Source organism: Thalassophryne amazonica, chromosome 2 (assembly GCF_902500255.1).
Source record: "Thalassophryne amazonica chromosome 2, fThaAma1.1, whole genome shotgun sequence".
NCBI classification, from domain to species: domain Eukaryota; kingdom Metazoa; phylum Chordata; class Actinopteri; order Batrachoidiformes; family Batrachoididae; genus Thalassophryne; species Thalassophryne amazonica.
Genome location: NC_047104.1, coordinates 36,911,591 through 37,055,769, shown reverse-complemented (window position 1 = coordinate 37,055,769; position 144,179 = coordinate 36,911,591). Strand labels below are relative to the sequence as shown.

Genomic DNA, 144,179 nt, shown 5'->3' with positions numbered 1-144,179 from the left:
TCCGCTGGCTCCTTGGTTCTTTGATTCGCTGCTCTTCAGAAGCAGCAAGTCCGCTTCTTAACCCCTCTCAAAGACATTAAAATATGTCAAGCGTGAGTCGCTTTTGTGTGGATTAAAGTCACTAACTGGGACTCTTGTTTTGTTATAGTCAAGAAACGAGAATCGTCCTCCATTCCGTTGGCACAGTGCCAAATGCGCCGCTGCCTGCCGAGACAGAGTCTGGTCGGAATTAATAACTTCATAACGAATTGCCGCTTTAAATAAAATGACACCTCTTTCCAAATGCGGTAATACAGACAATAAACTAGAATCGACTAAAAGGGGTTTTTCCTCCCAAACTAAGACATCCTGCATTCTTTATGAATTACATCCTGACGTGCAACACAGTCAGCTGCAAGAGCTCAGCACAGTATGGAAAGACATTCATGCCAATAATGTCTGAAAGGAAATGCTTTTGATAAAAACTACAGATTTTGTTTTCCTATTTATGTCCAGAGTTTAAGGATCCAGTGACCAATTTCATATTTATTTACTTTAAGACTCAATAAAATGTTGTTGACATAGAAAACCTGTAAAGCCTACTTTTTAGTACACAGAAAATTCACAAGAGGTATCGATAAGGGAATCAATAAGGAATCAGATCGATAAGCAGAATTGATAATGGTATCAATATCAATAAAATCTTATCAGTACCCATCCCTACTTATGAGCAAGTGAACTGACTGAGTGAGGTGACAATGCGTTACAAATAGTGACCCCCAAGAAGGCAACTTATTTTTTGGGAGTCCAAAGGTCAAAGTCACTGATGAGTACTTTGTAAAATCTTGAGTACAGTAACTTCATTAACTGCCTCTGTGTAGGCTCTCAGTTGTCCATGGTGGTTTCCATAGTAGAGAAGCTTGAATCTTCGACTGGACTGGGTTGCTTGACGTGAGGACGTTTTGCTTCAAATCACAGAAGCTTCCTCAGCTACAATTCTTGCTCTGGTAGTCTGACTTCTGTCTTGACTCTTGTAGAGAAGAATAAACCAGAAGCCAAAAAAAAAAAAAAAACCTCCAGCTTTTGTTGGCTTCTGGTTTATTCTTCTCTACAAGAGTCAAGACAGAAGTCAGACTACCAGAGCAAGAATTGTAGCTGAGGAAGCTTCTGTGATTTGAAGCGAAACGTCCTCACGTCAAGCAACCCAGTCCGGTCGAAGATTCAAGCTTTATTAACTGCCCAATTGTTGCGAAACCTTGTATATCTGGTAGACATGGTGATCCCAAGAAGTCTATTGATTTGGAGTTCAAAAGGTCAAAGGGAAAAATTACTGAACTGTACTTTGTAAAAACCTTCTGCAGAAAGCGTCACTTGTCAATGATAAGCTTATCAAGGTTTGCCAAGGGCACTGTGGCTTAGTGCAGACTGTGCTTTTTACAGACTTTCCCTCAGTTTTCAGAGACCATACATAATTGGACAAATTACATGCAATGATTGTTTTTAATAACAGAAATCATCTCTTTTACAGCCAGTTTCCTTCACAAAAGTCAGGAGATAAATACATGAACATTTCCCAGTCACTGACTATGTCTTGGACTTCATTTTCATCAATCATGAACAAATATATAAACAGTATCGATTAGGCAGTTCTTAAATACTGCACAAAAATTTGCTTGAAGGAGAGTAGTGAAGGAAGCCACCAAGCCATCCATGACAACTCTGAAAGGTTTTTGTTCAACAAAACAGATCAAATTTAGGTTAGACTTTCATGTTACTCCTGGCAAACTGTCGCTGAAATTTCACATCTTAGTTTTAATAAAATCCTTCCCTGGGCCAGAGAAATTCCTAAAGTCCAACTACTTGTGGATGTGACTGTATGAAGAAAGACTTTGTGTTCCTCCATCACTCACTCACACACACAGTGGGTAAAATAAGTATTGAACACATCACCATTTTCTCAGTAAATATATTTCTAAAGGTGCTATTGGCATGAAATTTTCACCAGATGTCAGTAACAACCCAAGTAATCCACACATACAAAGAACCCAAACCATACATAATAATAATAATAACAACAACATTTATTTAACCAGATTAAATCCCATTGAGATAAAGATTTCTTTTACAAGGATGACCTGGCCAAGAAAGGCAGCAGCACATGTCATAATAGACAGGTTAGCATCATCATGAGAACATTAATAACAAATAAAATACCATGATCTTGGTCATTGTGAGTTGTAATGATGTGTGGGGAAAAAAAAAACAGATTAGAATTTAAAGACAGGCATTGTGCAAAAGAATTCCATTGCAGTTTCTTAAAACAGAGCGGACAGCATTCAAAGAAGTTAACCCGGACAGTTTCAGTTCAGAAAGGAGGCCATGCTAGTCAGAGGGAGCAGAAAAACTGAAAACTTTCTTTCTCATTTCAGTGCGGATAGGAGGTACATGGAAACTTAACATGTTGTTCAAACCAGAGCATAACGGCTTTCAGATTTCTCAAGTAAACTGGATAAAGAGGTCGCAACCAGTCCAATAAGAGTTTTGTAAACCAGCGTCATCCAATGTGTATATCTTCTTACAGTCAAAGAGGGCATGCCAGCCTTGGCATACAACTCACAGTGGTGTGTGAGGCAGCGACAGCCAGTGATGGATCTTAAGGTACTGTGATACAATGGTGTCAGGAACTGTAGACAGCTGGTTGAAGCACACATATATATGACATCGCCGTAGTCCAGTAAGGGCAGGAAGGTCTCAGTTATCAGGAGCTTCTGGGCACTTAAGGGGAAACATGACTTATTTCTATAAAGGAAGCCTAGCTTCACCCTTGGAGGTCAAGTGTTTAAGATGGATTTTAAAGCTCCATGTCAATAGTTAATCCCAAATACTTGCACCTGCTGGCTAGTTCAAGAATATTTCCTTGAGCAGTTTTAATTGATGGTATGCTCTCCAAGTAAATATGCGACTTTGAGAAAACATAATTTTGGATTTTTCTACATTCAAAATTTGTTTGAATTTCTTCAGAAGGCACTGCACTACATCAAAAGCTTACTGCAAAGATTCAAATGCCTGAGTCACTGACTTTGAACAGCAATAGATTACAGTATTGTTGGCATGAAGATGACAGAAGGCGTTTGATAGGTCAGTATACTACTGACTTTGACACAGGTCAGTATACTACTGACTTTGACACAGGTCAGTATACTACTGACTTGCACACAGGTCAGTAGTATAAATTGTAAACAAAATGGGTCCTAAAACTGAGTCTTGAGGGACACCTTTGTTATGGCCCAGTCACATGCCACTTAACGAAGGGCAACGAAGCCCAAATGAAACAAGAAATCTGGACTTTTGTTGCCATCGTTTAACCTTTGCACAGCTTCATTCCTGCAGCTGGCGCTTCATCAGGATTTTTAAACTGTTCAAAAATTTGAAGAATGACACTGAAAACCTCAATTCATCATTATTTTGTTTTGCTGTTGTTCTTGACTGTTTTTTATCGTTTGCTTAGTTTTTGTAACGTTAGCAATTAGTTTGACTTCATTCGACCAACTGAATGTTTTCACACAGTGCAGAAGCCGTTTCTGAGCGCTGCTGCTGCTGCATTCCTGTACCATCGGAAATTACAGGGCAAACTCAGCGTGTTTACTTAGATTTTTTTTTATCTGGGTGTGTGGGGGGGGTCAGCTTCACTGGGCTTAGGCACCTTGTATCGACCAGAATTAATCTTTTGTGTGGATACAGTTAATTATTTTGCCACAAGCAACTGCTGAATTTAAAACAACAAAAAAGTTGTGTAATTTCCGATGGTACTTGAACGCAGCGTCAATGGCAGCAGCAGCAGCTCCTGCGTGTGCTTATTTTTTTATTAAATATAACAATAGGAGTGTAGGAATGACAATCCAGCCCTTATGTACATGTGGCAACAGGTAGATGAATCAGATGATTATAGGAAGATAGAATTCACGTTGTGGATCAGTAGCAGCTCGTGGAATAACCGCACACGGAGTCAATGCGTGTTCACACAGACTGATCAGTTTATTGCTCTGATATATTCAATCATCTTTACACTTATATTTATTCCCCCTTTTGACAGTTTTCTGTTATAAATCAATATATATGGCTTAGTAACGTAATACAGTGATACAGCACTCACCATGGCACACCAGTGTTTGTTTTTTTTAACTGGAGCAAGACGTAGCACCCAGCGTGTTGTCAGACAGTGAGGATTCTGATGATGGAGATGATCCCTCTTTTGTTCTGGATGAGGAACCAGAGCAGGTGGGTCCACTGACGTGTGCACAGATCTCCACAGCTTCTGTTTGCAGGTTCTCTAGGACTCAGGCGCTATGAGCTCCATCCCAGCGCTGAGTCCTGCAACTCAGAGATGCTGACACACACTGCTCCAGCAGTGGCTCCAGGCGCGTTTGTTTAAAGCATCAAGATCAACCTTAGCTCGGTTTTGTTTTGTTCCTATTTCGTCCCTTTTGTGCTCTTGGTTCGCAGGCTATTCGGTGATGAATCTCATTCGAATTGTAACTTTTTTACCCTTTCCCATTCATTCAGGAATCGTTGTGTGCCGTGTGACTGATTCATTAACCACAAGGAAGGTGGAGTTACCACCAGCAAGAGGCCGCATGTGTAGAGACACCATGCAGGGTTCTCACCAGGATTTTTTCATAGCATGGGGGGGAACTTAGCGGGGCATAGCCACGCGATGAGTGTTGCAGGTGCGAGTATTGTAGCTGGGTCCAGGGGCATCCCCTCACTGGGATGATAAACGTGTGATATGTCCTTTAAAAAAGGGCAAAAAAACCCCAAACAAAACAGAAAAGCCCCCCGCTGCTTGTTAAATCTCAACGTAGGGGCCCAAATCACAGTGTAGGGGATCCAAATCACAGCATAGAGGCCCCCTGTGCTCACCTGCACTGTTGAGAACCCTGCCATGTTTGTAAAGAATTTTTAACAAGAGCATGTGATCCACAGTATCAAATGCCTTCAAAAGATCCAGAAACAGTGCAACACAAAACGTTTTAGAATCCAGTACCTCAAACACATTTAAAACTTTTAGAATAGCAGTAACAGTGCTATGCTGCTTCCTGAAACCAGATTGAAAAGGGATTAAGACATTATTTGATTCTAGGACGGGTGGGTAACGAGGCCCGAGGCACTGCAGGTTTTTTCTTGCAATCAATCACCTCAGCAGGTGTGTTTGCTGATGAGCTTCTCCCCTGAATATAAACAACAGATTGTCGATGAAATCACCTGCTGAGGTGATTGGTAGCAAGGAAACCCAGCAGTGTCTCGTCCCTTCATGGCACATGATTGCCCACGCCTTCTCTAGGAAATCCTTCAACTGATCATAGACCAACTTTTCAAATACTTTTGCCAGAATGCAAAGTTTTGAAATAGGTCTGTAGTTATTCACATTTGGAGGTTCGTCTCCTTTTAGCAGTAGCACAAGAAAAGCTGATTTCCAAACTTTAGGGAGTTTGTGCTTTGGCACAAAGAGGCTCAGCAATCAGATCTGCAGCCAACTTAAAAAAAAAAATGGATCCAAACCGTCAGGACCAGCTGATATATATATATATTTTTTTTTTATCCAATATCTTAAGCGCCCTACATATCTCAAACACACACAGGTTGAAACTCAAATGGAAATCAAGGGGGCATCTTTAGAGCAGTTTATTTAGGATCAATGTTGAGGGAATTGAACAATTGTCCTCCTTTAATGAAATGTCAATTAAAGTATTCTAGCATGTCATGTTCATCAGTCAGATTTGTAGAACCTTTGACCAGGAAATTGGGTGGCTCATTAGCAGTGGTGGGCACAGTTCCAATAATCCGATAACTGATAATGTTTTCATTATCTGATTATCTTTTCAGATAACTTTAAAAACTATTATCGGACTAATTATCTTCTGATAAATTTTCGACTGATAATTTTTAGACAGTTAACGTAGTAAACAAAGCTGAACAGCTACAAACATTTTTAAAATTTAAAATCAGTTGAGCACCTACCTGTTAAATGTAGATGTGTAGTTCGACCCTCTGCAAACAGAAGAGAGCTGCTTCTAGGAGAAACTGCTCTATCCTCTGCAGGTAAAGGAGAGCTGGTCACACACACAAAAAAGTCATTTATTTTAACCCCATACTGATACGCTGGCAATATCACCCAAGTCATCCAGAGACATACATTTTTAACTTATGGGTCAAATTTTAAACAAACTAATTTTGGACAAGTTATTTAAAATTACTGTCACGTCTGAAGTTTTATAAAGTGAAAATATCAGTTATATGTTTTACTTTTAAAGTAATGCGCTAATTTGTAAGGTTTTAGTGTGGACATGCTGTGCCCAGCAGTGCATTATGGGTAGGATAGGGTAATCTCAGTACGACAGGAGAAATGCATTTCAGACACTCTGTTCAGGCTCCACGGACAACAGCATTAAACTATAGTGCCTAAAACTCTCGTGAATATATTCGCTGGGTTTATAGATGTTGTTATTGTTTGCATTTGTTAAATTCCACTCATCTTAAATGTAGCAGACAGGGATTATCTGGAATTTTGTTTTGGCAAGTTCTCACGGTCTCTACTGCCACCTACTGGCCAGTAGTGTTCATGGCAGTTTTCAAACTGAAGCTGGGCAGACACTGTATGATATTTTCAATCACTGTACTCGGTTCCAGCTCAAACTGTACCACAGAACCGCACGGTGTAAAAGTTCAGAGTCCCGATTTATGTTCTCACACACATTGTACATTCAAAAACCACAGGTCGGACTCGTGTTTCCAGAAGCAAAATGTAAACAGAAGCTTTTTTTTTCAAACTTAATTTACAAAAACTCTCGATGGGAGATATCAGAGTTTAAAAACAAAACAAAAAAAAAAACATTACAAGACAGGTCTGCGGTGTTTGCACATGCACAGTGCAAGAGGTTGGATGCTTGTAGCTCTTCAGCAGCGGGATACTCTCACGATGGCCGACCATAATATTAAACAGGTTTGATTTTCATCTGACCATACGATTGGCGATCAGGAGGCGGTTGTGAGATGTTAAACGCAGCTCGTTACTCCATGTATACTAAAAGATGCAAGACGCGCGATTATCCTGAAACTCGGTGCGATCCAAAAAATTCTCGCACGAATGAAAAATCAGCTGAAAAAGGGCCAAAACTCGCACAGTGTAAACCCAGCTTAAGTACTGAACATCTGGCACCAGTAGATCATGGCAGTGTTCTATTGTTTATTTTTGACAGGTTATATCAGACAGTTATCTAATTACAACTTGACTATTTTTTTTGAAAATGCGTGTTTTTTTGTTTTTTTTTACAAATAAATTGAATAGTTTTACAAAAGCACATTTATCTGTAAACACCAACACACGACACACCTCATATTAACGTGTTGGTTTACATAATGTATGAGTCAACCAATCAGTGTTAGCCAATCTGTCTGTTTGTTACAAAACTTCAGAATTAGTGCATTATTCAACAATAAAAGGTATATGTTATATTTTAATTTTGTACAAATGACAGAATTGACAGTTATTCTGTCATTATTCATTTTATTTATACACCAAACCATAACTCAGCATTGCTTTATTTTCCAAGACCTCCGCCTCACGGACGCGTTGTAATTGAGTAGAGAGTTGAGCTTCATAGCTCCTCTCAGCTTGCGTCTGTGCTGGAAGCCATGTAGTAAACAGGAGCTTCCAGCAGGGGGCAGGAAGCTCAAAGACAGAAGCACTGACTCATTCTTTGGGTCTGTCGTTCCTTTTGATGCTCTTTGAGGCTCTTTGACCTGCTGACTTCTTCACCCTGGGAACACAGAGAAGTCCCGCATCCTGCGACTGCAAAGCCCGGGCCGGCACGTAGAGTTGTCAAGAGAGATGTCAAGAGAGAATCTTGACATTTTGCTGAAGTGGCAATGGGATGTGGTTATTGTTTTGTTTTTCCCCCCCAACTTGTAAAATTTAACCATTCTTTTAAGGTTGGCGTATGAGGCATTGGATACAGCTATCATTTTACACATTTTGCATACGATTCCTGCTTTATGCGCTCTTAATTCGCAATTTGACCAAATTTGCACTATGTGTGAAGGGGGCCCTAAAGCATACAGCATTCACAACAAATGGCTACGGAGACTAGGGATGTCCCAATTGGGCCTGATCACGTGGTTTCAGACTTGATCGAAATCGGACGTTGCATCCTGATCAGGAATCCAATAGATTTTATCCTCATTATTTTGATCAGCGCTATTTCAAGCTCATTATTGCAGATTAATGGGCCTTTCATGCGTCGGAAGCGTCAGAGGTGTGAGACGCATTGCTTTTTAGAGACGTCAGAAGCATCGCATCAAAAGCTGAGCTGAGCGACACTTCTGACGGGAGCGCGCATTGCCACTTGTCGGCAGGCTGACGCGGTCAAAGTTCAACCCAATCTTTTTTTTTTTTTTAATTGGACAAAAGAAAAAACATAAGTTCAACTGGACAGAGGTGGGGGGAGTTGCGTGCGCAAAGTTTCTTTTGCAGAGCTGCTGTTTGTGTGTTTACGCGCTCAGCCTGATGCCTCGATGGAACGACAAGAGGATGATGAACACTTTCCCACTGAAACTCTTGCTCATCCTTCATCCTTCCGTGCGCAGCAGGACCCGGTGCTGACCAAGTCCTCAGGACGACGATCTGTCATCTGATTAACAAAAAGAAAAAACAAATTGTCCTGTGATCGTTTGTCTGCAAAACGGAGCGAGAGATGGTGTGCACACAAGCGACGTTCGCACTCATCACATTTAGGAGCGTGTCTTAAAGAGCTTCCGTCTTCATTCACGTTCACTGCGCTGCTCTGAACTTGTTGAACACTGATAAAGCATCAGAGGGGTACACTGAGGACTGTCAGGACGCAAATGTAAGTTGTTGTTTTTTTTCCTTTTACTTTTCAAGTTTACTTTTGAACTCTCGACTCTCTGAGCTGTAACGTAGCTTCGCGCTGTCCAGTAGGAATGATGCGTCGGTCCAAAACACGGAAGACTAGTGGCAGAAACCACTGATCTGTACAAATGGTAAATGGACTGCATTTATATAACGCTTTTCCATCTGCATCAGAAGCTCAAAGCGCTTTACAATTATGCCTCACATTCACCTGATGTCAGGGTGCTGCCATACAAGGCACTCACTGCACACCGGGAGCAATAGGGGATTAAAGACCTTGCCCAAGGGCCCTTAGTGATTATCCAGTCAGGCGGGGATTTGAACCTCAGATCAGTGCAGAAACCACAAGTCTGAAGAAAAATCCTTCGAAATGTTTTTTGTTGTTGTTGTTTGCTACCTCAAAATTTCTGATTACTGTTTAAAAAAGTTTAGAACACTTGTAATTAAAATAGCTAAATCAATAAATGGTTCTTTAAAAACCTTTCATCTATAAATTAAAACCACCTGTTATTTCAGATTAGATAATTTCTTGTTTAACATAAGAAACCTTTGACATTTAATTTTAGACAAATAAAAAAACATGGAAATTTGTACATTTTTAAGTCTGGTAGATTATTACTTGATTGTTCAAGCTACCTCAAGGAGAAGTGCATTGTTTAAATGATAAACAATAAAATAAGGTGATTAAAATGAAATTATTATATATTTAGCATTTGTTCATTGTTCATTCAGTTTTTTAAAGTATTGGATCGGGACTCGGCATCGGCAGATACTTAAAATCAGATGACTCGGAATCGGATCGGGGCCAAAAAAACCTAATGGAGACTGACGAAAAACAAAGTACTCTGAAAACGTTTAGAGTTTAGGGGTGAAGTGTGTCACCTCCTGTCTGTACATCTGCTGCATATCCGATCTACCACTTTTGAACAAAAGCTCAGAAGCTTTGTTATCAGACATAGCAGCGTTCGTTTCATTCTGTCGGCCATCTGGATGTTTCTGGTTTTCCTAAAATGTACGTCACATGCTGAGAAATGCCGAGTAAGACGTCTTCTGGAAATGCACCTGCTGACTTGCCGAGTGAGAGGAATAATTAACAATAAAACACATCAGTGACCATTAATTATTACCGCATGTGCAAGGCTAGACTTACAATCATGAATACGTTGATGTTATGTTGCAAACTGGGATGTTAAATAACATGTGACATGCACTTCTTTGTGACTTTTTTTTAGATTTAAAGAATAATTTTGGGGGTTATTTTTCCATTACATTTTTCCATTCTTATTGCAAGAAGGAAGGCATTCTTTTTAGTCTGTGTAAATTGGTTATTTTTTGCATTGCAAGTTTGTCATTAGCACTTACATTTTTTTTTTCAGATGAGGAAGGCTGGCCCTTATGTTTTTCATATTTTTTTATTGTTATTTTTGGCAATATAGAGGGGTGTCAAAATCTGAATCACAAGGACAAGGCGAGGATTTCACACTCTGAAGTTAATGCCCCCAGCTTAGTGATACTGTGACTTGGGAATTCAATCTTTTCAAATTGAAAATTATGCAGGGGGAATGTGTTAAAAAAAAATCTGGAATTTCTCACATTTCTAATAGTCTTTCTGGACATGAGTTTTTCTTTCAAATAGGTTTACTGCATATGTATACAATGACACAATGTGTCAGTGAAACACAAACATTTTAGATCAATTTCACTAATCAACAATTCAGTAAAGAGTCAGACCAGAAACGGTACAAAAAAAAAAAAAAATTATCTTGGGACTTCAGCACACAAAGCCGGATGGGACACGCAGCACCACTATACTAAAAATTTCTGGGGAGAACCCTGCTTCTGCCTCACAATTCCATCAAAATGTTATTCCAGAAGACCTTTCCCCTTGAAGCCGTTCTTCTTTTCAAGAAATGCGTATTGCGTATGTTTTTTACATTTAGTTTTTTATCATATCAATATTGTTTATCATTAACTTGGGTTTAATCCTTAGAGCTTCTTGAAATTGAAGATTACTTTTTATTAGATGAAGTACACTGGTGGGAATGGGCCTTCTTACATAATTATGACAGGAAAGGATTTAGTAGGAAGGAATTGTTCATAGCTAAATAATAAGCCATTGGCATCAAAAAGATCATTCATATAAATAATACTGGTACCTCTCAATCCAGTTTTGCGAGTTTTTTTTTCCCTTTAACCAGCAATAATACTTCTATTGTTCTCTATGATGTGTTTGTGTGGAAATATTATGTAACATAATTTCCAAGATGAGAGAATCCGTTAATAAAACTTTGTCAATTTTATTTGTAGTTTGATTTAAAAAAAAAAATCATGTTAGTAGAAGAATGTAGCCCTCCCAGTTTGAGAAGTATATTGTTTGGAATGAACCCAAATAGAATTTGGGTCTTTAAGTCTTTACTTTTTTTTCCTCTCAGGAAATACGGTAAGAATTTTTCTCACCCTGGAAAATAAACATTCTGCTGTTCAAACAGGAATTTTAGACAAGATTATGTGACTTTTTGTCACTAATCTAGCCTTTCTTTCATTGTAAAAAAGACATTGTGGGTTTGAATGGATTTAGGCTGCATGAATTTACACAAGAATATGTGACTTTTTACTATAAGGTATGTTATTGATATTTGACCATGATTTTCCAAATATTCTACAATCTTTAGCTGTAGTTTTTGAAATGCTATAACAGTCTTTTCAGTCGTCATAAATTTCATTTAGTTTAATTGTTCTGAGTTAATGCATAATTTGGTTTACAATTAAAAGGAAAATCATTCCAGGTCCTACTTCCACGTCATATTCTGTTATTTCAACATCATCATTGACAGGTCAAATATCCACTAATTTTGAGATTTGTTCTTCCAGGAGATGCTGAAAAAGTATCATTAGATAAAAATTTAATTCTGGGGCCCCACAGGGCCCTAAACCCCAGCTCCTGTTTTCCTGTTTTCTCCTGGTTCTCTTAAAATACCAAAATTAGAAGTTTTTCACTCTTCTGTGGCCCTTCTAAACATGCACAGGTCATTTTGAACATATTGAGTACTTTGGAAAATCTGTAGATGTTGCAGTTTAGAAAATACAGCTGTATTTGAAGTAACGCTGGGTGTAATCATTTTTGGGTTGTTTGTCCCGTATAAGGACATAGCCCAAGTTGGTCGTTGGGGTCATATTAGTCTTAAACAGTTGAGTTATTCTCTCATAAATGATGTGCACACGTGTGTAAGCTAGGTCTTAGACTATTTGACTTCATGCTTGGTTTGTTCTCTGACATGCACTCTCACCTGTGGGACCTTGTCTATCGACAGGTTTGTGCCTTTCCAAATTATGTCCAGTCAACTGAATTTACCCCAGTTGGACTCCAATTAAGCTGAAGAAACATCTCAAGAATGACTTCCGTATGTGTGATTAGTTTGTGTGTGTGTATGTTTTTTGTTTGCTTGTTTTTTTGTTTTTTTTTAAGAAATGTACAAAAACTTAAAAAAAAACAACTTTTTTCACGTTGTCATTATGGGGTATTTTCTATAGAATTTTGAGGAAAATAATGAATTTCATTAATTTTGGAATAAGGCTGTAACATAGTAAAATGTGGAAAAAGTGAAGCGCTGTGAATATTTTCCAGATGCACTATAAAATTGATCCAGGCACTGTTCCTTGATCTAGTTGTGAACATTGCGCAACCCATCTGCAAATTGTCAGTGCGCGCAGGGCATCTGAACCTGAAATTAGATCATGAAGAGATGTTACAGTGCAGTCATTTTGCATGTTGAGAGATGTCCTGTGTCTTCACAAACCAAAACGATCAGGACTGAATATGCAGTAGTTTGTACTGAGTTACTTGTGAAAGTATTGTGGATCCAGTGAGTCACTCTGACTCATTAATTCTCTGCTTGCACTGTTTATCTCAGGGGAAAAACTGCCCCCAGCTGTTATTCCATTGTATTTTATGTGTCTGCTGCATAATCTGCACAGTCTACAGTCTTAATTCTGCAGAAGTGTTGCCTTAAATTTTAAGGTTATAATCTAAAATTCTTTGAATTTAGCAGGACTTGTTGCATAGACATAATGGAGTCAGTGAATCTGCACAATTTATTTATATTTTTAATTACTTTATATTCATCTCTGAGATTTTGAATTCAGATTGATTAACGTGAGGACTGCAGAAGATCCTATTTTTGGTCTTGTTGGCATCTTTTAAAATACTTTATTTGTATTGTTTTTAAAAGCTAGTATAACCAGCAGCGTTGACACAATGGGACAAATCTGGTCTTGTCAAAGTAGGCATGTATAAACTAATCCTTTTCTTTGCATGCAGTTTATGAAGACTTGTTACTAATTGCAGAGTTCTGGTGGCCACTAAGGCCTCTGCTGCTTGTTTCCAGCCGCTTTTGCTGTCAGTGTGTGACGCTAATGTTAGCGCTCACAGCCCCCAGCCCACCGTTATCTGATAGCATGCTGTTAATATTGGCTGTAGTTCTACATTTGGCTGCCAGCTGTTGATTTAGAGTCCAAACTGGATGAGTCATATCCAGAATATTCACCTGAGGACCTGTTGGTGGATGCTGCTGTTTGTGGGTCAGCGGAGCAATGACATGTTGAGCTGAGCAACAGAGTGAAAGTGCTAGGTTAGTTGGATGGAGCCAGCACTGGTATGTTCCTGGGTAGTGCGAAATAACCAAGCTACAACTGCTAGTCCTCTTAAATGAAGCAGCACCAGGAGTGGAAATTCTTGCAGTTCCTTAAATGGATGCTTGAGACTAGCACCGGTAGTGAGTTACCTCCCTTAGAAACCCATGTTAAATTGGCCAACTAGAGAGATATAAAGCAAAATGTGCACCAAATGGGCTTTTCAACATTAAATTCAAATGTCCAAAAATCCACAATCACAATGCACTTTGATATGGAGAGTGAGCGCCAGTCTCCACCTCACTTTCAAATACAGTTGTATGCAAAAGTTTGAGCACCCCTGACAGTAAATCATTGATTGTCTGGATCAGAAATTTCAGTTAAATGTATCATATAGCAAACGAACACACTGATATTTGACAAGTAAAATGAAGTTTCTAGTATTTACAAAAAGTGTGCAATAATTATTTAAACAAAATTAGGCAGGTGCATAAATTTGGGCACCCTTGTCATTTTATTGATTTGAATGCATTTAAAAGCACTAATTATTGGAAAACAAAATTGGTTTGGTAAGCTCATTGACCCTTGAACTCCTTACACAGGTGAATCCAATCATGAGAAAAGGTGTTTAAGGTGGCCATTTGCAAATGTTTCCCCTCTTTGCATCTCTTCTAATGAGTGGCAACATGGGAGCCTCTAAACAACTCTCAAATGACCTGAAATCAAAGAATGTTCAACATCATAGTTTAGGGGAAGGATACAAAAAGCTATCTCAGAGATTTCAGCTGTTAGTTTCCACTGTGAGGAACATAGTGAGGAAATGGAAGACCACACACAGGACTAGTTAAGGCCCGAAGTGGCAGGCCAAGAAAAATCTCAGATAAGGTGAAGTGAAGGATGGTGAGAACAATCATAGTCAACCCACAGACCTGCTCCAAAGACCTACAACATGATCTTGCTGCAGATAGTGTCTCTGTGTATCGTCGTTCAACTATACAGCGCACTTTGCACAAAGAGATGCTGTATGATGCTGTAATGCAGAGGAAACCTTTTCTGCATACACGCCACAAACAGAGTTGCTTCAGGTATGCTAAAGCACATTTGGACAAGCCAGCTTCATTTTTGAATAAGGTGCTGTGGAATGATGCAACTAAAATTGAGTTTTTGCTTGGTACAAGATCTGTGCTGTTTGGAATTTTACTGTCTGTTAATTTTAATATTTTTGACTTTTAAGAAGAGTGAGTGAGTATGGTCTTGATAGCCCATATTATTATTATTATCTACCTGGGAACACAGCGGGTGGGATCGGCAAGACGAAGTGCGTGCAAGTGCGTGGATCAAAGTCATGTCAGGACACCTTAAGTAGCTCACTATAGACATTAATGTTAACGGCTAACTAGCCAATTAGGTTACAGAGATGACTGTCCCTCTTAGTCATAATCTGAATAAGCCACAACCTGCTTCCTTCTCAGATGCTTCTGTTTTGCCGTTGTACTGCCGTCAAAGTCAGGTTCTGCTTTGCAGATTTTGCATTGCATGTTCTCTCTTTAATTTGGTTAAAATGTTTCCAAACTTTAGAGCCCCATTGCCGGGTAGCCATAATATTGTTAGGGGCATAACTTCAGTGGCATCACGGCTGACCCAGATTACCAGTACTGCTCATGTGCGTCAACAACAGAAAGGCAGTGGAAAGCACAGCGACAGTTTTGAGAGAAAAATAAACAATGACATTGATTATTAAATTAGTAGCTGGTGATTGTCAACGTAACCATGACTAGTCAACTAATCGTGGCAGCCCTGGTTCCAGTGATTTTTGAGGGCACTGTACATTAACTGGGGTTTTCAGCGGCCACAAAACAGTTGGTGTCTGTCATGAGCAGAGTCCAGAGCCCTGCAAGCAGAGGCCACTCGCAGTGGCTGATAGCTGTTGTGGACTGACAAAGTGTCTGGCCTTTCTTAGCATTTTGATGAAATATCTGTGATAATATGACATGTTGTGATAACAGACAAAAGAGGATTTTGGGGAGGGGATGTTCTAGTGCTAAAGTGGTGGCCTCAGTTCACACTCAGTTTCAGAAAACTTATATGATGTCATGGAGTTTGTCCAGTGTATATGCAGTCTTTGATAAAACCTCACCCCCAACACCGAGACATGAGTTTTAACCTGTTAACCTAAAGCTGTACAGCCTTTCAATTTTTTTAAAGGTTAAATCATAAAAATAATTTTCTTTGGTACCACTCTAATTTTATTTATTAGCATTTAAATAGGGGATTCCTAATATGGCATTGCCAATTTGATCAAAATTTACATTGTCTAGAAAAAAATTAGTTTACCAGAAGGGGAAAACTTCAAAAGACCAGGCAGCTTTGAAGTACTGAACAGTAGTGACCCATACAGTCTATAATAGTGACGTCATAGCAATCTATGGCATTGCTATCATAGACTCTCTGGGTCTCTCTGTATGGGACTTCTCAACAACTTGCATGAGGGATGCTGGGAATCCAGCATGGCAAAAAACATATATATCTGTATAAATTTAATATGTTTCTCATGTTTTGTAAACGTTTGTGAGAAGTAAAGCCTTCCAAATCTAAAAATACTTATTTTTGTAACCGGGTAACACCTCTGAAGTGACTTACAAGACATCTTATGGATGTTGGCGTGCATGCCCTGTCTACATGCAACACGTGAGGTCAGAGGTAACTTCCAGTAATTTCAAAACCTCATGCATGTGCACACGCATGTCCTCCGGCAGACAGTTTTAAAAGGAAAATAAAATATGGAATTCTCTCCAGGTAAAATCTTCTCTTCATTAAAATAAGCTGTAATTTTGAAACACGTTTCAACAATAAACTGTAATTATAAAGCTTGGATTTCAGTAGAAACTAAATTTTGTCAATTTTGTGAAATTTGAACAGCTGTACAGCTTTGAGTGTGTGCCTCCGTATTCCAATAAAGCGCAATCTGAGGTCGAGCATGTCAATCACAACACAGCCTGTGTCAGTACTGTGGGCCTGGGAAAAGTGTGGTTTACTCACTGCTCAGCACACTATACACTGGCTACTGTCACACTAGCACAAAGATGGAAGGAAGAGAAAGCTGTTCATGTTTTGATAGCTTAGTAGGTTTGGTGGTACTCTGGTGTAATAGCCATTACTGGTGTGATACTGATGAATATGCAATACATTGCTGATTGTGCAACACATTGAAACGTACCAGATGTGTTGTCTATGCATGATGGCTGCATTGCTTGTTGATTTTCATTTTGGTGCCTGTGTTAACACATTGCACACCTCCTGCATGCAGGAAGTGTTGCAGATGCATGTCTCACTTCATGGCTGCCGCAGCTCCTTTACAGAATTGAGCCAGTGCCTATTTTTTATGCATGATGCAGCCAGTGCTAAGCAGAAATAGGCTCATTTTGACATTGAACTGGAAACATTATTTAAACTCCTTTAGTGGCATTTCTATGACTGTTGAAAAAGTCAGACTAGGACTGGGCAATATGACCTAAAATTCGTATCGTAGTAAAAATTGAATCCCTTCACAGTAATGGTATACGAGGTCTATTAGAAAAGTATCCGACCTTTTTATTTTTCTCAAAAACTATATATATGGATTTGAATCACGTGCGATTACATCAGCCAACCTTGAACCCTCGTGCGCATGCGTGAGTTTTTTCATGCCTGTCGGTTGCGTCATTCGCCTGTGGGCAGGCTTTGAGTGAGGAGTGGTCCACCCCTCTCGTCAGATTTCTTTTGTCTGGGAACTTCCTGAGAGACTGGCGCTTTGCTTGATCAAAATTTCTTCAGAACCTGTGAGGCACATCGAAGTGGACACCATTCGAGAAATTCAGCTGGTTTTCGGTGAAAATTTTAACGGCTGATGAGAGATTATGGAGTGTTACTGTCGCTTTAAGGACTTCCCACGGAGCGGGACGTCGCGCAGCGCTCCGAGGCGCCGTCGTCAGCCTGTTTGGAGCTGAAAACCTCCAAATTTAAGCCTCTGTTGACCCAGGACGTCGTGAGAGAACAGAGAACTTTCAGAAGAGGTCGGCATCAGCAGTTTATCCGGACATTCCACTGTTAAAGGAGATTTTGTAATGAAAGACGTGCGGACGGATTGGCGCATCGGCAGGCAGCCGACGCGGCGCGCCGCCACAGGAAAAACACCTCCGTGTTGATAACCATTTGTAAAAACCAGGCAGCTTTTGATGGCTTTCAGTTGAGTGAGTAGCCTTAAGGACAAGTTGGAACATGTCCAGCTGTTGAACAATTTCTCAGATACTCACTCAACCACTCCTTACTCAAAGCCTGCCCACAGGCAAATGACGTAACCAACAGGTGTGAAAAAACTCACACATGCGCACGAGGGTTCAAGGTTGGCTGATGTAATCGCACGTGATTCAAATCCATATATTTTTTGAAAAAAATAAACAGGTAGGATACTTTTCTAATAGACCTCGTATGTCGTGATAAACGTAAGTGTAAAAATTATAATGGAACTATTTCTGAATGGGTTATATAGTCCCTTAGCAAAGCTAAATTGATAAAAATAAATAAAAAACAACAACAACAACAAAAACAGGTATAATGTAGTTTTCCAAACATTCATTGTGCAGATCTCAAAACTCAAAATTAAAACTCAGCACTCTGTGGTGCAAAATTGTGCAAATGAACACAAACACCATTTTTATAACTTAGAATGCAAACATAAATTGTAAATTTCAAATACATGGACAAATATAGCAAAAAAAAAACCCCCCAACAAAATTATATACAACTGTTTACATTAAAATGCAGGAAATGCTTCAGGCGTTTTTTTGTACAACTGTGTTCATGCAATAAGATGCCACACAAGTTATATTTGTGCCACTCAGAAAAACAATTCATGTCCAAAGCAAGACCTTTCTGTCTTGTGTTGGATGTGCAATTTTAGATGTTGGAATGACCTCACACTTTCATTCCTGCTTCTGTCCAGCTGGAGGCAATGTTAGTATTTTTGACTGCCTTTGGTGGCATTTTGTCCAGAAGGTCCTCAGAGACTACCCTACGTGTGTTGGTGAGCCTGATTGGCTTAGATCGTGCGTTTCCACCATTGATAAAAGGGAAGGTGTCTTTTTTTTTTTCCTGCTTCTCCTGCCTCGAGACGGAGGTAAATGAGGAAATGAGACTGTTTGCTGCAGCTTTCTGCAAATATGGCCACCTAACATGGCTATAAATTCACATTATTAATCATAATTCATGTTGTAGTAGGCTTACTAACAGAATTTTAAAACTGGTATAGAGTTTGAAGTGTGCACCATTTTATTTATTTATTTTATTTATTTATTTTATTTTATTTTTAATCAGCTCTCCCCTTCCATGGTCTCTGTGCTTGCATCAGCAAGCGTTATTACGATCGGTCGGTGGAGTTCAAATCTCTACTGCAGGCCAAATTTATATAATTTTATAACATCTGCTACATTTTCTGGACATCCCATAGACATGAAAAATGTTTAAGCACATTTTGTTCAAAACCTTGAAGGGACTGCATTTATATAGCGCTTTTCCATCTGCATCAGATGCTCAAAGTGCTTTAGAATAATGCTTCACATTCAGCCCGATGTCAGGCTGCTGCCCTGCAAGATGCTCACTACACACCGGGAGCAACTAGGGGATTAAGGACCTTGTCCAAGAGCCCTTAGTGATTTTCCGGTCAGGCTGGGATTTGAACCGAGGATCCTCTGGTCTCAAAGCCAACGCTTAACCACTAGACCATCACCTCCCCATACAACTAGACAAAAGGACAAAAGGCTGCAGTGTGGAATAGTTCTAAAGAATGAGACATGTTCAACTTAATTTATGTGGAATACGTTTATGGCAGCAGGGGTGGGGGGTTCCAAGAATGCATTTATTTGTTTTTTTTTTTTTAAGTCATATCAAAAAGACCAGAAAATGTCACACAGATCCATCCAAAACTTTGAGATAAAGACAAAACAAAGTAAAATCTTAAAACATAAACAGTTCAGCAGCAGACATCACTTGTGTGCTCCACACAGTTTTGTATTCTTAACAAAACGTGCTTCTTCTTCCGAAAGCATGGAACCAGCCGTGTTTGTGGTTTGTGCCTCGGCATTGCGTCGTGCGTCAATAAAAGACACAGTGGAACAATAATTCTGCATGGCTCTGTGTGTGAACACTACAGGCGCGAAATCAGAGACACCACTTCCATGTATGTAATAATTATTATTCAGTCTTATTGAGATGTATGCAATGTTGTTTTTTTTTTTTTTTTGTGGGTTACAAAGAGGCAGAGATGGACATTTGTTCATAGCAAAATACACTAATTTGGTTTCAAAGCCAAATTAAAGCCATATTACATTTGGAGACTAAAAACAACCCAAATTGACTCTGTGTACTGCAGGAAATCATGAAGTCGACACAGGTGGACTGACCTTCAGCCAGGTAATCCTCAGGACCTTAGGTTATGTCACTTTTATGCCTAAAAATAGCTCTGAATCTGTGTATTTTTCAGACGCTTTATGTCTAAGGTTGTTTTTATCACGTACATCAGGACTTGCACAAGCTAAAGAGTTGGAAGAAATAATTCATAATCTGATATATAATTTTAGCAGATGCCTAAACTTGACCTATTTTAAGGTCACATTCTGGTTCCTATTTTTATGCTCGTACAGCCGAGGGTATTTTAGCATTGTGTTATATTTTGTTTTTAGTAAGTTTACAGTAGTGTTCAGAATAATAGTAGTGCTACGTGACTAAAAAGATTAATCCAGGTTTTGAGTATATTTCTTATTGTTACATGGGAAACAAGGTACCAGTAGATTCAGTAGATTCTCACAAATCCAACAAGACCAAGCATTCATGATGTGCACTCTTAAGGCTATGAAATTGGGCTATTAGTAAAAAACAAAAAGTAGAAAAGGGGGTGTTCACAGTAATAGTAGCATCTGCTGTTGACGCTACAAACTTAAACATTTTATGTTCAAACTGCTTTTTTAGCAATCCTGTGAATCACTAAAGTAGTATTTAGTTGTATAACCACAGTTTTCATGATTTCTTCACATCTGCGAGGCATTAATTTTGTTGGTTTGGAACCAAGATTTTGCTCGTTTACTAGTGTGCTTGGGGTCATTGTCTTGTTGAAACACCCATTTCAAAGGCATGTCCTCTTCAGCATAAGGCAACATGACCTCTTCAAGTATTTTGACATATCCAAACTGATCCATGATACCTGGTATGCGATATATAGGCCCAACACCATAGTTGGAGAAACATGCCCATATCATGATGCTTGCACCACCATGCTTCACTGTCTTCACTGTGAACTGTGGCTTGAATTCAGAGTTTGGGGGTCGTCTCACAAACTGTCCGCAGCCCTTGGACCCAAAAAGAACAGTTTTACTCTCATCAGTCCACAAAATATTCCTCCATTTCTCTTTAGGCCAGATGATGTGTTCTTTGGCAAATTGTAACCTCTTCTGCACGTCTTTTATTTAACAGAGGGACTTTGTGGGTGTTTCTTGCAAATAAATTAGCTTCCAGCTTGATCATCCTGGAGCTGATGAATGGGTGAGCCTTTGCCATTCTGGTTATTCTTCTATCCATTTTGATGGTTGTTTTCCGTTTTCGTCCACGTGTCTCTGGGTTTTTTTTTGTCCATTTTAAAGCATTGGAGATCACTGTAGATGAACAGCCTATAAAATTCTGCACCTGCGTATACGTTTTCCTGTCTCCAATCAACTTTTTAATCAAACTACGCTGTTCTTCTGAACAATGTCTTGAACGTCCCATTTTCCTCAGGCTTTCAAAGAGAAAAGCATGTTCAGCAGGTGCTGGCTTCATCCTTAAATTCATCCTGATTCACACCTGTTTGTTCCACAAAATTGATGAACTCACTGACTGAATGCCACACTACTATTATTGTGAACACCCCCTTTTCTACTTTTTTTTTTTACTAATAGCCCAATTTCATAGCCTTAAGAGTGTGCATATCATGAATGCTTGGTCTTGTTGGATTTTTGAGAATCTACTGAATCTACTGGTACCTTGTTTCCCATGTAACAATAAGAAATATATTCAAAACCTGGATTAATCTTTGTAGTCACATAGCACTACTATTATTCTGAACACTACTGTATATCGTGTGTCCGATGTCACATGTGCAGAACGCAGCCAGTTTGTTCACGCTTGTGATATCAGGGCAACAAGATCCCCCACGCAGCCAGAAATATTAATGGTTTTAATGAAAAATGCCATATGCCCATTAATTTGTAAATCAGTCATTTTGGTGCATCTCCACCTCCAAACCAACCGTCCAACACAGCAAAGGTAAATCTGTGCTGTCCATAGCTCCATGGACTAGGCATGTGAATCTCATCACTGACAACGATCCAATACACATCTCAATATACTACCAGCGATACGATACATATAGTAATATGATATGATGCGATACGATTCACCTCTGTTCCTGATCCGATTTGATATGTATTTGATGGTGTTTCAATTCCTCACAATGGTACGATGCAATTTAAATTGAAAATTAATAGCTGCAATTCAGTATGGTACTATGGTATTCTTCTGATTCTACTAGAGGCAGATAATTTGTTTTACTCCTTATAAGCAGCAAATTTACCAGATTCAACATTAAGGAACAGGAATCGGTTCCCTCATATTTGGAACCTGTTTGGTCACACTGTCAGAACTTAAACAGTAAAGTAACAGCAAGACAACTTCACTCTTAGTGAGTGACTTACAGTGAGTCACTCATTGACAGAGCACCGCCTTGGCAAAAGTAATGCGAGATGCTTTTCATACCAGTTTTGCGAGTTAGGGGGCGCAGCGACAGCCACGGCATTGTTTCCAAATGACCTGCGTCTTGTCAAGTTTCCCATCTTTTTTAAAATAAAGCCAAAATAATTCCATATGCCTAATTTAAATGTTTTAAGTGCGTCAAAAATCTCGTAAAATTGTTTGTGCCATTGTTGTGGGCCTCCATTTTGATATAGATTTGTTGTGGTAGAAATGTGCTTTGCTTTCAGGCTTCTGTCCGCAGTGCATTCAGTGTGCGTCGGAAAAATGAGATTTGATTGGTTTTATGTCACATGACAGATTATTCATACCATTTGCTGTTGTGTTTCATTGACCGTGCAATAGTTCTTTTTCAGTGTGCAATTTTGGTGCTATATGAAATGTGCTGTTGCCCACCCCGACCACCGCACATGCTAACACTACTGGGGGTGGTGTTTACCTAAACATGGTGCGGTTTGTTTTGCTGGTGGACGATGATTTAAAGGAGCTAATTGACGCTGCTAATTCTTCTAACACACGCAACAAAAAAAAAATCCACCAGGCGGTAAGCCATCTGGAGGCAAGAAAAAGAGGTATTAGGATGAAGAGGATGAACTTAAGAGAAAAATATGGACAAATTTCTGATGCGATTTTTCACCGGCGTGAGGAACGCAAACAGCAGTCTATACACAAAGTCGGTGGACGGCACCATGGTCTACTGAGAACAATTTTGGACTCCTATTTAAAGTTTATGTTCAACTATTAAGCACCAGTGATGAAGACTAAAATGTAAGTCCCTTTTCACTTGTTTTTAAATTAATAAAATATCAAATGACAACTATCTATTTTTGCCATTATATAAAACAAATAGTTTTTCCATTCTTCCAATGGAATGAATATTTAATTTGGTGAAATATTCATACCGTTGAACTCATAAACATTCATTATTTATATATTAATAAATGCACATTTTTGCAGTTATATGGGCGTATATAAAAGCATGCTGAAAGTGAGCATATAATGGCATTAATGGCTGCGTTAGCATTGTTAGAGGACTTTGCAAATGGTGCAATCTGATGTGAGTGTATTCAAGGAACACGAGGATTTACTTGCAAATGACGATAATTGGCTCATAAGCTAATTTCGAATACCAAAGCCACTGTTACTGGAGTTGCATGCAGAACTGCGGCCGGCCCAGAGTGCAATATGGAGCAGAGCCAGGGGTTGTCTGTGCCCACACAGGTGCTGACCACGCTGCACTTCCTGGCAACAGGATCATTCCAGCATGAGCTGGCCAGTCGGTCAGGAGTGTGCCAGTCAACCTTGAGCCGAGTCAGGCCAGCTGTGTGGAATACAGTTATCCAAATGTCATCCATGTACATCACATTCCAACTTGACAGTGCAATTTGCAGCAAGAGACAGTTTAGACACCATCATATGATGAATTTGTTTTTGTTAATAGGAAACGTTTTCCATTCCATCAATGGCTAAATCATTTGTGATGCGCAAATGCATCTAACTAACATAGTGGCGAGGCAGCTTGGTTCAACCCATGAGTCATTCATCCTGACTAACAGCGTGGTTGGGGCAGCCCAGTCTCACATTTTTCTTTTCATGTTCCCATCACAAGATGAGTGACATTTCCATGACATGGTTGTTTTTATTTACTCTTGTAACCCTAATCCCTTCTCCTAACCTTAATCATAACATAGCGTAAGTGTACCCTTTAAGCCCACTTTAAACTTTGATGTCAATTTACAAAAAAGGAAAATATATATTTTGTCATCCATTACTTCATCCAATCAAATGGTTTGTTACTTCTGACATTTTTTATTGCATACAAATCACATTTTCCATTGTTGATTTAGCCCGACCCCATAGTATACAGTCCCGGGACCCCTGACTAGAAAACAACCAAAAACGTTGGTGTTTTGGGACCTGTCAGATTTCATTCATTTTCAGAAAATTTCAGCCACATATCTGGTAAGTACATTAATATGTGAAATAACAGGTAAATGTGCTAATTTTGATTATAGATAAATAGTATTTTGCCAAATTATATGATTTCCCTTCAAATAGAAAGATGAGTTTTATGAGCGTGGAAACATAGCTAATCTCATGCCGAGCCCTGTTAATGCTACTCTGCCGCAAGAACTAAGGATGTCAGCTACAAATATTAAGCATTTCATTATTCATTTAACTTTGATATTTAGATAAATGCACCATAAATTTTTCAGTGGAGCTGGTTAATTTCATAAACTAACTTTTCTTTACAGGTCGGCTTAAATGGTACATCCCATCAAAATGCAAGCAAACTACAGTGAGCACATGTTCATATTCAGTGACAAAAACTTTATATGGCTGAATGTGTGCACAGTAGTAACTGCTGTAATGTTTGATGCAAACTGCAACCCCAATTCCAATGAAGTTGGGACGTTGTGTAAAATATATATATATAAAAAAAATTAGTTTTGCAAATCCTCGTCAATGTATATTCAATTGAATACACCACAAAGACAAGATATTTCATGTTCAAACAGATAAACTTTATTGTTTTTGTGCAAATATTTGCTCATTTTGAAATGGATGTCTGCAACACGTTTCAAAAAAGCTGGGACAGTCATATGTTTACCAGTGTTACATCACCTTTCCTTCTAACAACACTCAGTAAGCGTTTGGGAACTGAGGACACTAATCCCATTGTTGCTTGATGTATGACATCAGTTGTTCAACAGTCCGGAGTCTCCGTTGTCGTATTTCGTGCTTCATAATGCGCCACACATTTTCAATGGGCGACAGGTCTGGACTGCAGGCAGGCCAGTCTAGTACCCGCACTCTTTTACTACGAAGCCACGCTGTTGTAACACGTGCAGAATGTGGCTTGGCATTGTCTTGCTGAAATAAGCAGGGACGTCCCTGAAAAACACGTTGCTTGGATGGCAGCATATGTTGCTCCAAAACCTGGATGTACCTTTCAGCATTGATGGTACCATCACAGATGTGTAAGTTGCCCATGCCATGGGCACTAACACACCCCCATACCATCACAGATGCTGGATTTTGAACTTTGCGCTGGTAACAATCTGGATGGTCTTTTTCCTCTTTTGTCTGGAGGACACGACATCCATGATTTCCAAAAAAAATTTTAAATGTGGGCTCATCAGACCACAGCACACTTTTACACTTTGTGTCTGTCCATTTCAAATGAGCTCGGGCCCAGAGAAGGTGGCGGTGTTTCTGGATGTTCTTGATGTATGGCTTTCACTTTGCATGGTAGAGTTTTAACTTGCACTTGTAGATGTAGCGACAAACTTTAACTGACAATGGTTTTCTGAGGTGTTCCCATGTGGTGAGATCCTTTACACAATGATGTTGGCTTTAATGTAGTGCCGCCTGAGGGATTGAAGGTCATGGGCATTCAGTGTTAGTTTTCGGCCTTGCCGCTTATGTGTAGAAAGTTCTCCAGGTTCTATGAATCTTCAGATTATATTATGGACTGTAGATGATGGAATCCCTAAATTCCTTGCAATTGAACATTGAGAAACATTGTTCTTAAACTGTTGGACTATTTTTTTCACGCAGTTGTTCACAAAGTGGTGATCCTCGCCCCATCTTTGCTTGTGAACGGCTGAGTCTTTTGGGGATGCTCCTTTTATACCCAATCATGACACTCACCTGTTTCCAATTAACCTGTTCACCATTCATCAACTTTCCCAGTCTTTTGAAATGTGTTGCAGGCATCCATTTCTAAATTAGCAAATATTTGCACAAAAACAATAAAGTTTATCAGTTTGAACATTAAATATCTTGTCTTTGTGGTGTATTCAGTTGAATGTAGGTTGAAGAGGATTTGCAAATCATTGTATTCTGTTTTTATTTACATTTCACACAATATCCCAACTTCATTGGAATTGGGGTTGTATATTTAGGCTCCATGCATAGTTTTGTGAGCATATCATACATTTTGAAAGGAAAGCATTGGCTTTTTTAAGCGTTCCTCACGGCAGAACCGTTTAAACCCAGCATGCTCCATTTAAGCCCACCTCATGTGTTTCAGTAGAGAATTTCCTCTAGTACAAGTTAAATACATTTTCTCTGTTCAAAAGTGTTTAAGCATAACAGTTCACTGTGTGACTTTAAATTACTGATCTACTTTACTAGACACAGGTTAGGTGGATTGAAAACTTTAAATTGTCCGTAGGTGTGGATGCAGGTGTGAATGTGTTTGTTTATATGTGGCCCTGCGACAGACTGACGTCCTGTTCAGGGTGCACCTCGCCTCGCGCTCTGACTACTGGGATAGGCTCCAGCTCCCCTGTGACCCTTAATTGGACTAAGCGGTTGAAGGTGTGTGTGTGTGTGTGTGTGTGTGTGTGTGTGTGTGTGTGTGTGTGTGTGTGTGTGTGTGTGTGTAGATAGATAGAGAGACGGATAAACAGACAGACAGACTATAGTTCTTAAGCACATTTTCTGTGGCTGTAACTTTTAATATAACTCGATGCTAAAATACCCTCGTCCGTATGAGGATTGTCTTTTTTTACAATTTGCAGTTGTTTAATTGGTATCCCAGTGTAAACTACATATGCCTACAGAATAGGACTGCATTACAAACCACAGGTTGGTGAGGGTTCTAATTAATACCTAGAACTGGTAATTGGATCCAAGCACACTCCCGTTCTGGTCCACAATTCATATAGTGGCTGTAAAGGTGCTACATACATACATACATACATACATACACACAGACACGTTTGTGTGTGTGTATGTATGTATGTGTGTGTGTATGTATGTGTGTATATATATATATATATATATATATATATATATATACACACACACACACAGACTTTTTCACTCATGGTTAGTGGTTGGATGAAGTCATTTATTGCCAAACAACTACGTTTACTCTTTTTAAATCATAATGACATCAACTTCCCAAATTACCATGATCAAAGGTTTACATACACCTGTTCTTAATACTGTGTATTGCCCCCTTTAACATCTGTGACAGCTCGTTGTCTTTTGTGGTCTTTGTGGTCGAGGCTCTCTGATGGTGAAGCTGCCACTGAATATGTTTCAGACTTTATTTACATCATTTATGAAGAAATACAAACAGTATGGCACTCTATGGTAGATCTGTGTGGAGTAGACAGTTCTCAAAAACTGAGTGACTGTGGAAGAAGCAGAAGAGTGAGGAAAGCCACCAAGACATCCAGACAACCCAGAAGAAGTTATAGGCTTCTGTGGCTGTGATTGGAGAAATTGTGCACAGTGCAAACTTTGCATTGTGCATCACCACTCTTGGCTTCATAGGATTTTCTTTCACCAGAACAGATTAAATCTAAACTTGCATCTCAGATGTACCTTTTGGCAATTTGTAGCTAAACATTCGGGTCTTCTTTTTAAGAAAATCCTCCTCTATACCACTTCATCATGAAGCTGTGTAACTGATGATACATAATGTAACACAGATAGACAGACAGACGCAAAGCCTTCACAATACCAGATGGCCACATTGCAGGCAAAAATTGACAGAATATTTTCTGTATGGTCTGCTGACGTCATAAGATGAAAATACCAAACTGCAGTTATCGAAGTATGAGTTGAGTTGTCTTACTGGTTCTGATGTTGTTGCAGTTATACTTTGTTTTGGCTGTATAAGAGGTGGTGATCAAGCTCCTTTCATGTTCACAGGAGCAAACATGAAAACGACACTTAAATCCAGCACAGCCTCTAAGCATCCAGCTCGTCTGGAGCCATGACAGATATTTTTACCTGAGCAGATTCTGCTGCTCCCAGACTAGTGGATCCAGTTGCAGCCCTGTTCAGAGAGCTCGGACAGCCACGCCCACTGAGCATGCAGGGTGTAGTCACGGTGACCTGGATGAAATGTTGAACTAGTTTTTGAGCAGCTGAGGATCAGACGTGTGTTGATTATAGGCGTGTTGTGCTGCAGGCGTGCAACAGTACATGCACTAATAATAATATCTATCACGATTGCTACAGTGACAGAAATAAATCTGCACTTTTATGTACAAGTACAAACTTGTCAAGTCTCTGTTGCCTTGAGGTACACGACAGCAAAAGCACAGGGTCAAGACGCATCCTTTTACCAAAATTCTTAATGCGATATAAGCAGTACAGATTCCAAAAACCTGTACAAACCCAGAGAGGTCAGGAGAGTTTAGGGCGCCAAACTTCACATGTGAGGAATTATTTAGCTTTTGTGATGCAGGCTGTAATGGTTAAAAAAAATAATTATAATAATAATCTTTTTTTTCTGTGCTCAGCCTTCCCACTGGTCTGATTGCTTATCAAAAGTAAAGGTTTTTGTCCAGCAAGTAGTTTTCATTTGTTTTTAAAAATGTCTGGCACAAGTAAAGTCTGTGCTTTGAAGGCACTTTTGAAAGGATAATGTGCTGTGAATTCAACATTCCCAAATACTTAGACATAGGGATGGGTATCGAGAACCAGTTCCTTTTGGGTATCGTTAAGAAATGATTCGATGACATCAATAAGCTTTGTGCTTAACGATTCTGTTATCAGTCCTTCAGAGTGGCCGTTGTTTTGGCGGGTGTTTGTCAGGAAAATGATAATTTCTCAACATTGATTACAGACCCTGCAGCGGGTCCTTAATCAACTTTTCTGCAGCGCGGCTTTGCTTTGAACCTTGAACCAATCGAAGCGTGGTTCGCAGATTGAAGCAATGCTTCGGTTGATTGCTTCGTTTATTTCTTTCCTTCGCTTAATTTTCCCCCGCTAAAACCCTAAAGAGCATACGTCTGTGAGTATTATTTACCTTTTCTATGTTAAACCGACCTGTTATGGTCTTCTGAAACAGTTGATAGATGTATTTTATAACTTAAAAACAGGAGCGATGCTAACACGTTAGCATGTCTATGGCATTTTCAATGTTAAAAGTTAGCATTTAGCAATTGCAGCCGTCATCACGTTCGGGTGCATTTGTTTTCAAATTGTAATATTCCTTACATTTATTTTTGCTTATATATTAATAATCTAATGATTATTATATACAATTTTAGAGAAAGAGACAAAAAGAACCTGAATAGAAACACAACAGAAAATATATAATAGCAATTAACAATGAACATAAATAAATAAATACATACAGAAATAAATGTTTCCTGTGAACACCTAGTGACTCTCACACCTCCATTTTATCCCTGTCTTATTTAAGTTTAATGACAGTTTGTTTCGGTCAAACCATATTTTCAGTTTGTTAATTTCTTCAGTGATTTCCTCCAGAACTATCTGCCAAACTAGAAAACTGTGCATCCTAGTAAGAGCAGAATACTACTGGAATGAATCCGAATAAGGAAAGTTGTATTTTTTTTTTTTTTTTTTTCTCACCTAAATGGATTCAGCACTCACTGCAGTTTATTGTCTGGAATAGTCCCAGATTGCATTTCAGAGCTTCTAGAATTCAAACATTTTCGTGCAGGTAGTGTTGGGGGGTAATTTTGGGTTTCAGCTTTTTTTGTTTTTCACCACTTTCATCCCTGAATATGAGTTGTGATTCACTTTTGTGTGGATTAAAGTTACTAACTGGGACTCGTCTCGTTGCGAGAAAGAAACGACAAACATCCTCCGTTCTGTTCACACAGCTCCAAACGTTGCGCGGCTCTCTGACAAGTCAAGATAGAACGATAGAATTCAGTCTGAATTAATAACTTCAAAGTGAAACACAGTTTTGTTTATTTTTATTTATGTCCAGAGATCAACGATACAGTGACTAATCTCATATTTATTTACTTTAAGACTCAAGGAAATACATAGAAAACCTGTAAAGCCTACTTTTAGTACAAAATTCACAAGAGGTATCGATAAGTAATCGGATCAATAAGCAGAATCGATAATGGGATCGATATTGATAAAACCTTATCAATACCCATCCCTACTTAGGCAACTGATCACAAATATCTTGGAATGTGTGAAAAGGGGAGTTGGAAAAGTAAAGATGAACTTGTGGGAGTGCAGTCAGTATCAGTATAACACTAAGAACTTAAATCATAACAACATATTCACAACTGTTAGCTGCACATGTAGGTCGCAGTAAAATTCAGAAGCATATGCTATTTTCTGTGAGCCACAAACAGAAACGGCAACCCAGTGACAGTGAGTCAGCTCTCGAATGCACAAAATAAGTTAGATCCCATTTTTAGCTTACCTGGACTGAAGGTCCAATGGGCGTATGCCGTGGGTCACTTGTCTGTTGGCTGAGGTGTGTTTAAACTTCTTCTCTGAAACCACTGTTCCTACCCATGAGGACACCAAAGTTTGTTCGTTGCATTCTGATCCAATGTCAAATATGGCCGCCATCTTGAAAATCTCATATACGTATAGCCATTTGTCAGCCATTCATGCAGCAGTTGAGCCGAAATTTGCTACTTGGGTAGCAATAGACAAGCCCAAAATGAAATTTGATGGTTTTTGCGAATTTTTAGCTCACCTGAACCAAAGGTCAGGTGGACAGACAGACAGTGAATGCCTCCATCTACATTCCAAATTCCAACATGTACCGTAGTGTTCAGAATAATAGTAGTGCTATGTGACTAAAAAGATAATCCAGGTTTTGAGTATATTTCTTATTGTTACATGGGAAACAAGGTACCAGTAGATTCAGTAGATTCTCACAAATCCAACAAGACCAAGCATTCATGATATGCACACTCTTAAGGCTATGAAATTGGGCTATTATTAAAAAAAAGTAGAAAAGGGGTGTTCACAATAATAGTAGCATCTGCTGTTGATGCTACAAACTCAAAACTATTATGTTCAAACTGCTTTTTTAGCAATCCTGTGAATCACTAAACTAGTATTTAGTTGTATAACCACAGTTTTTCATAAGAAATATACTCAAAACCTGGATTAATCTTTTTAGTCACATAGCACTACTATTATTCTGAACACTACTGTGTGTGTGTGTGTGTGTGTGTGTATATATATATATATATATATATATATGTGTGTATATATATATGTGTATATATATAGCCAACAGTGAACAATATAAAAATGATATGGTCACATATCATCACACTTTCTTTTTTCGTTGTTTCACACACACACACACACACACACACACACACACACACACACACACACACACACACACACACACACACACACACACACACACACACACACACACACACACACACACACACACACACACACACACACAAAGAAAACTAACCAATTACAAAGAATATAACAGGGGAGGTGACAGCCCAAGAAGGGCCCAATAGGAGCTGAAGGTCGCTTAATACTGCAGCTGGCAGAACTCGCTGCAAAATCCAGGGTGGGGATCTTCAGAATATAAACCCCACAGCTCTCCCAACCTGCCATGTCCAACATAACCTGGTGGTATATCAATAACAAAAAAATGACACATATTGTTGTTGTTGTATCAAATAATTCTTATATAAACTAAGGCAGCACAATTTCCTCAGATGGTTCACTGGACAAAGAAATAACCTCCAGGTCAGCATGAGGTCATCTCAGAGTGAAAGTCCTCCAGCAGAAGGGCATTCGGCTGACCACCAAGCTGAAGATTTACAAAGCTGTGGTCCTGTCAACACTTCTGTATGGATGTGAAACATGGACTTTATACCGACGACACATCAAACAATTTGAACAGTCCCACACAAGGTCGCTTTGTGCAATCATGTGCATCCGCTGGCAGGACAGAGTTTCCAACCTGGAGGTTCTTGAGAGGGCAAAGTCAAAGAGCAGGCAATGCTAATCCAAGTCCAGCTATGCTGGAGCGACCACGTCATCAGAATACAAGACCACTGCATCCCAAAACAACTGTTGTACAGTGAGCTGAGAGAGGGTACAAGAAAAACTGGAAGACCAAAGCTGAGGCTCAAAGACACCCTGAAAAACAAGCTCAACTGGTGCGAACTCGAACCTCGTGACCTGGAACCAGCTGCAGACAGAGGGGGCTGGAGATCTCTGATCTACAGTGACGTGAAAGCCTTCAAAGAAGACGGACAACACCTACTCGAGTCTGCAAGAGAGAGAGAGACGTCACAGGGCTGCATCAGCCCGCATCCTGACAACCGACCACCAATGTCCAACCTGTGTGAGACTCTGCGCTTCAGGTTTTGGACTGCAGAGCCATATGCACTGCCATCACTGACACTTTGCTTACAAAGTCATCATTGGATCCGATGGACTACCAAGATACTATTCATGAGCATGGTGTTAATATAGTTTTTGTTGCAGACAGTCATTTTACTTGTGAATTCTGTTAAAAGCACAGTGTGACTACCTGGCATGCAGCTTTTGAAGGTGGAGTTACACTCAGTGCAGTTTTCTACAGAGTACATGACGTAGAATTTGTCTTTGTACCTACTAGAGAAGTTGCTCCAAGTAGCAACACCTGTCTAACATAAAATGGGAGATTATCAAACTGGATGTTCTTGTGAGAAATGTGCCGAGATGTTGAAAGTCAGCATCTATAAAAAGCATAATTCTTACGCTGTTAAGCCACCGAAAGTGTGCTCTCTTCCTGAAAGACCGATCTGTGACAGTGTCTCTGAAAGAGGAGCACACTAAGGTCATAAGTTCAGCAGTGCTGCATCACCATCCTGGAGGACCATTTCAGGAAATCTGTTCTCCAGACAAATTCTTGGTATCTGAAAAGGATACAGAAGAATGTCAAAATGACTTATTGTACATTTTCATTAAAGGGATTTTAGAATAATTTACTTTATGGGTGATTCTTTAACTACGGGCACTATTGGCCTTGTAAATGTAATTTCCACCACACCATTGCCTTACAATATAAAGCGCCTTGGGGCAACTGTTTGTTGTGATTTGGCGCTATATACATGTGCTCTGATGTCACTGTTTCTCTCCATAGAAACTACCCAAACAATCTTTCATACAAACTGTTTAGGGACATTACAGTGTTGTGGTGGAAATTACGGCAATAGTGTGGGACAACTACATTTTGTTTAAAAAAATCACAACAGTTGTATGACATTGAATACCCCAATTATGTTTTGATTATTTTACTGATATTTTATTCAGAGATATTTTAAAACATTAGAAAAAACGTTTCTTTACCATTCATTTTTATCATTGAAGATCAAAAGTCTGGGTGTGGGACAAGCACAAAATGGCAATATTTGCATATAATGATGCTGAAAAAAGGTGAAAAAGTCATCATAGACTACTAGAACAAATTTCTTAACACACTTTCATTGTAAAGATAACTATAAAAGTGTGAAATTTTCCCGTTTTTCTGTTTTTCATACAATATGATCAAAGGACATAAGTGCCCATAGTCTAAGAATCACCCTTATACATCATGCTCAGCTCCTCAATGACCTCCAGGATCCCCCGCTGATGTACAGTTTCTTGAATGAGCGCATCATTTATTATTTCGGTAGTTCATTAGGTAGACTAGCAAGTAGTATTTTGACCCAAACATTCAGTCTGGTTAACTTCAACCACACTCACTGACTCTTCCAGAGGGCTTGTTCTGGGCCTCTTCACCTGCTCCATATCCACCGCTATCTGTACACAAATACAACAGAGCATATTAGAACCACAAGGCCATAAAACCCAAATTACCCACAGGCTTTGATTTGTCAACAACCAAACTATCAAGATGTGAGCCTGACACTGGAATCTGCAGCTTTCCTTTTCTTTGCCAATCTTTACAAGAGAAAGACTATTTTATGTCATGTCCTTGAGATTAGAAATACAATACTTTTATCTGCATGCCTTTTACAAATATGTTACACATTTTTATGTTACAGTTGCAAATGTGATAATGAAATCATACCAGAAAACTGAATGACCGGAGAGGAGCAGCAGGCAACACCAGGACCCGACTGTGGCCATGTCATGCTGGAAATACAATAATACAAACACTGAAGTCATGTTGTACAAAACAATGCCCAACAATGTATTTGGGCATTATCTGAAATTGAAATCTGCACCCGGCACAATGTACAGAGCATACTGTAATAAAAACAGAACACCTACCAGTACAAATCCTGTAAAAACATTCTAACCTGTGTTACACCGCTATTTATCGAAGCTGAGATCTACAGCCAGATACTAAACACCTTGAAAAGTACTGGGTGACCGTATTCAACATTTGTGAGACAACAACTATCAGAAGATTGCAACACGCATCACTACCTCTGTCTCTTCAGTGGTTCTGGGCAACAAATCCACCAACCAAAAATTACAGGTGGATATTTAAAGGTATCCTTGATTGTATATGAGAATGCCAGTGGGGCAAAGGGGGCAGTGACGGTGCCCACAGCACACCGTGCATCTCCTCACCTGCAGTGGGTTTGTTGTTTTAAAGCTGAAGTGGACCTGAATAACCAATATAGGAAAATCAGTCTGCAATCAACAAGTGATGTAGCTTTTTTTTTTTTTTTTTTACTGTTAATTCCTTTTTCTCGAATGGGGGTACAATACAAATTTGCCTGTTATATTAATTTTCATTCAATTATTTATTTATAATCCACATGGAAACACAGTCTAGATTTAAATCACAAATCATGTTTCACTGCAATACAAAAGAGATTGGGGGGGGGGGGGCGGCGGCAATATTTTACCAGCACATTTGACAAAAATGAATTAAAAATAAACTTGCATTGTTGTGTTTTCCAGCACTCATATTGTCAAACTTAAAAGCATAGAACACATAATGGCAATTACCTGCTGCCTTAAAATTTTGTATTTTGTCCCATGCTGTGTTGGATAAAATGGTAAATTTAACAGTTTCTGGATAGATAGTATTTAAAAAAAAAAGCCTTCTCGGGTAATTTACCTGTGATGCCGCTGTGTCCTTTGATGAACTAGTCTGCTTTTCTTGGTTTGATTTACTGTCTGCTAGATTTTTACCCTGGAGACTCGCTGTTGTACACGCAAACCTCAAGTCAGTTTAAGTAACGCTGCTGTGACAAACCGGACATTTGGTTACCAGAGAAAAGGAGAGATTATGATGATATATGATGCGAGTTTCTGTTTTGGAATGTAAGAGCACGGGGGGGCGTGGCGTGGCTTACGTTCACAAGATGCGTGCCATGAAACAAGCGCTATGACACGAGAGTCTGCAGGCTGCAGCGATACCAGTCTCCCCGGATTACTCAGTTGTTTGGTCCATAAAATATGAAAAAAAAAATATTGAGAAGTGTCAGACAGTGTTATGCAGACTCCAATGTGATGCCTTCAAATGTCTTGTTTTGTCCACAGCTCAGATATGTTCCATTTACTGCCAGATAGGTGTCAAGCAAATGTCACAGAAGTCACTGCTTCCTCACAGGCACCCATTGTGACAAAAGCACGGAATGGATGAAATGGTGAAATAAAACAAATTATTCAAATTTAAGAAATCAAAGAATGTGGATTTTTTTTTAAAAAGCTGAAAACAATTACTTGATTATCAAAATAGTTGTTAATTAATTTATTAGTAATTTTATTCATTGATTAATTGACTTGTAATTGAAGCAGATTATCATTAAACCGGGGCATCTGCTGTTGATTCTGACTGAAAAAAGCAGGTGCTTCAAGTTTAGTAGTCTGGCAGATAAGGGGGGAAAAATCATTCACTGATTGAAACAAGTGTCAGAATTTGGGTAAAAGTAGATTTTTGCCTCCTGGTTCGGATAAGATGAGGACACACGTGAACCGAGGTCATTAACATGGCAAAAAATGATTTTCAAAATGGCTCCAACAAACGTAAATTGCCATAACTTGGGCTCTAGTTGTGATACATGATTGATTTTGGTGTCTAGACACAGGTGTTTGGGTGTGACAAATCCTTTAGAACTTAAAAAAAAAAAATACAACGCAATGCTAAAATACTCTTAACTGTATAAGTCTGTACCTTTTTAACGCTGTCTGCAGGAGGGTGTGCATGTGCGCATACTTGAGCTTTTGAAAAGGCTGGAAGTCACCTTACATCAACATGCATGCATGCTAGTCATGGTGCCTCTCTAGTCTGATTGGCAGTCACCAAAGCAGCAGATTTGCATGATTCATAGCATAAAAATAGGAAACAGTATGTGACACTTTTGACCTCTAAAAATAGGTCACGGTTAGCCATCTTTGAAGTTGTTCAAGGTCTGTGTCCCAAGAATGTTCCCCGTGAATTTGAAGACTGGCAGTAATAGGACTGGACTTAAACTGAGCACAGATGGACGGACGCAAAGCCTTTGCAATACCCAATGGCCTTGGGTAACCAACTTGAATCTCTTGAAATAAATCCTTCAACACCATTTGTATTATCTTAATAGCAATGTTTGTGATTGTTTTTGATTGTAGGCTAGACGTACAAGAAATTATTTGTATGTATTACAGTGTCAAATTATGCACTTAGAGTGCATACAGAAAGTATTCACAGCACTTTTTTTTTCCACATTTGGTTATGTTACAGCCTTATTTCAAAACTAGCATGTTGCCTGTGGGGGATCTATGGGCTCTAGATTGGGTAGTGTTTATAAAATAGGTAGCTGACATTTTTCTAGGGTGGTAATAAATTAAGCAAAGTTTATATAATGACTGGGAATGGTGTGTGAGTCCAGAATGTTTTTAGAATCTTAGCCATCAACAATTTTTAGAAGAACTCGATTCTTTTATTTCTTGTTAATTATGTAATTTTTTTAATGTTAATTTGCTTCTTAATGTATTTATAAATTGTTTAGGTGCTTCTTATCATATACACACTATTATGATTATCTTATTTTTACTTCTATTTTGTCATTTGATTTTTAAATGGACCACAATGGAAATAAGTGTTTTCAATTTCTTGTGTAATCCATATATTTTTAACGTATTTACAGTTATATTATGTAATTACATTGAACTTGCTAAATAAAATCACTTACCGCACTCGCACTTTTAATATAAAGATGACTTACCACCCTCTGCTGGAATGGTATGTGAGTCCATAAAGTACAACCCCAATTCCAATGAAATTGGGACATTATGTAAAATGTAAATAAAAACAGAATTCAATGATTTGCAAATCCTCTTCAACCTATATTCAGTTGAATACACCACAAAGACAAGATATTTAATGTTCAAACTGATAAACTTTGTTTTTGTACAAATATTTGCTCATTTTGAAATGGGTGCCTGCAACACATTTCAAAAAAGCTGGGACAATGGTATGTTTACCACTGTGTTACATCACCTTTCCTTCAAACACTCAGTAAGCATTTGGGAACTGAGGACACTAATTGTTGAAGCTTTGTAGGTGGAATTCTTTCCCATTTTTGCTTGATGTACGAGTTCAGTTGTTCAAAAGTCCGGGGTCTCTGTTGTCATAATTTGCACTTCATAAGGCAACAGGTTTGGACTGCAAGCAGGCCAGTCTAGTACCCGCACTCTTTTACTACGAAGCCACGCTGTTGTAACACATGCATAATGTGGCTTGGCATTGTCTTGCTGAAATAAGCAGGGATGTCCCTGAAAAATAAGTTGCTTGGATGGCAGTATGTGTTGCTCCAAAACCTGGATGTACTTTTCAGCATTGATGGTGCCATCACAGATGTGTCAGTTGACCATGCCATGGGCACTAACACACCCCCATACCATCACAGATGCTGGATTTTGAACTTTGCGCTGGTAACAATCTGGATGGTCTTTTTCCTCTTTTGTCTGGAGGACACGACATCCATGATTTCCCATAACAATTTGAAATGTGGATTCATCAGACCACAGCACACTTTTACACTTTGCGTCTGTCCATTTCTCATGAGCTTGGGCCCAGAGAAGGCGTCGTCATTTCTGGAAGTTGTTGATGTACAGTAGTGTTCAGAATAATAGTAGTGCTATGTGACTAAAAAGATTAATCCAGGTTTTGAGTATATTTCTTATTATTACATGGAAACAAGGTACCAGTAGATTCAGTAGATTCTCACAAATCCAACAAGACCAAGCATTCATGATATGCACACTCTTAAGGCTATGAAATTGGGCTATTAGTAAAAAAAAAGTAGAAAAGGGGGTGTTCACAATAATAGTAGTGTGGCATTCAGTCAGTGAGTTCATCAATTTTGTGGAACAAACAGGTGTGAATCAGGTGTCCCCTAATTAAGGATGAAGCCAGCACCTGTTGAACATGACGTTCAAGACGTTGTTCAGAAAAACAGCATAGTTTGATTAAAAAGTTGATTGGAGAGGGGAAAACTTATATGCAGGTGCAAAAAAGTATAGGCTGTTCATCTACAATGATCTCCAATGCTTTAAAATGGATAAAAAAAAACAGAGATGTATGGAAGAAAACGGAAAACAACCATCAAAATGGATAGAAGAATAACCAGAATGGCAAAGGCTCACCCATTGATCAGCTCCAGGATGATCAAAGACAGTCTGGAGTTACCTGTAAGCGCTGTGACAGACGCCTGTGTGAAGCTAATTTATTTGCAAGAATTCCCCGCAAAGTCCCTCTGTTAAATAAAAGACATGTGCAGAAGAGGTTACAATTTGCCAAAGAACACATCAACTGGCCTAAAGAGAAATGGAGGAATATTTTGTGGACTGATGAGAGTAAAATTGTTCTTTTTGGGTCCAAGGGCCACAGACAGTTTGTGAGACGACCCCCAAACTCTGAATTCAAGCCACAGTTCACAGTGAAGACAGTGAAGCATGGTGGTGCAAGCATCATGATATGGGCATGTTTCTCCTACTGTGGTGTTGGGCCTATATATCACATACCAGGTATCATGGATCAGTTTGGATATGTCAGAATACCTGAAGAGGTCATGTTGCCTTATGCTGAAGAGGACATGCCCTTGAAATGGGTGTTTCAACAAGACAATGACCCCAAACACACTAGTAAATGAGCAAAATCTTGGTTCCAAACCAACAAAATTAATGCCTCGCAGATGTGAAGAAATCATGAAAAACTGTGGTTATACAACAAATACTAATTTAGTGATTCACAGGATTGCTAAAAAAGCAGTTTGAACATAATAGTTTTGAGTTTGTAGCATCAACAGCAGATGCTACTATTATTGTGAACACCCCCTTTTCTTCTTTTTTTACTAATAGCCCAATTTCATAGCCTTAAGAGTGTGCATATCATGAATGCTTGGTCTTGTTAGATTTGTGAGAATCTACTGAATCTACTGGTACCTTGTTTCCCAATGGGTCATCGAACAAAGAACAGCCGAGAGAAGCGTCTCTACAGTCACCATTCGGCTGAAGGCAAAAACCATAGCACAAGACATGAACATCGAAAATTTTGATGGAGGTCCGTCTTGGTGCTTTTGTTTTATGAAAAGGCGCCAGCTCTCTATGCGCGCGAGGACTTCCGTGGTGCAGCAACTCCCAGCGGATTACAAAGAAAAGCTGGCCATCCTCCGCACCTACTGCAGACACAAGATTACCGAAAAAAGATCCAGCCCAACCCCATCACCAACATGGACGAGGTCCCGCTCACCTTTGACATCCCCATGAACCATACTGTGGAGAAGAAGGGGGCCAGCACAGTATCCATACGCACCACAGGCCATGAGAAGTTGGCTTTCACTGTTGTTCTTGGTTGCCATTGAAACGGAGAGAAACTACCACCTATGATAATTTTTAAGAGGAAGACGCTGCCAAAAGAAACGTTTCCAGCCGGAGTCGTTGTTAAGGCCTGACATGTCCAGCTTGTCCACAAGTTCTCGGATAGTCACACTACTGAAAAGCCACCAAAAGCCGTCTGAATCTTCTGAATGGTTGACGAGCTGGGCATGTTACATGTCCTGTGAGGCTTCATCACGGATGCGCTGTTGCTGCGCCATCGGCTTCGTGCCGATGAATTTCGCCGCCACTCTTTTCATGGCAAAATCTTCTTTCACAGTGGAATGTGCCGAAAAAGTGCTGATGTCCACCTCTTCCGCAATTTCTTGGATAATCACACGACAGTCCCGCATCACCACAGTGTTCACTTTGGAAATGATCCGGTTGTTTCAGCGTGTTGATGCCGATCGGAGCGCGGCGCGCCCTCCACCATTGTGCGGACATCTTTAAACCGGTTGTACCGCTCCTTAATCTGTGTGATGCCCAGAAGATCGTCACCGAAAGCCATCTGAATAATCCGAATGGTTTCCACCTGGCTATTGCCCAGTTTGTGGCAAAATTTGATGCAGTCGCGCTGCTCCAGTCATTCCGCCATTTCCTTGCAAAGAAAAATGACGAGACACTCCACCCATCCTCATACAAAGGCTGCTTACATGCAAATGACGCAACCGACAGGCTTGAAAAAAATCACGCATGTGCACGAAGGTTCAAGGTTGGCTCATGCAAGCACATGTGATTCAAATCCATCAGGTTTTTGAAAAAAATAAAAAGGTCGGATACTTTTCTAACAGACCTCATATATAAAATTTCTTAATGAACATGGTCAGGTAGGTTTGTCACCCCCAAAAACCAATGTCTAGACACCAAGTATTACAACTAAGAGCCCCTGTTATCACAATTTATGCATTTTTGGTAGCCATTTTGAAAAACAGCCATTTTAGCCATGTTCATGACCTTGGATCATGTTCTTATCTGAAAGAGCATGAAAAAATCTACTTGTAACTCAATTTTCTAAATCTGTGATAGTGAGCACTTCTCCTTTGCTGAGATAATCCATCCCACCTCACAGGTGTGCCATACCAAGATGCTGATTAGACACCATGATTAGTGCACAGGTGTGCCTTAGACTGTCCACAATAAAAGGCCACTCTGAAAGGTGCAGTTTTGTTTTATTGGGGGGGGGGGGGGGATACCAGTCAGTATCTGGTGTGACCACCATTTGCCTCATGCAGTGCAACACATCTCCTTCGCATAGAGTTGATCAGGTTGTCAACTGTGGCCTGTGGAATGTTGGTCCACTCCTCTTCAGTGGCTGTGCGAAGTTGCTGGATATTGGCAGGAACTGGTACACGCTGTTGTATACGCTGGTCCAGAGCATCCCAAACATGCTCAATGGGTGACATGTCCGGTGAGTATGCCGGCCATGCAAGAACTGGGACATTTTCAGCTTCCAAGAATTGTGTACAGATCCTTGCAACATGGGGCCGTGCATTATCCTGCTGCAACATGAGGTGATGTTCTTGGATGTATGGCACAACAATGGGCCTCAGGATCTCGTCACGGTATCTCTGCGCATTGAAAATGCCATCAATAAAATGCACCTGTGTTCTTCATCCATAAGAGACGCCTGCCCATACCATAACCCCACCGCCACCATGGGCCACTCGATCCACAACATTGACATCAGAAAACCGCTCACCCACATGACGCCACACACGGTGTCTGCCATCTGCCCTGGACAGTGTGAACCGAGATTCATCCGTGAAGAGAACACCTCTCCAACGTGCCAAACGCCAGCGAATGTGAGCATTTGCCCACTCAAGTCGGTTACGACGACGAACTGGAGTCAGGTCGAGACCCCGATGAGGACGACGAGCATGCAGATGAGCTTCCCTGAGACGGTTTCTGACAGTTTGTGCAGAAATTCTTTGGTTATGCAAACCGATTGCTTCAGCAGCTGTCCGAGTGGCTGGTCTCAGATGATCTTGGAGGTGAACATGCTGGATGTGGAGGTCCTGGGCTGGTGTGGTTACACGTGGTCTGCGGTTGTGAGGCTGGTTGGATATATTCTCTGAAACGCCTTTGGAGACGGCTTATGGTAGAGAAATGAACATTCAATACACGAGCAACAGCTCTGGTTGACATTCCTGCTGTCAGCATGCCAATTGCACGCTCCCTCAAATCTTGCGACATCTGTGGCATTGTGCTGTGTGATAAAACTGCACCTTTCAGAGTGGCCTTTTATTGTGGGCAGTCTAAGGCACACCTGTGCACTAATCATGGTGTCTAATCAGCATCTTGATATGGCACACCTGTGAGGTGGGATGGATTATCTCAGCAAAGGAGAAGTGCTCACTATCACAAATTTAGACTGGTTTGTGAACAATATTTGAGGGAAATGGTGATATTGTGTATGTGGAAAGTTCATCTCATACAAAATGGGAGCAAAACCAAGTGTTGCGTTTATATTTTTGTTGAGTGTATGAGACAATAATAAACCACTCAGAAAAATTTAAATGGTTGATGAAAATATTGGCATCAACAGAGCAGTCATGATCAGAAAGTGACTGTAGAAATTTAAGAACTTTTTAAATCATTTCATGTATCGCTTGGGTGGGTAGGGGGGTGGGGGGGGGGGTTGGTTGATCTTTTTTGGATGGGAAGCATCTATGCAGACAACTGGCCTATTCCCACCTTTCAAAAGTAACCTTTATTTTGCGACAGTCAAGTGAAACATGGCCGTCATCAACACTGAGCCATAATAAGAATGGGGAAATTGCCCTTTTACTTCTGCCGAGTAGATTTATTCATTCATTCATTCATTTTCTATGCCTGCTTACTTCAGTCGAAAGCCATTTGGGGTTGGGGGGCACAGGAGCCTATCCCAGCAATCATAGAGTGAGAGGTGAGGTGCACCCTGGACATGATGCCGGTCTATTGCACAAGTTGGTTAATTCTGTTTCACAATAAATATTCCACTGTAAGTAAACGGGGTAAAGTCACTCAAATGTTGCTTTAACAAGTTTCAAAGAAGTCTTGGTAAAACAACAAATATTTCTCTTTCATTTTGCTTTTCCCTGCAGAACTCTGAGTCTTTGGACCAGTGCATCCAGAATGCACTATCATCCCTCTACCCACCTTTCCAGGCTACCTCTCCTACAGTCCTCTGTCAAGTCCTGCATGTGGTGGAAAGATGTTATCAAGGAGATGGTCTACGCTACCTGTTCCACTTCCTGCTTCCTGCAAAGCACTTTTTACAGAACCTCCAGCAAGATGCATGTGTGAGTATCCATCGATTTGGGTGGCTATAACAAGAGCTATATGAATTCGGATTTTTTTTTTCTTTAAGTTGACAGTTATGTCAGGAAAGTTGAATTATGATGTACCAATCACCAGTGAAACCACAGAAGATGGGAATGCTTCACAGCAAGCAATAATTTGTTTGGAAACTTTACCCTCTGTGGTCATGGACAAGGCGATGCATCCATATCAACTTTTCAGCACATTTCTATGTTTAAATCAGCAACAGAATGTCACAGAGACTTTATTCAACCACATGCTGACACTACAACTTCTTAAATGGAGTTTCCATCTTCCTTCAAGACAATCGGGCACTCGTATCCAAGCCTAAAAGTTGGAAAAATAGTCCTCTAATGTTAGTGCCTGTCTGTTTACAACTGGTTTCAGCAGATGTGTGTTATTCTGGGATTCTCATTGAAACCCTTCAATAAATGCTCATAAAATCAAGGAACTTTCCCACCAAACTAATAACACTATAATTTTTATTTAGTATTTCAGACAAGGAAAATCGTAGTGGAAAAACCCATGTGGAATGATCAATTATGTATTTTTTTAGTTTTATTTTTTCACTGCAAGTATGGATATTTTAGCAATGTGTACATTGGAGTTTCCATCACTGAGAGACTTTGTTTATAAGATAAGATAAGATATACGAGGGCTGTCAATAAAGTATAGGTCCTTTTTATTTTTTTCAAAAACTATATGGATTTCATTCATATGTTTTTACGTCAGACATGCTTGAACCCTCGTGCGCATGCGTGAGTTTTTCCACGCCTGTCGGTGACGTCATTCGCCTGTGAGCACTCCTTGTGGGAGGAGTCGTCCAGCCCCTTGACGGAATTCCTTTGTCTGAGAAGTTGCTGAGAGACTGGCGCTTTGTTTGATCAAAATTTTTTCTAAACCTGTGAGACACATCGAAGTGGACACGGTTCGAAAAATTAAGCTGGTTTTCAGTGAAAATTTTAACGGCTGATGAGAGATTTTGAGGTGACACTGTCGCTTTAAGGACTTCCCACGGTGCGAGACGTCGCGCTGCGCTCTCAGGCGGTGTCATCAGCCTGTTTCAAGCTGAAAACCTCCACATTTCAGGCTCTGTTGATCCAGGACGTCGTGAGAGAACAGAGAAGTTTCAGAAGTCAGTTTCAGCATTTTATCCAGATATTCCACTGTTAAAGGAGATTTTTTTTAATGAAAGATGTGCGGACGGGTCCGCGCATCGGGACGCAGCCGGCGCGGTGTGGCGGCACAGGAAAAACACCTCCGTTTTGATAACCATTTGTAAAATCCAGGTGGCTTTTGATGGCTTTCAGTGCAGTGAGTATATGAGAAATTGTTTAACAGCTGGACATGTTCCAACTTGTCCTTAAGGCTTCCAACAGAGGTGTTTTTCCTGTGGCGGAGCGTCGCAGCGGCTGCGAGCCGACACTGCAATCCGTCCGCATGTCTTTCATTAAAAAAATCTCCTTTAACAGTGGAATATCCGGATAAAATGCTGAAACCGACTTCTTCTGAAACTTCTCTGTTCTCTCACGACGTCCTGGATCAATAGAGCCTGAAATGTAGAGGTTTTCAGCTTGAAACAGGCTGACGACGGCGCCTGAGAGCACTGCGCGATGTCTCGCACCGTGAAAAGTCCTTAAAGCAACAGTATCACCTCAAAATCTCTCATCAGCCGTTAAAATTTTCACCGAAAACCAGCTTAATTTTTTGAACCATGTCCACTTCGATGTGTCTCACAGGTTTAGAAAAAATTTTGATCAAACAAAGCGCCAGTCTCTCAGCAACTTCTCCTACAAAGGAATTCCGACGAGGGGCTGGACGACTCCTCCCACAAGGAGTGCTCACAGGCGAATGACGTCACCGACAGGCGTGGAAAAACTCACGCATGCGCACGAGGGTTCAAGCATGTCTGACGTAAAAACATATGAATGAAATCCATATAGTTTTTGAAAAAAAAAAAAAGGACCTATACTTTATTGACAGACCTCGTAAGATTTATTTGAAAATAAGACATCGAGGTGACACTGGTAAGTGATTTGATTTTTCAGTTGTTCTTTTACAGTGTCTTAGCTCCCTGCAGTTGAGCTTCCAGTGGGTTCTACTGCTTCACTGCACAGCTGATATTTTAAATTTAGACATTTGTTATACAGTGATGTGAAAAGGTTGTGCATCCTTGAGCAACCGTAATAGGGCCTGCTTGATATTAGAAAAAACTGACATTGATTTTTTTTTTCTTTCTTACCATGGCTGTGTATGTGTGTATATGTATGTGTACATATATAGTGAGGAAAATAAGTATTTGAACACACTGCAGTTTTGCAAGTTCTCCCACTTAGAAATCATGGAGGGGTCTTAAATTTTCATCTTAGGTGCATGTCCACTGTGAGAGACATAAAAATCCGGAAATCACAATGTATGATTTTTTTAATAATGTATTTGTATGTTACCGCTGCAAATAAGTATTTGAACACCTACCAACCAGCAAGAATTCTGGCTCACACAAACCTGTTAATTTTTCTTAAAGAAGCCCTCTTATTCTGCACTCTTTACCTTATTAATTGCACCTGTTTGAACCTGTTACCTGTATAAAACACACCTGTTCACACACTCAATCAATCACACTCCAACCTGTCCACCATAGCCAAGACCAAAGAGCTGTCTAAGGACACCAGGGACAAAACTGTAGACCTGCACAAGGCTGGGATGGACTACAGGACAGCAGGCAAGCAGCTTGGTAGAAGACAACTGTTATGATTATTTATTAGAAAGTGGAAGAAACACAAGATGACTGTCAATCTCCCTCGGTCTGGGATTCCATGCAAGATCTCACTTTGTGGGTAAGGATGATTCTGAGAAAGCTCAGAACTACACAGGAGGACCTGGTCAATGACCTGAAGAGAGCTGGGACCACAGTCACAAAGATTACATTAGTAACACGTGATGCTGTCATGGTTTAAAATCCTGCAGGGCAGCAAGGTCCCCCTGCTCAAGCCAGCACATGTCCAGGACCATTTGAAGTTCACCAGTGACCATCTGGATGATCCAGAGGAGGCATGGGAGAACGTCATGTGTTCAGATGAGACCAGAATAGAGCTTTTTGGAATCAAATCCACTTACCATGTTTAGAGGATGAGAACAACCCCAAGAAAACCATCCCAACCGTGAAGCATGGGGGTGGAAACATCATACTCTGGGGGTGCTCTTCTGCACAGGGGACAGGACAACTGCACCATATTGAAGGGAGGATGGATGGGGTTATGTATTGCGAGATTTTGGCAAACAACCTCCTTCCCTCAGTAAGAGCATTGGCAACTATGGAGGGGCTCCGTAAGAAGCATTTCAAGGTCCTGGAGTGGCCTGGCCAGTCTCCAGACCTGAACTCAATAGAAAATCTTTGGAGGGAGCTGAAACTCCAAACCTGAAAGAACTAGAGAAGATCTGTATGGAAAATAAGTATTTGGTCAATAACAAAAGTTCAACTCAGTACTTTGTAATATGATTTTTGTTGGCAATGACAGAGGTCAAATGTTTCCTGTAAGTCTTCACCAGGTTTGCACACACTGTAGCTGGTATTTTGGCCCATTCCTCCATGCAGATCTCCTCTAGAGCAGTGATGTTTTGGGGCTGTCGCTGGACAACATGGACTTTCAACTCCCTCAACAAATTTTCTGTGAGGTTGAGGTCTGGAGACTGGCTTGGCCACTCCAGGACCTTGAAATGTTTTTTACAGAGCCACTCCTTCGTTGCCCAAGCGGTGTGTTTGGGATCATTGTCATGCTGGAAGACCTAGCCACGTTGCATCTTCAATGCTCTCACTGATGAAGGTTTTGGCTTAAAATCTCACGATACATGGCCACGTTCATTCTTCCCTAACACGGATCAGTCATCCTGTCCCCTTTGCAGAAAAACAACCCCAAAGCATGATGTTTCCACCCCCATGCTTCACAGTAGGTATCGTGTTCTTGGGCTGCAACTCAGCATTCTTCCTCCAAACACAATGAGTTGAGTTTTTACCAGAAAGTTCTGTTTTGGTTTCATCTGACCACATGATATTCTCCCAATCCTCTTCTGGATCATCCATATGCTCTTTGGCAAACTTCAGATGGGCCGGACACGTACTGGCTTAAGCAGGCGGACACGCCTGGCACTGCAGGATTTGAGTCCCTCTCTGCGGCGTGTGTAGCCTTTGTTACTTTGGTCCCAGCTCTCTGCAGGTCATTCATCAGGTCCCTCCGTGTAGTTCTGGGATTTTTGTTCACCGTTCTCATGATCATTTTGACCCCACGGGATGACATCTTGCATGGAGCCCCAAATCGAGGGAGATTATCAATGGTCTTGCATGTCTTCTATTTTTTTACAATTGCTCCCACAGTTGATTTATTCACACCAACCTGCTTGACTATTGTATGTTCACTCTTCCCAGCCTGGTGAAGGTCTACAATTTTCTTCCTGGTGTCCTTCGACAGCTCTTTGGTCTTGGCCATGGTTGAGTTTGGAGTCTGACTGTTTGAGGCCGCAAGGCGAGGCATATAGCATCCAGGTTGTCCGTCCGGCCAGTCGTCTGTCCAGCCGCAATTCATTCGCCGCATCGTAGCTCGGCACCTATTGCTCGCAAAAACTTCACATTTGGTGGGTACATGCTTTGGAGGAGTACTTCGCAAGGGTTTGAAGGCCAGTGACCTTGACCTACTTTTGTAGGTCACCAGTGGTCACAACTGTCAAATCCTTTGCCGCAATGTAGCTTCGCACCTATTGCTCACAGAAACTTCATATTTGGTGAGTACATGCCTTTGGAGGAGTACTTCGCATGGGTTCGAAGGCCAGTGGCCTTGACCTACTTTTGAAGGTCACCAGTGGTCACAACTGTCAAATCCTTCGCCACAACATAGCAATGCACCTATTGGTCACAGAAACTTGATATTTGGTGGGTACATGCCTTGGAGGAGTACTTCGCATGGGTTCGAAGGCCAGTGACCTTGACCTGCTTTTCAAGGTCACCAATGGTCACAACTGTCACATCCTTCACCACAACGTAGGTCGGCACCTGTTGCTTGCAGAAACTTCATATTTGGTGGGTACATGCTTTGGAGGAGTACTTTGCATGTGTTCGAAGGCCAGTGACCTTGACCAACTTTTGAAGGTCACCAGTGGTCACAATTGTCATATCCTTCGCCACAACATAGCTGTGCACCTATTGGTCACAGAAACTTAATATTTGGTGGGTACATGCCTTGGAGGAGTACTTCGCATGGGTTCGAAGGTCAGTGACCTTGTCCTGCTTTTCAAGGTCACCATTGGTTGCATTTTTTTGAAGGCTGGCGACCGTGACTGACTTTTTATGGTCACTGTTTGTCGCATCCTATAAATAAATATTATGCCCGTACCCACTCCATACAAGTACATATTACTCCACTTTGCATGGAAAATTGCTGCGTGCGGGACATTTCGTGATGAATGTCTCTAGTATTTCATGTGACTTTAGTTTAGCTGTAGTAAGTTGCATTGCTTTGTTTATATGGTGTCACCATTAATTTTCTTAGAGCAATTTCTGACATTCATGAGACTCAAGTGAATGATGATAAAAAGGTCACAGCATGTCATGTCACTGCAGTGCTCTGGAATACTGTTACAGCAGGTACATTTTAATTGGAAAAATGCGCACCTTAACTCGCATGCAGCACGTGTTGGCCTGGTCAGATTGTAATTAAAGTGCACCCTAGCCAGCTGCTACTACTCAATAAGTAAAGTCTTGTGCTTGCTACCTGACCTGAGTACCACGTGAACTGCAAAATAAGGGCTCCAGTGATCGAGTCATGATCTAATATACAAGACTGACCGTGCGTGGTCTCGCACATACACTTTCAACCTAAGGGCCCAAGTGACCTCCCCCTTGTGCCCCCAGTCACCATACCAAGTTTGGTGTTGATTGCTTGCTTTGATTGCTGTGGCTGTACATAACGAACACACACGCACACATGGTCAGCTTTTTATATTAGATATACAGTGATTTTGTGAATATCTTGCAGGGGTTTTCTGGATACACTGAAAACACCATAGTACATATGCCAGTATGTGGCGCTCTCACACTTCCACTGTTGAAGTGTTTGTGGAAGTTCCACAAAAATGGAGACGACTGTTGTCATGAGCTAGTCAGTGTATCAGCACAAGTAGCACACCGAGTAAAATAAAGCCTTTTAAGAGAAAGCGGTTCTGCGATGATCATCTGAAATAGACTTATTGTGTATTTAAAGCGTGTGTGTTAATCCACTGGCTGATCTGCCACTCGTCGATGAAGCAAAAAGATGTACACTTTTGGTGAATCAAGTTTAGCTATTAAATAAATGCCTTTATTCAGATTTGATCAGAGTTTGGATCAATAGGGATTTATCAACAGCAGATTTATCAATGCGGCTTTTGTCAAAAGCCTGGAATCGCTACTGTAGAGATTGTCTAGGGCACCAAGTTCCTGGGGGGCACATCTCCAGCGACTTGACGTGGAGCCGGGACACATCCTCCCTGACAAAGAAAGCCCACCAGTGACTGCATTTCCTCTGACGGCTAAGGAAAGCTCACCTTCCTCCTTACATCTTCACCACTTTCTACAGGGGCACGGGCGAGATCAACCTAAAAAACTGCATCTCTGTCTGACATGAGAGTTGCACTGCCATGGACAGTAAGGTCCTGCAGGGAGTGGTGAGAGCCACTGAGAAGGTCATTGCTACAAAAATCATTGTGGACCCCACGCATCCCAACCACGGACTGTTCTCCCTTCTCCCGTCAGGCAGGCATTATCGGGGCGTATGGTGCAGAACATTCAGGTTCTTTAAAAACTTCTTCCCCACTGCAATAAGACTCCTGAACTCTCAGTAACTCATCACCCCACACCTCCAGCCCCTCCCCCCATGTTATGTACATGTTTACATTTTAACTGTTTGCACTACTTTTGCAACTTCACTTGCACATTACAGTATTTATAAAATTTGTTATATAACTGTTATTTAGTATATTATGTCACTTACAGTGTTGATACAGTTACTTTGAAAAAGTAATCCAGTTACTGATTAGTCCCTGAAAAAGTAACTTGGTTACTTTACTGATTACTCAGTTTTAAAAGTAACTAAGTTAGATTACTAGTTACTTCATTAGTTACTTTCAGCAACTGCTGACAACCCCCCACCCCCCTCGCCACCTCAACATGAAAATCATAACCTGTTTTGCTAGTACTCACTTTATAGTCACCCTTTCTTGACTTCAGTGAACATAAATACTTGTTTTATAAAAAATAAAATAAATACATCTTTCATGACCTCATATTTAACATTATATTTTGTTGACAGCACTGTAATGGTAAAACGTATTGTAATTTCTAACCTACATTGTTTATAAATGTAACTATTAAATTCTTTCTAACATTTAAATTCTTTCTAAACATTTTAGTTGTTGAAATTATTATTATTATTATTGTTATTATTATTATTATAAATCGTATTAGTAATAGTATTAGTAGTAGTAATAGTATGAAAAAATGTCTTCAAAAGTGAACCTTGAATCTGGGGTTGTTGTGGGGAGCCCCCACCCACACCCCCTTCATGTGTGGATTCACCCCTGAATTGCTGTTTGAGCAGAAGAATGTATAACATTTATTTTTGCAGAAAAAAGATTGGCAGGTAAGAAAGTTTTATCAGCATTTTTTTTTACTTCATGTTGTCCTCAGAAAGAGACTTTAGGTGCATTTTGGTGGGAAAAAAGCATTAGTATTTAGTATATTTAGAGCATTGCGGATCAGCTGTTTTTAGCGAGGAGACACAGAGCAGCACAGAGTTTTAAAGAGAAAAAAGTGTAAAAATGTCATTGTAAAACAAGCTCTGAGCATCACTGCACTTTGAGAGAGAACTGTATTTCAATTTGGAGCTGCTGCACAATGGATACGGCTCTGTGCTCGCAGCTCAATGAAAGTGGGTGAAGTTGGCAGTTCAACCGAATGCCGACATCCCCCTGCACTCGGGCCGGATTTAATGCTGCAATCGACCCACAATACAAAAATAATAGTAACGCACAGTGACTTTGAGATGTAACTTTAATCTGATTACTGCTTTGGAAAGATGAATTCAGTAGATTACTTGTTACTTAAAAAAGCGGTCAGATTAGAGTGGCATCACTGGTCACTTGGTATATTCTGTTATTTATAGTATATCTGTTATTTCACATATTCATCTTTTAACCCTGCAGTTTGCACACACATTTGTTTTTTTTCCAATATATGTGCTATATTATTTTATTCATCTTTGTTTTTGCGTGGAAACATTGGCAAAAAAAATTCATTCCACTTTGTACCTTTTACAAGGTGTAATGACAGTAAAGACATCTTGAATTCCTTATCATGGAAATTACTGTATAAATGCAGCATTTAAAAAAAAAAAAAAGTTCCTCTGCGTTGTCATGCGGTGCTCTTGGTGCGTTGTTTTCGGCCACTGAGGACGAGCTGTCTTTTTTCACTTGAGAATGTGATTGATGCGTGGAGCGCAGCAAGGGAGAAGGTGCGTATCACGCACTCGCATTTGTAGGGTCCTTTATTCGAGTAAATTCTGCATCTTCAGCATATCACTTTGCAAGGTAAACATGTATGTTTAATTTAATTATGCGACATTGCGAGTCCCCGCGATGCAGCAATTACTCACATGCACGTTGCGATGTCAGTGTTCAAATGATATATCGTGCAGCCCTAAACCGTTACATGTATGCTATATTTCTGTTTGAGTGCAAAAGAAGAAATATTGAAATGTATGGTATAACGGAACGCAAAACTCATGCAAAATTCTTCCCTGTCATAATCCTGCACAGTCACGGTTTCAAAAATTAATAAAGTGATTTATATCAATCTTCTTTTTTTTTCCTTTTTGAGAAAATTAAGTTTTGTCCTCCCTCTTCTCTTTCATTCATCCAAAGACATGATCTTTTTTAATAGTTTTGATTGTCAATCAAGTGTTATGTTCTGATGTTACTTAATGTGTGTCCTTCTGGTTTTGACAGCCTCAGAACATTTAATGAGCTGTCTGTGTAAAAATCTGGCTGGGGCGTCCACATGACCTGACTTGGATTTCGATCAAATTTTCACCAGTTATGCTTCAAATAGATTGGGTAAGCATGGTAAAGTTTGTTTTTCCATCAGGCAAAATTTTAATTGATTAATTTGGTCAATTCAAAATCTGATGTCAAAACAGCCTGAAATCCTGTTGTATAGTAAAAAATGCTCAACTTTTAGGCAAAAATGCCCATCTAAACGTTCGTGGTTTGAAAAACTGGCTATGGGGTATCATCAACCATCATCCAGATATCAAAGATTCATTGTCCATCTGGCGCAACTTTTCCGTATATTTCAGTTATTCAAACTTTTCGAAATTCATATGTTGCCCTCCCAGGGTCAAATTCTGGAGGAGTAGGGAAATTGAAAAATGCTCATAAAATGAGTAATATTTGACATATCTCAGCAAATGAGGTATCATTTTGTATGTTTTTTGGGTTTGGGAAGTTCATTTATGGGGTCGTTTGTGTAATCCAAGGTCAAGGTCATTGAGAAATGGCGAGGTCAATGTCTCATTTTCCTATATTTTCACCTATTTCAAACATTTTGCCACATCTCACAGTAAGGAAGGGTCTAAATATCATCCTATCATTGATATTTGAAGAGATACTATCATTAGCTTTAGAACAATACCGTATATGGCCTAATTTAAGCAGTATGCTAGCACCAAAACACGTGAAATATAGATTCATAAGAATTCGCTTCTAAGACAGTTATTCCCAAAGTATCACATTAAAGACATATATCTGTGTTGTTGGTAGGATGATCTTAATATCGTTCAAATATAAAACCATAACACAAGTTGTAGACTGTTTGTATCCTATATCATAATTACTAATGTAATGAGATATCAGGCTGTTTTGACATCAAATTTTGAATTGACCAAAACTCAATTAAAATTTTGCCTGATGGAAAAACAAACTTTACCATGCCTTATTAATCTGTTTGAAGGGTAATTGGTGAACATTTGATCAAAATCCGAGTTGGGCCATGTGGACACCTACATAGGCAGCCACCTGATTTACATACGAGAGAGACAGCTCATTAACCCCTCTAACACATCCTTTGACCTTTGGTGTCCTTGGGGAGGAGGCTTCTGTCCAAGTTAGGAACCAGGAAACGTTTTTAATTTTTCTACTTAACTGGTGCCTTTTCAGGTCTTTCTATGGTTGAGTAAAGCTCAGCTATAAAATTTGCATTTTTAATGCAATTTTTAATAATTGTGTAAATATTTTGCTTCCTAGCATAGGCCTCAATTCATTATCAGAAGTGCCTGCTTCATCTTCTCCTGAATTTTAGGATTTATTTTTTCCTTTTGGAATTTGGCATTGAACATGTCTTCATCGAACTCAACATCTTGAAGCCTGACCTGTAATCTCCTCCAGCTTGTTGGATTTAATGTTAGGCGGTTGCAGCAGATGACTCATCAGTTTGGATGCAGAATAAAAGAAGAAACGTGAAGCTCAGATTGAGAATGATACAGCAGATTCATGATTTTACTTTCAGTGTTTAGTCTGTATCAGCACTAACTCTCTCTCTGTTCAAGTCTGTTCTTATCTGTATATCTCTACGCGTGATCGGCTGATATGTAATGTTTGGTTAAGGTGACCCTGCTGAGGCCGGGTGTCGGCTAGTTTGCAGCCAGCAGACAGACGTGACACACCTCACTGGGGAGGAGAGACATTTTGCTTCAAGTCTAAATGATACTTAGAGTTCACGACAATAAAGCAACTCAGAGTTTGTATTTGAGAAATTTTCAAGTCAGAATGTTAACTAGTAATTTTGGCAGTGATTATTTTTTGAGAAATCAGTTTTACCTTTTATTTAACACTGCAGATGCAAAAGAGTCCTCCTGAAATGTTTTGTTGTCTTGCAAAGTACAGGTAGATCTCAGTGAATAAGAATATCATTGAAAAAAATGAATTTCAGTAATTCAATTCAAAAAGTCAAATACACAGAGTGATATATTTCAGGTGCTGATTTTCTTTTAATTTTGATGATTATGCCTTACAGCTAATGAAAACCCAAAATTCAGTATCTCAGAAAATTAGAACATTGTGAAAAAAAAATCAGTATTGTAGACTCATGGTGACGCACTCTAATCAGCTAAATAACTCAAAACGTCCGCAAAGGATGCCTGAACCTTTAAATGGTATCTCAGTCTGGTTCTGTAGTCTACACAATCATGGGGAAGAGTGCTGACTTTGTCAGTTGTCCAGAAGACCATCATTGACATCCTCCACAAACAGGGTGAGACACAAAAGGTCATTGCTAACACTTGGCACTGTGCAAGTTTTATTAAATCATACACCATTTTTTAACTTTTTTTTTTTTTTTTTTTGCCGAAAAGTACACTCCTCTGATTTTGGTTCAGCCATCCTCCATGCTTGTAGTCCTAATAGAAGCTGTGTGATGACATGTGCAATGTGAGTGTCCAATTGGAATTGGTTCACCATCACATGGTTTTCCAATGTCCAGTCATAGGGCAGAGCAGTCTCACATGGCTAGGCCAAAGATTGTTAGGAGCAGCGATGTGTTACTCTTTGGCATGTGAATGCTGTTTGAATAGCCCTCTGGCTGCTGGCTCCATGCGTAAAAGCGCAGCATTGCGCAAATGAATGGAAGTGATCAGCGTAAGAGGGCCTCATACAACCTCACGTGGTGAACCAAAGAGTGTCACTGTAAGGAATGATTCACTACTTAGCCAGTGAATATTGTTGAATAAGCCTCTCTCGCTCTCACTCGTAATGTGCTGTTTATGCATATGGATGAAAGGGGGGTGGGAGTTGTGAACAGGGCCTCAAACTGTGAAGATAGATTGTTTACAGTCCAGGAACACAGTCCAAGAGGGAGTCAACTCCATGGAATTAAAAGGTTTGTGTTGTAAGCCTTTGTGTAATAGCAGACAGAAATTGCTTTGAGATGTGGCATAAAGACAAGCAAAACACATAGACCATTTTGTATATATTGTTCAAAATGTGCATTTGTGTTTTATTGTTAGAACCTTTATTTTGTAGATTCTTTTCTACAAGATCCCAAACTACCTTTATAAAGTGTAAAAATTGTTGTTTATTATAGTTTGCTGTGTGTTTTGAATAAATGTGTGTGAAATTATTTTCCACTTTATTTTTTTCCTTTATTTCTGATTGTAAACCTTTATTACACTTCTAAAACACCACTGTAGCATATATATTCTGAAAATACAGATTGTCCTGAAAAAAAAGAGACATACCAGTTGATTGTGGGATGCAGGGTGAGCTTTTAACAGCAATAATAAAATATTTATGCCAGGCAAGTGAACTGTCCAAATGCCCTCAGACCCCAGAGGGTTAAAGAAGCTGGCTGTTCAAAGTGCTGTATCCAAGCATATTCATGGAAAGTTGAGTAGAAGGGGGAAAAAAAGTGTGGTTGATTTGATGTGAGATGATTTGGGGATTTCGCCTAACAAATGTCATGGGAAATTTATATTTATGCTGTGTTTTTCTGGGGGAAAAAAATATTAGTTGATACAGTAGTGTTCAGAATAATAGTAGTGCTATGTGACTAAAAAGATTAATCCAGGTTTTGAGTATATTTCTTATTGTTACATGGGAAACAAGGTACCAGTAGATTCCGTAGATTCTCACAAATCCAACAAGACCAAGCATTCATGATATGCACACTCTTAAGGCTATGAAATTGGGCTATTGGTTAAAAAAAAAAAAAAAAAAAAAAGTAGAAAAGGGGGGGTTTACAATAATAAGTGTAGCATTTAGTCAGTGAGTTTGTCAATTTTGTGGAACAAACAGGTGTGAATCAGGTGCCCCCTATTTAAGGATGAAGCCAGCACCTGTTGAACATGCTTTTCTCTTTGAAAACCTGAGGAAAATGGGAGGTTCAAATCATTGTTCAGAGAAACAGCATAGTTTGATTAAAAACTTGATTGGAGAGTGGAAAACATACGCAGGTGCAAAAAATTATAGGCTGTTCATCTACAATGATCTCCAATGTTTTAAAATGGACAAAAAAAACAGACACGTGCAAGAAAATGGAAAACAACTATCAAAATGGATAGAAGAATAACCAGAATGGCAAAGGCTCACCCATTGATCAGCTCCAGGATGATTAAAGACAGTCTGGAGTTACCTGTAACTGCTGTGACAGTTAGAAGACGCCTGTGTGAAGCTAATTTATTTGCAAGAATCCCCCGCAAAGTCCCTCTGTTAAATAAAAGACATGTGCAGAAGAGGTTACAATTTGCCAAAGAACACATCAACTGGCCTAAAGAGAAATGGAGGAATATTTTGTGGACTGGTGAGAGTAAAATTGTTCTTTTTGGGTCCAAGGGCCACAGACAGTTTGTGAGACAACCCCCAAACTCTGAATTCAAGCCACAGTTCACAGTGAAGACAGTGAAGCATGGTGGTGAAAGCATCATGATATGGGCATGTTGGACCTATATATCGCATACCAGGTATCTTGGATCAGTTTGGATATGTCAAAATACTTGAAGACGTCATGTTGCCTTATGCTGAAGAGGACATGCCCTCAAGAAATCATGAAAAACTGTGGTTATACAACTAAATACTAGTTTAGTGATACACAGGATTGCTAAAAAAGCAGTTTGAACATAATAGTTTTGAGTTTGTAGCGTCAACAGCAGATGCTACTATTATTGTGAACATCCCCTTTTCTACTTTTTCTTACTAATAGCCCAATTTTGTAACCTTAAGAGTGTGCATATCATGAATGCTTGGTCTTGTTGGATTTGTGAGAATCTACTGAATCTACTGGTCCCTTGTTTCCCATGTAACAATAAGAAATATACTCAAAACCTGGATTAATCTTTTTAGTCACATAGCACTACTATTATTCTGAACACTACTGTATATCGGTATAAGGGATTGTAAATTCGTCAAATATCGAAATTGCATCACTTTAGTTTTTAGTCTGCTATAATAACAGATGTTAACCAGGTTGACATTTTTGAGGCTGAGTCAGGACATTATAAGGGGGTTTGTGGGGTGTTGTGTTGTTCTCGTGCTGATCATTTGGTCTTTAAAAAAACAACAACAAAGTAATATGCATAAAGAAAATATCCTTCAAATTCCTAAATGATTTGTTGTATTTCTTGACTCAATATTGATGACTACTTGGTCTTTACGGAGGATCCTTGGCTACTGCTGGAATGACTTTGTGTCAAATGAAGGGTTTTTGAGAGACTCTGGTGTACTCAGTGTCTCTTGAGTCCCAAAATAGAGGGCCTGATCTGATTGTACGGTATTGCATCCAATATTGATGTTATTCACCCAATGGATAATGGATGGACGGGGCCAATCCACTTACACAATGCATTTTCTTGTCTACAGCTTACACTGGACCGTGAACCTGCTGTAACATAACATGAAATACATCAGTTATCCAGATTCTGTTCACCTTCTTACCATTAACCCGCAACACATTGGCTGTTGGTTTGACTAAAATGTTAGTTGTTTGTATGTAATTGTAGTCTGAACAAGCAAGACAGCTGCTTGCAATGTGTGTAAAGCCTGTGTGCTGAGGTGTGGAAATAGAGCAGGGTTATATACAACCCCTGGCAAAAATTATGGAATCACCGGCCTTGGAGGATGTTCATTCAGTTGTTTAATTTTGTAGAAAAAAAGCAGATCACAGACATGACACAAAACTAAAGTCAGTTCAAATGGCAACTTTCTGGCTGTAAGAAACACTATAAGAAATCAGGAAAAAAAATTGTGGCAGTCAGTAACGGTTACTTTTTTAGAACAAGCAGAGGGAAAAAAATATGGAATCACTCAATTTTGAGGAAAAAATTATGGAATCATGAAAAACAAAAGAACGCTCCAACACATCACTAGTATTTTGTTGCACCACCTCTGGCTTTTATAACAGCTTGCAGTCTCTGAGGCATGGATTTAATGAGTGACAAACAGTACTCTTCATCAATCTGGCTCCAACATTCTCTGATTGCTGTTGCCAGATCAGCTTTGCAGGTTGGAGCCTTGTCATGGACCATTTTCTTCAACTTCCACCAAAGATTTTCAATTGGATTAAGATCCGGATTATTTGCAGGCCATGACATTGACCCTATGTGTCTTTTTGCAAGGAATGTTTTCACAGTTTTTGCTATATGGCAAGATGCATTATCATCTTGAAAAATTATTTCATCATCCCCAAACATCCTTTCAATTGATGGGATAAGAAAAGTGTCCAAAATATCAATGTAAACTTGTGCATTTATTGATGATGTAATGACAGCCATCTCCCCAGTGCCTTTACCTGACATGCAGCCCCATATCATCAATGACTGTGGAAATTTACATGTTCTCTTCAGGCAGTCATCTTTCTAAATCTCATTGGAACGGCACCAAACAAAAGTTCCAGCATCATCACCTTGCCCAATGCAGATTCAAGATTCATGACTGAATATGACTTTCATCCAGTCATCCACAGTCCACGACTGCTTTTCCTTAGCCCATTGTAACCTTGTTTTTTTTCTGTTTAGGTGTTAATGATGGCTTTCGTTTAGCTTTTCTGTGTGTAAATCCCATTTCCTTTAGGCGGTGTCTTACAGTTCGGTCACAGACATTGACTCCAGTTTCCTCCCATTCGTTCTTCATTTGTTGTGCATTTTCAATTTTTGAGACATACTGCTTTAAGTTTTCTGTCTTGACGCTTTGACGTCTTCCTTGGTCTACCAGTATGTTTGCCTTTAACAACCTTCCCATGTTGTTTGTATTTGGTCCAGAGTTTAGACACAGCTGACTGTGAACAACCAACATCTTTTGCAACATTGCGTGATGATTTACCCTGTTTTAAGAGTTTGATAATCCTCTCCTTTGTTTCAATTGACATCTCTCGTGTTGGAGCCATGACTCATGTCAGTCCACTTGGTGCAACAGGTCTCCAAGGTGTGATCACTCCTTTTTGGATGCAGACTAATGAGCAGATCTGATTTGATGCAGGTGTTAGTTTTGGGGATGAAAATTTACAGGGTGATTCCATAATTTTTTTCCTCAGAATTGAGTGAGTCCATATTTTTTTTTCCTGTGCTTGGTCTAAAAAAGTAACCGTTACTCACTGCCACAATTATTTTTCCTGATTTCTTATAGTGTTTCTTAAAGCCAGAAAGTTGCCATTTGAAATGGCTTTAGTTTTGTGTCATGTCTGTGATCTGCTTTTTTTCTACAAAATTAAACAACTAAATGAACATCCTCCGAGGCCGGTGATTCCATAATTTTTGCCAGGGGTTGTAATAACACCTGTAGAGGTTTCACTTCAAAGAATCCCAGGAATTCATGCTAATTATAGATGTGAAGACACCACACAGCAGATAATGTTATGGATAAGACGTGGCTTGAGGAGCGGTCCAGTATCTGACTGAACCCAGCATGAAATAATCAGAAGCAGTTCCAAAAAGAAAACACATTTATTTTTCTCCCTTTGTGCTATACATGAAATACTAAATAATTATACTTCTGGTGAGGTGAAAAGGCGGCGCGCTCTCTCAGCGTCTCAACAGTCGGAGTCCGAACGTTCAGGACTCAGGAGTTCCGCCAACACCCCCCCCCCCCCCCCCCAGGTGACTTTCCCAGACTGTACTCTGCGAAGGAGGAACAGAGATGAGATTATTCAACACTTATTACTACGAAATATTGTTTAGAGGCAAACTTATCAGCTACACATTTAGGTCTGGTTTCAAAACGTAGTTCAAAGAGGCTGCTGCTCACAGCTAGTGGAGGATCATTAATCCGCACGCCACTGCCGTGAGGAGCACGCCAAACAATTTCCACCAATAATTACTTATAGCTGCGTATAAACGCCAATTTACATTCATGGATAAACCTTTCAGAATATTCACCTCTGTCATGTGCTGACAACGTTTGCCTCTCACCCTCGTCCTCCTTCACAGGCGCGATGTCAGACTCTGAAACGGCCCTCAACGTCCCCACACGGTCGTCACAAGGTCGTATTCTCCGGCAATCTTATCCAACTCACTGCTGGTTTAAATGTAGTTCTTCATCACTACATTGGTACCAGCTGGAAGTCCTCAGATCTGCACGTGAACATCACAGGTGTCGTGGATTGTCCTGATAGAGAGCCACACGAGAATGCAACAGGTGCAGCCAATCATCGTAACAGAGGAGAGAGACTCTTCTGCAGCACATTTTCCTCAGAGAACAGCCCCAAATCACCTGGGAAGGAAAATAAACACAACGTTGTCCAGCCAACCCCCCCCCAACACACAACAGTACCCCCCCCCCCCTGTCAACGGGAAGCCTCCCAGCGACCGCACAAACCAGACCCAAAAACCACCCCACACATCAAAGGCCAAAGCAGGAGGAGGGCAGAGATCACAGCAGGCAGCAAAGCCGGGAGATGTGGCAGAAAGGCTGGCCGGCATCAAAACAAAACAAAAAAAAATCCCGAAACAACCCCAAACACAAAAACAAAACACAAAAAAACGCCCCCAGCATCCCCCCCAGAGAGTATACCCAACCCAACACCCCCCCCCCAGAGGACCGCCCCATCAAACCCTGGGGAGGAACAAAAAACACACAAACCCAAAAACCCCCCAACACACTAGAACACAGGTCAAAGGAAAAAACAAACAACGCCCTCCCCTAACATGTGGAGCCCGACTTCCCCCAGGGGACCTCATCGTCAACCCCAGGAGCAACGACCACGGCAGGAGCCATCCAGGAATCCCCAGGCATACAATGGAGCCTTAACGTCCCCCAGAGGACCGTCCCATCAAACCCCAGGAGACACCCCCACAACCCAGGAACCCCACCCCAGCCCACCACGGCCGGTCAGCCCCACAGTCAACCTCCCCCCCAGAGCACCGTCCCATCAAACCCCGGGGGGAAACGGGAGGAAACAAAAACCCCAAACCCCCAGGGACTTCCAAAAACCACCCCAGGAGCAAACAAAAACTACAGAAAGCCCCATTGACTTCCCCAGCACCCCGGAAGACCCTCCAGGTCCGTCGGGAAACACATCGTGGCAGTCGACACAGGACTACTAAGCCGGAGAAGCCAATAGGAAAAACGCAACCCAGCTCCACCCCCAAGGGCAGGGGAAAACCGGCAAGATGGCCGGTGTCGACCCCCCGACTATACTCCAGCCTACCGGGAGGGGTGGGCAGCGGAAGAGGCGTACGGCACTGATCGGCGCTTCGTCGCCCCTGTCGGAGATTCAGCAATCGTTGAACCGCGATATTTGTTTTCATCGGATGATCAAAAACCAAACGAAGTTCACGGGAAAATTCATCAAAGGATTCTAGCAGTGATGATTTATTGCTCCCGAATCATCTCCAGGTGCTTCTGGACTTTCTCCTGAAATGGAACTGCTTCTGCCGCTGGGTCCATATTGGTTTGGCCGGAGAATTCTGTTATGGATAAGACGCGGATTGAGGAGCGGTCCAGTATCTGACTGAACCCAGCATGAAATAATCAGAACCAGTTCCAAAAAGAAAACATTTATTTTTCTCCCTTTGTGCTATACATGAAATACTAAATAATTATAGTTCTGGTGAGGTGAAAAGGCGGCGCGCTCTCTCAGCGTCGTACTCTGTGAAGGAGGAACAGAGATGAGATTATTCAACACTTATTACTACGAAATATTGTTTAGAGGCAAACTTATCAGCTACACGTTTAGGTCTGGTTTCAAAACGTAGTTCAAAGAGGCTGCTGCTCACAGCTAGTGGAGGATCATTAATCCACACGCCACTGCCGTGAGGAGCACGCCAAACAATTTCCACCAATAATTACTTATAGCTGCGTATAAACGCCAATTTACATTCACGGATAAACCTTTCAGAATATTCACCTCTGTCGTGTGCTGACAACGTTTGCCTCTCACCCTCGTCCTCCTTCACAGGCGTGATGTCAGACTCTGAAACGGCCCTCAGCGTCCCCACACGGTCGTCACAAGGTCGTATTCTCCGGCAATCTTATCCAACTCACTGCTGGTTTAAATGTAGTTCTTCATCACTACATTGGTACCAGCTGGAAGTCCTCAGATCTGCACGTGAACATCACAGGTGTCGTGGATTGTCCCGATAGAGAGCCGCACGAGAATGCAACAGGTGCAGCCAATCATCGTAACAGAGAGAGACTCTTCTGCAGCACATTTTCCTCAGAGAACAGCCCCAAATCACCTGGGAAGGAAAATAAACACAAAACAACCCAACCTTGTCCAGCCAAACCCCCTCCAACACACAACAGATAAGTTGCTCAACTTCATTGTTCTCCTATGACAAACCTCTGTTGAATATTCAAAAGTAATTCTATTGGTATTCTCAAATTTGCATGGACCAACGTGGAGAAGCTGTTATGGGAAAAAATATCTCTTTTTTTTTTTTTAGATAAAAATACTGAGAGTGTTGTGCAGAGTGGTGACAGAGTCTGACATTGTTCTGGTGTTCATCAAGGCTGTGTTCTGGCTCCTACACTGTTCAATGCTTGCATGGACTGGGTCTTAGTTCAGGTTGTGGACACTAGCAACTTAGGTGTTTTTGTTGATGAGGAAAGGTTTAGTGACCAATGGCGTTAAATGGGCTCAATTGATTGCAGTATGTGAGAAACTAGGTGAGTTATTGCAGTATCTGAGTTTGCCATTGTCCTGGATCATGACTAAGATCCAATTTTTTTTAAAGACTTCTTGGACTCCGCCATCAGAAGTGTATCTGTAGGGGGTTGAAAGTTTTAAACTTGTCGAGACATTTGCTTATCTTGGCAGTGACATTCATTTCTCTGTGTCCTCTGCCTTTGACATTGAGAGATGCCTGGGAAGAGCATATGAAGTCATAAGGTAGCTGGACAGAGGCAATGCCATTTTCTTTGCAGGAGAATGAAGGTCTAAGGTAGGATCCTGGTACTACATGTGTTTTTGTAATTTTTAACCTTTATTTAACCAGGTTAGTCCCATTGAGATCAAGATCTCTTTTGCAAGGGAGACCTGGGCAATTATAAAGTTTCCACTTCACCTAACTTGCATGTCTTTAAATGTGGGAGTTAACCGGAGCACCCAGAGGTAACCCACGCAAACACGGGGAAAACATGCGAACTCTACGTAGAAAGGCCACAAGTGGGAATTGATCCAATGACCTTCTTGCTGTGAGCCAACAGTGCTAACCACTAAGCCACCATGCTTGCTGTGTGGTTGTAAGACTTGGATGCCAACCAGTGACCTAAGGTGTCAAATAGATGTTTATGGTACTAGGTCTCTTTGGAGGGTCTTTGGGTTCTGCTGGAATGATTTCGTGTTCAGAACTCTTGTGGCTGGAGAAGACCAAAGGGACAGTCATGGTTCACCTGGCTGTGGCAGATGGTTATTTTCAAAATGTGGGAATGCACCACTTGTTTGCCTGTGTGGTGCTGGTTCTGTAGTGTTATGGATGCGGCGGTGCATGGCACTAGCGCATACATCCATACTTCACTTGTTCTTTCTTAGCTCTTTTTTGTGTAGCTGTGTTTTGAAGTTATTAGTGAATTTTTGTGAAAAATAATCAAGAAATAGATGGAGTAGTTTTGCTTTATTTTGGAACAGGTTGTGTCTAATTTTTCAGAGGTGCCTAATTCTGTCCTCCTCTCTTTTTGCTCCAGTCACCATACACTGGTCTGGTGTTCCATCACGAGGGCTGGCCTCTCTGCCTCCATGAAAAGGTTGTCATCCAGCTCTGTCCTCTGGACCCGCGCCTGCTCCATCCAGGAGACTTCTATCTACTGGTTTCTCCTGATGCTCGTCTTCCTTCCCAAAATTACAGCATGCCCTATAAGAATAGGTTCATCACCCCTTCCTCCCCTTGCCTGCTAGTGTGCAGCCTCTCGCATGAGGGCCGTCATGTGGAGAAGCAGCAGGTATCGCCACTGGTCTTGAGGTCCCTCTTCGGGATGGCTTGGCTGGATTCTGTCAACAAGGAGAGAGAGCGGCAAGGAGCATCTGGGTTGGAGCACTGCCTTCTCTCTGCTCATAGCGATGTTTTCAGGGTCCAGTGGAAGGATCTAGTCCACCCACAGTTCATCAGCCACTCCAGAGAGACACTGAATGGGAACAAGGCACACGTGGATGAGGACGTATCAGAGTGTGTAACCACCTCCCCCCAAACTGAAATAAAACCACTTCCCTCCTCCACAAAAACAAACCAAACCCCTGCAAATAGCGATGATTCTGATTCAGAGGGGGAGTATGTGGAACTGACAGACCTACCCCTGCCTCGCTTCTATCCTCAGAAAGGGTCATTAACCCAGTCCATTTGTCTGCAGAACCAAAACAAAACCCGTGCTTTGAAAAACACTGGTTTGGACTCATGTAGACCTGTCATACTCACCCCTATCTCCCCTGTTGCCTTCTCTTCAACATCTGAGAAGGAAGGAGTGTTAAGCAATCAGCCAGAGTGCCAGACCTTTCAGGAGCGGACAGAAGGTACTAGTTCACCCCCTGTTCTGAACCAACAGACAAAAGACTGCATGGAAGAGGGAGAGGTGACGGGGGACGAGGCAGATACAGATGCCAAGGAACATCTGAAGCAGGTGCAGGAAAGAGAAGAAAGTGTCGAGGAGAGACTAGGTGATAAAGAACATGAGATGGTACAGCCAGAGAAGGTGCAGGAAAAATGGGATGTTGGAGAGATGGAGGTTCGGTGGATTGAAGGAGGTAGAGAGTTAGACCAAGAGGAGGTGGAGGTAGAAGAGGAGATTCAAGTTGTTATTGTGAAGCAGGTTCAGAGGCGAGAGGAGCAGCGAGGAGGTTCTCAAAGTGACTCCTGTACAACCTGTAAAGAGACTGCAACTCCAGTGGAGGATCTGGACTCACTTTGCAGTGAACATGCAGAGACGGCCAATGGATGGGAAAAGGAGGAAGAAGAGTGTCCAAGTGAGGAGGTTGTTGGGGGAGGAACTGTGGAGCTTCAGTGTAAAGGTACAGAATCCTGTTTTACCTCCTGAATTCTTCTTTCCCACTCATGCTCTTCCTCCCCCAAAACCTTTTTACTGTGCAGCTAAATCCACTTAACTCTTCCTTCTCCTTCTCTCATTGGCTGGCTGCATTGTACATCATCTCCTCCCCTTTTTCTGCCCTCCTCAGAAACCTCTCCAGTAAACATGCTAAATTTGTCTCGATGCTAACAGTCGTCTCTCTGATGTGGACCAGACAGATCTGGACCTCAGTTTGATGAGACATGGCAGTTTCAATCTTTGAATCATTTAGCGACACTTTTGAAACAATGGATCTAAAATATATCCATGGGTTTTTTGGAAAATTGCTCTCCTGATGTCCGTGCACAGCCTGCCGGCAGAAGCCACAACTGCGATTTTATGAGTCAGTTTTAAACGTTGTGTCAAGCACTTTGTGAATCTCAGGAGTTTATAAGGTGTTCTGAGGGTTTGATCCTGAATGTTGGCATTATTGGTTGTACTGCTGAAGGCAGCAGGGTACTTCAGTCCCTGCAGTTTACTAAAAAGCACCCACAGCTCTGTTTTCAGTCACGAGGGGCACAACAGTGTGTCTTTGTTTTGACGTGAGCCAGCATGTGTGTTCACTCTGCAACCGTGTGGGATAAATTGTGCTAAATGATCAAATGCGAGGCTTCAGTTTAGAAAAGAAAAAGACAGGGAAAAGTACAGTGAGTGCAACACGTTGTTCTCGTTGGCAGTAAAGTCAAAACTGCCAACGGCAGAGCTGAGCCTCATCCAGCTGTCGTTTAATGTTGAAACACAGCACTGAAAACTGTTAAACATGTAGATTTGCCAGCTTGGTTTGGCAGTTTTCATTTGAGCTTAATCAGAGGATGCATGCTTCTGCCTTGAGTACAGATACATGCAAGTGACATCACAGTTAGCATTGCTGAATGGAATGAACAATTTTTCTCAAAAGAGAATCTTTATGTTATGAATTAGTCAAGTCAACTTTGTCAGTTCTGCAGTGCATACACAGACATATTGAGAACTGAAATGCCATTACTGTCAGTCTCCCAGACAATAGAGAGTAAAAAAAACACAACAGTAGAATATAAAATGAATATATAAATACAGTAGACAGTAGAATGTGGTCAGTGAGGTACCTGGTGGTAGCACTGTGTCTTGTGCAAACTGAGCAGTGATTCAACATTGATGAACTTATTCAAACTAATCTAAAGACATGTAGTGCATAAGCAGTCCTTGGAGATGTGTTCAGTGTTTGTGAGGTGGGTGTCAGGAGTAAGAAGTCAGTGACTTGGGGGGGGTGGTAATGGGGGAAGAGTTGAGTGCTCTGACAGCCTGGTGAGTGAAACTGTCCCTCAATCAACTGGTCCTCCACAGTCTCCTCCCTGATGGTAGCAGGCTGAAGAGGCAGTTTAATGGGTGGGTGGGATCTCCCGTGATGCGCATGGCCGCGCAGGTGAGGTGGGTGCTATATATGTCTTGGGGTGGGGGTGCCTGTGATGTTCTCACCTGTTCTTACGATTGTGCTGAAGGGTCCTCAATCATGTTCTCAATCATGCCCCTGTAGAAGGTGCACATGATGGGTTGGAGGGCCATAGCTCTTCTTAGTTTGTGGAGGTGTTGGTGAGCTTTCTTGGCTAGTAATGTAGTGTTGGGGGCCTAGGAGAGGTCCTCTGTGACCTGCTCACCTAGGAACTTGGTGCCGCTCACCCTCTCTCTCCACAGCAGCACCGTTGATGGTCAGAGGGGGGTGTTGGGTGTGTGCGCTCCCGAAGTCCACAACAATCTCTTTTGTCATCTCCATATTCAGGGAGAGATTGTTGTGTGCACACCATGAGGTCAGTTGGTTCACCTCGTTCTTGTAGTTGGTCTCATCGTTGTTCTGATGAGAGCCACCACAGTTTGTCGTCCATGAACTGCAGTGGTTATGTAGTCGTGGGTCAAGAGGGTGAAGAGGAAGGGGCTCAGCACAAATCCCTGAGGGACTCCGTGTTCAATGTGATGACACTGGATGTGTTGCTGCTGACCCGCACTGCCTGTGGTCTCCCTGTCAGGATGTCCAGCAACCAGTTGGTCATGAAAGAAAATCTAGCAGCCAGGTGTAGTGTTGCAGTTGAAGTTTCCTAATTGATGTATATAGAAGCAGATCTGATTCATACCGTCGACTGGGCCCCTCAACCAACCAGTAAAGGCTGCTAAATACTACTTTCTTTCCTTACACAGTCTGAAGGTAGCAGTTACTGTCCACATCAAAATTTAAAGTATGAAATTTGAAGGTTTACGTTCATAAACTGTCAGGCTGCCTACTTTCACAATGTTATGGTTATATCATGGCAGGAATAGGCACTAATATCATCACACACAGAAGAAATCCACAGAGCGGTCACTGAGATTGAGCTCCAGACAGACAGATACATAATTTGTACAGTTCTAATATCCTCCATATGGGCCTTCCAGCTAGTGGGAGATTAAAATGAAAAAGAACAAAATACAGGTGTTTAAGAAAGAGACAAAAAATTTCACTCTGCTGTAGTTCCTAATATTTACCCAAGTGGTTTACAGTTATTCCCTCCAGGCTGGCCAAACATTACTTTGTCTTGATGTGCAAGTTTACGTTTGTTTCTCTGCTAATGATTTAATGGTATATCTCATTCAAATCTATGACTCTAAACTCAGCCCATGACTTTGCAGGGGTTGAAAATATTTATGGTACCACTTATTCTCCACAGCTCTACTGGAACAGTTTTGATTAGTGATGGCAAACTATTAGAGCCTTTAGACCAGTGGTGTCCAAAGTATTCCACAAAGGGTGCAGAAAGATGGTGCAGGTTTTCTTTGCAGCCACTGACTGCAGCAGGTGATTAACATCACTTTGAGCAGATGGGATGAGTTCATCAGTGAAATCACCTGCTGGAGTCGGTGGCTGCAAAGAAAACCTGCACCCTCTTGGCCCTTTCTGGAATACTTTGGATGCCACTACTTTAGACAGTTCATAGTTTTATAAATTCTGTTTATGCACACTACAAGACTGATCCTTATTTTTCTCCACAGGACCAAGCAGCGAAGCTTCACCTTCTGTTGGTTCCAGTGCAGTAGAATTGGAACAGCCAGTAACATCTGCCCAAGTGGACCTGTCTGGTGTTACCACAGACCCAATATGCCTTACTCGAATCTCTCAGTTCTGCCACTCCAGCTTCTACAGAGTGCTGATCAGCTCTGGTGTTCTATGTCTGCCTGGTGAGAAAGCTATAAGCTTCATACTCTTCAAAACTAAGCTTGAGTCAGACCAGGTTTAGCACCAGAGTAGTGGCTAAATCCAAAATAACAGAAACTAGAATGCATCATTGGAGAATGAATCTTAAAAATGCATGCTGGAGCCCCTCCACATAGTAACCTTGGGACACTGGTGGAAACACAAGCTGTTACTGCATCCACCCAATTTTTGAAGGACATAGTGGGAAAAGTGGCTGTGAGGAGGATTTAAGTGAAATCTGAAACCTCACCTGATAACAGAAATTCTAGTTGTGTAAACAAAGAAGTCGAGGCATAATGTTGCTTATCTTGAGCATCCAACCACGGTACCTCACTGTTACATGCAAAAGTAAGATCCAGAATACAGCACAGGCTTTAAATGCTACTGGAAGTTGTTCTTAGTGAGTCTGATTAATTTAGCAAACTGATTGTATTTGGTCTTTTTGCAAACTAGTTTGGTTCACAATTGGTTAACTCACTGGTGAAAAAGGACTGCCAGAAATTTGTAGTAGACACTGAGATTGAGCAGTAACTTAGAGGGACTCTAAAGTTATTACTTTGGCTAGTTTGTAGGATGTATTTATGGCTTTTATAGTCCCTATTCAGGTGTAGAAAGATAGTGCACTCCAGAGATTTTAGTCCCAAATTCCTCTCTCAAACCACTCAACATGACACTCTGTGGTAAGCCTTCTCTAGATCAGTTATCACCAATTAGAAACCTTTGTGTTTTTCCATATGCATTGTTTTACTTTGAATTACTGCAGTTTTGTGTCTGGAAGATTATCATTGTTATTATTTTGAAGGAATCATCTGTGTTGCCTTGTTCTTTGACAGAGTTTGGAATTTCAGTCTAAATGTAAGCAATGTTTTTTTTTTTTTTTTTTTTTTTACCTTTTTTTTCACGTTTCATGTCCCACTACCATGTTTGTCATTCTGTGTGTAAATCCATAACAATACATACACATTATACTTTCATCATAGGTACCACTCGGGGTGTGGATGAGCAAATGACTTTGTGGGGTTTTTTGTGGTGCATATATTTACATACCAGTGAGAATCATTGTTCTCTACCAGCTCTGATTATAAGGAATATGAGTAGTTGGCCTCCAGAGTCAAACAGGGTCAATGTCCATTAGATTTAATGACATATGTTGCCACATTGCAAACTATTCATTTTTAAAAATCCTTTTTAATGAAAGCTTCGCATAACTTTTTACCAAAACTGGAGCAGCCTAATTTTTGACCCTTGCACAAAATTAAATTGGCTTTTTACCATTTCCCCCCATTTTCACACCATAATTCCATAACATTTAGCCATAAAAAGAAAACACAATACATTTTTTGGTGTCATTATTTTCAAACAAATTTTGTGATATACCTTTTCAACATGATGAGAACGTAGAAAAAAAATTTGATCCCTGTGTAATCCTTGACTGAACCCTACCTGGCTGTGTAGACCACACTAAACACAGTCTGGATTGTAAGTGGTGTTACGACACCTAGGTGGTTTGAAAAGTTGCTTGGCCCATTGTGTTTTCTTTTTGTCCTTAGCATAGGGTTGAAGAGGCTGTAGATCTTACCTTAATAGACAACCCACTCTGTCTGATGAGCTGTTTGTGTCTTCATAGGTACCAGAGACAGAGGTGGGGAGGGCCATACTGACAGTCTGTAGCAGAAATGCAGTGTGGTCAAATCCTGACTGTGATAGCTCAGAGGTACTTCATGTGCTGCTATACTACAGCTCCACCCTCAGGTATGAACACTGTCCCCGTTCGGGCATGCTGTCAATGCAGGTTGACCAGTCTTCTTCTGATGTCACATCCTGTGATGCACAGGAAGGAAGTACGAGCGCTGGGGTTGACTGTGCTGGTGGATGCCCGAGGAGCCCTTCCTGTTCCTGCCCTGTTCTCTGCGCTCGCGTCATTGCAGGTAAGTGAGGAACTAAAGAAGTACCTCACAAATAACATCAATGGATTATTATACCCTGTTTGGTTTGGTATAAAGGAATCACCCTGTCTCTGTCCATGAGTGTTTTTAGTGAAACTCCTCCTAACATTTTTGTCAATTTTAATGAAACCACACAGTGGTAGGACACCATATTAAGAGGGACATAAAGGGGGGAAAAAAAAGTCTGGTCCATCTTCCAAGGGAGATAATTGGGTGATTCTTACGAAATCCAGATTTAAAAGGATTCCAACTTCAAAATTTTCAAAAGACATTTGAAGACAAATTTCCAATTAAGCTAATCCAAGATTAATGTCTGAACTTACTAAAAATATTATTATTAGACATTGTTTTGGGAATTTTGTATAAAATTACAGGTATTTTAGATATTGAGTGCAGAGAAAAATATCATTACCGCAACATGAAATCACATCAAATATATTGTTACATACTTTTATTTTTGGTTATTTTTAAAGTGGGTTATTAACACTTATGTCAAGATGTATATAGGGTGTCCCAAAAAATATACAACATTTAAAACACTCGGTTTGACCCTTAAATGCTACAAACTTAATCACTTATGTTTCTTTTTTACTTGCAGAGACCCTGAAGTTTATGTTGATGCCAAGCAAGACTCAGGAAAATGCCAAGATTAACCATACTACAGCGAACAAAAATTGAGTTTTGGCACCAGACTAAGAGTGTCAAACAGGTGCAGCGACTTTACGCTCGACTGACAAAATGCAGGGCCAATATTGACATTGGTATGAAAAACGTCAACCTTTCAGCTTTCTATCCAGACATAAATTTATTTCCTAGACATATGCTTTGACCATTTTCTTTGCTGATAAAATGTTGCATATTTTTGGGGACACCTCAGGGAAGATTACCTTGTTATATTTCTAAATAAAAAAAATCATAATTTGTCTCATTACCGCAACATACCTAATGATTTATATAATTTTTTTAGGATATTTCTTTGAAAACAGACAAATATGTTTTTTTGTTAAAGGGATTAAATAAGTAATCCTATAAATTGTGTCAACAGAATTACAAACTAAAAACAATTTTATAATTATTAAATAATTTGCAAATAAACACATATTGCGGTAATAACAACAGTGTTTCGGAAATGAAATTCACTGTTTCGGAAATGAGACTCCGTGCAACACCTTCATAGATCAGCAATGATTCATATTTAACACACAATGTCACTGTTTATAGAAATTTTTTTTTATAAACAAAAACATTTCCATTCAATTAATTTCATTCAATTCATTTAGTTGTATATTCAATTATGAGTTAGTTGTACAGCATACGAGTCAGTCACACAACATACAACAATTAAGTAAAAGTAAACAAGTAATTTCAGTGTATCACAAACACACAACATTGAGTGTAAATAGAACAGTAATGAATCTTAACTCATTTTTTATTTAGAACTATAGATTTAATGGAATAGTAGGCCAATTCATTTATGTATGCCTTTTTATCAGGCAAAACACAGAAATGGGCGGGCAGAGGAGGGTGACAGGAAGTGGTTCCGGAATTATATCCCTAATGTCCCGACTGTAGTAGCAGACCCTTTCTCCCTCCAAAGGGAGTCTATCAGTCTAGCACTAGATAACAATGGGATGTACAGGGCTATGTAAGTGGGCAAAGATGATTTGTGAGAATGTCCTAAAAGGGAATTAAACTTATTATTAACTTATCAAACTTATTTATTTATAGTAATATTTAACTTAACTTATCAACCTTTGATTACTTGATGTATTTTCATGGTTCTTGGAACTGCTTTAATTTGTGGAGGAACCAATTCATTGCTCTCCTTAATTTTTCCTCTGAAACCTTGTAGAAAGTCACAGATGAATTATTTTGTAGTTGGTCAAATAGAGAATCAGCATCTGGAAAGCTTGTTCCATATGAGACGATTCTATCTGCCAAGTTTTTTAATGCCCCACCAATGCCGTCTCGTGCACCTTTCCATGTGATGCTTCTGTGAAATTCCATGTTATCCACTGAAACCCATGCGTGAATGGCACAGTGGAGGCCAGATAGAATGAAGTCTTGTTTCTTTACTGAGAGGTTGGGCCATCTGCTATAATATAATATATAATCAATTCCTGATACTATATTACATTTAATGCCAGTGCTGCATAAAAAGGGAACACTAGTGACCACTGCTGGAGAGTTTGTAAAAATTATTTATACCATGGTCAGTGAGAATTCCATGTCTAACTGGCGTGCATTATTTTCGTATATACACACACGTAGTTTGGCAAGTTAAGTCACTGTTATAGTCACTCCGCTCTGGTCATTCACCATGGCAACGCGCAAATCAGTTGGCGCAGGTCAGCTGTGTTTGACAGGTGAATGACAGACACACGATAAAACATGGATTTCCAAGTGAATTTTAATATTTTTGGCCAAAATAAAACGTTTGAGGAATGGAAAGAGGAGGGAGAGCAGACGAGAAGAACAGCAAAAGCAACGGAAGTAAAGATTTAACATCGGACGAACTGAACAAGATTGAAGACGGGAAAGAAGAAGAGAACAGTTCTATCCTTGCAGGCTGTCAGAGCGCTCTGCATCAAAACAGCGAGCATAGTTTCTGGACCTGTTGCCAGTTGGTTGCAGCTCCACAAAGCAGAGAGGGGGGGTGGTGTGAATGGCCCGCTGCGGCGCGAGCCCGCAGACTCGGTAATCGCATCCGAGGCAAATGTCTTGAGACTGGCATAAAATAGTCCCAAATACGTATGCATTTTTATCAAGTTCTGTTAATTAAATAAATATTTGTGTGTTAGCTCACTGTGTAGAACCATGGTATAAGCGGATTAAACAACTCGAAGCCATGCATTATACGGTTTGAATGCACTTCGTGGAGTAACACCCACTCTGCTTCGTGTTGTGGTGTTTTAGACTCTGCGTCGTGCATTCAAACCGTATAATGCACGGCTTCTCGTTGTTTAATCCTTACATATATAGCAGTTACAAACTCTCCAGCAGTGGTCACTAGTGTTACCTTTCACCTTTTTATTAAGAGTTTTAGACAAATATCATGTTATATCAGAAATACACATTTATATATGTATACATCTGTTTCTCATTACCGAAACAGTGAATCTCTCTACCGCAACCTGTCTTCAAGTGTTGCGGGTGTACGATAATGCTGTTGCGGAGTATGAGTGAACTTGAACTTTCCTGCCCTCTTTCAAGGCACTATGAGGCCTAGCTAAACTTTACCTAGCTGTTTATATTTAGACCATGATGAGGTAAATATTAATCAAGAATTTTAAAAAATTTAAAATTTTAAATGTTAAAAACTTTGTGTATCGGTCATGAGACATGAAAAATCGTGTAGGCACTCTAACAAATGAACTTTCACATTTTATCTGGAGAGAAATAAATGAGGTGGTTACCTGGTGGCCATCTTGGGTGTCACTGGAAGTTATGCCCCCCCACTCAGAAGTCCTTGATTATAAAAGTTCCTTGTGGAGTAAATGATGATTAAAAATTGTTGCGGCGGATGAGGAAAATTGGTGTTGGACAAAGTTCTTTTCCTTAAAATTTTCTTTTTTTTTTTACAATTGAATACCAAATATCACGTTTTATTTACTGTAACTATTTGTAATATAACATGCACTGAAAGTTTATCGTATTTATTTTTATTAAGTATTAAAATTAGTATTTCAAAGAACCTAAATTCAGTAATGGACTCATTGCAGCAATGAGAATTATACTATTAAATGTGAAAAAAAACAACAAAAAATATTTTGATATTCACTTTAAATCATGTGCAACATAGCCTATATGATATGTTTATAAACTATCCTTATAATTGTGATAGCATTTAACTTTGTTTGTCAAAATGCTTCATGCCACCTAGTAAGTCTGATTTCATGAGAATCACCCAATTGCAGTTTTGCGTTTAATTGTTGCATCACGATTTTGACCTCATGAGCATAATTGATCAACAGCTTCGTGGATTTCAGTAAGATTTTGAACAATGGCAGCATGCCACAGCTTGGCTGGTAATCAGGCACCTGCTTCTTCCTGTGCGTGAAGCACCCAGTACAGTGAATTTAGAACAATAAGTATTTTAAAAAATACAAATAAAATTTGCTCCCAATTGATCAGCCTTTAAATCAGAGTTGGTTGACCTATTTGTTCATTTTCTGTACTGACATTTGGCTGGATCCAATCATGTCTCTTGGTGTACTACACCTCACCTCTGTCCCTCTGTCTTCTGTAAGTCTTGTGTCAGAATGGAAGGGTGTGTAGAGAAATTTTGTGTGCCATTATTACGGCAAAAAGTTTTGAACAATCTAAAGGAAAAAATCCTAAAATAACTGAAGGGACTGTGGTAACTTCGCCATCTGCAGCGACACCGAGACAACACTTGGAGGAGGGAAGCGTGTTGCAGCCATAACAAGGAGCTCTGGTTGGCAGTGGGGTGTGCGTGCGTGCATGCATGCATGCTCATGTGGGCATGCCACGCCATGCCATTGATGATTATTAAATCAATTGTCATCCTACTGCTGATGATGACTACTCATTCACCAAGGTCAAGGTTCATTTATTGTCATTCCAAACATGTACAAAAGATATACAAAATAAACTGCACAATAAGTTAAATACAACTAAAATAAGTTAAACCTAAATAAGTTAAGCAGAAGAGCCACTGTGTGTGAACTGCACTAAAAGTGAGTTGTGACCCTATTGCACTCGGTCCCGTTTAGCAGCGTTACATTAGGTGTGTGACTTTTTTTTTCATCAGTCTGATGAAGTCTGAAGTTGAACTGCAGATGGGAGGTTCTTGCCTCGATGCTGTGCAGACCTTCTCCCTGAACGCAGAGGGACAAACAGTCCATGGGTGGGGTGAGTGGGGTCTTTCATGATTACTGGAGGCCCTGCTCCAGTCTGCCCCTCACTTAGAGGGGAAGACTCTCACATAGAGCAGTTTTAAGGTATTTGGCATGGTTTTGTAATTAGCATTGCTCAACGAATATATTCGCATCTTCAGCTGACTTATAACTCGCAAATGTAATTTTGTCAGAAGTCAACAACTTGTTGAATTCACCAGGTGACTGCAGGCAATAAAAATACATTAAAAATATTTTGAACAAATTAAACATTTAAAACCATAAAGAACCACAAACCACAACCAACAATTAAAACAACCTTTTAAAAATGAACAAGAAAATAACTACAACCAACCACTTATAAGTTACTCAAGTTATCATTTAAACAACTTAACCATTCAGCCAGAAGATGTGTAAAAATTTGCATATGAACAGAAAAGGAAAGAAAAACTGCAATTTTAAGCTTGTTCATAAATAAGCTTAATGGACAACGGAACAAATGAATACAGGTAGAGACAATCTGGGGTAAATATGATCAACAATAAAATCAAACGATTTACTATAGAGTTATTTTGTATTTGAGAAAAAACAAAATAAATGTGACAACATTTCTCTGCACTCTTTACAAAAAGTTAAATTCATATCAATATCTTGAAGTTTCTGCACATAATCATTAGTGAGATAAAACCTGTGAGGCATTTAAAATGCTACAAGCAGGTCTGTAATAGTGGGCCGGGTATAGCAAAATACTTGTTCATTTGTGATAAAACCATGGAATTTGGCACACATATTCTAAATGAACTAATGTTTATTTTCAGATATGGAGATGACCTCTAATGAGCTACAGGGGTCAATAAAGAATTACACAATTTTGACCTTTTTGGTCAAAATTAAAACTGCTCCAATCATGTTGAAAACTATACACACCTTATTTGTCTGATCATAATGATTCCAAAAAGTTATAGTTTGGACTGTCTATGATTGCATGTTTGGAGTTATGGGATAAAAATGGTTAAAAACTTGTGACAAAGATCATTTTCAGTTTGTACAGGGGTCAAATGTTAAAGTTTACTCCAATTTGGTAAAAAAGTGATGCAAATTATTGGTTGAAATAAGAGGATTAATAAATGGAATAGTTTTGACTGTGTTGAATGCTTGGTCTCCAAAGTAAAGGTTTGGATTCTGTTGGATTCTATGACATGATAACTAAGCATGACAGATCGTGCAAGCTATTCCCTTTTTAAAATGCTATTAACTCAAACAACAATTTGCATAATTTTTTACCAAAATTGGAGCAACTTTAACTTTTGCCCCTTGTACAAACTGAAACTGACTTTTGTCACATTTTTTTATGTTTTTACCCCATAACTCCATGGAATTCAGTCATAGATAGTCTAAACTATACCTTTTTGGAATTGTTATGATCAGACAAATAAGTATATAGTTATAGTATATAATATAGTTTTCACCATAATTGGAGCATTTTTAAACTTGACCCCTGTGTAATTCTTTATTGGCCTGTAGCTCATTAGAGGTCAGCTCCAGGATGTCTCCATATCTGAAAGTAAACAATAGTTAATTTAGAATATGTGTGCCAAATTCCATGCTTTTATCACAAAATGAAACAATTTTTATGGAAATTTTAGCTAAGCTGCAACACTGTAACTATTTGGACAGTGACTTTATTATTTATTACTTATTTATTTATCCTCTTTGCAACAGTTTTGACTCTGTACACTACAACAAAGGAATAAAAAATTATGTTTAACAAAAATATGAAATTATTTAGGAATTACAGCCATTTTATACTCAGTCTGTCCATAGAGTTGTGCAGGTGATGTGTGATGCTGTCTGTGGCTGGTTTTGGGAGGTGGGGGTTTGACTGGTGGTTGTTAATCATGACCCAAAGCAGTTCTATAATACAGTGGATCCGACAATGTGCATGCTGCTAAACATGCTGCTGACCTGGAAGCCTGGAAATCAGTCCATATTCCAATATTGGCTATTGTCCGTCTTCACAGTCTGAGTGGACATAGGGGGCATTGTCATGGTGGGAACCCAGGCTGCCGATACGTAGGCCATGTCTGGGCTAGATCTCTGTGGCTGTTGATGAAAGCCTTCTCAAGTCTTTGATTTGCATGTACAGTACTATGCCTGAACGTACACATGGGTGTCTTAGATTTTCTGTTTGACCTTTAACCTTTACAGAATAATCCATATATTTCTGCCCATCTCTGTTCTTGTTGGTGGATTTTTTTTTTGCTTGGACAGTTGTGCTGTGTGAGATTTTTATCTTTTACTTCATCAGATGTCTTTATTCCACCATTCGAAACCAGTAGGTTTGCTGTCAGTGGAGTGGATCTGAAGTCATAGCCATCTGGTTTACTATTATTTTTCCTTCTTAATTTCACTGTACAGTGACTGTATTCTGGTATTGGGTTAAATGAGAGAAATGACAAGGTGATGCTTATCTCTGCTGAACTCTGACATTCGTCATTATTTATAACATTTTAAAGACTAAATAAATAATAGAGTACTCATCAGTTTGTGTGTATGTGTGTGTGCAGGAAAAGATGCCAGGCTCTGTCCACTGTGTGCTGATTTTAGTCAATAAAGATGAGGTTCTACATCTGGAGAAACCTCCAAACCTACAGGTAACATGGTGCCAAACTGTCGGTTATGTGATACAAGAATATATATACAGATGACACCCTTGCAAGGATATTAGAAGGGTCTTGGGAGTATGCCCAAACCAATCTACATGTGTTTTGTGGATTTATGAGGCTTATGATCAGGTCCCTCAGGGTATCCTGTGGGGGGAGGGGTGGTACAGTGAGAGTGCTGCGTACAGGTTTCACTGCAACATGTGATCCTATATGACCAGAGTTGGAGCTGTGTCCACATTTTTATCGTTACATCAGACCTGTTTTCAGTGGGTGTTGGACTCAGCCAGGGCTGCCCTTTGTCACCAGTCCTATTCATGATGTTCACGTGCAGAATTTCAAGGTGCAGTCAGGGACCAGTGGGTGTCCAGTTTGGTAACCTCAGAGTTGCATCTCTGTTTCTTGCCAATGATGTGGTTCTTTTAGCTTCTTCAGGCAGTGACCTCCGAGGCACACTGAGCAAGTTTGAGTGTGACGCGACTGGGATGAGAATTAGTGCCTCCAAATCTGAGACCATGGCCCTCTCCTGGAAATTGGTGGATTGTGCCCTCAGGGAAGAGTTACTGCCCCAAGTGCAGGAGTTTGAGTATCCTGGGGTCTTGTTCACGAGTAGGGGTAAGTTGGGACATGAGATCAATAGACTGATTAGGGTGGCGTGTGATGTTTTATGGATGCTGTACCAAACCGTCGTGATGAAGAAGGAGCTGAGCGGGAAGGCGAGTCTTTCAATTTACCAGTCAGTTTACGCTCCTATCCTCACCTATGGCCATGAACTTTTGGTAATGACTGAAGGAATAAAATTACGGACACAAGCGGCAGAAATATGATTCTCCCAGATACCTCATTGGGTATCTGGTGCTTACACTCCTGGCCAGGGTGAGATGTTTGACTATCCAGGAGGGACTTGGAGTAGAGCCACTGCTCCTTCCCATTGAAAGGAGCTGGTTGAGGTGGTTCTGGCACCTGGTGAGGATGCCTCTTAGTCTTCATCTCTCAAGGGAGGTCTTCCAGGCACATCCAAGTGGGAGGAGGATCCGGGGAAGACCCAGAACCTGCTGGAGGGATTCTATTTCCCAGCTGGTTTGGGAATGCCTTGGGATACCATGGAAGGGTTACAGGACTTGGCAGAGGATAGCAAAGTGTGGGAGGAGCTGTTTGGTCTGCTGCCACCACAACCCGAACCTGGATAAGCAGCAGAAAATGAATGAATGAAAGGCACTCTATGACACAGGCTGGTCAAGTAGTGCCCACACATTCACGTCAGCAGTGCTTCTTTGTTTATTTTCACAGAGGGTTTGGTTCACTTGACCAGGCTGCTTTCTGTTGTTGTTGTTCTATTTTTTTGGTTGACACAAGTTTTATGCCAGATGCCCCTCATGACAGACTCCCTTTTGTGTGAGAAACACACAGGCTGCCGGTTTTCCCAAGCAAATCTCCCAGCCAGTCACTCATCAAGAATCTACTCTGCTTCACTTCTCAGGTCTGACAGGATCAAGCATACACAGAGCAAGTGCTATGGACCTCAACTGAAAATAAAATTTACATTGAGTACATTAAAGTGTAAAACTGTGTATATCCAGATAATGGCGTGGATCCGGTCATGGTAAAATGGTACATGGGTATGGCTTATTTATCAGTCCTGTTGTACCTTGGCAAAGGGATGCTGCCTTCATCATCCTCTGAAATAACAAATTCCTGTCTGCAGGTGGAGGCATTGAGCTGTTTGAAGTCGCTTCAGAAGCACATAGAGCTTCATCAGCTTCCAACAGATTTTGGTGGTTCCTTCAGCTACAGTCAGAAGAACTGGCTCTGCTTCAGATTGGTCAGTATCAAGGATGAAGGTTTTATTGTCCATCACAGAGGATAACGTGGTTGTACACTGCAACTCAAAACTCTTGTGAGAAGTTGACACATCACATTCTCTTCAGTAACATTCCACCAAGATATGTAGAAATATGGCAAAACGTAGCCATCTATTACGAATATGACTACGAGGCAAAATGGCTGATTGCAGTGACTTGCCACTACCAGCTAATGTTCCAATTTTGCTTGCATAAATATGTAACATTATTGACATCGTATGTCTCATACATTTGATATGCCAGGAGAGGAAACGTATGTAGAAAAATATTTTGATACCACATCTTATTGCTGTGATATGGTCACTGATGTATTCTAGACTGGCTTGACCTTGACCTTAGACTTATGACTTTGACCTTATCTACTAATTTAGATTAAAATTGCTTGTTTGTATTTTGAATGTATCAACACTGACAGTAGACGATGACCTCATAGTATAGTTCTACACTTTTTACTTTTTTAATTCATTTTATTAGGAAATGGAGTGTGCCGCGGCCTCAACTTTACCTAAATTCTGGGTCTTTTAGTGAAGCTTGGGGCTAGTGGCCGGCGATCACCTTAGTATTTCCTGTTTTTCTTGTTGTTTAATGCTGACAAATTAGTCTGTATTTCTTGTCTTTCTGATGCCTGATTGTTTTTTCTCTGTTTAAGGTGCAGCTCCATCCAGAGATGGTTGTGGTATTTGTGCTGGAGACCCTCCTATCCTGTGCACCAACAGCATTTCTTGTATATTCGTTTTGTGAATTGTTCTGTAATTTATGTCTGTAGCATGGCCCAAGCAGAGGGTCACCCCTTTGAGTCTGGTCTGCTTGAGGTTTCTTCCTCAGAGGGGGTTTTTTCCTAACCACTGCTGCACTGGGGGTTGGTGAGGTTGGACCTTACTTGTGTGAAGCACCTTGAGGCAACTCTGTTGTGATTTGGTGCTGTATAAACGAAAAAAAAAAAATAGAAATTGAACCTCTGATTTTACCTTGGCCTTTGACCTCTGACCTTGACCTGACCTGTGTTGCAAGAGGATGATTCAATGAGGTTGTCCACCTATTTGAAATTGTTCTGTTTTGAAGATATCACCATGGGCAACTAACAGTTAATTCAGTATTTACTTTGATTAATCTATCAAGCTATTATCTCTATTAATCGATTAGTTGCGTGTTTCCATAAATGGTGAAAAACGATCAGTATTTTCCCAAAGATGACACCCTTAAATGTGTTGTTTGTTCCCAGCATAAATACAAGATGAGAGAGATATACTTTATTGATCTCACAGTGGAGAAATTGTTTACACTCCATTTAACCTCAGACAGCAATTAGTCCACATTATTACTTGTTTACCGTAATAATGGCACACATCAGAAATTAAAGACAGCAGATACATTTGACATTGTTTATGTGCACTAAGTTTGAAGAAGACCATTATCCGAATTGAGGCAAGTGGGTGAAGGCCACGCAGCAACCCTGAGATGTGCCGCCGTCAGCTAGGGGGGGGAATAATATGGGCTGCAGCTAAAACTGCATCGCCCCCACCGAAGGGGAAAGGAGTGATGTTAAGCAGGCGCCGGAAAGGGGAGTGTTGCTGGGGGGTAGGAGGCGGGTGGGGGGAGGGAATGGAGCATGCTTCAGTCCTGTAAAAGCAGTTTGTCTTTGTGAGTTGAGATAAACAGCCAATGTTCCGCAGGCCGAAAAAATTCCTCTGGAGGAAAACAGTTGGGCAATTTGACCTTCAGGCTTGATAAGCCTGTAATGTTATGGTTTGAGCAGTGAAAAACACTTTTTAACAGTTCCACTTGCACAACCAAATCCCAATTATGAATTAATAATATCCCCAGTTATGAATTAAGAATATTCACTGGCCTCTGAAATCTTCAACTTCAACTGCAAGGCACGCATCTGCTCCAAGATGTCATCCAATTTGCATCTGAGTTCAAAGTCATTGCAGTCTGAGAAGGCACTGCCTTGCCAACCTCGTTAATCATGATGGACAAGCGAGGGGCCGTGGTTCTTGATGCCGCCGTCTTGCCAATTTTCTGGTAGATCAGGGCAGCACATAAGCCAAAAAGTACCAGCCCTGCTGCCATGAGACCAAAAATGAATAAATCCTCGACTTGTCGGGCTTGTCTCTACTGGTGGTTGGCTCTCACTGCGGTATTGTATCACTTCCTGTTCCGGAGCACAGCGGTGTTTTGCTATATCTGTTAGCTGTTTAATCTGCGCAGTTAGATTGATCTAGTTACCTAGATAACGATTTGTTTCACAGTGTAATCTTCACATGCCTTAACTAAAGCACTCCCTCTGCTGAATCACCTCTAATTATTTACACATTATTCACTTTGTGTGTTTTTTAGGAATCCGCTAGCTTAGCGCAGCTACTAGCTCTTAGCTGGTTTAGCATGGCGGCTTCTCCTGTCTCTCCTGCACTTTTCTACTCTGGGTGTGAAACGTTTAGTTATTCCTCGGCCTCCTTTAGCAGTAATGGTACTTGTAATAAGTGTAGCTTATTCGTAGCTTTTGAGGCCAGGCTGGGCGAATTGGAGACTCGGCTCCGCACCGTGGAAATTCTACAACTAGCCAGGCCCCTGTAGTCGGTGCAGACCAAGGTAGCTTAGCCGCCGTTAGTTTCCCTCTGGCAGATCCCGAGCAGCCAGGAAAGCAGGCCGACTGGGTGACTGTGAGGAGGAAGCGTAGCCCTAAACAGAAGCCCCATGTACACCGCCAACCCGTTCACATTTCTAACCGTTTTTCCCCACTCGACGACACACCCGCCGAGGATCAAACTCTGGTTATTGGCGACTCTGTTTTGAGAAATGTGAAGTTAGCAACACCAGCAACCATAGTCAATTGTCTTCCGGGGACCAGAGCATGCGACATTGAAGAAAATTTGAAACTGCTGGCTAAGGCTAAGCGTAAATTTGATAAGATTGTAATTCACGTCGGCAGTAATGACACCCGGTTACGCCAATCGGAGGTCACTAAAATTAACATTGAATCGGTGTGTAACTTTGCAAAAACAATGTCGGACTCTGTAGTTTTCTCTGGGCCCCTCCCCAATCGGACCGGGAGTCACATGTTTAGCCGCAATGTTCTCCTTGAATTGCTGGCTGTCTGACTGGTGTCCAAAAATGTGGTGGGCTTCATAGATAATTGGCAAAGCTTCTGGGGAAAACCTGGTCTTGTTAGGAGAGACGGCATCCATCCCACTTTGGATGGAGCAGCTCTCATTTCTAGAAATCTGACCAATTTTCTTAAATCCTCCAAACCGTGACTATCCAGGGTTGGGACCAGGAAGCAGAGTTGTAGTCTTACACACCTCTCTGCAGCTTCTCTCCCCCTGCCATCCCCTCATTACCCCATCCCCGTAGAGACGGTGCCTGCTCCCAGACCACCAATAACCAGCAAAAAATCTATTTAAGCATAAAAATTCAAAAAGAAAAAATAATATAGCACCTTCAACTGCACCACAGACTAAAACAGTTAAATGTGGTCTATTAAACATTAGGTCTCTCTCTTCTAAGTCCCTGTTAGTAAATGATATAATAATTGATCAACATATTGATTTATTCTGCCTTACAGAAACCTGGTTACAGCAGGATGAATATGTTAGTTTAAATGAGTCAACACCCCCGAGTCACACTAACTGCCAGAATGCTCGTAGCACGGGCCGAGGCGGAGGATGAGCAGCCAATCTTCCATTCCAGCTTATTAATTAATCAAAAACCCAGACAGAGCTTTAATTCATTTGAAAGCTTGACTCTTAGTCTTGTCCATCCAAATTGGAAGTCCCAAAAACCAGTTTATTTGTTATTATCTATCGTCCACCTGGTCGTTACTGTGAGTTTCTCTGTGAATTTTCAGACCTTTTGTCTGACTTAGTGCTTAGCTCAGATAAGATAATTATAGTGGGCGATTTTAACACACAGATGCTGAGAATGACAGCCTCAACACTGCATTTAATCTATTATTAGACTCAATTGGCTTTGCTCAAAATGTAAATGAGTCCACCCACCACTTTAATCATATCTTAGATCTTGTTCTGACTTATGGTATGGAAATTGAAGACTTAACAGTATTCCCTGAAAACTCCCTTCTGTCTGATCATTTCTTAATAACATTTACATTTACTCTGATGGACTACCCAGCAGTGGGGGAATAAGTTTCATTACACTAGAAGTCTTTCAGAAAGCACTGTAACTAGGTTTAAGGATATGATTCCTTCTTTATGTTCTCTAATGCCATATACCAACACAGTGCAGAGTAGCTACCTAAACTCTGTAAGTGAAATAGAGTATCTCGTCAATAGTTTTACATCCTCATTAAATACAACTTTGGATGCTGTAGCTCCTCTGAAAAAGAGAGCTTTAAATCAGAAGTGCCTGACTCCGTGGTATAACTCACAAACTCGCAGCTTAAAGCAGATAACCCGTAAGTCGGAGAGGAAATGGCGTCTCACTAATTTAGAAGATCTTCACTTAGCCTGGAAAAAGAGTCTGTTGCTCTATAAAAAAGCCCTCCGTAAAGCTAGGACATCTTACTACTCATCACTAATTGAAGAAAATAAGAACAACCCCAGGTTTCTTTTCAGCACTGTAGCCAGGCTGACAAAGAGTCAGAGCTCTATTGAGCCGAGTATTCCTTTAACTTTAACTAGTAATGACTTCATGACTTTCTTTGCTAATAAAATTTTAACTATTAGATAAAAAATTACTCATAACCATCCCAAAGACGTATTGTTATCTTTGCTGCTTTCAGTGATGCCGGGTATTTGGTAGACTCTTTCTCTCCGATTGTTCTGAGTTATTTTCATTAGTTACTTCATCAAACCATCAACAGGTCTGTTAGACCCCATTCCTACCAGGCTGCTCAAGGAAGCCCTACCATTATTTAATGCTTCGATCTTAAATATGATCAATCTATCTTTATTAGTTTGGCTATGTACCACAGGCTTTTAAGGTGGCAATAATTATCCATTACTTAAAAAGCCATCACTTGACCCAGCTATCTTAGCTAATTATAGGCCAATCTCCAACCTTCCTTTTCTCTCAAAAATTCTTGAAAGGGTAGTTGTAAAACAGCTAACTGATCATCTGCAGAGGAATGGTCTATTTGAAGAGTTTCAGTCAGGTTTTAGAATTCATCATAGTACAGAAACAGCATTAGTGAAGGTTACAAATGATCTTCTTATGGCCTCAGACAGTGGACTCATCTCTGTGCTTGTTCTGTTAGACCTCAGTGCTGCTTTTGATACTGTTGACCATAAATTTTTATTACAGAGATTAGAGCATGCCATAAGTATTAAAGGCACTGTGCTGCAGTGGTTTGAATCATATTTATCTAATAGATTACAATTTGTTCATGTAAATGGGGAATCTTCTTCACAGACTAAGGTTAATTATGGAGTTCCACAAGGTTCTGTGCTAGGACCAATTTTATTCACTTTATACATGTTTCCCTTAGGCAGTATTATTAGACGGCATTGTTTAAATTTTCATTGTTACGTAGATGATACCCAGCTTTATCTATCCATGAAGCCAGAGGACACACACCAATTAGCTAAACTGCAGGATTGTCTTACAGACATAAAGACATGGATGACCTCTAATTTCCTGCTTTTAAACTCAGATAAAACTGAAGTTATTGTACTTGGCCCCACAAATCTTAGAAACAGGTGTCTAACCAGATCCTTACTCTGGATGGCATTACCCTGACCTCTAGTAATACTGTGAGAAATCTTGGAGTCATTTTTGATCAGGATATGTCATTCAATGCGCATATTAAACAAATATGTAGGACTGCTTTTTTGCATTTACGCAATATCTCTAAAATTAGAAAGGTCTTGTCTCAGTGATGCTAAAAAACTAATTCATGCATTTATTTCCTCTAGGCTGGACTATTGTAATTCATTATTATCAGGTTGTCCTAAAAGTTCCCTGAAAAGCCTTCAGTTAATTCAAAATGCTGCAGCTAGAGTACTAACGGGGACTAGAAGGAGAGAGCATATCTCACCCATATTGGCCTCTCTTCATTGGCTTCCTGTTATTTCTAGAATAGAATTTAAAATTCTTCTTCTTACTTATAAGGTTTTGAATAATCAGGTCCCATCTTATCTTAGGGACCTCATAGTACCATATCACCCCAATAGAGCGCTTCGCTCTCAGACTGCAGGCTTACTTGTAGTTCCTAGGGTTTGTAAGAGTAGAATGGGAGGCAGAGCCTTCAGCTTTCAGGCTCCTCTCCTGTGGAACCAGCTCCCAATTCAGATCAGGGAGACAGACACCCTCTCTACTTTAAGATTAGGCTTAAAACTTTCCTTTTTGCTAAAGCTTATAGTTAGGGCTGGATCAGGTGACCCTGAACCATCCCTTAGTTATGCTGCTATAGACTTAGACTGCTGGGGGGTTCCCATGATGCACTGAGTGTTTCTTTCTCTTTTTGCTCTGTATGCACCACTCTGCATTTAATCATTAGTGATTGATCTCTGCTCCCCTCCACAGCATGTCTTTTTCCTGGTTCTCTCCCTCAGCCCCAACCAGTCCCAGCAGAAGACTGCCCCTCCCTGAGCCTGGTTTTGCTGGAGGTTTCTTCCTGTTAAAAGGGAGTTTTTCCTTCCCACTGTCGCCAAGTGCTTGCTCACAGGGGGTCGTTTTGACCGTTGGGGTTTTTACGTAATTATTGTATGGCCTTGCCTTACAATATAAAGCGCCTTGGGGCAACTGTTGTGATTTGGCGCTATATAAATAAAATTGATTGATTGACCTCATCAATGGAGAAAGGTGCCAAGCATGTCACATGCCAGGAACTCCTTGAGTCGAGAACATAGCCCGCAGATACGTTCCATCTGGGCAGGTAGGATCCCCTGGTCCTGACCTTCTTGTAGAAAAAATGGTGTCAGTAGTGTTCAGAGACCAGCTGATCAATTCCATGGTTAATCCAATAGTAGTCCAGTAGATCCAGAATCCAATATAATTTGAGGAATTCACAGTCTGGTGAAGTAGGGACTTGAAGGTTAAAAGCGGAGAACAGAGATAGGGGAGAGTGGAGGAGATGCGACCGCCCTCGTCGGAGTCCTAAGCTTGAAGATATTCAAGTTAGTGTCTAAAGAGCAGGAAAGAAACTTGTAGCATAAGCACAAACATATTCACATTCAAGATGCTGAAGTCTAATAATTGGGCATTTTTTATATTACTGTCACCCCCCAGGGCAGCACGGTGGTTTAGTGGTTAGCACTGTTACCTCACAGTGAGAAGGTCATGGGTTCGATTCCCGCCTGTGGCCTTTCTGTGTGGAGTTTGCGTGTTCTTCCCGTGTTTGTGTGGGTTTCCTCCGGGTGCTCCGACTTCCTCCCACATCCAAAGGCATGCAGGTTAGGTGGATTGGAAACATTAAATTGTCCGTAGGTGTGCATGCGGGTGTGACTGTGTTTGTTTGTCTATATGTGGCCCTGCGTCAGACTGGCGCCCTGTCCAGGGTGTACCCCGCATCGCGTTCTATGACTGCTGGGATAGGCTGCAGCCCCCTGCAACCCTTGCTTGGACAAAGCAGTTGAAAATGAGTGTGAGTGTATGTGTAGACCCCCCCCCCCCCCCCCCCAAAAAAAAGTGATTCTGAAAATAGTTGGTAATAAATTTAGCATCTGTTAATTATTGATGAGCTGTAGCAGCTCCGGTGGACAGCAGACTCATATATCTCATTTGACTTTTTACATTGACATGACCCCTCTGTTGTGAGAGGGCAGTCTACAGATTTTATCCACATAGGTGATTATTATTCTTTCTGTTGTGAAGACATTGCCAGAGGCAGTTGACAGTGACCTATGATTTGGTGTTGATGTTTGACCTATGACCTTATCATGACCTGTGCTGTGAGATGGCGTTCCACTGAGCTTAAGCACCAAGTTTATTTGAAATTGCTCTTTCTTTTGAAGATACCACCACGAACATACAAAGAGACATATGAAACACACACCCATGTACAGTAGCCTCGTTCTGCTTGAGGGTCACGATATTTCCTGTCAGTATCATCACATTTCAGATATCTCATAATGCACCATGTGACGGTACATGGATTAAAAGTGATTTGCCGTTTCCGTTGCTGAACGGTTAAGTGAAGTCTGATGTATTTAGTTCGCAAACATAAATATTGATTATTTGTGTTTTTCTGTCAGAGAGTCGAACAGCTGACCAGTCAGTGTGAAGTCGTCATTAACCTGCTGCAGAAAACCATCACCATCCTGGAATCCACAGGTTTACCTGCTGCCGCCGAGGTAACAAACGCACAAGATGATCACCACAGACCTCTGAGCCAAGTCAACTGAAACCCGCTCTTTCTCTCAGGAGGCGGAGCTCTTGTTGTCCAGGTGTAAGGCAGTGATGTGTAGCATCATGGCAGACAGCCGATTGGTCCAGTTACAACAGGAGGGCGGAGCCTGCTTATCATGCCTCAGACGGGAGGAGAGCCGCATCGCCACGACTGATGACTACAGGTATGACATGTTCATTAAGTTACTGCTGGGGCTCTCATGATTGTCTTCACTGGACCGTGCGTGTGTGCGTACAGGGCAGCAGTGGATGCTGTGGTGGTTCTGTACGATCAGGTAGATGACCTGCTCCACCACCTGGTCAAGCTGTCCAACAGTCGAACTGAAGCGCTCCGCTTCATCGTGAAGTTCAGGAAAGTGGAGCAGAGCTTCAGTGAGGTCAGTCTGAGAAGACATGCCATTTTTAATTTGGGGTCCTGTGTCTTCTAGCATCAGCACACAGCAATTACATGTACAAAAACTAAAATAAGTATATAATTCATTGAGCACTTCAGTGACCTTGTGGATGTAAATGTTTCACAGGTGCAGCGCTGGATGCAGGAAGTTGGCGAAGTTCATCTGAAGAGGCTGAACAATCCTGAAGATTCTTTGGAGCTCCTCCGTAGAAAACAGCAGGACTTTAAGGACTTCTCCATGGCTGCATGTGTACGACACACAAACACTCACACTTTAAGTGTATGAAGCTGCTTCAAATGTCTTCTGACACATTGTTTCATCCAAAAGAGACAGACCCCTGAGCGCCTTACGGATTATGCAAATGTACGGATCTATGCTTTGAATGCTGAGTCAGTCTTGATTATATGCTGACTCATTGACTGACTTAGTCTTAAGCCTCTCCTGCTAAATGCAGGTGCGTCTCTTTAAGTGCAGCGTTGGAGAACGCTGACACCTGAATTCTGCTGCGTCCCAGTCAGAAGCATGTTGATGCTCCTGACCTTTGTAGTCCTTGAAGCACAAGCCAATTTTGATCTAATCAGTACCGCTTAAGGTGATTAAACAACACTTGCATTCCGTCCTCAGTGTAACCTGGCCTACACAAAAATGTATGGTGGACAGGTAGGGGTGAATGAAGAATTACACAGGAATCAACATGTAAAAAATACTCTTGTCATATTGATAAGTACGAGGTCTATTAGAAAAGTATCCGACCTTATTATTTTTTTCAAAAACCATATGGATTTGAATCACGTATGATTACATCAGACATGCTTGAACCCTCGTGGGCATGCGAGAGTTTTTTCACGCCTGTCGGTTACGTCATTCGCCTGTGGGCAGTCTTTGAGTGAGGAGTCGCCCACCCTCTCGTCGTTTTTTCATTGTTTAGGAATGGCTCAGAGACTGCTGCTTTGTTTGATCAAAATTTTTTCAAAATGGCACAACTGAGTGGACACCATTTGATAAATTCAGCTGGTTTTCGGTAAAAATTTTAACGGCTGATGAGAGATTTTGGTCTGGTAGTGTCGCCGTAAGGACGGCCCATGGCACCTGACGGCGATCTGCGCTTCGAGGCAGCAGCGTCTCGCCGTTTCAAGTTGAAAACTTCCACATTTCAGGCTCTGTTGACCCAGTAAGTCGTCAGAGAACGGAGAACTTTCAGAAGAAGTCGGCATGAGGAGTTTATTCGGACATTCCATTGTTAACGGACATTTTGTAATGAAAGAACATGCGGGCAGAGTCGCATGTCGGGCCGGACCCGACCGCGGGGGGGTCGCAACAGGAAAAACACCTCCGTGTTGGAAACCTTAACGGGCAAGTTGGAACATGCCCAAGCTGTTAAACAATTTCTCAGTTACTCACTTGTTGAAAGCCATCAAAAGCCGCCTGAATTTTACAAATGGTTTTCAACACGGAGGTGTTTTTCCTGTCCCGGCGCACGCAGATTTGCCGAGTCGTCACGGAAACGACTCGGCGAATTTCCGCGCACATCTTTCATTAAAAAATGTCCTTAAACAGTGGAATGTCCGCATAAAGTCCTCATGTCGGCCTCTTCTGAATCTTCTTTGTTCTCTCACGATGTCCTGGGTGAATTAAGCCTTAAATTAGGATGTTTTCAGTTCGAAACAGGCCGACGACGGCGCCTGGAAGCGCTGCACGACGTCCCGCTCCGTGGGAAGTCCTTACACCGACAGAAACACCCCATAATCTCTCATCAGCCGTTAAACTTTTCACCGAAAACCAGCTTAATTTCTCGAATAGTCTCCACTCGGATATTCCTCACAGGTCCAGAAAAATTTTTGATAAAGCAACGCTCGCCGTCTCGAGCAGCGTGTGAAACAAAGGAATTCAGCCGAGAGGGAGGGACCACATCACACTCAAGGCCTGCCCACAGGGAAATGACGTCACCGACACAGGTGAAAAAACTCACGCATGCGCACGAGGGTTCAAGCATGATTGGTGTAATCGCACGTCATTCAAATCCATATAATTAAAAAAAATAAATAAAAGGGTCGGTTTATTATCTAACAGACCTCGTATACCACATTATTTGTGTGATCATGAATATTCCCAAAAGGTTTGGATGATCTATGATTGAATGTTAGTGAGTTATGGGGTTAAAAATAGCAAAAAGGGTGACAATGTTCAATTTGTACAGGGGTCAAAAGTTAAAGTTAGTTATTGAAAAGTGATGCAAATTATTGGTTGAGCTAATAAGATTCATAAATTGAATAGTTTTGTTGAACGCTTCATCTCCAAAGTCACTGACAAACAAGGTCAACAGCCATTGAATTCAGTTCACTGCAGTTTATTTATGTAGCGCCAACGGGTAAGTTCTAACTTTACCTACACCCTGGGGCATCGGGCCAAGTATGTTGGCAACCATGTTAAGGAAAACACCATGAATTTTTGCGGTGATTTCTTTTTTTCCTCTTAGTTATAGAAAGAAACCTCAAGCAGATCAGGCTCAGAGGGGTGACCATCTGCCCTTTTTTTCTTTCTTTCTTTTTTCTATCTTTAGGAGCACAGTAAACGAGGAGAGGCCATGTTGGCTCATCTGGAGCATTTCGACATGTCATCAGCTGACCTGCAGATCTACAAGGACAAAGTTCAGTCCTTCTGGGCTCTGCTTCAGGATTTCTCAAAGCAGCTCAATGCCACTGGTCAAAACATTGACAAAGCTGTACGACTCTATCGTTTCTTTGATCAGGTAATCGTCTATTAACCAGTTAAGTCTTGCTTCATGAACTTCTCTATTTTGTATCTAGTGAGGTTCATGGTTTTAGACAGTGTTCTCGTACATGCATACCGTGCATCTGGCAAGTATTCACAGCGTTGAACTTTTTCCATATTTTATGCTACAGCCCTATTCCAAAATGGATGAAATTCATTTTTTCCACACACAATACCTCATAATGACAATGTGAAAAAGTTTTTTTTTTTTTGTTTTTTTTTTGCAGACTTATAGCAAACAAAAAAAAAAAAAAAATTACATGCACATAAGTATCCACAGCCTTTGCAGTGAAGCTCAAAATTGAGCTCAGGTGCATCCTGTTTCCACTGATCATCCTTGAGATGTTTCTACAACTTAATTGGAGTCCACCTGGGGTAAATTCAGTTGATTGGACATGATTTGGAAAGGCACACGCCTGTCTACATATAAGGTCCCGCAGTTACTCTGTGGGTGGTCCAGGTGACACTCCAGTGCCGGGTTTTCTCCCGTTCCTCCTTTTCGTCCTTTTACAAAGTCTTTGTTGTTGTGGTAACGGCCCTCCTTCCTCCTCCTCGTGGAACCGCCCATCTGCCATTCAGCTGCTGTGAGGGAGGGTGAGAGAAGTGTGTGTGTTTGATGAAGCTCTGAACTGGAGTCAGTCTCACCGCTGAGCTCCAGGACGGCACACAGAGGTACAACACAGTGCGGCTTTGTGTCATGAGTGTTTTTGTTCAGTTGTGTTCTTGTCACGTCTCTTCATGTTTGTCTTTGTAAGTCTCCATTTCTTCATAACCCTGTCTCATGTGCCCCTAGCGCTGTGTATCCTAATCTAATGTTCTATTCAGGTGTTATGTTGGAATAATAAAAAAAAAAGTCTCCTCAAGCTCTTCTGGCAGGAATTAAGTAGGGAGAAAAAAAAAATAAAGTTCTACATTGGAATGGAGGAATTTCACTGGAGTGTTGTGATAGGACCAGTGGTACTTTTTAGAGCTATATATTTGGAACCGGTATCTTGTTTTTTGATACAGTTATTCAACTTTTTCTTGGATCCAAACATCCTCCATTTACAGATGATGGAGGTCACTGTGCTCATTGCAAGCCCGGCACCAGAAAAAAAATTAAGGGGGCGATGAGTTTATCACAGGGGGCGGGGGCGGCCCTCCCCCCAAAAAAAGTGCGCACCGGAGGGGACGTGCCTCTGAGCGTGTGTAATGAATTGGGTGCGCTCCTGGAAAGCTCATGTATTTAGGCTACACCGTTGTAAGAGACTGACTAAGAGTAAAGAGTGATGACAGTATTTTTTAAATTATTATTTGAACGTATAGACCCTCGGTCAAGTGATCTCCTGCATACCACAAAACCAAACCAACAACTGATCTGAGAAACGACACGAGACAGTAGATTAACCCCACATACAGCCCTCCATTACAAGCACAAACACAGCGCAATTGGGCATGTGCGCCACTCCATGGCACAGAGCCCAACTACGCATGCAGTCACAAAGTTCTTCTGAAAAACTGGAGCAATCTGAATTCGGTTGGATGAATATGGGTGTGTGTGTGGAGACAATTCACCTCGTTCACAACGTGACAGAACTTAACGATGCGCTGTTACACGCAGTAGCATGCAATAGCGCGCAACAACACGGAACACTATTCTTGACGGCGCGTAATGGTTCCTGATAATTCTCCAGCAACACGTGCCATTAATCATAACGTGTGGTAACAGGTTGCAGCAGTTCCTGAGGACACCTGACGCCTCTGCCCCTATTATCACATTCGTGATCAGCGGCCAAGAATGTGTACTTCGTGGCATTCGTGACTTGTCGTCGTTATGTGTAAACGCAGCATTAACACCCTCCCCAAGTGAGTCGTGCTGCATGATCTGCCTTTTGCTTGGTGGACTTGACGAATCCCAGGAACAGCTCTGACACTGCTTGAATAAATCGAGCATGCTTTAGTTCATCCACCTTGCCATAATTGCTGGACTCAGGATCCTTGCCCTCTGCCACACTGACAAGCGCAACCCTCAACCTATCAAATCTCTTGAACACAGACACACGCCATATCCGTTTGTTTTAGAATTAATTACTTTAGTTAATTAATTTGGTTTATTTGTTAAATATGTGATATTATTGAATAACTAATATTTTGCTGTATTTTCCAGTATTTCTTTTTCTTTTTTATTTTTATTTTTTGATAACTCTCACATCCGAGGGGGCGGGGTTGATGACGTGAGGGGGCATCGCCCCCAGATGCCCCCTTGTGGCGCCGGGTCTGGCTCATTGGGACCTTCAAAGCAGCAGAAATGGTTCTGTACCCTTCCCCAGATTTTTCCCTCAAGATAATCCTGTCTCAGAGGTCTACAGACAATTCCTTTGACTTCATGCTTGGTTTGTGCTCTGACATGCACTGTCAACTGTGGAACCTTATGTACAACCCCTGGCAAAAATTATGGAATCACCGGCCTCAGAGGATGTTCATTCAGTTGTTTAATTTTGTAGAAAAAAGCAGATCACAGACATGACACAAAACTAAAGTCATTTCAAATGGCAACTTTCTGGCTTTAAGAAACACTATAAGAAATCAAGAAAAAAAGATTGTGGCAGTCAATAACGGTTACTTTTTTAGACCAAGCAGAGGAAAAAAATATGGAATCACTCAATTCTGAGGAAAAAACTTTGTTTTTTTCTGTTTAGGTGTTAATGATGGCTTTCGTTTAGCTTTTCTGTATGTAAATCCCATTTCCTTTAGGCGGTTTCTTACAGTTCGGTCACAGACGTTGACTCCAGTTTCCTCCCATTCGTTCCTCATTTGTTTTGTTGTACATTTTTCGATTTTTGAGACATATTGCTTTAAGTTTTCTGTCTTGACACTTTGATGTCTTCCTTGGTCTACCAGTATGTTTGCCTTTAACAACCTTCCCATGTTGTTTGTATTTGGTCCAGAGTTTAAACACAGCTGACTGTGAACAACCAACATCTTTTGCAACATTGCGTGATGATTTACTCTCTTTTAAGAGTTTGATAATCCTCTCCTTTGTTTCAGTTGACATCTCTCGTGTTGGAGCCATGATTCATGTCAGTCCACTTGGTGCAACAGCTCTCCAAGGTGTGATCACTCCTTTTTAGATGCAGACTAACGAGCAGATCTGATATGATGCAGGTGTTAGTTTTGGGGATGAAAATTTACAGGGTGATTCCATAATTTTTTCCTCAGAATTGAGTGATTCCATATTTTTTTCCTCTGCTTGGTCTAAAAAAGTAACCGTTACTGACTGCCACAATCTTTTTTCTTGATTTCTTATAGTGTTTCTTAAAGCCAGAAAGTTGCCATTTGAAATTACTTTAGTTTCGTGTCATGTCTGTGATCTGCTTTTTTTCTACAAAATTAAACAACTGAATGAACATCCTCCGAGGCCGGTGATTCCATAATTTTTGTCAGGGGTTGTAGACAAGTGTGTGTCTTTCCAAATCATGTCCAGTCAATTGGATTTACCCCAGGTGGACTCCAATTAAGCTGTAGAAACATCTCAAGGATAATCAGTGGAAACAGGAGGTACCTGAGCTCAATGTTGAGCTTCATGGCAAAGGCTGCGAATACTTATGTGCACGTGATTTCTTAGTTTTTTTTTATTTTATTTTTAATGAATTTGCAAGAATCTCAAACTTTTTTCGTATTGTCATTATGGGGTATTGTGTGTATAATTTTGAGGGAATAAAATTCATCCATTTCATAATGTGGAAAAATTGCAGCGCTGTGAATATTTCCTGATGCACTGTAAGAGCTATAAAGTTGATGGAAACTGTACTGGAAAAGAGAAATGAACAAATCTGTAATATTTCAGAGCTTACCCATCTGAAAACTAACAAAATACTACTGCACTCATAGAGTGCAACCTTCTTCCAAAACTAGTTTCATATTCCACATATTTTTACTTTGGCAAAAAAAATTTAATGTCAAAGTCCTGTTAAAAGTGGCTTTTCATAAGATAAATTCTAATGCAAAATATAGATCAGTGTTTTCAATGTTAAAATCAAATATCTGCTATATCCCAATATGAATCAGATGTGGGTCAAACTGTCTATTCATTGAGAGTGCCAGTTTGCACCTCATTATCACAAATGAGAGTTATTGAAGCACTTTTGATTGAGGTATAATGTAAAATGTACATGAAAAGGACTTTTTAATCTTAAATTAAAATGTCCACAAAATCCACAATCTGGAACAGATCAGGATCAACCTTTGTCAGTCGGTAAAGGATAGCATCCTACATAATGCTCTCAACTATAAAAGAAATTCAATGATGTTTGACTTATTAGTTTTTGAGGATCCATTCAGTGTTAAAGGATAGGGATTTTTCCAAGGTTTTTCCTGACTTCAACCCTTGACCTATGATCTTAATTATTTAAGATCATAGGTCTTAAATAATAGGTCATAGGTCATTTAAGATCATAGGTCTTTATATTGTAAGGCCTTGCCTTACAATATAAAGCGCCTTGGGGCAACTGTTTGTTGTGATTTGGCGCTATATAAAAAAATTGATTGATTGATTGATTGATTGATTTAATCAGTTGTTGCCTATCAGGATATGAATCCTCTGTAAAAAATAAATAAATAAATAATAATAATAATGATATATGACAAATTGTGGGTTACAGGCTGTTTACAATCAGACAAACAAGAAGGGGTGAAAACACTCCCTCCGCCAATGAAGTTGGCAGGACTTTGATAGAGGTTTGTCAAAATGTGTGTTCTCAGTTTAGTGAAGAACAAACAAAGGTCTCCTTAGAATATGTTTATGCTTTAAAATACTTCAACTCCTGTGAAGGAGCCGTCCCCTCCTCCCCTCATCTGGTTTATCCAGGGTTCGGGCTGTCTCCTCCTCCTGCTCGGCTGACTGATTCCAGGATCCCCGCAGGGCTACTGTCCTCAAAACTCTGGCTGTCTACTCCTGGTCACTCTCTCCTCCTCCTGCTGTTTTTTCTCCCCCTTTTATTTTCATCTGCTTTTTTTGGTTAATACAATAACCTGTATTTTAGCCACTTTCACACATGTACTTGAATGTACTTGAACAGCTTGGTGTTGAATCCATTCAAACGTAGACTCAAATGTAGGACAATAACGGTGGCCACCACTGAAAGTTCACTCTCTGTTTGGATCTCTTAACCTCAGGAAAACATCACAGAAAAACATTTGTCAGAATCCTGTGAATTGTATCAGAAACACAGTTATGTCAGATAACTTTTCTTTGTGTCCGTCTTTAACCTGCCTATCTGAATGTAATAGGGAATGTGTTGGTTGACGTAGCACCTTATTCTAGACCTTTTACCCATGTCATCTGTCTGTGACTGTCAAGGACAACCCCGACTGTCCTGTCAGGTACTGGTGTGGTCAAGTTACTTGGGTCTGACAAGGACTTGAATTTTTTCTTCTTTTTGCTTTCTGTGCATGTCACATTGCAGCAAAAGTTGCTCAGGTTCATGTATGATGTAGAGCAGGAACACCATGATGCACTAACACATATTACTAGCATTTGTTTGCTGGTGAGCCACGTGATGATTTCTAACTTTTTAAAAATAATACAAACTGTTTGGAAACACACAACATTTGAGAGCCTGTGCTTTTTATCCGTAGCTGCGATGGTTAACAGTTTGAGCTTTGAGAATGAGTTGTCTTTGTGTTCTCAGTGAACGATCTTCAGAATGATGAAGTCGCTGATGTGACCTGATTGGTTGCAGCCGCTCAATTCTCACGTGTGACAGCCTGTGTGGTTTCATTGTTTGCCTGCCAACCTCTGAACAATAAGGAATAAGGAAGGTGGTCTAACTGACACTAGTCAGAACATTACAGAACCTGGTCTGACTGGCCCATGTCTGAACAATGCAGAACTTGGTGTAACTGGTCTTGGTCCAAACTAGCTGGTGTAGCAGACCTTAGTAAGAGCAATGCAGAACATTTTCTAACTGACCTTAGTCGGTAAAGTTCAGAACCTGGTGTGATTGGCCATCTGTAGGACAGTGCAGAAGCTGGTGTGAATGGCCCTCTTTAGGACTGTGGAAAACCTGGTCTTTTTGGCCCTATTTGGGACTATGCAGAACTTGGTCTGATATTGGCCCTGGTCAGGAAGATGCAGAACCTGGTCTGATATTGGCCCTGGTCAGGAAGATGCAGAACCTCGTCTGATTGGTCCTCATCAAGATGATGTTGAACCTGGTCTGAATTAAAAGACTGAGTGAAGCAGATGATTAATAACCCAAATAACTTCCTCACATGGCCAACATGTCATAGTTGATGTTTTCTCACAATGCGATACTCTTCATGTGAGAGTTTCAAAGTAACAATTAATTTGACACAGTCATTTCAGTGGTACCCAAGGATCCTCCCAGGAGACAGAGTACCAAAGACATCCAGTTATCACCTGAGGTCACTGTTTAACATCAAAGTCTTACAACCAAATAGTAAGACATTAAACACCAGGACCCTAAAGACAAGGAATCTGCATTACCAAATACCTCTGTCCACCAACCTTATGATTACATATGTTCTTCTCAGGTGTCTCTCATCCTGAAAGATCAAGGATTCGAAGAAAAATTAGTGGATGGAATTCTTCACCGTGACACGTTGTACCATGTGACCCAGGACATCAGTGGCCACGGATTTGCCACAACCCTTATCCACAGTCCTTCGCACCCATGACTATGTACCAAATGCTCATTAACCTTAACTCCATATTGCTTATCCAAAAAAGAAAGGTCTTTCTGTCTCAATGTACGGTTGTGAGACTTAGAGGCTAACCAGTGAGCTAAGGTGATAACTGGATATCTTTGGTACCAGGTCTCTTGGGTACCAGAAGAGTGGCTTTGTGTCCAGTAGTTACTTATATCTTTAATTGATGAGTTTATGTCTATTTTTATGTTGCATGAAATACTTGCAGGAAGATTTGTACCCATAAAGGCTTGGTTAAAAGTCAAAAGTCTCCCTCTTTTTGTCTGTTGATAGGCCTATGGGTGGGCCTTGGATGGTATGAGTGTCCTTGCTGGCATCACCATGGAGGACTGTACACTTCCATATAAATGCCAAGCTGTGATTGGTTGCCTGGAGGACTACAATCGTCAGCACCCACCAATCGCAGAAGACCATTTTCAGGAAATGAAAGTGTTGGCAGGTGAGCTTCAGGGTGAGCAAGGCCTCCGTCAGTGGAGCTTTGCCTGGATGAAGTGTCAGGAGACAAAGAAGACATTTGAGAAAAAGATGGAGGCAGTGAAGAGGACTCGAGACTCCACATACAGACAACGCTCCAACTTTGAACAAAACAGAAGATCCAGGAAGATGTTTTCAGGACTGTGGGGGGTAAAGGAGTCATCTTCCTCCTCATCACACCACAGTCCCCATGAGATCACCACCACCACCACCTGTCATACAAGCACTGCCTCAACTGCTCCTAAAGTTCCCTCAACTCCTTCTGATGCTTCCTCATCTTCCCCTAACACTTCGTCATCTCCTTTTAAGGCCTCCTTACCTGCTCTAAAAGCTTCATCACCTAACATCTTCTTGACTCATCCTAACACCACCTCATCTCCTCCAAAACACTCCTCACCTCCTCCTAAAGGCTCCTCACATCCTCCTGTAGTTTCCACAGCTGCTCAAACTACTTCACCTCCAAATGCTTCCTGTCTGCCACCTGACATCTTCCCTACTCCTCCTAGAACTTCCACACCTCTTAACACCTCCACATCTCCTCTCCTCAGTGGTTCAAATCCTTGTAAACTTTCCTTATCTTCTCAGTTACCTTCCAATGCTCCCTCGGCTCCATCTGCTTTCTCTTCACTTCTTCCAATCATGACCTCCACTCATTGTGACACTGCTCCCTCCCCATTCCCAAACTTCACCTCACCCTTCATGGCCTCCTTCCCACACACCCCATACCATCAGCTTATGCTTCGCAGCATCTCCTCAGGGGAATCTCCTGACCAGGGTGATATCTGCTCCTCCCGTTCCAGTCTGCTTCAAGCTGACTCTATCTCAGTCTGCTCCTCCACTTCCTCAATCTGCTCCACCCAGAAGCAGCTGCTCCAGAAGACACAGAGCTTAGACTGTCCTTCGACCCCTGATGCACTGAGGAACAGTACCTGGCTCCGCTCCTGCAGTGAGCCAGTTCGTACAGGAAACACAGGTGTGTTCATTCGCGGCCTGGAAGTCAGCAGCACGGAAGCCACAGATCACACACTCTGCAACAGGACAGCAGCTCCCAGCTGGACTGGACAGGGCTTATGGACACCTGCAACACCCAGAGCCACCAGCAGCCCAACAGCAGAACAGCGACCAAGGGGAAGGTGGGATGTAACTGAGTGTTTTCATTATAAAGTAATTCAGTGTTTAAGAAAATTGTGGTAATTTATTTATTTAAATTTTATGTTGAATTGTTTCCTGTAAGGCGCCTTGAGACGGCTTTTGCTGTGATTTGGTGCATTATAAGCTAATTAAATGAAATTGAAATTGTTAATCAATTTTTAGTGTGTAAAGTATGAAAAATGTTTAATACCCTGCCACAATATGCAAAAGGGGGACATTGAAATTGGCTCTGTTCCTACTTCCAACCAGCTGGCTGCTTATTTTAACCACCCAGTTTTGGACAAACTCCAACATAAGCACCCAAATAGAAATACATTAACTTCACAAAGATTCTCAATTATATACCCATCATGAATGCGTTTAAACAAATGGTTGTGCAGACTTATCAGTGAGTGTTTCTCCTACCACGGTGAGGTGGCCAACAGCTCTACCATTCTGTGCTGATCACTGATATTCTCATGATTGTGCTTCAAAATAAAAGCTTTTTAACACTGCACCAGCAACAACTGCAATCAGAAAACATGAATTAGCTTTATTGTTAAAATGTTAGCAGGCTTGCGCTAGATTGGGAATTAGCCACACTCTCACAAGCGCCACTAGCTTAGCTTATGGCAAGCTAAAAGTAGGTGCTCTTGTTATGGCCAAACAACTGTCCAGTTTCTGGATATTCTGTGTTAGTGCACGCCCGCGGCCGACGTGCTTGATGAATTTCTGCACAAAAAGTAGTTCCCAGGTAATTGTGATATATTCCTGTGAGTTAATGAGTATATCTCATCTAAATCAATTCTAAAATTTACCAGTAATTAAATTATAAAGATAATTTAAGTTTTAAGAGTGGCCGTAATAAATATTTAAGAAACTTAAAGTTCATGAGCAAGTTCACCTGTTATTGCTCAAGCACATTGTAAACATTGACATGATGGAGTTTGATGCAGAAGAGTTCAGAAAGATACAACTGGAATGGTTTGATGATCATTTACAGTTGCCGATGAAAGACTTGGGTGTTAACTTCATGTTAAAGTCAGAACAAGAAGCTGCACTGAAAGAGATCTATCTGGGACAAAGAGACACATTCTGTGTGTTCTCGCTCCAATGAGAGTGGCACGATGAGCAGGGTGGGGGATAAGTTTAGCATGTTTTTATCAGGAAGTTGTTTGCAAACATTTAACATCCAAAATACATTCAGTTATGTGTTATTACACATAATAAATGAGAGCAGCTCTTTTTGGGCAGGTGTGGTGGCCAAGTGGTTAACTGCGCTTATTTCCTGGTTCAAGACCACCCCTGCCCACTCTCCATGTAATGTGGAGCTGTGTCAGGAAGGGCATCTGGCGTGAAGCGTGCCCAGTCAGCATGCAGAGCCACCTCTGATCTGTTGTGGTGATCACAAGTAAAAAGAGAAGCAGAAGTGGAAGGGACTTCAATCAATGAGCTCAAAATGATGAGGCCTGAGCAACACTACAAAGTTCCTTGAGTGTAGCTGTTGATTAAACAGGAATTGAAAACTTTCACAAGTAAAACAAGGAGATGGAAATGACAATGGTTTCCTCTCTCCAAGTATTTTATTTGTATGCAGAACCATTTCCAGATGCTTAAGCGCAGTAGGGAAAATTATTTTTGGGGTGTATCTAGAGGGGGTGCTGCAACCTAAATTCTCACGTTTGAAGACTGAAGTGCTGTTTAGATTTTGAGTGAAGATCCTTCAATTTTTTTCAAAGTGTTGAGGGTTACTCTGTGAAGCCCTTCAAAAAATACATGCATGTTTTCATTGTAGTTGAATCGCGGAGGGACCAGAAAAAAATGATACTGTGTAGTATAATACTGTTGTTACCGTGTTTTAGGTTCCACTTGATGTGCACAATTTAAGAGCAGTTACAACAATATTATTATTTGAGTTATCCTGACTAAAGCTATTGTGAACCATTTTATCACTATTTGTCAAGTGGTTTAAATCCAACTGGCTGGATTAAATGAGGATTAAACAATTTTAGAATCCTTTTAAAATAGGACTTGAAATATATTAAACAAAACTCATAATAATTTTAGTACTTAGTAAACAGTTCCATATGTTTTTGCAATGCCACATCACAACATAATTGCCTTACAGTGCTTTACATGAGCAAGATTGAAACCTTATCCATCCCATGAGCAAGCACATTGGTGATAGGGGTTGGGAAAAACTCCCGCAAACATTTCATTAGTATTATCACTATTATTGTTATAGGAAGAAACCTCAAGCAGACCAGACTTGGTGAGGTGAACATCCACTTCACCCATACTAAAGCCCCCGTCACACATAGCAAGAATGTGCAGGAACCATGTCCCACACATCAAATATTGCCATAATCCAACAGTCGTGAGGAAAAGAGGCGTAGTCAGTCGTGTCAGAACGCATCCGGAGTACCTCATTCACACCTGCACGGTGGCATCCAAAGCACATAGATGACACAGTTGCTATCAGACAGCCGTAAAAGGCACTGCAGACTGCCCGATGTCCAAACGTCTGGATGGCAAACATGGGACTGGAGCGCTGTGTTCCTCATGCTCCGCACACACGCGTGGGGCTGCAATTATCACTCAGCCGTGTGTTTGTGTGTATACATAACACTGCATGAGCTGTGGGGCGTGTGTGCTTAGTGCCACTGGACAGCTTTGCTGAAAGTTTGCTGGCAGTGTGCCATGCTGTCCCCTACATCAGACGGAGCCTTTCTAGCGAACTTTAATTTCTTTTTTCTTTTTTGCTGACTTCAGGAGCACAGCGCAGCTCTGGACACCATGATGGTTGGATTATCAGATGGGATGTATTTTTTTATTTTGGGTGAGAGGATTTTAACCACAGGCTGCGGCCCCGGCTCCACGTCCACATGAGATTTATGTTTAATGCTGTCTGCGGCCTGGCGCAACAGTTCCATGTCATATATCCTACGGAGTTAGAAGGTGATCATGTGTTACAGCATGAGATCCGTTCAGGTCCGAGCCTGACGTGTGCAATGACGTGTTACTGCGCACCACAAAGATGCAACTACTCGTGTTATATGCAGTTATGATGGAGACAATAGTTCACATTATTTATGCCACCCATGGGAAGGTATGGACAAATATCTGTACTGTGAAGTCTATTGTGGATATAACATCCTGTTCAGATTTGCGGCGGCGTGAGAACAATAGCGCACGGTGCTTTAAGTTTTATAGCCGTTGTTCATATTAACTGTACATGATAATAATTCATAATTATTATCATGATGAAGTGTGCCACATACATTTCAACAGTTCCTTTGCATTCGGGAAGGGGGGGGGGGGGGAGGCATTCTTATACGTGGCACTTGCAGATCATTCTGCCAGGCTTCGCCGTGCAAGATCTATCTCGAGGTTCCCTTGTATGCGCTCAAATCTTTTCGGATCCCGTTTTGGTCAGATGGTCCTCAGATTGCACATGGATCGCTGTCAGATAGGTGTCCCATCTCAATGGCGCCCGGAGAGTTTTGAACATGTGCATCACACTCGGGGCTGCCGGCCGATTTTGTCCAATTGCGTGGATTCTCGCAGATGGCTGTCGGATTGTTTTGGAACCGAACTCCAACACTTTTCAGATGTGTGCTGATTCATCATTCTGACGCCATTCTGCGTGATTCTGCCTATGTGTGAGGGGGGTATAACAAATAAAACAACACAACTTTCAGAAAATGCAAGAATAGAAATTTGGAAGTTAAGCTACCATTATTGTCCAGTGCTCACAATGATAGATGGCTTGAAAAGAAAACTCGAAGAGCAGAGTCTTGTCTAGACAATTTTTAATCTTTTCATTACAGTTGTTGGTGGTTTCTTTTTGTTCATCAGCAAAGTTCCTGTAATGATTCATCTGGACAGGTAATGAATGAAAGGCATCATACTGAGAATGAAGGAATAGTTTGTGCCATTTAATACTTTTGTGCAGGGTAAAACATAAATAAAAAGTTCTTTTGGATGCAGTAGTATACATGGAGTTCTGTGGGATGTTGGACGCTTTTGACCCCTGATTTAGGATAAAGCCAGAAATTGACAGTTGGGTATGACCCTCTCAGCATCAGTGGCTTATTGTGTGTTGTGTTTTTGCAGTAAACTGCGTCATGTGGTTGACGAGATGGTCGCAACAGAGCGTGAGTATGTGCGCTCTCTCCGCTACATCATCCATCACTACTTTCCTGAGATGGACCGGCCCGATCTTCCTCAGGACTTGAGGGGGAAGAGGTCGGTTGTCTTCGGGAACCTGGAGAAGCTACTTGACTTCCATAGTCAGTTCTTCCTGCAGGAGCTGGAGTCGTGCTCAAAGCATCCACTCAGAGTGCCTCACTGCTTCTTAAGACATGTATGTGACACACACGCCCAAGCACATAGTTAAGTCCATCGTTCCTGCTGTAATGTAAATGTTTATTTATTTGTTACTAGCTGTGATTTTCACAGACATAAAACTGAGCACTGAAGGTTTTATATATATATATATATATATATATATATATATATATATAACTAGCATGTTGCCTGTGGGGATCCACAGGCTCTAGATTGGGTAGTTTATAAAATAGATAGCTGACATTTTTCAAGGGTGGCAATAAATTAAGCAAAGTTTGTATAATGAGTTGGAATGTTGTGTGAGTCCCAAATGTTTTTAGAATCTTAGACCTCAACAATTTTTAGAAGAGGAACTCAACCCTTTTATTTCCTGTATTTTTAACATTTACAGTTATATTATGTATTTACATTGAACTCGCCGCACTCACACTTTTAATATAAAGATGACTTACCGACCACTGCTGGAATGGCATGTGAGTCCAGAAAGTAGTTAGCAACATCCATTGTTCAGTATTGTTAGCTAATATCCATAGCTACTCCAAAAATATTAATCCTATCAATGTTCCATTTTTGCAGTGTTCATCCTTGACTCAAAATGCAAAAGCATACCAAACGGCAAACAGCTGTCCATGTTTGTCTGTGATCGAACTTACACACACACACACACACACACAGCTGCTGTAAGCAAGGGCTTTTAATTTGACTAAAAAAAGACAGTGGCGAAAGACATTAAATCCACTACATTTCCCTCATGGTACCAACATGAGACTTAACCCACTGATGGTAAGAGCAACATAACACCTAACTAAACTGACTAAAACCAATTGAATTACAAAAACACAATAAATCAATAACACTAACAACACTGTTAAACTAACAACCGCAATAACATTTAAAACCTCAAAACCCTGAACTCCCATGGTGCATTGCAGCACAATGTCTATTGTTACTGGTTAGCTAAAATGGCTAATTTCCATTTATGCAGCATTCATCCTTGACCCAAAAGAGGCCACTTCGCTATTATTTATATTGTAATAACTAAGTGGTCTCTGTGTGCATATGTGTGGCTTCGATCACGGACAAACTGTGGAGAGCTGACATTTGCCGTTTGGTATGCTTATATATTTTAGGTCAAGGATGAACGCCGCCAAAATGGAACATTGATAGGACTAATATTTTTAGAGAAACTACGGATGTTAGTTAACGTTGCTAATTACATTCTGGACTCTCACACCATTCCAGCAGGGGGCGGTAAATCATCTTTATGTTAAAAGTGTGAGTTCAGTGAGTGATTTTATTTATTTACTTTATTTAAGCTTTATTTAACCAGGTAAGTTATTAAGAAAAATAAATACATTAATAAAATACATGGATGACACAAGAAGTTACAAGATACAAGTCCAATTCTCCTTCCTTATTGTTCATCTTCAGTAATATAAATGTTTTTATTGTCATTTAAACCTGTTTTGAAATATGTATGTTATGTGTTGTTTTATTTTTAAATAAGCCCATTTGTACTGTTTGTTTGGGAGCAGCAGGAGCAGTTCGGACTTTACGCTTTGTACAGCAAGAACAAACCCAAGTCTGACGCCCTGCTGGCCAACCATGGAAATACATTCTTCAGGGTGAGTGATACTCAGAGCATTCTGGGTTGTTCTGCACATTCCAAACATTCTGTCATATAAACAGAGCTGTAATCATTTGCACCTAAATCACTACTTTTATTCAGAGAAAGCAGATGGAGTTAGGAGATAAGATGGATCTCTCCTCCTACCTGTTGAAGCCCATTCAGAGGATGAGTAAATATGCTCTGCTGCTTAGTGACCTCATCAAAGAGGTGGGTGCGGCTCAGGAAGCAGAGCTTGTCTCACTGCAAGCTGCCACCAGCATGGTGAAATTTCAGCTTCGCCATGGAAACGACCTGCTTGCAGTGGATGCTATTCTCAACTGTGATGTAAGTGAACATCACACACAGGTGTTTTGTCACTGCTGATCCAGAGTCTGTGTGCTGTAGTGGCCAACTTTGGTACTGCAAAATAGACATTTTCTGCATTGACCACACCAAGAAACTATGAATAATAATAATAATAATTATTATTATTATTCATTCTTCTTCTTCTTCTTCTGTTGTTAGTATATATGACACCATCTGTGTATTCTGGTGACCACTCTTAACGGACTGAGCTGCTGCTGTGCTTTGGTGGTGCCAGTTGTAGGCCTGTAGATTGATAATATACAAATAATGAATGTTTATGACTTCAATGGTGTGAATATTTTATGAGATGAAAGCTGGAATATATATGTTCCAGCTTTCACTGAATTTAATATTTGTTGCATTGAAAGAATGTAAAAACATTCATTATTTATTTCATGTAATGGCTAAAATAGATCCTTGTCATTTATATTATATTAATTTACAAACAACAGAAAAGAGACTTACATTTTGGTACCTCCTCAGTGCAGCAAAAAAAAAAATGTCAGAAATGAATCCAGCTTTGGTGCGTCACTGCTGCTTTGACATCAGCAATCCAACACGAACTTTAAATTGGAGTTCAGAAATTATTCTGACGATAAAGTCTGTCATGCTGTGCATCAAATCGGCTAAGCGCTGCCCAGCTTGTGTGAGCGTGCGCGTGGTGCGCTAACACAAGCAGGAAGGCACTTGTGCATGGGTGTACTACCAAAAAAGACTGTATTTCCTCAATGCAGCGAAAAGTCACATCAGACGGCTTACAGCACAGTGGATTTGTTTTGTGAGTGCGTGTGTGTGTGCGTGTATGTGCGCATGCTGAGTGCAATGGTACCAAACATATGGAACCAAATTTGCACTCTAAATGGAACCAAATTGCACTCTATATGCAATGCAACACAAATTGGACAAATAATCCATCTCACATAACATACAAAATACCAATCAAATGACAAGGATCCACTTGTGGATGGACCAGCATATCCAAGTATAGTTTTTATGTTCCTCTTAATAGATCAGCGACTGAACATCACAGAGACTTCGTACAACCACTTACTGAAACTACAAATTTGCATCTATAAAGTGGATCTCTCTTCTTGACCAGCTTTGTTTCTCAGCCTATCCTACTGCCAGTCTTACAGGGTCTGTCTCCTCTCTTGCCTCCTGTGAGAGGCTTCACTCTGGCTGTAGCATGTCAGTGGCAGATCCTCATTCAAACGTACCAGGAAAAACTCATAAACTCTAAAAGAACGGTTCTGTAGGCCTGAAAATACTTCTTATTTAGTCTTGGAGTCAAAGAAAATCATAATGGAAAAACACGTGGAGGGACTATTTTCTTCAAGAATGGTGCAAAAAAAAAAATAAAAAAAATATATATATATATATATATTTATATATATATATATGAGGTCTGTCCATAAAGTATAGGTCCTTCTTATTTTTTCAAAAACTATATGGATTTCATTCATATGTTTTTACGTCAGACATGCTTGAACCCTCGTGCGCATGCGTGAGTTTTTCCACGCCTGTCGGTGACGTCATTCGCCTGTGAGCACTCCTTGTGGGAGGAGTCGTCCAGCCCCTCGTCGGAATTCCTTTGTCTGAGAAGTTGCTGAGAGACTGGCGCTTTGTTTGATCAAAATTTTTTCTAAACCTGTGAGACACATCGAAGTGGACACGGTTCGAAAAATTAAGCTGGTTTTCAGTGAAAATTTTAATGGCTGATGAGGAGATTTTTTTTAATGAAAGACGTGCGGACGGGTCCGCGCGTCGGCTCGCAGCCGCCACGACGCTCCGCCACAGGAAAAACACCTCTGTTGGAAGCCTTAAGGACAAGTTGGAACATGTCCAGCTGTTAAACAATTTCTCATATACTCACTCCACTGAAAGCCATCAAAAGCCGCCTGGATTTTACAAATGGTTATCAACACGGAGGTGTTTTTCCTGTGCCGCCGCTCCGCACCGGCTGCTTCCCGACGCGCGGACCCGTCCGCACGTCTTTCATTAAAAAAATCTCCTTTAACAGTGGAATATCCGGATAAAATGCTGAAACCGACTTCTTCTGAAACTTCTCTGTTCTCTCACGACGTCCTGGATCAATAGAGCCTGAAATGTGGAGGTTTTCAGCTTGAAACAGGCTGATGACACCGCCTGAGAGCGCAGCGCGACGTCTCGCACCGTGGGAAGTCCTTAAAGCGACAGTGTCACCTCAAAATCTCTCATCAGCCGTTAAAATTTTCACTGAAAACCAGCTTAATTTTTCGAACCATGTCCACTTCGATGTGTCTCACAGGTTTAGAAAAAATTTTGATCAAACAAAGCGCCAGTCTCTCAGCAACTTCTCAGACAAAGGAATTCCGACGAGGGGCTGGACGACTCCTCCCACAAGGAGTGCTCACAGGCGAATGACGTCACCGACAGGTGTGGAAAAACTCACGCATGCGCACGAGGGTTCATGCATGTCTGACGTAAAAACATATGAATGAAATCCATATAGTTTTTGAAAAAAATAAAAAGGACCTATACTTTATGGACAGCCCTCGTGTGTGTGTATATATATATATATATATATATATATATATATATATATATATATATATATATATATATATAATTTTTTTTTTTTTTAAGGAAGCAATGGACATTTTATGAACTCCGTTTTCATCACAAAAGGATTTTATTTATCCAAAAAGGAATTCTATGACAACAGCAGCAGAAAGGAAAGAGATACTATTTTACAAATATACTGTTTGGGGGAATGTTCTGGATCTCTGCCATGTAGCTCCTAGCAGGTGGTTTAAATTTATTATGCATTGTTTTTAGAATCTTTTTCATATATTACAATATTTTTGTGACTTGAATACTTTGGTAAATCCATTTCTAACACCAAAACACATGAATAAAAATGTGTATTCACTAAAGGGTTGAAGCATTTCAAAAAACACTTTTCATATTTTCATCTTTAGAGCCAAATTATATTTTTTTCACAGTGGTCTCGCCAAATATATGTTCCACATTCAATCATAAGACTGTTATGAACATTTTGATGAGCAACACATGCACATTCTACTAAAAGAAAAGCCTTAAAGCTGGAATTATTAAAAGTATGGTAAAACCAAGAAAATGCCATTGAACCACAAGAAGAAGTAAGTCCTATATAGGCCCTGAGGCCTGTTGGTACCTGTGCTTATCTCCAAATTCCAGAGTGTCTGAGACTGTTTTCGTTTTTAAATCTACTTTTTGAAAGTTAAAATCTGAATGGTAAAACTCCATTCACTGAGGACAGTTTTCTTTGAAGTACTGGATTTCCAGGTATGGCGAGTTTGAAATTATTAAATGATCGTCCATGTTTCATGGGTTGTGAGCAGCGATATTTCCTTTATTTATTCATTAATTTGCCATATGGTGCTGACGCAGGGTCAAATGTAATCTGCAGGTTCAGTGGTTGGAATAAGATTCAGATATGAGTCCACATCCATTGTGTGTGTCCAGGTGAACCTGAAGGAACAGGGTCAGGTAATCCGACAGGATGAGTTCACTGTCTATAGTGGACGAAAGAAATGTCAGCGCCATGTCTTTCTGTTTGAGGAGCTCCTTCTCTTCAGTAAGCCCAAGAGGGTGGAAGGAGGTCTGGATGTCTTTCTCTACAAACACTCGTTCAAGGTAAAAATCCTCCCAGGTCAAACGCCAACCGGCCCCCAAAGCTCAGAGGTCATCAGAAAAGCTTCCTGTCTTTCCAGACAGCAGATGTTGGTCTGACGGAGTCCACAGGAGACAGCGGGTTGCGATTTGAGATCTGGTTCAGGCGCAGAACATCCAAAAATCAGGCGTTCATCCTTCAAGCAGCAACTGCAGACATCAAACGCGCCTGGACTAGCAACATCGCCCACATCCTGTGGAACCAAGCCACCAGGAACAAAGGTCAGAGACGACAAGATGCGCACTCGCATGACATATGTCGTCATAGTCATTTACAACATTTCTTCTGTGTTTGCTTCAGAGCTGCGTATGAAGGAGATGGTGTCGATGGGGATTGGGAACAAACCATATCTGGACATCCAGCCCAGCGATGCTGCCATCAGCGACCGAGCTGTTCATGGCCTTATGAAGAGCAGAGGTAACACACGTTTAACAGTCTGAAAGGATTGTGGTTTACTGCCATGATGTCAGCTGGAGCTTAACTGAACAAGTAAAGTGAAAATTCTGTTAGCCTAGCTTAGAATCAGGATCAATTTGAAGACACAAAGACTTGAAGCTGGAAGACGTGATTGAAGAGATTAGTTACCTGAACATTAATCAAATAAATAGTTAATTAACATTAATTAAATCATCAGTTCATATTTGATATTTTTGTACTGATGATGATGGTGGGAAAAATGTGTTCAGGTGCCAGATCCAGGGCATCGATCGCTGTGTCCTTCTTTGATCATGCCAATCCTTTTAAACGTGGGGCAGTGACCTCAGAACCTGGGCCATCAAGACCATCATCATTCTCCAGCAGCTTGCTGGGACCACTCAACCTGCACATGCGCAGGTACCAGTTTGGGTTTGGATCAGTTGAGATGAGTTTAGTATATTTAAGGTCCATTTAATTTGTATTGTTGTAACAGTGTGGCTTCAAACATCTTGTTCTCTGCTGTTCTTCTGCAGTCACTCCATCTCCTCCTGTCCTCCTGGTGAACGCTCCTTCACCACCCCTTATATTGAGGAAGATGAGCAGGAGACGAGCAGTCAGCCCTCCATAAGTACAGACTCAATCTTTGGATTCACATCAGTACAGTCGATGCCCTTAGTGAGTTCCATAAAAGTTTTTCTTTGTCGTGCAGCCACAGAGAGTTCAGGTTCTTCATCTCAGTGTCTCTCCGGATCTACTGGTTCGGACAGTGGCTGCGTCTCTGCACACCTGCAGGAGATGCAGCTTGAAGAGTCCTGCCAGCCTTTCTCCTCCTCCAATGCCATGTGCAGCAGCAATAAGCAGCACCTCAGCAGCCGATACATTTCAGCGGTGAGTATCACAGACGATCTGTGACCGCTGCATGTCTGTTTTGTCACTCTGTTCAATCAGCTGAAAAGTCGTTTTATTTGGCATCGCTGGTAACAGTGTTACACTGAGAATATAAGTGACATTATACATGCTAAGATTATTGAATATGACAACAAAGCAGATCTCACTCTGAGGGTTCCTCCTCTTTCCTCCTGGCTGCTTTCAGGCCTTGATGGTGTGTAAGCACATGTTCAGTCAGCTCCATCACCAACCAAATGCAGTTTGGTACATAGGTATGGGTATTCGGATGAGCAACGACCACAGTTTAAGGAGGAAAGCCACCTCATTAGCAAAGTCTGTTTTTGAAGAGTGACTTAAAGTGGAGGAAAATACTGCAGTAAATACAACTCTTTGGTGAACTCAATGGTTTTCCATCTGAATCAGAAGCTCAAAGTGCTTTAGAATGATGTCTCGCATTCACACATCAATGTCAAGGTGCTACCATCCAAGGCGCTCACTACACACTTGGAGCTAATCGGGGTTTAAGGACCTTGCCCAAGGGCCCTTAGTAACTGTCTGGTCTGGTGGGGGTCTGAACTGCAGATACTTTGGTTTGAACCCAGTGCTTAACCACTAGACCATCACCTCCCAACTGAAGAACTTGGGAGGGAGCTGCTGTATTGGTGAAATAGAGTTTCAACTTCTTCTCACAAGACAGATAACAATGCTAATTAGTAAGTTAACATCAGTGATGTTTTTTCCCTCACTCACTGTGAACAGAATTTAATTCTGCATGGTGTTTAACAAATTGCTTTACATTTCTGAATCATGAAAAATGTCTTTATTTACTGAAAAAGAAAACAAAAAACAAAAGTGTGACACAAACAATTTAAGTTGTGTTGTGCTGTTAAGCTGTGACACTTTGTTTTGATTTCCATCTTCAATGTTTAGATCTATGAGTCCCTATAAATAAAAAGTCATGATTTATGTTAGGCGGTACAAATGAGTGCTTATTAATTTCCACTACACTGCACCCACTTTCAAAGTTTATAATCAAACCAATCTACACATGATGTCCTGTTCAAAACCTCGTCTGACTTAGAAGTGTATCACATGACCTCAAGATGTTCAAACTGTTTCATCGTTGCATTGAAAGGCCATTGAAGATGATGCTGCTTATGTCTGCGCAGAAATCGGCTCCAGTCATCAGCCCGGCCACCGTTGTCTAAGTCTGCTGCCAAACCCAGTGGATCAGACTGTAAGTGAATGCACCAAAATTTGTCTCATGTTGATAAACAGTGCGTCCGGAAAGTATTTACAGCACTTCACTTTTTCCACATTTTGTTATATTACAACAGGGGTGAGGGGTGCCCAACCTTTTTAACCAAGATCTACTTTTAAAGATGACACTGTATCGAGATCTACCAAGCCACATTGAATGAATGAATGAATTTTTATTCGGCACACACAAACTTAACAAAATAATCTCTCATAATACAAAACAAAACAAAAGAAAACAAAAACTCAAACAGTTTCCCAGTTTTGTGCAGCCGAACGGGTTTAGGCTGAAGCAAAAGCTTATAAACGCCCCCCTTCACCAGTTGCTTTATACACATATATGTACACTCATAACAACATATACCAAAAAAGACAAGAAAGACAAGCAGAGACAATATAGATAAAACAGACGCACTGATAAAACAGAAGAACAGTAACAGTCAGTTAACCTAATTTATCGTACTTTTTCAAGCCAGCCAAACAAAGTAATACTGTCAGAACAGTTGTTCCAGATTTTAACACCTTTTATGCAGTGACTTTTTATAGTAGTTCGAATCTTTAAGCTGTCAAATACTAATGTTCCTCTTGGATTGATAACAGGACTCCCTCATTTTAAACAGTTCCTGGACATGTTGAGGCAAGAGTTTATTGTTAACTTTATACATGGTCTGTATCGTAATATAACCAACCAAGTCCCAAAATTTCAAAATGTGTAAACATGCAAACAGTGGGTTTGTTGGCTCACAATATGGTTTTTACTTATAACTCTTATAACTTTCTTTTGTAACAGAAATATTGGGTTTGTGTTTGTTTTATGTGTTTCCCAAACCTCAATCCAGTAGGTCATGTATGGGACAAGCAATGAATGATACAGCGTAACCAACAAATGCTGGGGGAGGAAGTTGTGCTTTATACAGAATCTCCATAACTTTTGACATTTTGGATTTCATATAATTTATATGAATTTTCCAACTTAATTTATCATCGATTAAAAACTCCAAGAAACTTGGTTTCAGTTACTATTTCAATTTCAGCATCACTGAATAATAAGCCACAATTTATTGTGCACCAATATAATAACACAATTTTCTGGCACAAAGATAAAGTTTTAACAATAATAATGCATTATTGAAGTAAACGTGCGTGGTGCAAAGAATAAGCACAAGTAGACGTAGGACTGGCCCATAACAACACAACAACAAACAACCCAAATAATACAATGTCTAATTCAAGTTGGAAAAGTTGTTCCCTACCTTAGTGGGACTTCTGGCACTGAGAGTTAGAGGTGGGCGGATCGATGCTAATATCGATAATATCAATACCAACGCTGGTATTGATATTGAATGATCCTCGTGTAAAAAGATCGATACTCAAGAATTTTTTCTCTCCTGCACGCACTGACTGCTGCGCATGCCGATTCATCAAAGTCTACTCTCTGTCTGTAAAAGCAGTGCTGCGCTGTGTCACACAACACAGAGCAGCGCACCATTGTATTGTGGTTTGTCAGCCCTCTACCTCAGGATATTTTGTTTTAAGTTGTGTTGAGGGATTTTTTTTTAAACAAAATGTTGATTGTGATAATAAAGTATTTTGTTGTCACGTATAATGTTGGGCGAAATTCTATCCTAGGTCTTTTGGATCCTTTGGATCTATGAAGCTTAAATATGAAAACGTATCGATATCGGCGATACTGGGCCTGTATTTACTTGGTATCGGATCAATACCAAAATTCCCGGTATCGCCCATCTGTACTGAGAGTAGGAAGCTAGTCTCTCATAGCCTTGACAGTAGGAGCTGAGTACCAGCCGTAAGCAGGCTGCGAGGTGGTCATCAGTCATGGTGGATCTTTGTTTTGACTTGATGATTTTCATATGTGAAAAGGCACACTCATACAAACTTATTTATCAAAAAGTGCAGTCAAATTCCAGAATACAACAGCCCTAGATTAAAGCTAATACTACTTAATAATAATAATAATAATAATTTCAACAACTAAAATGTTTAGAAAGAATTTAAATTTTACAAAAATGTTAGACAGAATTTAATAGTTACATTTATAAACATGTAGGTTAGAAATTGTAAGTTTTACTGTTACAGTGCTGTCTGTTTTTTTTTTTTTTTTTGTCCATTTTAAAGCATTGGAGATCATTGTAGATGAACAGCCTATAATTTTTTGCACCTGCGTATAAGTTTTCCCCTCTCCAATCAACTTTTTAATCAAACTACGCTGTTCTTCTGAACAGTGTCTTGAACGTCCCATTTTCCTCAGGCTTTCAAAGAGAAAAGCATGTTCAACAGGTGCTGGCTTCATCCTTAAATAGGGGACACCTGATTCACACCTGTTTGTTCCACAAAATTGACGAACTCACTGACTGAATGCCACACTACTATTACTGTGAACACCCCCTTTTCTACTTTTTTAACTAATAGCCCAATTTCATAGCCTTAAGAGTGTGCATATCATGAATGCTTGGTCTTGTTGGATTTGTGAGAATCTACTGAATCTACCTTGTTTCCCATGTAACAGTAAGAAATATACTCAAAACCTGGATTAATCTTTTTAGTTACATAGCACTACTATTATTCTGAACACTACTGTATGTGTGTTCTTCATGTATCTCCTTCAGCTGTACACGGCATAAATGCCTCTACAGACTCCTGGCCTGAACAGAACACGCAATCTTGTTAGCCACATCCATCACATCTTCCATATTTAGACACTGTTTTGCTGCTGGTAGCAGACTTTTCAATTCCTGGACTTTTCCGGTGGGCAGAGGTGATTTAGTTGGGAAGTTTGCATTGTTGCGTCTGGAAATACGACTCCCAAATTCCCTTTCTTTGGTAAAGCCACAATTGCATTGCAGATAAGCCAGCTGGACTTGGCATTTGAATAAATCAAAAAATGATAGTCCTGATTGAAAATAGGTTTCAGGGTTTTTATTAGCTTCACCATTGTAGTATCACTCTACTCCAGCTTCTCGTGCCCTTTCGACCCTGCGCATGCACAGATAGGAAGAAGCATGTAACATTTTTGTTTTCATTCGATCAACTGGAACTCAGCTCAAGGTAGACTGGTTGGGCATGCTGGTGTTACAGCCTTATTCCACAATGGATTAATTCATTTTTCCCCTCATAATTGTACACACTATACCCCAAAATAACAATGTGATTTTTTTTTTTTTTTTTTTTTTTTTTTTTTTTTTTTTTTGCAAATGTATTTAAAATAAAATAAGAAATCACACGCATAAGTATTCACATCCTTTGCCATGAAACTCACAGTTGAGCTCAGGTGCCTCCTGTTTCCACTGACCATCCTTGAGATGTTTCTACAGCTTAATTGGAGTCCACCTGGGGTAAATTCAGTTGATTGGACATGATTTGGAAAGACACACACCTGTCTACATACAACCCCTGGCAAAAATTATGGAATCACCGGCCTCGGAGGATGTTCATTCAGTTGTTTAATTTTGTAGAAAAAAGCAGATCACAGGCATGACACAAAACTAAAGTCATTTCAAATGGCAACGTTCTGGCTTTAAGAAACACTATAAGAAATCAGGAAAAAAAATTGTGGCAGTCAGTAACGGTTACTTTTTTAGACCAAGCAGAGGGGAAAAAAAAAATATGGACTCACTCAATTCTGAGGAAAAAAATTATGGAATCATGAAAAACAAAAGAACGCTCCAACACATCACTAGTATTTTGGTGCACCACCTCTGGCTTTTATAACAGCTTGCAGTCTCTGAGGCATGGACTTAATGAGTGACAAACAGTACTCTTCATCAATCTGGCTCCAACTTTCTCTGATTGCTGTTGCCACATCAGCTTTGCAGGGTGGAGCCTTGTCATGGACCATTTTCTTCAACTTCCACCAAAGATTTTCAATTGGATTAAGATCCGGACTATTTGCAGGCCATGACATTGACCCTATGTGTCTTTTTGCAAGGAATGTTTTCACAGTTTTTGCTATATGGTAAGATGCATTATCATCTTGAAAAATGATTTCATCATCCCCAAACATCCTTTCAATTGATGGGATAAGAAAAGTGTCCAAAATATCAACGTAAACTTGTGCATTTATTGATGATGTAATGACATCCATCTCCCCAGTGCCTTTACCTGACATGCAGCCCCATATCATCAATGACTGTGGACATTTACATGTTCTCTTCAGGCAGTCATGTTTCTAAATCTCATTGGAACGGCACCAAACAAAAGTTCCAGCATCATCACCTTGCTCAATGCAGATTCAAGATTCATCACTGAATATGACTTTCATCCAGTCATCCACAGTCCATGATTGCTTTTCCTTAGCCCATTGTAACCTTGTTTTTTTCTGTTTAGGTGTAAATGATGGCTTTCGTTTAGCTTTTCTGTATGTAAATCCCATTTCCTTTAGGCGGTTTCTTACAGTTCAGTCACAGACGTTGACTCCAGTTTCCTCCCATTCGTTCCTCATTTGTTTTGTTGTGCATTTGCGATTTTTGAGACATATTGCTTTAAGTCTTCTGTCTTGACGCTTTGATGTCTTCCTTGGTCTACCAGTATGTTTGCCTTTAACAACCTTCCCATGTTGTTTGTATTTGGTCCAGAGTTTAGACACAGCTGACTGTGAACAACCAACATATTTTGCAACATTGCATGATGATTTACCCTCTTTTAAGAGTTTGATAATCCTCTCCTTTGTTTCAATTGACATCTCTCGTGTTGGAGCCATGATTCATGTCAGTCCACTTGGTGCAACAGCTCTCCAAGGTGTGATCACTCCTTTTTAGATGCAGACTAACGAGCAGATCTGATTTGATGCAGGTGTTAGTTTTGGGGATGAAAATTTACAGGGTGATTCCATAATTTATTCCTCAGAATTGAGTGATTCCATATTTTTCTACAAAATTAAACAACTGAATGAACATCCTCCGAGGCCGGTGATTCCATAATTTTTGCCAGGGGTTGTATAAGGTCCCACAGTTAGCAGTGCATGTCAGAGCACAAAGGGCCTTAGTCAAGGAGGTGACCAAGAACCTGATGGTCACTCTGTCAGAGCACCAACATTTCTCTGTGGAGAGAGGAGAATCTTGCAGAAGGACAACCATCTCTGCAGCCATTCCTTAGTAAAAGGCACATGGCAGCCTGCCTGAAGTTTGCCAAAAGGCACCCAAGGGACTCTCAGACCATGAGAAACAAACTCTGGTCTGATGAGACAAAGATTGAACTCTTTGGTGTGAATGCCAGGCATCATGTTTGGAGGAAACCAGGCACCATCCCTTCAGTGAAGCATGGTGGTGGCAGCATCATGCCAGTTTGGAATAAGGCTGCAACATAGCAATATGTAGAAAAAGTGAAGTGCTGTGAATACTTTCCAGATGCACAGTATGCAGACATATTCTAAAAATGCCACCATCTTCAGGAAGAATGTAAAGAAATAATGTGATATTCCCATTCTGCACTTTTGTTCTCCAAAAAGACTGCTGGTTTTTGCTAACTGTGGTCATAAATGACAAACGTTCTTATTTTTTTTTTTTTTCGTTTTCTCAAAAATAAATTTGACAGATACAATAATGCTCTCTAGTTTCTGATATTGTAACTACATTTTTATTTTACAGTCAAATATTTTGTAAACTCATGAAAATATTTTGTCTCTCTGCAGGTTTGAACAGTTCCAGTTTGAAAAACACACTGAAGTCAGTTTTATAAAAGCACTATTCTGTTTAACTGAAACCACTTTTTTAAGACACTCTATTTTATTTATCTTTGTTTCTAAATGGCAGGTACAGTTCATTTTGGTTTTGTACTTAACATGTGATAGTTGATAAAATTGTCTGCTGCTCAAAGCTGCTGTTATGTTGTTTGTGGCTCAAGTTTGTAACTTCAACCCTGCTGTTGCTTTTCTTACTTGAACAATAAAACTGGTTTCTTCAAAACAAAGTAAATGCTTCATTTTCCTCTGATTACAAAAGTTAAAAATTCTTATTCCCATGAAACTTCACGTTTAGTTCTGTGTTCAGTTCTCTGTAACATTTGTGTTCAAAATAATAGCCGTGTGTTTAAAAAAATCGCATAAAGCTCAAAATCCTTATAATAAAGGATTATTAACTGAGCACGAGGTCTGTACAGGAAAATATCAGACCGAGGTCTTGACAGTACGGACCTTGGTGCACTCGGTCCGTACAAAAAAGACTGAGCAATCAAGCAAGGTTAATAATTTGTTTATTATATGGCTGTTCGGAGCTGTTTTGTTTGTCTTCATTGTACACTTTGAGCTCATTTGCTGTTAATTCCTCCAATTCAAACTCAGTGTAACAAAATTCGCTCAGAGAATGGTCCTCTTCGTCGTTCATAATTCTTTGCTTTTTGTTTTGTTTTATTTCGCACAGTGAAATTTGGAAACAAAGTTGCAAATTTGATATGCGATCCTCAGCGATTGTCATGGTAACGGTCTGATATGGGAAAATATCAGACTGGAAATCAGCCAATCAGAGCACACGTACTGTCGTAGCCATATACTACTTTTTATTCACTTTCTGTAAATAACAAATTTGATCAATTTTTCAGCATGATTTGATTTGGAATAGAATGTGTTGTTCCTATTGCATTTGTGTGTATGGAAATAAAAGCTGTATACGTATTTTGATCTTTACTCACTTTTTTAAACACACTGCTCTTATTTACACAAATAATGTATTTATTAGGAACTTCAACAAAATTTGCACAACCAAATTTGGACAACTTTAGGAACAAGAGAGTTTTGTTTTTGATTTTTATGTTTTGAGTGCATCAGATTTGTTTATATCACAAACCTTACCTAAATTGACAGGATTGTGCAGTGGTATGTCATCAGCATAGCAATGATAAGTATCCCCATAATTGCAAAATCTAATCCAGTGGTGTTGCATAAAGTGAGAACAGCTAGCAGTGGGCATAAAACAAAACCCTGAGGGACTCTATGCCAACAACGTAAACATCTTAACATCTTTCCTTGCTATAAAGACTGCACAGTGCCAGACATGTTTTCCTATAATAGGCCACACCAAAATTTATCAAAGATTTATCCTGAGGAGAAATCTGGGGATCCAAAAATTTGCTCTGGATGAGTTGGTCTGATTCTTTATTTTGATGCTCATAACCACAATAAGGCACTTCTTCTACAGGTGCTCCCTTAAGTACAGCTACAGTTGCTCAAAGTGACCACTAATTATGGAATTCAGAAGCTTTTAAAAAGTCATATTCTTCTTTTGGTTGCTAGCATTAAGGGCCACCATAGCGGATCATCAGTCTCCATCTCAGAAAGTTCTCTGCATCTTCTTGTGTCACACTAATCACCCTCTTTTTTCTGACTAGTAGCTCAGCAGCCTTCACTTGATATACTTTACATCCTCTGCACATGCCCATTTCATCTCAGTTTCACCTCTCACTTTGTCTCCAAATCATCCAACCTGCACTCTTCCTGTCCATCCTCGTCACGCCTAAGAAAAATCACATCTGTAGCTCTGTTCTGTCTTCTTCCCTTCTGCCATATTCTTCATTACTTTGAACAGTTGACTAAAGTACTCATCTACCTGTACTCCTTGGACCTGCACCGTACCACTGTTCTCATTTGTCTGCCTGTCCATCAACATTGCAAATAAAAGCCAACCACCACCGTCAAACTGTTCAAACCGCAAACGTATGGTTCCTGCATCACCAGTCATCAGAAAAACATTTTAGGAACTTTTACATTTAATTTTTCACATTTATTTATTTGTTTAAATATTTTCTTTATTTACCACAAAGTCTCACATATCTATATTATAATAGCCGAATGGCCTTTGTGTGCGTGTGTGTGGCTTCTATCATGCAGAAACCGGGGAGAGCTGTTTGGTATGCTTATGTATTTTGGGTCAAGGATGATCGACGCCAAAATGGAACGTTAATAGGACTAATATTGTTGGAGACACTGCGGATAATAGCTAACGTTGCTAATTACATTCTGGATTAACACGCCATTCCAGCAGGGAGCGGTAAATCTAATTATAAATATAAATAAATAAATAAATTGTAAATAACGTTAAAAATACATGGATGACACAAGAAAGTGAAAGCTCTTATTTCCATTGTGGTCCATTTCAAAATCAAGTGATAAAATAGAAGTAATAATAAAATGTAATAATAATGATGATGATAATAGTGTGTGTATATGATAACAAGAACCTAAACAATTTATAAATACATTAAGACAGTAAATTAACATTAAAAAATACATAATTAACAGGAAATGAAAGGGTTGAGTTCCACCTGTAAAATTTGTTGAGGTCTAAAGTGCTAAAAACCTTCTGAACTCACATGCCATTCCAACTCAGAAATGTTCCTTAATTTATTACCACCCTTGAAAAATGTCAGCTACCTATTGTATAAACTTCCCAATCTAGAAGTTTAGAAGCTCCAACAACGAGCATCAAACTGTTAACACAGTAAACACAAAATACTCAATATCTCAGGTTTGAATCTAAATTTATTGTAAAATGAAAAATAAAAGTAAAAAAACAAAATGAACTGCACAATCATAATTTGGGTTGAATTGCATAATTTATTTTCATATTATTTTTTTTAGTCTCTAAAATGTCAAAAAATAAACCAAAATATTTATTGTCAGGTAACCAAAGATTTTTGTAAATCACAAAGCTGCAAAAATATCTAAATGATCCTCAGATGGATCAATAAGAAAAAATGGAGCATATTTCCTTACATTTTCATTTTGCAGCTCCAGCAGGTCAAAAACATGTAATATCATCTAATATGTTGCCTGTTAGCATGTTAAGCTAATAAAGCTAAGTGCCAAAACTTCAGAAAAAAGTTTTAATTCAACTGTCATTTTTAGTAGCATACAAATGAACCCACACCTATAACAGTAAACAGTCGATACTTGTAGAATCATGTCAACAATGTCAAAAGCCTCAGAAAGGAAAACATGAAAATTTAACATGTTGATATGCTATTGTTAGCATGTAGACTAGTTCAAAACTCAATAACTTAGAATGTAAGGAATATGTTTATCATTAGGGTGTTAAGTGCAAAATACAAATCTTTTGCTGTCATTCTTCATATGTTGGCCAAACAAATGTTAACACACAGTGGTTTACCATGCTAATATAGTTAATGGTGTATTCCTTCAGTAACATGTATATATTAAAAATATGTAACAGCAATTGCTAAGGTTTATGTTGTGGTCATATTTCCAGTTCTAACAGTAGATTGTTAAATACAAAAAATAAGATTTTGTGTTCTTTCTGAACCCGTTCTTGAAAATCTACCAACTGGTCCCACTGGTTGCTAAAACAATACAGGCAGCACAGTGAAAACCCAAGCAGATGAAAGTAGATGAGATTAAATATTTGGGGTCAGTTGTAAGCAGAAAACGAGGCGATAATCGGTGAGTCGTTACTGACGCTCTGAAATGACGAGTCTGACGTGCTGCTGTGGCACTCTGATCGCTTCCCCACTCTTTTATTATGAAATAATGCTGAATTATGTGTAAATGATTGTACAGGAGCTTCAGATATCTGTTGCTGAGATAGATGATGACTGGAGTGCAGTTTTAAGCAGAAACAAGGTGATAATCAATGAATTGCTGGAGACAGCCTGAAATGACACGTGTGCAGTGAAGGCAGGGCGGAACTAATTTTTAGGGGGGAGCATTCGGTTGGTGACACCGGAACTAGAATCGTCCAATAGAAAAGCAGAAGTTCCAGTTTGGAAAATCAAAATGTCCAATAATGTGGCAGCGAAAAACAATCCAAGAATAGTAAAGCTGTCTTTGAACTCGTTGCGTTTTTATTCTCTGAACGTTTCAGAGAATGTTATACATTTTCAGCACAACCAAACGTGACCTCTGACATCAGACCTGTGCCACATGACTGAATGAAGCTGAAAAACGTCCTGATGTATGTGTACATCACTGATCTCTTCCTTAATCTGTTACTCAATGACTGCCCAATTTGAAGCCACTATCTGCCATGATGTCACTGCATTCTAACCAGCTGTACAATTATTTTGAGCCTGGGAAACTATGGAATACAGAAAATTGTACTGTAAATTTCCAAAATTTCTTTACCTGAATGATGGTAAAACTGAGATCATGGTGTTTGAGCACTCTGGCATACCAAATGTGGTAACACCAAATTTTGGTGCCCTGGCTAATTATGTACAACCCCTGGCAATAATTATGGAATCACCGGCCTCAGAGGATGTTCATTCAGTTGTTTAATTTTGTAGAAAAAAAAGCATATCACAGACATGACACAAAACTAAAGTCATTTCAAATGGCAGCTTTCTGGCTTTAAGAAACACTATAAGAAATCAGGAAAAAAAAATTGTGGCAGTCAGTAACGGTTACTTTATTAGACCAAGCAGAGGGAAAAAAATATGGAATCACTCAATTCTGAGGAATAAATTATGGAATCACCCTGTAAATTTTCATCCCCAAAACTAACACCTACATCAAATCAGATCTGCTTGTTACTCTGCATCTAAAAAGGAGTGATCACACCTTGGAGAGCTGTTGCACCAAGTGGACTGACATGAATCATGGCTCCAACATGAGCGATGTCAATTGAAACAAATGAGAGGATTATCAAACTCTTAAAAGAGGGTAAATCATCACGCAATGTTGCAAAAGATGTTGGTTGTTCACAGTCAGCTGTGTCTAAACTCTGGACCAAATACAAACAACATGGGAAGGTTGTTAAAGGTAAACATACTGGTAGATCAAAGAAGACATCAAAGCATCAAGACAGAAAACCTAAAGCAGTATGTCTCAAAAATGCACAACAAAACAAATGAGGAACGAATGGGAGGAAACTGGAGTCAACGTCTGTGTCCGAACTGTAAGAAACCGCCTAAAGGAAATGGGATTTACATACAGAAAAGCTAAACGAAAGCCATCATTAACACCTAAACAGAAAAAAAACAAGGTTACAATGGGCTAAGGAAAAGCAATCGTGGACTGTGGATGACTGGATGAAAGTCATATTCAGTGATGAATCTCGAATCTGCATTGGGCAAGGTGATGATGCTGGAACTTTTGTTTGGTGCCGTTCCAATGAGATTTAGAAAGATGACTGCCTGAAGAGAACATGAAAATGTCCACAGTCATTGATGATATGGGGCTGCATGTCAGGTAAAGGCACTGGGGAGATGGCTGTCATTACATCATTAATAAATGCACAAGTTTACATTGATATTTTGGACACTTTTCGTATCCCATCAATTGAAAGGATGTTTGGGGATGATGAAATCATTTTTCAAGATGATAATGCATCTTGCCATAGAGCAAAAACTGTGAAAACATTCCTTGCAAAAAGACACACAGGGTCAATGACATGGCCTGCAAATAGTCCGGATCTTAATCCAATTGAAAATCTTTGGTGGAAGTTGAAGAAAATGGTTCATGACAAGGCTCCAACCTGCAAAGCTGATCTGGCAACAGCAATCAGAGAAAGTTGGAGCCAGATTGATGAAGAGTACTCTTTGTCACTCATTAAGTCCATGCCTCAGAGACTGCAAGCTGTTATAAAAGCCAGAGGTGGTGCAACAAAATACTAGTGATGTGTTGGAGCGTTCTTTTGTTTTTCACGATTCCATAATTTTTTCCTCAGAATTGAGTGATTCCATATTTTTTTTCTTCTGCTTGGTCTAAAAAAGTAACCGTTACTGACTGCCACAATTTTTTTTCCTGATTTCTTATAGTGTTTCTTAAAGCCAGAAAGTTGCCATTTGAAATGACTTTAGTTTTGTGTCATGTCTATGATGTGCTTTTTTTCTACAAAATTAAAAAACTGAATGAACATCCTCCGAGGCCGGTGATTCCATAATTTTTGCCAGGGGTCGTAAAACGAGCTGTCAAGAATTTCGGAGTGATATTTGACAGCTGTTTGAGGTTCGATCAACAGATAAATTCTGTTGTCAAAGCAAGTTTTTTCCAGTTTCGTCTTTTGGCTAAAATAAAGCACTTCCTCAGTAGACGTGATTTTGAGACGTCCATTCATGCTTTCATCAGCTCCAGACTTGATTATTGTAATGCACTTTATTCTGGTATTAATCAGTCTTCTCTTGCACATCTCCAATTGGTGCAGAATGCTGCTGCTAGTCTTTAAACAAACACTTTTAGATGTGAGCATATTACGCTCGTCCTGTACTCACTCCACTGGCTTCCAGTTCATTTTAGAACTGATTTTAAGATTTTAGTATTTGTTTTTAAAGCTATTTATGGCCTTGCACCTCCCTGCTTGTCTGAAATTTTAACTTTGCACACCTACAGTAGGGCATTACAGGCGTCTGGCCAGCTTTACTTAGATGTTCCGAGATCAAGATACAAACCCTGGGGTGATCATGCTTTTGCGGTAGCTGGCCCCAGACTGTGGAACAAGCTACCTCTTGAATTACGTACTATTCCTGACCTAGCACTTTTAAAATCTAAGTTAAAGACTTATTTATTTAAACTGGCTTTTAATGCCTAGTGGAGAGGTGACGTTCTGTTTTTTCATGTTTCATGTTTCTGCTGTGTTAAATTTTATTGTATATGTGTTTTATTTTTGTGAATTTGTGTTTTTAATGTTAAGTGCTTTGGACAGCAGTTGGTGCTGTAAAGCGCTTTATAAATAAATGTTGATTGATTGATTGATTGAAATTAAATGTTTTTGTATTTAAAAGAAAACTTGAGTGTACAGTCCGGATACTTTGTACAGTGTGGTACATTACTGTATGTATATCTTCATAGAAGGAACATCGTATTTTCAAACCTACAAATCTCATATGATTTCCAATATTTATAAAGCAGTGTTGTCTAAAATCTGCACATGAAAACAGAGTGAGATGTGAATTTTATGTTTATTTTCTGGTGATGTCCAGCATGTAAATTCCTTGGTAGGCATGCTGTATGCAATGGCCTATTCATTTATAAAATGTATTAAGTTCACATTTATTTAAGAACAAAGCTGACTTCGTCAAAGAGAGTTGAGCAATTGATAGTTTTCCGAGGTGAACTTAAGATTTGACATTATTTATATACACAACACACTGCTCTATGGCCATTTGTGACAAGTGACAAGATGGCTGCTTTGTTCTGTTATACGTATAGACAATGAAACATCCCTATTTGTTAAAGCAGAGATCAGCAATAAACATTCACATATACACAGCTTAAAGTTAAAAATTTGTTCCAAACCAAAGCGGTTACAAGCCCCCAGCAGGTGGCACTGCTACCCTGTAGCTCACGATGTTATTTATTGCCCTTTACTTTGGTGTCATACGTCCCAGCATTTTTGTACGCGCCCACGTAGCCCGTGTTCTCCACGATTTCTTCCCTTCCACTGCGACCTTTGCCCTTGCCACTCTCCTCAAAGCGCTCCTTGTGGGAGCCCGTGTACTTGGACGTGTCAGTCAGCCGGTCCACAGCTCCAGTCTTCGCCACTTTCTGTTACAACACAACACAAAATATTAGAACATGTCATCCAAACCAAAAACACACCTGCTGACATTTCATCGTGTTGACTCCATACTGCCCCCTTTTGGACAGAGTTATTGGCCCTGTTACGGCCGAGAAACATCCTAATTAAACACACACATGAACACTTGTCAGTTTTCTGTATAAATGAGCAGTTGTTGTTGGTTCCTGATCAGCTCAAAACATGAAGCGATACACTGAGATTCAGGACAGGTCCTGGTAGCTCGTGGTGCTAGCGCTGTTATGTAGTCTAACTGACAGCTCAAGTTTGATTAAAAAAAAAAAAAAACAGCTTTAAACTGACTCAGAATCTGGATTAAAAGTGTATTAACTAGTGAAACCTGTGCTTATTTTGACATGTGTAATCTCAAATGGTGAAGAACCTTTTCTCAGGTAATTTTTCTTTTTAAGCCCCTCCAGTTTTTCACCACAGCAGATCTGGTATGACCAAAAAGAAGCCTTTCTGGTGTTCCCCTTGAAGGTGTTTTTGTCCAGGTTGACTTTTATTGTTGAGTTCTGTTTGAACAGCTGTTGGATCATTCAGACACAATCCAGTTCCACTCTGGTCCAACACCTCATCCATTTATCTCAGACAGAAGAAGATTATATAAGTAATAAAAGTTTTTAATTCTGGCAATGAAGAAACCACAAGTCTGATATTGATCAAACGGAGCAGTGAGACCACTGAAGAGGATCCTGTTTCACCTTTCATGAACAGTAGTACAGTCCAACCTACGATCAGTCCACTGATGACGTTCATGTGAGGATGGTCTTCTATTTTTTGGGACTGGAGGTAGTGTTCAAACCTAACCTTGTGTTGGACTCTTACCGTCACTCCTACATTGGTGGGCTCTTTGCCTTCCACCAGTTTGATGATGGACATCCCTGCCGCCTCTTTGCTTTGACCTTTGAACCTCTTCAAGGCCAGTTCCTCCAGAGCCTGTTGGAACTCCTCATAAGTGATGACCCGTGATGTCTTCTGTCTTCAGACACACACAGAACGGAGTTTATTATGGAGTTACTTGCATTTTGCGGCAGAATTTAGGACTTAATTTTGCATTCTGTTGAGGATTAAAGGAACAATTGATTTGAATTTAGAAGTATTTTTTTTTTTTTCTAGTTTTTGAAATTGTCTTTACATCGTGATAGCAATCAACTGGTTTCAGACTGAATTCAGACATTTTTCAGACTGAATGAATTAATTCTTTGTTTTTTGGGGGGGTGCAGGTGGGTTGGGGTGGAGTCACTGATTACCATAGTGTGACATCATAGTGGTGGTCCTGTCAGAGTGATGAATATTTCTCACAAACATGTCAGCTCACTCACTTGACTTTGGAGAAGACTATGTCCACGTCGGTGGAGGTGACGTTCTTGCCGTCGATGATCTTACAGTCCTTACACAGTTTGGCCCAGTTCTTTCCGTTCATCTCCTTCCCTGTCGCCTTCACGTCTCCGTGAATGGCAAACTTCTTAAAAGATAACAGCAGCAGGTCTGTGTCTGAACTCTCCGCCATGATGACGAAAAAAAATCTGCAAGGCAAAACCAAATCTGAATCGAAAACTTTCCACCACTGAAGCTGTACTCTGGATCTACATGCTTGGCATGACATATATATATATATGTATATATATATGTATATATATATATATATATATGTATATATATATGTATATATATATAAAACAATGTCTGTGTTAAATTTTCTGCTTTTACCATAAAACACACAATCATTTCACATACCTGCTCCACTATGTGATCATTGTCGCCAGCTTTTGAGCCTTGCTCATATTTTAATTTTTTCCACAAGTTCACCTGTATGAGATCAATCCTTCCAGATAGTATTCTAACCTAACCTGAGACCTTTCCAGTCAGAGCTGATAGCCTACAAGGGTTAAAGATCAGATTTTTAAGACCACCAATGCTGTATGCAGATGAGACGTGGGCAGTGAACAGAGTCCAGGAGAAGAAAGGAGAATGGAGAGATGGGTGTTTGGTGTTATAAAGCCAGACAGAGTAAGAAACGAGAGAATCAGAGGAGCAATAACAGCAGGAGAAATATTTAAGAAAGTAATGGAAGGTATAAGCTGAGGTGGTTTGAGACATGATGAAAAGATGATAAATATGTCAATAAAGAAGTGGAAATGAATGGACACAAGATGAAGGAAAAAGAGGTTCAGGACCAAACTGTACGAAGAAAGTGCATGAGAACCATCGACTCACATAAATGTGGGGAAAAGATGAATAAGAATACGACGACTCCTGAAACCTGTATGAGTAAAATCTCTTGATATTGAAGATGTGAGTTGAGGTAAAATGAATTATCCCTCATCAGCATGGAATTAAATACAGTCAATTAATATTCTAACTGGTTACTTCATAACTAATTTATCATAGTTGATAGATAAAATGTTTTTATGCCAAGCTTAATCTGAATAAATGATTTTTGCTTGAGCATCACCAACTGGTCCAGTAGAGGGCGCTAACAACACTTTATAAATCAGTTTGCTGTGAAAAGACGATGTATTAACGTGTCACATTTTATTATTTCCAGAAGCTCAGTCTGTGCATAGCACTGCATATTAATGCATGTGATGACCTCTGACCCCTGTAGATATGTGCTGATGGACAGTCTGTATCAGACTGAGGAGTTTATCTGATCAACATTTTGACTGATCTTCATAGAGGATTTGGTGCAGGATTTGTTTTTGCTGCTTTTTTAAAAATGTGTATATTTATTATTTTCTGTTGGCATATTTCATTTCAGGTGTCCTCTTTTTCCTGTGTGCTGGTTCATGCAAAGGACACATCTCACTATTTGTTAAAGAGTGGTCGTGTTCAGGATTTGGACAATGATTACCAATGGGCACCAAATTGTCAAATTCCAAAACTCCTAGTGGTATCATGATTCCTGCTCATAACATTAATTCCAGGCATTGGCGCTGTACCAGCCCTGACAACGTTCTCAGCCAACCATGAGTGTGCACAATGGAGACGCAACAAAGTGCAGCCCTTCACAAATTTGTGGTGGTGCCACAGAAAGTGATTTAATCTATTACCTCATGATACCGTCATGAAAATGAAATGAGTTTCATGACAGTGTAAGAGTGTTCCATGATCGTATCACAGAAGTTTGGACTGTGGGGTTATGGTTCGAGTTGGGGTTAAAAAGAGTGACTGAAACTTGAACTAAAATGAGACACATTTGGTGATAGTGTCACAAAGAAAAATGTGAGTCTGGGCTGCATGTTAATGATGTTGCCAAGATTGTTTCATGAGTTCTACTGTGTTGTGTAAGTTGATACGAGATAACGTGGGTTCCTCCAAGAGTTTCTTACAAATACCCACTAGCTCAGTAAGATATGTGTAAGAATATATCTGTTGTATCCTTCACTTTCAGGGTAAGAAGGCTGCATACATCAGCCACATTCTAAGGAGCCTTCAAAGCCTTTATAGGCACCTTATGATAGATGTGGCCGATGAATGCGGCCCCTTAACTGACGATTCAGGCTTTTTCAGTGACTTCCTGAACTCATCCATCAGTAGTGTGTTCATATGTGGTAAAAGTGACAAACTTCACTTGATATTAAATATCATGCTTATAGTAAGGCATAACCTGGGTTTGAATCCCTTTCATACTACCTGTCTGTGTGCTTGGACAAGACACTTAATCTGTATTGTCTCAGGCAGGGGTGCCCAGGTTCGGTCTTCGAGATCTACCTTCCTGACACTCTTAGTTGCCTCCCTGCTCCAACACACCTGAATCCAATGAAAGACTCATTAAAAGTCTGCTAACAAGTCTTTCATTGGATTCAGGTGTGTTGGAGCAGGGAGACAACTAAGAGTGTCAGGAAGGTAGATCTCGAAGACCAAACTTGGGCACCCCTGTATCACCCTTTGCTGATCAGTAACCTGCTACGATGTACTTTTCCAGCGGGAGTCATGGACTCTCATCCGCTTCATATCGCAGAAACTGGAGATAAGCACCGGCCCAACAGACCTCAGGGCCTATGAGGACTTACTTGGTTACATTTATTAAAGGTCTACACTACAAACACGTCTTGTTTCATTTTAACTCTATCATTGTGGTGACTGATGGAGGCACGGTTACAAAAGGTCCTTACAGATGTGACTGCACACAACCCTGATGGACCCCAGATTTCTGAGCACTCACGATAATGTGAAAAAGCCAACTAGGATGTTCAGCAACTTACTGGTTTCCCGACACTCTTGGGATGTCCCACAAAGTCTCAACAACTGATTCAAGCGCTTTGTAAAAATCAAAATCAAGCTGCAAAGAAGTACTGTTTATAAATGAACAGCATTCATGCATCTTTTGTCATTGTTCTACTTACAACCTCAATTATAATGAAGTTGGCACATTGTGTGAAATGTAAATAAAAACAGAATACAATGATTTGCAAATCCTCTCATTATCCTCTTATAACCTATATTCAATTGAATACACCACAAAGACAAGATATTTAATGTTCAAACTGATACACTTTATTGTTTTTGTGCAAAAATTTGCTCATTTTGAAATGGATGCCTGTAACACATTTCAAAAAAGCTGGGACAGTGGCAACAAAAGACTGGGAAAGTTGATGAATGCTCAAAGAACACCTGTTTGGAACATTCCACAGGTGAACAGGTTAATTGGAAACAGGTGAGTGTCATGATTGGGTATAAAAGGAGCATCCCCAAAAGGCTCAGCCGTTCACAAGCAAAGATGAGATGAAGCTCACCACTTTGTGAACAAGTGCGTGAAAAAATAGTTCAACAGTTTTAAGAACATTTCTCAACATTCAATTGCAAGGAATTTAGGGATTCCATCATCTACAGTCCATAATATAATCAGAAGATTCATAGAATCTGGAGAACTTTCTACACATAAGCAACAAGGCCGAAAACCAACACTGAATGACCGTGACCTTCGATCCCTCAGGCGGCACTGCATTAAAAACCGACATCATTGTGTAAAGGATCTTACTGCGTGGGCTCAGGAACACTTCAGAAAATCATTGTCAGTTAACACAGTTCGTTGCTACATCTACAAGTGCAAGTTAAAACTCTACCATGCAAAGCAAAAGCCATACATCAACTACATCCAGAAACACAGCCGCCTTCTCCGGGCCCGAGCTCATTTGAAATGGACAGACGCAAAGTGCAAAGTCTGCTGTGGTCCGATGAGTCCACGTTTCAAATTGTTTTTGGAAATCATGGACATCGTGTCCTCCAGACAAAAAAGGACCATCCAGACTGTCACCAGCGCAAAGTTCAAAAGCCAGCATCTGTGCTGTATGGGGGTGTGTTAGTGCCCATAGCATGGGCAACTTACACATCTGTGATGGCACCATCAATGCTGAAAGGTACATCCAAGTTTTGGAGCAACACATGCTGCCATCCAAGCAACGCCTTTTTCAGGGACGTCCCTGATTATTTCAGCATGACAGTGCCAAGCCACATTCTGCATGTGTTACAACAGTGTGGCTTCATAGTAAAAGAGTGCAGGTACTAGACTGGCCTGCCTGCAGTCCAGACCTGTGGCCCATTGAAAATGTGTGGTGCATTATGAAGCACAAAATACGACAACAGAGACCCTGGACTGTTGAACAACTGAAGTCAAGAAAGAATGGGAAAGAATTCTACCTACAAAGCTTCAACAATTAGCGTCCTCAGTTCCCAAACACGTATTGAGTGTTGTTAGAAGGAAAGGTAATGTAACAGTGGTAAACATACCACTGTCCCAGCTTTTTTGAAATGTGTTGCAGGCATCCATTTCAAAATGAGCAAATATTTGCACAAAAACAATAAAGTTTATCAGTTTGAACATTAAATATCTTGTCTTTGTGGTGTATTCAATTGAATGTAGGTTGAAGAGGATTTGCAAATCATTGTATTCTGTTTGTATTTGCATTTTACACAACATCCCAACTTCATTGGAACTGGGCTTGTATTTTTCATGAATTGTAACTTCATGTCAAAGGTAAATGTGATTTTAAAAAAACATATACATACTGAACAAAAATATAAATGTAACACTTGTTTTTGCTCCCATTTTAAATGAGCTGAACTCAAAGATCTTAAACATAAGACCTATTTCTCTCAAATGTTGTTCACAAATCTAAATCTGTGTTACTGACCACTTCTCCTTTGCTGAAATAATCCATCCTACCTCACAGGTATGGCATATCAAGATGCTGATTAGCCAGCATGATTATTGCACAAGTGTGCCTTAGGCTGGCTACTATAAAAGGCCACTCTGAAATGTGCAATTTTGCTTTATTGGAGGGGGGTGGGAGTCAGAAAACTAGAGTCCCTTAATTGAGAGAGTGGCATCAACTCAAAACATGGTGCCATTTTGGGTCCAACTACTGAACTACTGAAAGAATCTTTTATGTTTTCAACATATTTTAAGTTAAGCTATCAAAATTACAAAAATGTACAATTTATGATGATTTATTTAATTAATTTAAAGCCTGAATTATGCTTCTGCAGCTCTGTAACTACATGTCATCCAATGACGTGCGTGACAGTTTTAAAGTTCTCCATCTCTGGATTATGCTTTATTCTGGACTAATTTGACCCTCAACAAGCTTTTCCTTCTACAATCATCATCTCCAGTTCAAAGGTAAGCTGCACAATTTAATCTTTTTCTGACTTTGTGCAGTAAAGCACTTTTCTTCCAAACACATGTGATCCCACCCCAATATGTAATCAGTGTGCACACTGCAAAAACAAATTATTATGATGGGAGATGAAGCAGTGGATGCAGAAGTGTCAAATCACCTTTTGTGGTGTCTGATTTAACAGGTGCACGTCAGGCTGCAGGTCCAAATCTGAGCTTGGTGCGAAAAAATAAACAGTCTGGCTTTTAATCAGGGAAATGACTCCGGTCCCATATTCGAGCAGTTTTTAATGGAAATTGCGATTGGATGGGACATTTTATCCGATGTGAGCGAAAAATCCATTGTACAAAATCTGTTATATGTGGTGTTTATTACATGGAAAACAATACAAAAACTTTGGGACTGTTTTTGTCCGGTGACTGGGAATATCTGGTTTATACGATGATGGTTTAGGTGAGTTTTACTGTACATGGGACTGAACAATAAATTTACCTCGCAAAGCTTTGACGATGATGTGGGCTTCCATCCCACACTGCTGACTTTATTTTCCAAATTTTTCTTCTGTTCGGATCTGAAGGGAATCTGTACATCTTGAAGCCCTTGTTGTGTCTATTTGTGCATGCAAATGCACAACAACCCGGCATTTTCATCAAATAAATAAATAAAATAGCTGGATTTACATGCAGACAGATTAACAGCGAAAGCTATTTTGGCACCAAGAGTCACGTGACCATTTTTTTTTCCAAATTATCATGTTACTCTTTCAATTAAAACCCCACACAGCACTAATGAAGGACACCGAACCCAAAACGAAACAAGAAATCTTGACTTACGTTGACATCGTTTAACCGTAGTCCAGCTTTGTTCCTGCAGCTGGGGCCTCATCAGAATTTTTAAACTGTTGAAAAATGTGAATGAATCCCAACGACAACCTCAATTCGTCCATATTTTGTTTTGCTTTATGTCGTGACAGTTCCTCATTGTTTGCGTAGTTTCTGTAACGTCACTATTCCGTTTGATTGTCATCCAACCTCCCAGTCTTACATCTTGCACGAATGCTGACTATATCTGAATGGATCAATAACTAAAGCTCCAACAAGCTGAACGTAACATCCTTGTATCATTGATGACTCGTCCATGTGTGGGACAAAAAGCAACGTTTTCATACAGAAACAATAGCGGCAAGAATATTTTATCAGCTACTGTAACTATTTACACACGTTCCAGCTGTTTGTGGCTGGCCTGCGTGTGCGCACACGTTGTCAAGACAACCAAACCCCGCACCCGCCAGTGCTGCAGACATGAGCACAAGGCTGGTTGCAGTCTGTCTCAAACCTGCTGTCAGTCCTGTCATCATAAATGTCTAGTTTTGATTTTGTTAAAGTGTCAAGGTCGATGTTTGCTTCATTTTTCTCTCAGTTTCGGTTTTGTTTCATTCCTTTTTGTGCTCTTGATTTGCAGGTTTTTCTGTGATGGGAAAACTGCAGGATTATTTGTCCACCTTTTCTTGATGATTTGTGACTTTGTGACTTTTTTCCTTCGATCTGTCATTGTGTGCCGTGTGACTGGGGCTTAAGGGACTCTACAGAAAACCAGTCAGTATCTGGTGTGACCACCATTTGCTTCACGCAGTGCAACATATTTCCTTCGCACAGAGTTTATCAGCTGCCAGACATCACTGAATATGAACATTTGCCCACTCAAGTCGGTTACGATGACGAACTGCAGTCAGGTTGAGACCCTGATGAGGACGATGACCATGCAGATGAGCTTCCCTGAGACCGTTTCTGACAGTGTTTCTTTGAAGATTTTTCTTTGCTGAAATTCTTTGGTTCTGCAAACCAATTCTTACAGCAGCTGTCCAGATGGCTGGTCTCAGACAATTTTGGAGGTGAACATGTTTGATGTGGAGGTCCTGGGCTGGTGTGGTTACTCATAGTCTGTGGTTGTGAAGTCAGCTGGATGTACTGCCAAATTCTCTGAACCGCCTTTGGAGACGGCTTATGGTGGAGAAATGAACATTCAATTCACAGGCAACAGCTCTAGTGGACATTCCTGCAGTCAGCATGCCAATTGCACGCTCCCTCAAAACTTGACATTTGTGGCATTGTGCTGTGTGATAAAACTGAACATTTCAGAGTGGCCTTTTATTGTGGCCAGCCTAAGGCACACCTGTGCAATAATCATGCTGTCTAATCAGCATCTGGATATGCCACACCTGCAGTGGCAGGCACAGATAACCAAAAAATTAACTCGATAACAGATAATCAGATAACTGAAAAGTTATCTTTGATAAAGATAAAACGTTAAACCACCCAAAAATGTATCGGAAGTTACAGATAACCGATAAATTCCAGTATTGTCTCTGGTACATTTGCAACTACTCATAAACTGACTTTGAGTTTTAACACCACGATCACTTCTGGTAGCATCAAAAGCGACAACAGACCCAAACAATGAGCCCACACTTCTGTCTTTGAACATCTTGCCCCCTGCTGGAAGCTCTTGTTTACTACATGGCTTCCAGCACAGAAAGAATCAATCAAAACGAATACCGAACCGTTTTTCTGTAATAAATTGAGAAATGTGCAAAATTTGGCTCATTTGGGGTGCCTTCGGGGTGCCCTTAGAACAATTCAAAGGTAATGGGTTTTGTTTTTTGTTTTGCCTTTTTTTTGGAGGGGGGTCCTATAACCAGACTCCCAAAGAATATTTATGCAAAATTAGAAAAAAGTTTATTAAACAGTTTTTCTGCAATAAACTGAACTGAGAGAGATCCCCCCCCCCCCCCTTTTTCTTTGGAGTCCTGGGGGCCCACAGGAAGTCCAACGTACTACGAGCAGACAGTCCCCCAAAGATTGTTTGTGCCAAATTTCAGAAAGATTTAGTGTGCACGGTTTTCTGTAAAATCATCAGCCGGTGCACCTGATGTGGACCTCCATCCAAAGGACTAACAGAACAAAACATAAATAGAAATCTCTCATTCAACATTTTTTATTAATGTGTGCCAAGTAGAAAAAAAACTGTGATAATAAATCATAAACATACTGCATTTGGATAATTTTTATTTTATTTATTTATTCATTGTATGAATGACATTCAAAGATAAGTGAGAAAAGTGTTTTACCTGCAAGTTCTCGGCTCGGTCGTCTTCTCGTGTTTCTCCTCTCGTCCTCAGCAGCCTTCACACCAGCCCACGGCTTGTTGTCATCTGTTTACACTGTTGTCATGGCGACATCCTGTCTGACATCAGGGGAGGGTGGAACAGAGAGGGAGGGACACAGAGTCCATGGACGGGACAAACCACACTGCTTTGCCAGAAAGGTCAAAGGTTATTTAACACATAAAAATGTACTGGAACAAAGACTTTTTTATAATAATTCCAACGTGGGTTTTTTTCCTCACATAAATATAAATTTAGTTTGTAGTCCCAGTAACGTAAGGGCAGAAACTCCAGAATCCTCGTCTGTGCACAGGACTGCATGTAAATGTGTGTGATGATGTTGATAGAGTTTGCTGGCTCAGTGCAGGGTTTGCTTTGTTTTTGGTGTTTTTTTTTAACTATTGTGTGGTTCATATGTTTTTGTCAGTATGTTTAATTCCTGATATCATTTATTCACCTGTGTGATAGACACGTCTCACTGCGTCAGCCCGGTCCATACCATGTCTTAACCACCTGCAGGTAAAAATAAAAAATAACATAAAAAACTTGTCAAAGATCCTATTTACATTTGTTTATTTTTTCAATAACTTACTAGTTTTAGACACTTTAAGCCATCCAGTTACACATAATTACATGTGTGGTTGCTTTGAGTGACAGCTCGTGTGTTGTTGCTCAGCTGAGATCAGAGATCTGGTCGCTCAGACGACGCCAGCTGTGGGCTGCGACTGTTGGAGAATAACTTACAAATTTAATTTTTCAATTTATTTTCATTTATATAGCGCCAAATCACAACAGAGTTGCCTCAAGGCACTTCACACAAGTAAGGTCTAACCTTACTAACCCCCAGAGCAGCAGTGGGAACGAAAAAATCCCTCTGAGGAAGAAACCTCAAGCAGACCAGACTCAAAGGGGTGACCCTCTGCTTGGGCCATGCTACAGACATAAATTACAGAAGAGTTCACAAAACAAATATACAGGAAATGCAGCTGGTGCACAGGACAGGAGGGTCTCCAACACAAATACCACACCCATCTCTGGATGGAGCTGCACCTTAAACAGAGAGAGAGAAAAAAATCAGGCATCAGAAAGACAAGAATTACAGTATAATTTGTCAGCATTAAACAATAAGAAAAACAGGAAATACTAATGTGATCGCCGGCCACTAGCCCTAAGCTTAACTAAAAGACCCAGAATTTAGGTAAAGTTGATCTCACTGGGACAGGAAGCCAGTGAAGAGATCCCAAAATGGGTGTAATGTGGTAGAACTTTCTGCTTCGTGTCAAAAGTCTGGCTGCAGCATTTTGAACCAATCTGCGAGCCCTAATGCTGGACCCGTGCACTATTATTTCACATCACTAAGGTTAGAGGTAGTGTTACTGTACAAAACACAGTGAGAATGACTGGTCAAGTATGATGTCAGCCATGCAAGGGCTCTCCCAGTAATTTTTCCAGCCTATCAAGTAGAATATGATGATCCACGGTATCAAATGCAGCACTGAGATCTAACAGCACCAGAACCATAGTGGTGTCCGACGGACCCGGCGCCACGAGGGGGCGTTTGGGGGCGATGCACCCTCACGTCATCAACCTCGCCCCCTCGGATGTGAGAGTTATCAAAAAATAAAAATAAAAAAGAAAGAAAAAGAAATACTGGGAAATATAGCAAAATATTAGTTATTCAATAATATCACGTATTTAAAAAATAAACCAAATTAATTAACTAAAGTAATTAATTTTAAAACAAACAGATATGGCGTGTGTCTGTGTTCAAGTGATTTGATAGGTTGAGGGTTGCGCTTGTCAGTGCGGCAGAGGGCAAGGATCCTGAGTCCAGTGATTATGGCAAGGTGGATGAATTAAAGCATGCTCGATTTATTCTAGCAGTGTCAGAGCTGGAGTTCCTGGGATTCGTCAAGTTCACCAAGCAAAAGGCAGATCATGTAGCACGACTCACTTGGGGAGGGTGTTAAGATTTTGCACACGAGTGGAAAAAGCCTAGTGATCACAGACGCAGCATGCTGCATGAACAAAAGGTGAACTTAATAAGGCTGGCATTTGAGAATGACCTAACCAGAAAATTCAACGTAGAGTGGCGAGATGTCCTTCTCAGAAGATTCAACGTGGCATCCAACCGAAGGTTTCAACTCTGAGGTAGGCTAACATCCAGTTTCCACACAGAATTTTACGTTAAGATATGGACTTTTATGGTAAGATAAAAGTTATGTATTGTTGTAAATACAGTGGTCCGTTGCTATAACGCAGTTCACCTTTCGCGGCCTCGCAGTTTCGTGGATTTTTTTAGTCCAATTTTGCAAGGTTTTTTTTTTTTTACAGCGCATTGTGTTCTGCGTCCTCATCAAGCAGGCCGGTCGCGGCACTGCGAAGGGACAGCATGCGCATTGTGTTCTGCGTGTCTGTTTATAAGAATCTTCTCGCCCAGAAGAAAAAAGAGGGCCAACAACTACCCATAACTGTGTTCTTCACTCGGAAAAAGACATCTGCACCGAGGTGTGACTCAGTGGAAAAAGCGGCGCCATGACGAAGAGGCGCGATCAGAGGAACTGTGAAATACTGGTCAGTCACTATTAATAATTTCTTATGTGTCCAACCTCGTAGGTTGATCGCTAAAATTAAATTTGTTAGTTCTAAAAGCCATCATAATTATTTATAGGAAAACATTCTATTTTTATTTCTCAAACAAATGTTTGGGCCTGAAAACAGGTTGGTCTTTTTTTTCTACTAAGGTTTGAACTTTGAGAGTGTTTAAACACGTAAAAGTGAGAAAATTTAATGCCTGCTTGAGAAAAGTGTATAAAGTGTGTAGTGAGGGGTTTTACAGCCTTAAAACGTCTATAATAATTGTAAAAAATAACGCTGACTACTTCGCGGATTTCACCTATTGCAGGCTATTTTTAGAACTTAACTCCTGCGATAAACAAGGGACCACTGTGTATATCTACATGAAAGGTTTATCTTTGACCCGTTGTGTGACTGTCATGCCCAATTGCGCTGTGTTTGCGCTTGTGATGGAGGGCTGTATGTGGGGTTAATCTACTGTCTCATGTCGTTTCTTAGATCAGTTGTTGGTTTGGTTTTGCGGTATGCAGGAGATCACTTGACCGAGGGTCTATACGTTCAAATAATAATTAAAAAATACTGTCATCACTCTTTACTCTTACTCAGTCAGTCTCTTACAACGGTGTAGCCTAAATACACGAGCTTTCTAGGAGCGCACGCAATTCATTACGCACGCTCAGAGGCACGTCCCCTCTGGTGCGCACTTTTTTTTGGGGGGGGGGGGTGGCGACCCCGCCCCCTGTGATAAACTCATCGCCCCCTTAATATTTTTTTTCTGGCGCCGGGCCTGGTGTCCGAATCTATTGCAAGCAGAAGCTCATTCACCACTTTAGTGAGAGCCATCTCTCTGGAATGATATTTTCTAAAAGTAGACTGTGGTGGCTCAAAGAGATTATTCTCAGTAAGAGAATACTCAGTAGTCCCCGAGCTGCTGTGACACTACTTTTTGCAGAATTTTAGAGCAAAATGATAGATTTGATATCGGCCGATAGTTTTTCAATACACTAGGGTCAAGATTAGGTTTCTTAAGTAATGGTTTAATCACTGCAGATTTGAAACATTTAAGAACAGATTCAGAAGTTAAAGAAAGATTAATAATTTCCAGCACAGTCAGCCCAAGAGTGGGCCACGGGTCCTTAAACAGTTTTGTTGGTATAGGATCAAATAAACAGGTTGTGCTTTTTGTTGAGGTTACGAGTTTCGTCAGCATGCCTAGTGAGATACTATCAAATTCTGTAAATCTAGGTAATACCTCAGTAATGGCGCCCACCTCAATAGCAGGGTGTAGTGGCTGGGTTAAGGCATGCTGGCATATGTTTAACCTAGTGTCTTCAATTTTCTTCTCAATGTAATCCAGGAAATCTTGTGCTGTAAAAGGAGAGCAAACGACAGGTGGTTGTCCATGAATAAATGCATAGTGTGAATAGTTGGGGATGCGAATTTGCGATAGACACACGAATGAGCGAGAAATTTTCAGGTATCTCATTGCAATTATATGTTTGCGAACAAAGTGCTCAGCATGGCTGTGTGCTGCTGTTATACTGCTATAATATGCTGTTATTATGTGAAAAGGAACTGTGGAAATACCCCAGACTGAAGGCACAGAAAAAAAGCACAATTAAAAATAATCACTCACTCACTCATCTTCAACCGCTTATCTGGGATCGGGTCGCGAGAGCAACAGCTCCAGCATGGGACCCCAGACTTCCCTTTCCCAGCCCACATGGACCACCTCTGACTGGGTGATCCAGAGGTGTTCCCAGGCCAATGTGGGGAGGGGCATCCTTACCAGATGCCTGAACCACCTCTGCTGACTCCATTCATTGCGAAGGAGCAGCGGCTCTACTTCGAGCTCCTCATGGATGGCTGAGCTTCTCAGCTTAAGGGAGACACCAGCCACAATCCTGAGGCAGCCCATTTCATCCACTTGTACTAAGAAATTTCATCTAAGAAATATAGCAAAGATTCGTCCCATCCTGTCTATGGCTGATGCTGAGACTCTGATACATGCATTTGTCTCTTCTAGATTGGACTATTGTAATGCTTTGTTTTCTGGTTTACCACAATCCAGCATCAGGGGTCTTCAACTGGTCCAAAATGCTGCTGCCAGACTTCTGACACGAAGCAGAAGGTTTGATCATATTATGCCTGTTCTGGAATCCCTTCACTGGCTTCCCGTCTCCTTGAGATCGTATTTTAAGGTGTTACTATTGTCTATAAAATTATTCACGGACTGGCACCCCCCTATCTGGCCGGCCTGGTTGAGTCCTATGTGCCGGCAAGGGCTCTGCGTTCACAGGGTGCGGGACTATTGTGTGTCCCGAGGGTGAAGAAAAGGTCAGCGGGTTGTGGAGACTTTTAAAGCCAGGTTGAAGACACATCTGTTCTCCCTGTTTTATCATTAGTATTTTATATGATTGTGTGTCTTTTTTTATTCGTTTTATTTATTTTACTTCTTTTACCTTTTATGGTTAATTTTTTTCTTTTTTATTGTGTTTTAAGCTTATTTCATTTTATTCTGCTTTTAAATGATTGTGAAGTGCCTTGAGGCAATTACTCGTGATTTGGCACTATATAAATTAATAAATTATTATAATAATTATTATTATTATTGTACGCATGATCTAGTTCTTTCGGTCATGACCCAACCCTCATGACCATAGGTAAGAGTAGGAAGGAAGACTGACTCATAGATCGAGAGCTTCCCCTTTTACCTCAGCTTCTTTTTTGTCACAACGGTACAGTAGTGCGAATGCAACGCCGCCCCTGCTGCGCTGATTCTCCGGCCAATCTCACGGTCCATTGTCCCCTCACTCATGAACAAGATCCCGAGGTATTTGAACTCCTTCACTTGGGGCAAGGCCGCATTCCCTACCTGGAGTAGACAATCCATTGGTTTCCTGCTGAGAACCATGGCCTCAGATTTAGAGGTGCTGATCCTCATCCCAGCCACTTGACACTCACCTGCGAACCGATACAGTGAGTGTTGGAGGTCACAGGCCGATGAAGCCAACAGGACCACATCATCTGCAAAAAGCAGTGATGAGACCTTGAGCCCACCAAACTGGAAAGCCTCCTCCCCAACTATGCCTCGATATCCTGTCCACGAATATCAAAAACAGGTTGGTGACAAGGTCCAGCCCTTGCAGAGGCCAACCCCCACCAGAAACCAGTCCGACTTACTGCAGAGAACCCGAACACAGCTCTCACTTTGTAAGTACAGAGACTGAATCGCCTTGAGAAGGGACCCCCTCACTTCATACTCCCACAGCACCTCCCACAGTTTCTCCCGGGGTACACGATCACACGCCTTTTTCAAGTCAACAAAACACAAGTAGACTGGATGGGCAAACTCCCAGGCACTCTCCAGGATCCTTGTGAGAATAAAGAAGTGGTCGGTTGTTCCATGACCAGGATGGAACCCCACATTGTTCCTCTTCAGTCAGAGGTTCGACTATCAGCTGAACCCCCTTGCCAGCACCCTCGAGTAGACATTACCAGGGAGGCTAAGTAGTGTGATACCCTGTAATTGGCACACACTCTCTGGTCCCCAGTGGTGTTTGCACTTTTAGCAGCTATCCATGATGAAGCAGCTTGATGATATTAGATCCAGTTAATATATGATTACCGTGTTGATAAGTGCATCATAATTTTTAATGCCCACCAAAAGCTACGTTATGAAAAACACCGCCCAGTCCTCAAAAATATGCTTTAATAAACGTTTGAACCAAGGTTAGTCCGTTAGCATCACTTGTTCAGTAAGTCCAAGATGGGGTTGTCTTTAGGACTCATTTGTCCCACCCAGGTCATACCATGCCTCACCCACATTTTCTCTCTTTACCCATTTATGTGTTGGTCATGATGTAGGCAGTCTAAGTGCTGCCAACATGGTGACACCCAGAGCATCAATTTTTAGGCTTCAAAAGAGCTCAGTGGGTGACATCACAAACACAGTCTACTGTGAAAATCACTCATTCTTAAATTTGTTTTATTTGAACTCTGTTGTAAGCACAGATGCACAATTTACAAAATTGTGACTCTGTCCAAATACTTATGGGCCTGAGGTACCTTTTGTAGTGTAAACATGAGTACTTCATGGTGAATCCCCAGTAAGCACGTAACATGAGAACACGGTGGAGGACACGGTGGTTCTTTTGGTGACGACATGCAAACACTCAAATGAATTGAAAGAAGGGCTGATGGGAATCATTAGACTGCAGCTGAAACCAGATTCCTCTTCTCATTTGAGGATTCCAAAGAAAATGAGACGACTGCGTAAAACAAATGTGACACTCGTGTAGCAGCAGACTGATGCCCTGTGACCTTCCAGAGCAAACAACAAAGTCTAAAGACAAGTGGTGAGCCGATCACCTTGGCAATGAGTTAGTGCCACTCAGTTGTGATCACATCACTCAAGACGTATTTTAATGCAACTTCAAAACCTTGTTTCCACAATGGATCCTCCACTTCCATGTCACCCTCTCCCCTGCATGGAGCAGAGAAGAAAAATAAGACATGACATTTCAAGTAGTTTGCCGGAGGGCACATAGGAGACTCAAGCCTAGACTTTGTTCAACTTCTCCAAGTTCTCCTCGCCTCCATACCACCAGGAAGCCGTATAACTGTTGGTGCAACAATCAAATGGTGCGCTAAGGACAGTCTGTCCAATCACAGAAGCCTAGAACTCCTTCAGAGCTGTCATGGGTGGCTTCCCTCACTAGTGTACTTATTGGATGGACATTCACTTTTTGAGATCTGCCTACTCAAGATTAAGCACCAGACTACCAGAGTACCAGACTATAGTGGCTCTTATACCTGGAACTGAGTTTTCCTGAGCAGCACCCTGGCACGGTGTCTATGTGTCCCATTGGGAGGTTATCATGCTAGGCACTGTTCACCACAAGTTGGGAAAGGTTGTTAAACTTGTGCTGGTTTTGAACATTACCGGGTGTCAGATCAGCTGGGCATTTGCCCCTGTCCACTGCCCATAGAAAAGCGCACCACCTGCTTTACTATCTCCTTTCAGGCTAAGCCCAACCGAGCCCCGTGGCTAGAGACCCAGCCACCAAGTGCTCACCCGCAAGCTTCTCCTTGGTTAGGAGGAGGCCCTGTGTACCTGGATGTGCATTCAGTGACAGGGAGAGAAGCCTGAGTATCTGGAAGGGATTTCGAGTAGATCCGCTGCTTCTTTGCATCAAAAGGTGCCAGTTGAGGTGGTGATTTATTATTATTATTATTAAAACTTTATTTAACCAGGTCAATCACATTGAGACACAAAGGTCTCTTTTTCAAGGGAAGCCTGGCCAAGAAAGCAGCTTAAAAACATCAAGTTTCAGGAGAGAAACACAGACTCAGACAACAATAAAAGAGACAAATACAATCTGGTCACATTATAGAGTTAATATGGGGCTTTCATAAGCAGGAACAAGAACGATATGAGGCAGATACAGTCCCTCATAATGTTTTTAATGTTCCAAGAGAAGTTAGTTCCCTCAAGTTCAAAGTTCTCTTTAGTGAGTTCCAGGCTGCAGGTGCGACGTACTTGAAGGATTGCTTACCTAACTCAGAGCGAATTTTGGGGACATTGAGCAAATAGCAATCACTGGAATGCAAGTAGTAAGTGCTTTGGGTTCTCGAAATGTAGCCACATAGGTATTGGGGGAGTAGACCTAAGATCGCTTTGTAAATAAAAATCTGCCAGTGTGAGAGACGACGTGCAGCCAAGCAGGGCCACTCAACTCTGCTCTATAAGGTGCAATGGTGAGTGAGGGTTTTGCAACAAGAGGTCAACAAAGAGGGCTGTACAAAATTATTTCTTGTCCAGTGATTCTATTATGTCGTTTATGACTTTTAGGGAGGCTGTGATGGTACTGTGTTGCTTCCTGGAATGGGATTGATATGGAGAGAGAATGCGTTTTTTTTTGTGTTTTTTTTTGGGAGAAAGTCCTTCATCTGATCAATTATCAACCTCTCAAGGACCTTTGACAAGATGCACAACTTCGAGATAGGTCAATAATTATTCAAACAGGTAGGGTCCCCCCTTCTAAAAGAGGAAGAACATGAGCAACCTTCCAAATTGCAGGGATACAATTGTTGGTGATTGTAAGATTGAAAATACATTGGATAGGTTTAGTGATTAACTCTGCGACTAACTTTAAAAACCGAGGTTGTAAACCATCTG

General features: G+C 40.6%; 2 protein-coding genes across 2 annotated transcripts; one reads left to right on the top strand and one right to left on the bottom strand.

Moving 5' to 3' along the window:
* Positions 1–32,015: 32,015 nt before the first annotated feature.
* On the top strand, positions 32,016–118,075 carry plekhg4 (pleckstrin homology domain containing, family G (with RhoGef domain) member 4). The gene is made up of 28 exons (XM_034162759.1): positions 32,016–32,083; positions 32,170–32,454; positions 34,525–34,666; positions 39,616–39,822; positions 42,982–43,179; positions 63,887–65,201; positions 68,255–68,493; positions 70,084–70,208; positions 70,291–70,384; positions 77,829–77,915; positions 79,630–79,746; positions 87,940–88,038; positions 88,109–88,257; positions 88,332–88,470; positions 88,615–88,737; positions 91,049–91,237; positions 98,242–99,575; positions 103,690–103,939; positions 105,459–105,548; positions 105,653–105,877; positions 109,385–109,555; positions 109,633–109,813; positions 109,893–110,009; positions 110,279–110,426; positions 110,543–110,637; positions 110,719–110,897; positions 112,067–112,134; positions 117,802–118,075. Exons 1-27 carry the CDS (start codon positions 32,016–32,018, stop codon positions 112,103–112,105), a joined length of 6,405 nt encoding a protein of 2,134 aa, XP_034018650.1. The 3' UTR covers positions 112,106–112,134; positions 117,802–118,075.
* Positions 118,076–125,351: 7,276 nt separating this feature from the next.
* tppp3 (tubulin polymerization-promoting protein family member 3) lies at positions 125,352–135,496 on the bottom strand. Its single transcript, XM_034185018.1, has 4 exons — positions 135,386–135,496; positions 126,958–127,161; positions 126,461–126,614; positions 125,352–125,601 (listed from the first exon to the last, which is right to left on the bottom strand). Exons 2-4 carry the CDS (start codon positions 127,143–127,145, stop codon positions 125,407–125,409), a joined length of 537 nt encoding a protein of 178 aa, XP_034040909.1. The 5' UTR covers positions 127,146–127,161; positions 135,386–135,496; the 3' UTR covers positions 125,352–125,406.
* Positions 135,497–144,179: the final 8,683 nt, after the last annotated feature.

Excerpts from the sequence above, each read along its gene's own strand:
- tppp3 (XM_034185018.1), bottom strand. The coding sequence starts at position 127,145 with ATGGCGGAGAGTTCAGACACAGACCTGCTGCTGTTATCTTTTAAGAAG. Across the intron at positions 126,615-126,957 it reads ATAGTCTTCTCCAAAGTCAA|ACAGAAGACATCACGGGTCA; the intron begins GTGAGTGAGCTG and ends GTGTGTCTGAAG. Across the intron at positions 125,602-126,460 it reads CCACCAATGTAGGAGTGACG|AAAGTGGCGAAGACTGGAGC; the intron begins GTAAGAGTCCAA and ends GTGTTGTAACAG.
- plekhg4 (XM_034162759.1), top strand. The coding sequence starts at position 32,016 with ATGTGCATCCGCTGGCAGGACAGAGTTTCCAACCTGGAGGTTCTTGAG. Across the intron at positions 77,916-79,629 it reads AGAAACCTCCAAACCTACAG|GTGGAGGCATTGAGCTGTTT; the intron begins GTAACATGGTGC and ends TCCTGTCTGCAG. Across the intron at positions 110,898-112,066 it reads GCAGCCGATACATTTCAGCG|AAATCGGCTCCAGTCATCAG; the intron begins GTGAGTATCACA and ends ATGTCTGCGCAG.